General features: G+C 51.4%; 4 protein-coding genes and 2 pseudogenes across 6 annotated transcripts in view; 2 read left to right on the top strand and 4 right to left on the bottom strand.

Moving 5' to 3' along the window:
* Window positions 1-15,685: 15,685 nt before the first annotated feature.
* BCDIN3D (BCDIN3 domain containing RNA methyltransferase) lies at window positions 15,686-20,584 on the bottom strand. Its single transcript, XM_037030989.1, has 2 exons — window positions 20,319-20,584; window positions 15,686-16,694 (listed from the first exon to the last, which is right to left on the bottom strand). Exons 1-2 carry the CDS (start codon window positions 20,550-20,552, stop codon window positions 16,056-16,058), a joined length of 873 nt encoding a protein of 290 aa, XP_036886884.1. The 5' UTR covers window positions 20,553-20,584; the 3' UTR covers window positions 15,686-16,055.
* Window positions 20,585-24,610: 4,026 nt separating this feature from the next.
* LOC118976492 (eukaryotic translation initiation factor 3 subunit F-like) lies at window positions 24,611-25,956 on the bottom strand (annotated as a pseudogene).
* An 8,488-nt stretch (window positions 25,957-34,444) lies between these two features.
* FAIM2 (Fas apoptotic inhibitory molecule 2) lies at window positions 34,445-62,047 on the bottom strand. The gene is made up of 12 exons (XM_037030980.1): window positions 61,874-62,047; window positions 58,319-58,514; window positions 55,570-55,673; window positions 55,093-55,157; window positions 54,608-54,661; window positions 49,118-49,168; window positions 48,739-48,778; window positions 48,168-48,205; window positions 47,642-47,729; window positions 47,403-47,498; window positions 45,666-45,719; window positions 34,445-36,222 (listed from the first exon to the last, which is right to left on the bottom strand). The coding sequence occupies exons 1-12, from the start codon at window positions 61,886-61,888 to the stop codon at window positions 36,073-36,075; spliced, it is 951 nt and encodes a 316-aa protein (XP_036886875.1). The 5' UTR covers window positions 61,889-62,047; the 3' UTR covers window positions 34,445-36,072.
* Window positions 62,048-80,608: 18,561 nt separating this feature from the next.
* On the bottom strand, window positions 80,609-86,951 carry LOC118976471 (latexin-like; annotated as a pseudogene).
* An 18,768-nt stretch (window positions 86,952-105,719) lies between these two features.
* Window positions 105,720-111,545, top strand: LOC118976395 (aquaporin-2). Of its 2 annotated transcripts, none has more exons than XM_037030862.1 (4): window positions 105,720-106,275; window positions 109,241-109,405; window positions 109,779-109,901; window positions 109,968-110,460. In XM_037030862.1, the coding sequence occupies exons 1-4, from the start codon at window positions 105,781-105,783 to the stop codon at window positions 110,103-110,105; spliced, it is 921 nt and encodes a 306-aa protein (XP_036886757.1). In that variant the 5' UTR covers window positions 105,720-105,780; the 3' UTR covers window positions 110,106-110,460. The 2 variants fall into 2 exon arrangements, with proteins under 2 accessions (XP_036886757.1, XP_036886756.1); XM_037030861.1 differs by lacking the exon at window positions 109,968-110,460 and adding an exon at window positions 110,509-111,545 and having other exon boundaries at window positions 105,766-106,275; window positions 109,779-109,859.
* Window positions 111,546-117,832: 6,287 nt separating this feature from the next.
* LOC118976394 (aquaporin-5) overlaps window positions 117,833-120,252 on the top strand; it is a 4,047-nt gene continuing 1,627 nt past the window's right edge. The window contains exons 1-2 of one of the 2 annotated variants that reach the window (XM_037030858.1): window positions 117,844-118,763; window positions 119,793-119,957. In XM_037030858.1, coding sequence (XP_036886753.1) covers window positions 118,023-118,763; window positions 119,793-119,957 — 906 coding nt within the window. In that variant the 5' untranslated portion in view covers window positions 117,844-118,022. Of the gene's footprint in view, window positions 118,764-119,792; window positions 119,958-120,252 lie in introns of both variants that reach the window. The other variant, XM_037030860.1, reaches the window with a different exon arrangement.

The raw sequence follows: 120,252 nt of genomic DNA, 5'->3' as shown, positions 1-120,252 counted from the left end.
CCTCCCCAAAGCCAGGGTACGGGACCTCAGTCCAGGCCGAACTGGGAAGAAATTGGGGGCATATATAGCACAGAAAACTTAAGTAGGTGCGCGCGGACCCACAAGCACGTGTGTCTGCTTCTGTGAGGCTGGCCGTGCACGTGTCTTTGTGGTTGTGAGCTTCGGTGTTTGTAATTTGCCTTCCTGCATACGTGTTAGGAGTAAATCTATGGGAAGAGTCTTGAGTGCCTCCTTGGCCTTAAATGCTCCTGCCTCCCATTTCTGCCTTTGGGATGGGGTCCTCCCAGTAATATGGAGAACTGGGTGCTGGGTACGGACTCCATTCCTCTCCAGAGAAATGCTGGTCTGGTTCCTCACTGGTTTAGGAGGAGGGAAACCTGAGTAGAAAAAGCATAAATCCCGTGTTCTAAGCCACTTGCTATCTCAGTGAGGATGAGTTTCTTCCCTGTTGAACTAACTAGCGGCATGCTTAAAAGAGGAAAAATAAACAGCCCACCTAGGCCCTTGAGGGTCTCAGAGCTCCCATCAATCCTGCTCTCAGTGGTCCGTGGATAAACATCTATTTGCCCTCCATCTGGACCCATTATCTTCAGAATCTGCATTGTACTGACTGGCTGGAAAATGCAGGTTCTGAACTGGGTTCTGCAAGGAAACACAAAGGGACCCCTAGCCACAGTCTCCATCCATTTTATTTAAATTGCTTCTGTTGTGGGATGTATCGCAGGGGTGTCCAACCTACCTCCCTGCCAGCTGCACGGGGCCCAGGATGGTTATCAATGTGGCCCAACACAAAATTGTAAATTTACTTAAAACCTGTTTTTCACTCGTCAGTGTTTGTGTATTTATTTATCTTTAGAGGGGAAGGGAAGGAGAGAAGGAGAGAAGGATCAATGTATGGTTGCCTCTCATGAGTCCCCCGCTGGGAACTGGCCCGCAACCCAGGGATGTGCCCTGACTGGGAATCGAACCTCGATCCTCTGGTTCGCAGGCGTGGGCTCAATCCACTGAGCTACACCAGCCAGGGCAGTGTTTGTGTATTTAATGTGTGGCCTAGAAATGCCAAAAAGCTGGACACTTAAAGCATCATGTTATTGGTCAAATAAAGGAACATAAAAGCCGAGGGAACATAGGGTGTACAGACTGGCTAGGATTAATCAGGGGTTCCTCTGGGAAGGAGCTCCTTAATTTAAAGTGGGATTTCAAGGGCAGAGAACAAAACTGAGTAGGATACAGGCAGGGTAAGGACATAAGGAGACTCAGAAGGGAAAGAGCAAATTATCTGTGTGGGGTAGTAAGCAGATCAGGTTGGGTGGGGTGAGATGTGGGAATTCATGAAGGAGTCTGTGGATGGAGGAAATCAGAACCAGGACACAGATTCGACAGCACAGGTGCTGTCGTTGTGGGTTCTTGAGCTTATGCTTGGGGTAGCTTGACTTTTTCAAATGACCAATGACAGTTATTATCAGAGCCTAAACGATGTCATGGTGTTTACTCCCATCAGCTTTCTTATCTTTGCTTTAAACAAAATTTTAAAATTGATTTGTGCTTAATATACAGCTAAATACACAGATCTTAATTGCTCTGTTTGGTGCATCTCAACAATAATATACACCTATGTAACTCCCCAAATAAGACACTGAAACATCACCCCAGAAAGTTCCCTCAAGTCCCTTTGAGGGAGCAGTTGACCACCCTGCACCTTCCACCACCCAGCCGCTGTAGCTTCTTGAATCCTTTCACTGTAGTTTTGTCTGCACTCGGGCTTTGCGTAAGTGGAATCATACATCGTGTACTCTTGCAGGTATATTTAAATTTTTTATTGATTGATTTTGAGAGGAAGAAAAACATCTATTTTGTTATTCCACTTATTTATGCATTCTATGGTTGATTCATTCACTGATATTGCCCTGACCAGGGATCAATCCTGGAAACTTGGCTATTGGGATGACATTCTAACCAACTGCACTACTAGGCCATGGCTTGCATCTATATTCTTTAGCTGAGTAATATTTTTGAGATCCAGCCATGTGTAATGCATTCTTTTTTTATTGCTGAGTAATAGTCCATTGTATGAATTACATCACAGTCTGTTTATCCAATCTCTAGCTGATGGATATTTGGGTGTTTCTATTTTGGTCTATTATCAATAAGGCTGGTAAAAACATTCTTTTCCAAATATTTTGTGAACATGTTTTCATTTCTCTCACCTTATTTCTTTTTTTTAAATGTATTGACTTTACAGAGAGGGGGAGAGAGATTGATTTGTTGTTCCATTTATTTATGCATTCACTGGTTGTTTCTTGTATGTGCCCTGACCAGGGATAGAACCTGCAATGTTGGCATATCAGGATGATGCTCTAACCAACTGAGCTACCTGGCCAGGATCTCTCACCTTTTTTTTTTTAAGATTTTACTTATTTATTTTTTGATGAGAGGGGCGGGAGGGAGAAAGAGAGGGAGAGAAACATCAATATGTGGTTGCCTCTCACACTCCCCCTACTGGGGACCTGGCCCGCAACCCAGGCATGTGCCCTGATTGGGAATCCAACCGCAACCCTTTGCTTCACAGGCCAGCGCTCAGTCCACTGAGCCACACCGGCCAGGGCTCTCACCTTATTTTTTGATGATAGACAGTGGCACCTTTGGAATTCTGGAGCATTAATTAATTCTTATTTATTCAACCATCCAACATTTATTGAACAGGGATCTGTAGGAGAGTTCTTGGTTTACAACAAAAATTAGATGTGTTTCTTTATTTAAATGGCTTAAAGTCCCATAAAACTCCATGTATCTATTGCATTCTAAAGCCATGGAGTGGGTAAACCTTAAGAGTCTGCCAGGCATTTCTAAGCATTTTTGGATATTTCCAAATAACTAAATTTTGAGAAGCAAACAGGCCATCCAGATGCTTTTTACTTTTCATTCAGATGTTTACCACTGTTTATAAACACAGACATGCCCTGTCTGGGTAGCTCCTCAGCTGGTTAGAGCAGTGTCCCAATACACCAAGAACATACAGGAACCAACCAGTGAATATATAAATAAGTGGAACAACAAATCGATGTTTCTCTTTCTCTCTCTCAAATCAATTTAAAAAATTAAAAACACAGAACATCTGTCCTTGTCAGAGCTAGTACTTGCCTTATTTAAAATACTCTTGCACACTTGGAAGTTTAGGCATTCAGGTTTTGGCAGATGCTCCGCAAACCGTACTCTTCACTGACAGGAGGTGAGAGAAGGATCGCTAACTTTGCTCCATAATCGCTTTCTGTCTTCAATGAGGCTTTGAACACTGACACTCTTCAGTGGTATTATTCATTTAAATTACTAAAAATTATACAGAAGTTCCAAAGTTGGTTTTGTACTCTTATATACTACTAATCATATATTGTTCTTTACTTGAACTGTCTGTGTTACAAAATAAACCCAGCTTCATAGGTTTGTGGTTGCTGCAAGCTGTTGGAAACACCCCAGTTTGGTGGTGTGGTCTAACTGTGCACACAGCGCTGATGACTGACTGGCATCTCAGAGGCCTTCACATCGGCACTTTGGGGTCCTCTGCTTCAATACTACGTGGCCATGAATTCAGTGTTGGAACATTTTCTTTCCCCAGTTTGGCATTGTAGCTTTGGCACTGTAGCCATTTGGCCGCTGTGTAACATTGGTTGCTTGACTGGATTGATTCTGAGTGTTTTCTTTTTCTTAAATTTTATTTATTTATTTTTAAAGAGAGGGGAAGGGAAGGAGAGAGGGAGAGAAACATCATTGTGTGGTTATCTCTTGCACAGCCCCCACTGGGGACCTGGCCTGCAACTCAGGCATGTGTCCTGACTGGGAATTGAACCAGCGACCCTTTGGTTCACAGGCTGGCGCTTAGTCCACTGAGCCACACCAGCCAGGGATTCTGAGTGTTTTCTTGATATCTTTCCTGCTCAATAAGAGAAAGAAATGAGTTGGGATAGGTTAGTGTTTGGTCATTTACTGAATAGAAATGATCTTTGCTAATGCCATTTAATTCAACATGGGACAATTAAGCTCCTTGGGTTCTGACAGCATTGCCAGCATGTGCTTTGAAACCCACCTGACACAAATATGATGGATCTGGTCAGGTCCTTGAACCACTTTTCCTTCATTTTCATCAATCAAAAATTCTTATTGAGTCTTTACCATATGCCAGGCACTAAGCACTGGATAACATGTGGCATATGGTACATAATAAGATTGAAAAGTTAAGCAGTGGAAGATCATACTTCATCCTAACAGCGATGGAGAGCTTTTGAATGGTTCTAAGGACGGTGGATAACCAAAATTCTATTTTAGAAAAATCAGTGTGGTTGCAGTGTGGAGAACAGAGAGTAGGATTGAAGTCAGGGGGACCAAACAGAATGAGAAATGTGCTCTGGACTAGAAAAGTGATAGTGATGAACAGGATATGACTTCCAAAAGATGAACAGCTCTTTCACCACGTGAGGACACAGCCAGAAGTTGCTGGCTGTGAACTGGGAAGAGGGCTGTCACTTCTTAGAATGTGACTATGCTGGTACCTTCATCTTGGCCTTCTTAGCTTCTGGGACTGTGAGAAGAATTTATAAGCCACCCAGTACATGCTTTTCTGTTATAGCAGGCTGAATGGACTAAGACAGAAATTGGTACTATTCTTAGTACCAATTAGTTAAAGCATGCTGCTTTAACAAATATCTAAAAATGTGGGAATGGGCCCTGGCTGGTGTAGCTCAGTGGATTGAGCTCGGGCCTGCAAACAAAAGGATCGTGATTTGATTCCCGGTTGGGGCATATGCCTGGGTTACAGGCCAGTTCCCAGCAGGGGACGCACAAGAGGCAACCATACATTGATATCTCTCTTTCTCCCTCCCTTCCTCTCTAAAGATGGATAAATAAAATCTTTAAAAAAATAAATAAAAATGTGAGAATGGTTTTGGAACTGGGTAATAGGTAGAAAATGGAAGAATTTTAAATTTCATGCTAGAAAATGTTTACATTGGTGTGAATAGACCATTAAGGGTGGTTCTGGTGAGAACTCAGAAAGAATATCCCTGAGTAGTGCAGCTCAGTTGGTTGGGGGTCATCCTACAAAGCAAAAGGTCGCTAGTTCAACTCCCAGTCAGGGCACATGCCTGGGTTGTGGGTTTGGTTCCTGGTTGGGGCCTGTATGACAGGCAACTGATGTTTCTCTCCCTCTTTCTCCCTCCCTTCCCCTTTCTCTAGAAATAAATAAAATCCTTTTTAAAAAAGAAAGAAAATAGGAGAGCTGTATAGAAAGCCTTAATCTTAAAGAATACCTAAGCCATTCTGAACAGAATGTTGAAAGAAATATTCACATCATAAAGGCCAATTATGATGCGGCCTCAGGTGGGAATGAGGAACATACCGGAAACTAGAGAAAAGATCCAGAGTTTCTGCTACAAGACAAACCTAGAGAGAGGCTGGAGGCACTCCATCAAGGTGGGAAGACGTTAATTCCTTCTGGAATAAAATATTGTAAAAAAATTCCTAAAGGCATCTTTCTCCCCAAAACTTGACATTTATTATTCTCATAGTTTGAATGATTCTTTCATTGATTTCTGGATTATTTGAATCACCCTTCTAATGTTAAAGTGACTTTATCTTTTATAAATTAAAGTTGGCTAAAATTTGACTTTATCAAAGTCAAAGAATGACTTTATCTTCATTCTATCCCTACTTAAAATAGACTCTTTTAAGTTTGTGATGCCCTGTTTGTAACTCATCATTGAGACTTTTCTATGACTTCCTGAGACTCCTCCAGACTACTGCTCACAGGTTTTATTGTTGAATTGACATCCCTTCCTCTTTTAAAGTATAATAAGTAGAAATTGCTTTAAAATATTTTATTATTTTTAGAGAGGGGGTGGGAGGGAGAAAGAGAGAGAGAAAAACATCAATGTGTGAGCGAGATCTGTTGCTTCTCCATGTTCCCAGCTGGGGACCTGGCCTGCAACCCAGGCATGTGCCCTGACTGGGAATTGAACCGGCAGCCTTTCAGTTCACAGGCCAGCACTCAATCCACTGAGCTGCACCAGCCAGGGCTGCTGTTTTGAAAAAGAAAGAAAAGAAATAAACAGTAGTGGAGTGAGCAGCTCTTGGGACTGGAAGTGGAGGGAGTCAGAGAGCTAAGCCAACACTGGGTAACTTGCCGATGACAGGGCTGCTCGCTGAAATAAAAAACACCAGAGGTTTCCTAGAGGAGTAAGACTATAAACTCTTGGCGGGGAGGGTGACGAGAAAATACAGACAACTATAATTGAACAATAAAATAACTTTTAAAAAAAGATTATAAACTTTTTTATTGATTACTTTTAGAGAGACAGAGAAACAACAATCTGCTGTTCCATTTACTTGTGCATTCATTGGTTGTAACGGCTAAACTCAAAAAACAACACCACAGGTAGAGCAGGTCTGGCAATGATATGCTCACTTCCAAACATGCTGATATTGAGGTTCCTGGGGGATATCCAAGTGGAAATGACTGTCCAAGAGGCCAGAACGTCCCGGCCGCTGTGCCTCTGGAAGGGGTTACAGGTGTGTTGCATGTCAGTCTTCTCACACCCGGAGGCAGCACATGCTCCCCCAACAGAGGGCAGTCTCGGCTATGCTGGGTTGCTGTGAAAACCCCATTTTCAGTGTGCAACATGATGTGGAAGGGGCTGGGAAGCACTGAAGTATAATGCTGTTGGGTAAGTAATTCTGAAGCTCAGGGGAGAGATCTGGGCAATAGGTATGAGATCTGTGAGTTGTCAGAACATACGTGATAACTGAAGACACGGAGTGCAGGAGATCATGCGAGGAGAGAAGAGGGACTGGAGCAGAACCCCCAAGGAGCAGCAGCATCTGGGGCCTCCAGAGCAGGAGGAAGAAAACTGGCTGAATGTGGTCACTACAGCCCAAGAGTTTAAAAAAAAAAGACGAAAGAGTTCCCTGATATTGTTGATATCAAGCTGGATCAGGACTGAGATGTACCCACTGACTTCAACCACATGTCATTGGTTACTAGCAAAAACAGATTTTGAAGGGTTGAGAGAGATATGTAATATAGGAATGGACACAAGAAGTGTTTAAAACTCTTACAATAATTTTGGCTACACTGTGAGACACAGATTAGACAGGTAGGTGGGGTAATGGGGGATGAGAATTATTTTAGACAGACACTGCTTAATTTAATTTTATTTGGAAATGATTTAAAATGTTACTTTTAAAAAGCATTATGTGCATATGGTAAAAAAATCAAGTAGTACAGAAGCAATTATTTGCTTTATTTTCCAACTCAGCAATGAGTCATTTTAACCTTTCGGCTGTTTCAATATGACTACATATGCTATTTTTTTATTTTTTTCACTTTTGGATTTACTTTTTTACCTATGTGTATATTCTTTTTAGTAGGTAAAAAAGTGGTATCTTACCATTCATACTGTTCTGAACCTTACTTCTTGCTCTTAAAATATCTTGCAGACCTTTCCATATCAGCATACGTAGATCAACCTTGTTCTTTTAAACAATCGGTTAGTTGCCCATTTATGGTTGTACCATATTTTTGTTTCCTCCTGATGGGCATTCAGGTTGTTTCCAGCTTTTCACTTTTACTCACTGACTGTAATGGGTAATACTATACACACATCCTTGCATGCGTATGTGACTATATGCACAGGATAAATTCCTAGCAATGGGTTTCCTGAGTATATACAGTACATTTTGATAAATATTAATAAATTACCTTCCAAAATGGCCATGTTAATTAACATTCCCACTAACAGGATATAAGAATACCCATTTCCCCACATTCTTTCTGCAACTTTCTTGGATTTTTTTTATCACCTTATGTAGTCAAATTTATTGATATTTTCCATTATGGCTTTTGGGTTCTTTGTTATGCTTAGAAAGTACTCCAATTTTTAAAATTACCTTTTTTTCTCTAGGAAAATTACCTTTTCTTCTCTAGTAATTTTCTCTTTATTTTTAAATATTCCATCCAGGACCTACTTAAATGGCAGAGACCACTGGTATTTCCTGTGTTTGCCCCAAGCGACATCTCCATTCCAGACCACTCGGTCCTGCCTGTTCTGCAAGTGCACAGCACCCATTCCTGTGCCAAGGGTCCTTTGGCACAGGAGGGTCCTTTCTCCAGGCTCACAGGGCGTGTGTTTTCTCTCTTGTCCATCATCCCATAAGCTATATTCCTTTCAGGGACCGCTCAAACCTCATACCCTTCAGAGAGTTTTTGTGCCTATTGTAGCCACAGAATATTTTCCTTTTCTGAAGCTCACGTGATCACGTGCTATCTTGGATGTGCTTCTCCTTTTCTTCTCAACTTGAATATATTTGCTGAGTGAATGAAATCTAACCTTTGGAAGCCCAGGGTTGTTTAATCTACTTTTCCCTACGCCCTCAGCAGCTAAAAGTATGCTGGGTATGTGGGAGGAACCTGATAAAATACTTCTTGATTTGCCATAACAGTGTATGTATTAGCCCCCTGTGGCTAATGCGCATCTGAAGTGTGGCCGGTCCAAATGGAGAGGAGCCGTAAGTGTAAACGACACACCAACTTTTGAAGAGGGTGTAAAAAATAATGTAACATATCTCATGAATAGTTTTTATACTGAAGGCATGTTGAAGTACTTTTTAAATGAATATATATATATATATATATATATATAAAGATAAATGAAATTTGTAAATGTTAAAGTATATCTGGGATCATTCTCCATTCTTGTCACTGAAGAAGTTTTGTTATGCTCAGTATTGGTTCCTAAATTAGGCTGATTTGAGGATAAATAAGATGATCTTTTCTTGAAGCCTAAGAGATTCTGTCTCCAAGGGCTGTCACAGGTCATTATGCAAGCATTACCTTCTTGGTGTGTCAGGACCTGATCTTTTCTGAAAATTGATTTTAGAGAAAGAGAGGAAGGGAGGGAGGCCATGGGGGAGAGAGAGAGGGAGATAGAGAGAGAGAAAGAGGAAACACTGATTTGTTGTTTCATTCATTTACGCATCCATTCATTGATTCTTGTATGTGCCCTGACTGGGGACTGAACCCTGCAACCTTGGTGTTATCAGGCTACCTGGCCAGGGCCCAGGGCCTCGTCTTTGTGAGCACTATTCACACATCTTCTTTGAAACTAACTGCTGCAGACTTGAAATGCAACAGTTTCTCCCAAACAGGTCAGGAATCTGCTCAGCCAATAGAAATATTAGTAGGGAACAGTTAGCCAGGTTCAGATGCTGAAGCTTCTCCCAAAGTTTTAATGATTGATGATTCCTTCGTTAACCATGTGGACCGAGCCCCTGCCTACTCCTTTGGCCACTAGGGCCATTTTCTGCCATCAAGGAGGTATTTGGGACAGATGCCACTTGGCTTTTAGCCTAGTCTCATTGTAGTCAGAGCTCCTGTATTAGTTTCCTATCCCTGCTGTAACAAATCATCACAACTTAGTGGTTGAAAACAACACAAATATATTCTCTTACAGTTCTGAGGTCAGAAATCTAAAATCAAGATGCTGGGCCCTGATCAGTGTGGCTCAGTTGGTTGGGCATCGTCCCACAAAGAGAAAGGTCGCAGGTTTAATTCCTAGTCAAGGTACAGCCTGGGTTGTGGTTTGGTCCCTCATTGTGGGGTGTACTGGAGGCCACTGATCAAAGTTTTTCTCTCGGATTGATGCTTTTCTTCCTTTCTCTCCCCATCCTTTCCCTCTCTCTAAAAACAAATAAATAAAATATTTTAGAAATCAAATCAAATCAAATCAAGGTGTTGGCAGAACTGCATTTCTTCAGGATAGAATCCATTTCCCTGACTTTTCTAACTTCTGGAAGCCACTTGCATTTCTTGGCTTGTCATAGCCCTTACATCATTCCAACCTCTTGCTTCTGTCATTACATCTACTGTGGCCAAATCTCCCTTTGCCTCCCTCTTATAAGGACACTTGTTATACTTAGAGCCCATCCTGATAATCCAGATTAATCTCTCCATCGAAAAACCCTTAATCCTTAGCCAAGATCCTTAATCTATATATGTACACACTCGTAAACATCTACAAAGTCACTTTTGCTATATAAGGTAGCATTCATGAGTCCCGGAACTGGGGATATGGACATCTTGGGGGACCATTACTCAGCCTGCTGCAGCCCCACATACATTTATTCACATTGCCCTGGTGAAGGGTGGCAGGAGAGAATGCCCAGCAAGGAAGGTGGGGAGGTTTCAAAGTGTTCTTAAATTAAGATCTACAGATAAGTGGGTAAATTCAGGTCTGTAACTACTGTGATCACTCTGGATGATCATAAACTGGCCTCATTTCCATTAGCAACACTAGCTCCTTCCCAGAATTGCTTCCTTTAAAATGCTCTGCAGTGCAGAAGCTGAATTCCTTATTACTCTCTCATCCTAAAAACCAAAGTCTTAGAGATAGTAAGATGCATGTTTTCTACAGAGATCTAACTAGCCTAGTTGTTGTCTGTGGCAGGCTTGCACAATGTTAGCGCCTTGTTTCTAATGCTCTGTATTCTGCAAAATACCTTCACATCCTTTGGCTCATTTGGGCATGGGAAAAGGAAGGAGGGCTTGCTATAGCAGTTGTACAGATGAGTAAACTGAGGCCCGGGGAGGTTAAATGACTCGAACAGGGTTGTCATACAATGAGTTATGGGTAGATTTTGGTTCAAACTTGATGATCTTTCCACTGTGCTATTCCCAGGCCAAACCTGATCCCAGGGGGCTGATAAGGAGCTGACTGTTGGCCTTAGAATCCCTGCCTCCTGAGCATAGAACAGGTCGAAACACACTTTTCTAAGGTTCTACTCAGGGGTCAAAGGTAGAGGCAGATGGGAATTTCAGGAATTCAGAGGAAAGTTCGGGTTGCTGGCAAATCAAGGGTATAGTGAAGGGGTAGGTAGGACGGAGGGAGATGTAAAAGGGTCTATGTGTGCTCTGTGTGACTGCCAACTACTTTTCCAAAACACCTGTGAGGACCAAGCTTGTTTAACTGGTAGGTGGCAGCAAGGGTGCACGATTCATGTACTTGACCTACAATTAGGTCTCACTTCTGTAAGAGAAATTCTAAGAACATCAGGGAGACCTAAGAGCAGCCTGGCTGGGACTCTCGTTCCCAGGTCTGAACACGTAATCTGAGGAAGCACTAACTCTGAAGCCCGTGCTCTTTCACACCGGCTCTCCAGAGCCGCTTCCTGCTCTTAGTTTCTGTGACGTCTCAAGGCCTAGCAGGCAAGGCCCAGACTCTGCAACAACATAGCCAATGTTCAAAGCCCGATTCTGCCACTTAGTTGGCATGTGGCCTTGAGAAAATCATTTAACGTGTGTGTTTTAGGTCTCTCATATCTATAAAATGAGGATAATAGTATCTACTTCATAGGGTTGTTTCAAGGATTAAAAATTAAATTGTCTAGCATATGGTACTGTATTATTCTTTGTCTTTTTCTAAACAGACCTCTTTTAGTTCTTCCCTTTTCAGCCCTCAGCCCTAGGACCTGGTCCCCTGCTATCATACCCACTTAGTTTTGGAGTTTACTACTCATTAAATCTTAATCACTCTATATAAATGCCTTCCAGAATTTTATATTCAGTTTTGACTTCTCAAACCATCAATAATTAAGTCCTTGAAGACCAGTAGTATCCAACAGAACTTTCTGCAATGACAGCAATGCTCTGTATTTGTGCTGCCCAATAAGGTAATCACTAGTCACACATAGCTACTGTATACCTGAAATGTGGCTAGTATGACTGAGGAGCTGAAAGTTAAATATTTTATTTTAGAGAGAGGGGAAGGGAAAGAGAAAGAGAGGGTGAGAAACACTGATTGGTTGCCTTCTGTACACGCCCTGGGGGACCAAACCTGCAATCTAGGCATGTGCCCTGATGGGGAATCGAACCAGTGACCTTTTGGTTCATGGGATGACACCCGACCAATTGAGCCACACTGGCTGGGGTGAGCTGAATTTTATTGCATTTTACTTAATTTAAATAGTAAGTACCTACTGTATTAACAACATGAGTTTAGGTGCTGGATAAAGGACAAGACTATAGGTCACTGAAGGTTTTTAAGAGACAAAGAACACTCGCAGCAGGACAGATAATGGACTGGAGGACAGATGACAGAAACCCATGACAGGTGCCAGCCACATGGACAGAATAAACGTGGGACTTGCAAGTTATGGATAGAATTGGTTGTACTTGTCACTGTTTCAATGTGACTATTCAACTTGTTACTATTTCAATGAGAAAAAGTGAGGAGAGTCAACTGAGGTTTGTAGCTTGAGCAATGGGAGGGTGCCACCATTGAGACAGGATTAGGTTTAGAATGAGGGAAATGAGTTTGCTTTTGGAATATGTTGAATTTGCGGTGTCTAAGAACTATCTGGGGGATATGACTACCAAGCAGGAAAAACATTCACCTGGAACAGTGGAGGTAGGCTACCAACACATTTGGGGACTATGAGTATATAGGCAGTTATTAAAGGCAGGGAGTGGAGGAACTCACCCCAGGGAAAATACGTAGAAGAGGACCGGGTGGAACCCTAGGTGTGGTCTGTGTCTGCTTACATCAGAATCATCTAGGATGTTTGTTAAAAACAGATTCCTCATTGTGAATATATTTAATGACATGGAATTGTTCATTTAGAAATGATTAAAATGGACCTGACTGGTGCAGCTCAGTGGATTAAGCTTGGGCTGCGAATCAAAGGGTCCCAGTTCAATTCCCAGTCAGGGCACATGCCTGAGTTGCAGGCCAGGCCCCCAGTGGGGGCCATGTGAGAGGCAACCACATACTGCCATTTCTCTCACTCTCTTTCTCCCTCCTTTCTCCTCTCTCTAAAAGTAAATAAATAAAATCTAAAAATTTGTTTTCAATGGTTAAAATGGTAAATTTTATGTTAGGTATTGTACCACAATTAAAAACTGCAAAAACAAACCATACAAAAAAGATTCCTAAGTCACATTCCTGACCTGAATCACTGTTTTTGAACATGAATCCAAGATTCACCAGGTAGCTCTTACACAAATTAAAAATGGAACCAATTGCTTAAGGGATAGTGAGAAACTAAGAGATAGGCAGAAAATAAAGGAAGGAAGATATGGTGGAGAAACCAAGCATTCAAGGAGGGGTTGAGAGTGTTGACTGGTGCCACTGCACAGGAGGAAGACTGAAAAAAATTCCACAGATTTGGCATTTAGGTGGTTATTGGTGAATGGGAAGTGGGGGAGTAGAGGCTGCGGGAGTTTATTGTTTCAAAAGATTTGCTCACATTTAGTGGTAAAGATATAGAAGGAAAGATTGCATGATCTCGAAGAGATAGGACACAGGAAAAAATGGTGGTTTTGAAGGTGAGAAAGAAGTAAACCTGTTGGTGGCAGGCGGATAGGAAGGGGTCGATGAGGCCAAGGAGACGCCAAAGGGATCCTCCATAAAGCATAATTTGGGAGAGGTAGCAGAGGTTGGGATCAAGAATTTAGGCAGAGATTATTTGGTAATCACTGGGAAAGTTTAGAAGTAAAAAGGAGGCCAGATGAAGAATTTCAAGACTGAGGGCAAGAAAAGACTTCCTGACACAGCAAACAAGAATGACATTAGTTGGTGCTTAGGCCGTTTGCTTAGATTAACTGAGCAGGGGCACGTACAGTCAAGAGCTGCAGCAGGGCAGAGAGCAAAAGTCTGGAAGAGTCACTAGGATAAAAGTGACCAGGAGCAGCAGTATAAAAAGACCCCAAAATAGTACTGGAATCTAATTGAGATTGGAAAGGGCATCAACCAATGAAAGTAGCCTGCAAAAAGTAGAAAAATTAGTTTTTTTTAGATGAAGCTTTGCCCTGGCTAGTGTGGCTCAGTGGATTGAGTGCTGGCCTGAAAGCCCAATGGTCGCCTATTCAATTCCCAGTCTAGTGCACATGACTGTGTTGCTGGCCAGGTCCCCAGTAAGGGGCGCTCAAGAGGCAACCTCACAGTGATGTTTCTCTCTTTTCTCTCTCCATTCCCCTCTCTAAAAATACACAAAACCTGCCCTGGCTGGTGTAGCTCAGTGGATTGGGCGCGGGCCTGCGAACTAGAAGATCACAGTTCGATACCCAGTCAGGGCACATGCCTTGGTTGCGGGCCAGTTCCCAGCAGGGGACACACGAGAGGCAAGCATACATTGATATTTCTCTCCCTCTTTCCTTCCCTTCCCCTCTCTAAAGATAAGCAAATAAAATCTTAATAAAAATATTATAAATAAATAAAAGGTTTCAGTTCCACCCTCCCCTCCTGTAGGGACAGCAGTGGCCTCTGCTCTCTCTTGCATAAAGTTCAAATTCCTTAGCAGGAGCTTTCACCTAATTTCCCTGTCACTAAGTCCCAACATCAAACTGGTGGTCCAGATGCTCCTGTTCCCTGTTCCTTCCTCTATAACTTCAATTCAGAAAAATATAGGATTTTAGGGACTTTGAAGCTCATCAACCCAATCTCCCTTCTTAGCTAGATACTGTATTTTGCCATGTATAATGTGTACTTTTTTTGCCAACTTTTTTGCCAGGGAAAAATAAGAATGTACATTACACATGGGTAGTACTAATTCCATATCTATATAAATGTTTTTAATTCTTTTATTTATGCTTATGCACTAAAAGTGTAACTCTATAAAGCAATAATGATACCTGTATGCAAAATACCCTGGAATATGATAATCAGTTTTGTTGTACCAAATTTCTTGTACCTCGTATTTGTTCTTGTGTTTTGTAATTATTTGAATTAAAAAATTAAAACAAAATTTTTTTTTCTTGAAAGTTTGAGTAAAAAATGTGGGTGCGCATTATACACGGCAGTATGTTTTGTTTCTATCTTTTCACCAAACAGATCTTTGCCCATCTTCTACTTCTCCTGGGATTCAACTGATGGGTGTTTTAAAAATCGAAACCTAACAGACATCAGTAGTACTACCCCACAGCACTTACGGTGTAGCTATCCAATTGCAGACTGCATTCTAGGCGTGCTTCTCACACGTATTCCCACCCCACACTGGTGTGTGTCTCCCACCTCCATACTGGTGTTCTTTGGTAGAGGATGCTGCCCCAAAAGTCCAGAGTTAACTTACTCACTGGCTTGTTTTCTGTTCTGAGCTTGGGTGAGGTTTTTGCTTGAGCTGAAACTTCCTGGTTAGAGTAGGTAAAAGCAGAAGTTTCTTTTCTACCCTAGGTTCACAGGACATTCTCAACCATCCTCATCACTTTTATTATGAATAATTATATATATATATTATATACAGTCCCACTTCATTTCATTTATACTACTTGGATTTGGGGTTCATAATTAAAATAATTTATTTATTGAATTTATTGGGGTAACATTGGTTAATAAAAATTATACAGGTTTCAGGCATACAGTTCTATAATACATCATCTATATATTGTATTGTTGTGTTCATCACCCAAAGTGATGAACCATTTATCTCCCACTTTACCTCTTCTATGTCCTCCCATAATTTAAACCTTTCAAACATCTTTTAAATGTCAGCCAGTGCATATTGCCTAGGATCTGTAACTGCTGTGCTGAGCCTGGTCATGTTGGAGACTTGACTTGCTCTGGAAAGATAAGGTGTTTTTCTACCAACTCTCTCCTTTAGCCAGGCCATTGACTCTTTCAGATTGTATTGTGAGGTTTTGCCCCAAGGCATGATGAGTAGGTCCTGAAGAAGCCAGATCAGATTCAAGCGGCCCAGGGAACTGAAGCATTCTGAGGCTGCTAGCCTAGTCTTTATAGCCACCAAAAGCAGCTCCTTCACTATCCCAGAAACAGAATCATTTTCTCCAGGCCATTTCAATCCAGATAGCCCAGGACAGATGCATTCTCCTCCAGGATCATCCCAAATAATGGGGAAGAGATTCTGATTTTTTCAATTGCATCTTGGACATTTTGCCGAAAGCTTTCCCCCAGGTTTTGAAGCAGCCTAGCTGTTAAAGAGTTAAGGAGACTGAAATTAATTCTCAGGATAAAACCCTTACAGTATCTCCTTCCTGGTCTTCTCACCCTCTCACCTCACTACTACCTCCAGGATCTTAACCTGCTCCTTTCTTTCCCTTCTGTCAGTGATTCAGGGATCAAATGAGTCTCTGTGGTTTGTTTTGCCCTGAAGAGCAAAAGGCTCCGGTCCCAGCTGGTGTTGCCAAAGCAGCATACTAATTCCATGCCATGGTCCTGAGTCAAGATTTTTACAATCTGACTGGCCATATCACCTCGGATGGCAAGGGAGTGGAAATGGTCAAAGTCGTGGAGGCCCAGCTTTCGAAGACGCCTTGCAGCTGCCCGATAACACTTCCAGGGCTGTGGCTCCACAAGCAGGTAGCGGCAGAGGGAGGAGAGGTGAGCCAGGAACTCCCACAGGCCACGGTCCCCGTGGTTCAGATGAATCCACATGGTTATCGACATGCAGAAGCCAATGTCAAACACTGAACGTCCAAACTGGCTTAAGAACGAGTTCAAGAGAACTTTCCGGCTCCTTTGATTCATGAAGTCCAGGGTAATAAAAGTTAAGGCATCAGGAAAAGGGCATTCTTTTTCAGCTCGCTCCACCAGGACTGGATCTATGTCGCAGCAGAGGAGACGGAATTCTCTTGAAGCGTCTGGGACCATCTCCCCATCACGTAGGGAAAGGAAGTGTTTGTACAGAGCCACACTTAGGTCCTAGGGGAATCCAAAAGAGCTTTGTCATTGCCGCTTTCAACCAGTGAAGAAAAGAGAAACTTATCTCTTACCCTCCTATCTTTTACTGAGACAGCCTTATACTCCTGGCTTTAGAGGGTGCGAGGCTCCTAAACGATAGCTAAGGGAGGTTGCCGGAAAGATTTCCACAAAGCAGGCTCTCAGCGCCCTCCAGGGGTGACCGGCTGTAATGAATTATTTCTACGCTTTCCTGACTGACGGCAGACTGGGTAGTACAACTCAATAGATTCAGGAAAGAAACTAGCGCAGTATTTTTCAGCTTCATATGCTTGTAAATACCTTTTTGTTTTGGGGGCAGCTCAGACTCCAGGGAGGAGGAAAGGTTCCAGGGGCATAACTTGTGCTCCTTACCAGGAAGGTGAGGAATAGAGCAAGCACCATCTTACAAAAACCTGCTTCTCAGACCTGTGGTTTGGAAAGTGGGTTCCAAAAAGTCCTCACTCAGCCTTCACTCTACAGCTTTAGTTTTACTACCTGTCCTATGCTTCATCATTCTCTTCTGAGATGTATTCTGTTTTTGCATCTATGATTTTCACCAACTTACTACTTTTTTTGACTCTTAAACAAGTAACCATCTCCTTTCTCCAACTTTGACTTCTATAACCATTATTACTAACTCAAATTAATGTTGCTCTATACACTTTCTCAAGGCATTTTCCTATTCACTACTTCATTTACTCTATGTAACAATCCTGTAAGGAAAATATTTATGCCTTTGGTGCAGGTGAAGAGAATGTGGCTGGAAACAACCCAGATGTCCTATAATAGTAGTATGGATAAATAAATGTGATGTAGTCATTAAGATGGAATACTAAAAAGTAGTTAAAAATGAAGGAATTCAGCTAATTACAGCAACATGAATGACTTTCATAAACACATGTAATGCTGAAAAAAGAGCAAACCATAAAATACACAATAAACTTCATTTATATGAAATTAAAAGTGGATAAAATTAGCCCTGGCCAAGCAACTCAGTTGGCCAGAGCACTGTCTCAATAGGCCAAGGTTGCAGGCTTGATCCCTGGGGTCAGGCTACATACAATAATCAACTAATGAACGCATAGTAAGTGGAACATCAAATCAGTATTCTCTCTCAATTAAAAAAATTGAAAAAAGATAACATTAAACTTTATTGTTTAGAAGTACAAAAATAGTGAGGTATAAAGAAACAATAATAAAAGTCAGACTAGTTCTTACTTCTGTGTGGAGGGGAGCTAATGAACAGAAAAAGGTACAAAAGGTATATGGGAAACTCGTGGGCTACTGAAGATGTTTCATTCTTGACCTAGATGGTGGTCATAAAGGGGGCTGTTTTATAGTAACTCGTAAGTATAGATTTATGTTTTATGCACTTTTCTGTGTGTGGAATGGCTCACACACACACACACACACACAAACAAACAAAAAACTCCACAACTATATTTTAAAAATTATGGTCCAGAGGCTAGTGACTTTACTTGCCCCATGTCACATAGTTAGTATACAGCAAGAGTTAGGCTACATTAGATTCCTTTTTCTACACCAGGCTTCTTACTCTTCAATGGGCATACTTATTGCCTAGGAGGGATCTTGTTAAAATAAATGCTGATTTAGCAAATCTGGAGTGGGGGCTGTGATTCTGTATTTCTAATAAGCTTCCATGTATTTACTTCTTTGCTGTCTCCCTCCTCCTATCTGATCTTGGGTGTGCCCCATGTTTGACCAGTCATTTTGTCATATCAGTCCTTCCCCTCACCACATCTCTTCATCCTCTCCATCCTTGATTCTACAATCCTAGAGTCCCCTGGAAGCTTAAAAAAGAAAATACAGAATCAAGGGTTTAACATCCCAAGATCCTGATCTAGTAGGTCTAGAGTGGGGCCTAGGAGTTTTTAAAGTTTAAACAAAGCACACCATAAATTATGGTGCATCTGTACAATAAAATATTATAAAGCTGCTGAAAAAGAATGCAGCAACATGAGTGACCTTCAATTATTAAATAAAAAGCAAGGTGAAATACAATATACAGATGATGTATTATAGAATTGTACACCTGAATCCTATATAATTTTATTTATTTATTTTTAAAGATTTTATTTATTTTTAGAGGGAGGAAGAGAAGGATAGAAACATCAGTGTGTGGTTGCCTCTTGCACACTTGCACCAGGGACCTGGCTGGCAACCCAGGCATGTGCCCTGACTGGGAATCGAACCTGCAACCCTTTGGTTTGCAGGCCAGAACTCAATCCACTGAGCTACACCAGCCAGGGTTCAAATTCTATATTTTATTAACCCATGTTACCCCAGTAAACTCAATAAAAAAGAAACAAAGAAAAGCAGGGTGCAAAATATTGTACTACCATTTGTAAAACTAAAAGAGAGGAGGTATTTATACATACATCAATGCTTACATACACACAGGATGCATAGCCAAGAAGTTATGAATGGCATTAGCCTCTGTGTAGGGAAAAGGAAGATTCAGAGCCAGTAGAGACTTGCTCCCTGAATGTACAACCAGGTTTGGGAACCACCGCCCTTATTAATTACAAGTATGTCCTTGCCTCTAACACACACACACAAACACACACACACACACACACTCCTGTCAACTTTAAAATCTCCTATGGTTTCCTAATGCCTTTCATAAAATCCCAAGCCTTAAACCCAGTCTTTTTTATATTGCTTTCCCCCTCTGACTTCCTATATCATCATAATGGAGAAATGTTTCCAGGGGACAACCAGATACCCACCTATTTGCTAATTCCAGCTTTGAGTTTGTATCCAAAAGTCCCTCTCCCCTTTATCAGCTGTGTCTCTATAGCCTTCAGCCCTTCACCAAAATCTCTTTTGTGGGTGACCAGCAACACAACAAAATTCTCCCAACCTCTGCCACTCTTGGAGGTGGAGTATGAAGCGTTTGGTGTCAGAGACATTTCGCTATTTTGCACGTGATTTAACTGTAACCGTTACTCATCTAAGAATACCTTTTCAGTAAGACAGCACAGCAATGCCTCCCTCCACTAGGATGCTGTATTTTTCCTTCTCACCCCTCTCTACACTGTGTAGAGACACTACAACACTACACCTTTACTCCGTAAACTCACTGCTTTTAAAATAAATATCAACTTGACTCCAGGGTGTCCTGAACCACTGAGCACATGAATCTTAATTCCAGGCACCATTCAGTCACCTCTGGCTCATCTCTTCCAGTAAACCTATCCCACCCCCATGCTCCCAAAAACAGGTCTCTGGAAGACCCCTCTACCCAGCCACGGGCTTCTCTGGCACACGGGCTTCTGGCAGGAGGCAAACGCCGGAGGCCCAGGCACGATGAATCTCCCCACCCCCGGTTTGGCCTCCAGGTGGCGAACGCGGAGGCCGAGACGCAGAAATTCGAAACGTAGCTAGATATTCTGCCACAAGATTCCTGACAGATGGTGGCGGGACCCTGGAGAGCAGCTAGTAGCAGCACGGAGTCTATCAACACTACACCTTTAAGCTCATTTTGGGAAAGCTGTGATGTCAAGCCCAGGCCAGAATCCCAGTGGATAAGGAGGCAGCCAACTGCTGGACTCCCGGATCTCCGATCCTTCCCCTGTCACTCACCCCGGAGTTACAACCCACGTCTAGCCCCAGAATGGGCTTCGTCTCGGGACCCTGAGGGAAGAGCTGGCTAAGCAGCTCCGGAGGCAGGAGGCGGAGCCGTTGCTCTGGAGAGTGGAAGCGGGAATAGTGAGGGAAATTTCCAAACGGGGCGGCCCCGGGTTCCAGAGCTCGCGGTTTCTCTTCCACCGCGGCCTCCTCTATGCTTCCGGCGTCCAGTCTCGCGGACGCCGCCATTACCTTGGTCTGGCCCCTGGGTCCCCGCGGAACCGGAAGTCGGGAACCTGCGGCCGTGGAGACAGTGCGCCTGCGCCGATTGGCCTAGGCCAGTGGACCAGAAGGCGGTGTTTGCTGAGCGAACGCTGACACCCAGCGTTGGCTTTCGGTTAAGCGTTCTCACCTAAACTGGGAAGTGGTTGGTAACATTATCACATTTTACACGTCAGAAAACAAGAACAGAGAGGTTAAGTGACTTTCCCAAGCTGACATAGTTTCAGCTTGGACTATCCAGAATGAGGAGCTCGTTGGGATCTTGGAAGTCAATTTTGATCCAACTTTCTTCCTTTACAAATGGATAAAGTGAGAGACAGAGAATAGAAGTCACTTGTCCAGGGTCACACAGCAAAACTGTGACATAGGAATCTGCACTTGGTTTATCCCGTGATTCCAGGAAAGGGTAGCCAGGAATCATGGAATTTGAGGTGCCAAAAGACCCAAATGGCCATGCCTGCCAGATGGGACAGGTGGGCAGGGCAGGGGTAGACTGTGAGCTTCTTGAGAGGCAAGGACTATGCCTTAGGAGCCAGTGCTTAAGAGTGCTTACCCGATGTCAGACACTTTTCTAGGCCCTTTAACCAATCCTCACACCAACTATGGGAGAAAGAACCATACATATAATCCCTTTTATGTAGATAAGGACACTGGGGCACAAGGAAGTTAGTAACTTGCCCAAGGTCACACAGTTAGAAATGGTTGCACCAGAATTTGATCCCAGGCAGTCTGGCTTCAGAGGGCATACATGCAACCATTAAGTTATTCACAGCCTTGAATGGCCATGCCAACCACAATGCTTGGGCCAGAGATGCTCAAATATTTGTTGAATGAAAACTCAATGTCAATAAATGCTGCTGGGAAAACTGGTTATACACATGAAGAAGAATGAAAGTAGACCCTTATCTTACACAAAAATGAACTCAAAACAGATTAACAACTTAAACATGAGACCTGAAACTTTATCACTGCTAGAAAAAAAACAAAAACAAAAACAGGGAAAGTCTTCACAACATTGATCTTGGCAACCAGTTCATATACATGAAAACAAAAGGACAGACAAGAAAAACAAAAATAGAGAATTGAGACTACATCAAGCTAAAAAGCTTATGTACAGCAAAGGCAACCACTGAGAAAGTGAAAAAGCAACCTACAGAATGGAAGAACATTTTTGCAAAGCATATATCTGATAAGGGATTAATTTCCTAAATATATAAGGAACTCCTATAACTCAATAGCAAAAAAAAAACCCTAATAAAATGATTTTTAAATGGTCAACGAACTTGAATGGACATTTCTCCAAAGGAAGACATGCAAATGGACACCAGGTATATGTAGAGACGCTCAATGTCAGTAATCATCTAGGAAATGAAAATTGAAACCACAATGAAATGTCACCTCACATCTGTTAGGATGGCTGTTATAAAAACAACAAAAGACAAGTGTTGGCAGGATGTGGAGAAAACCGTTGCATGCTATTGGTAGGAATGTAAAATGGTGCAACCACTATAGAAAATAGTATGGAGTTTCCTTAAAAAATTAAAAATAGAACCCCAATATGATCCAGCAATCTTATTTTTGGATATTTATCCGAAAGCATTGAAATCAGGATGTCAAAGAGATATTAGCACTTCCTGTTCATTGCAACATTATTCACAATTAGCCAATATGTGGAAACAAATGTCTATCAACAGATGGACAGATTTTAAAATGTGTTATACACGTACAATGGAATATTATACATTTCAAAAAAGAAGGAAATCCTGCCATTTATGAAGACATGGATAAACCTTGAGAATATTATCCTGAGTAAAACAAGTCAGTCATGGAAGGACAAATACTGTACGATTCCACTTACATAAAGGTGTTTAAAATAGTCCAACTCACAGAATAGAAGAATAGGATGGCAGTTGCCAGGTGCTGGAGGAGAGGGAAAGGGAGAGGGGCTAATCAAGACATAAACTTCAATTATGCAAGATGAATAAGTTTCATGAGAACTGTACACTATGCCTATGGAAAACAAACTTGTACTGTATAGTAAAAAATATGTTAAGAGGGCAACTCTTATGTTAAATGTTCTTACCACAGCGAAATTAAATTTTTTTTAAAAAAGCAAATTTAATAAACGATGCAAGGGATTAACTTCCCTGGTGACTAAAGCCAGATCTGTTTTGCAAAAACAAAAATGGAAGGGAGAAAGGACCCAAACTGAAACAGACACACTGGAGAGGAGCTGGGCAGAATGTGGGCTGAGCTGGAGAAAGGAAAAAGCAGAGCTGGTAAGGAGCAAAACTCAGGGGTCAGCCTACGTAGCAGGTTCAAGTCAGAAGCCAGGATGACCCAGAATCTCCAACAGGTTCAGCCAAGGGTCAGCAGAGTTGTGCTGACCTCTCCCTACCTGAGCAACCATCTTAAAGAGGCTTTCTGATTCTCGAGACCAGCGATTTGCTGAACTTCTAAGGGACCATGAACTCTGCAGACAGTGACATCAAGATAAAAATAGTCCCTGACTCTTTTCCTCCCAGTTTTTACTTCATACTTTGATCACTGCCTGATCTGTTTGAGGACATAAATTAATGACCAAAAGTCACAGTGGAACTGAATAAACTGCAGTACTCTGCACAACTTTCCTCAGGGGGGAAAAGGGGTGGGCGGGGGTGGGGAAGGGGGAACAGCGGCACTAGCACCGTTTCTGTTCCCAGTGTTTGACAGCTGAGGGCGAACTGTGCTTACTCCTTTTTGTCACTAGACGATGCTGCTGTGAACATTTCGAAACACCTAAATATCAAGGAGCTGGAATCACCTTGCTTATTAGTAAACACTGTTTTTGTTTCCTTGTTTAAACAATGTATATATATAATTTGCCAATAAAGAGTTTAATTTCATTAAACTCTTTAATGAAATTAAAGGAAGGACACTGGCATGTTTTTAAATTCTCAAAACACTGTTCATCAGGAAGAAGGGGGAAAAAAGGCAACAGGCCTGCATGGTAAAAAGCAGGTGTCTCCTGACCCTGGGATCCTTGAGAAGCAAAGATAGGGGGGCGCCTGGTAGTGTTACTAGGAACCTAAAATGCCTCAGAGGTGAGCCCATGAAGAAGCATTTTAGTTTGACCCACTTTGGTGACTTTTTGAACCTGTACCCGGTTTTCAGAGCCCGATGGGTCCAGATAACCGGACAGTACTCAGCTCCTGGGTCTGGGGCCTAAGAAGTCAGTCGCAACACCTGAAATAGCCGCAGCAGCAGCAGCACCTGAGAGCGTGCTCTGCACTGTAGCGGCGGGTTCTCTAGAGCCCACCGCTTACACGATTGTGGGTGTGGGGGTGGGGCTTAAAGAAAAAATCGCAAACATAAGATTAATGTTAAAGCGAATAGCATTTATTTATAGTAAGAACATAAATTACAACAAATGACATATTTTTTACTTACTGATTTTATGGGGGAGGAAAGAGAGATGTTGATTTGTTGTTCCACTTATTGATGCATTCATTGGTTGATTCTTGTCTGTGCCCTGAGCCGGGAGTGAGCCTGCAACCTTGAGTATCTATCGGGACAATGCACTAATGAACTGAGCTACCAGTTTGTTAGCCAGGGGAACAATTTACACATTAAAAAAAGCTGACAAATACCACAAATATCATAGAAAATTCCCATACTCAAATATTAATTTTTGGCTGTTTGCTCTTTGATTGCTTTTTTATATGACAACATTTTGATAGTAGTACTCCTTTATAGAGAGGACTACAAAGGTAATTCAGACTTTTCTTAGCACAGTGGGTCAGATTTCTTTTATTTTTTGATTGTTTAGGAAAGTTTCTTTCGGGTTCACAGTTTGTTTTTGGCAATATCATGTAAATATTTGGGTTTGTCACCAAACTGGGAACACCCTTGATCAAAATTTCTTTTCTCTGTGAGCTATAAGATTCCACAGCATTTCAAATTTTGTTGTGCAGGGACTAATCTTAAATGACTCTTAAAATTTTTTTTTATTTACAAAAGATGGGCTACATGCATTCAGAGTCCCAGCAGTTGACCCTATCGGTGTGACTCAAACCACAAGAAGCCATCCCCACTTCATTCTGAGTCCTAGGGTGGGGGCGGGGGGGTGCAGAGCGGAAGGAGCGCTGCTGGGGCCCATTTACACGTCCACAGGCTTCTCACTGAGGGCGCCCTGTGACTGTGTGAGCCTGGCCAGGCAGGTCCCCATCTGCAGGGCATTAATGTTGCTGGTGACCATGGTCTCAAAGTCATCAGAAACTACCCTGGGCACGCGGGTAACCAGACTCATCAAGGAGGGGCCCACAGTACGGTCGGCTGACACCTGTCCAGTCCGTACACTTCTGCAGCTGGGACACGGCGTCAGGGCCGGCTGTGTCAGGGCCTGCTGGGGGAGCGCTGGTGACTGGGCTGCTTGCTGCGGATCCCTGAGAGTACAACACCCGGTTGGGCCTAAAACGGGTCTTCACGGTCAGGGCAACTCCAATGTGTTCAGGGTCAAAATACGCATGTTTCACTGTCGGAGGTGTGAATATCGCCCCCACGGTCCCCTCACGGACACCCGTTAAAGTGCTGACATAAGCCTAAAGCCCACGCGACCATTCTGGAGGCTCGCGTCCCCAGTGAGGTGAGTGGGGCTGGGGCTTCCAGGCTGCAGTGCTCCCGGGTCAGCAGCGCGCTCCGTGGCGTCGCGGCCTGCAGCGTGCCAGCCCAGGAGGTGCTCATTCGAGGAGCTCAGCTTTCTTGTCCAGGTCGCCATACATGTTCTTAGCAAATTCCATGTTAGCAGCCCGTCTTCTGAACTCATTGTGAGGCACTGGAAAACAGCCTGGTGACTTCCGCCGAGTGCTTGTCAGTGGTTCCCAGCAGAGTTCCGATGGTTGCGTCGCTCGTAGCTGTCCACGATGGAGGCCAAAAGGACCGGGTGCAGCCGGACCACACGGCCCCAGGAAGGGACCTGGTAGAGCAGGACCAGCCAGCAACTGCGCGGGGGTCTGCGCGGGGGGGGGGGGGGGGGGGGGGGACGGGGTTAGGGGGAGGCGGCTGGCGCTGAGGCCCAGCCCGGCCAGGAGCCCAGAGCCCAGAGGTCGCCTCCGCTGCACTGCCGCCGGGTCTGGGCATGAGGCTGACACTGGAGGTGGAGCTGGGACCGGCGCTGGAACTGGGGCCGAGGCTGGAACTGAGGTTGGGGCCAGGTCTGGGGCTGAGGCTTGGGGCCAAGGGGCAGGAGTGGCCGCAGGAATACTCACCGGTACTGCTGGTGTGGACATCTTGTCAAGAGAGAACTTGACACTCTTTGAACTGACTACGTTTACTAGTCGATTTGTCTTTGATTGGCACGGAACGTTTGACCTCCTCCGTTTCTGAACTGGACCGGTCCACCTCCTTAGGCAACCTGGTGGCGCCCCCATTCCCGGAAGTCACCGTACTGGTGCCGAAGTCATCATTCTGGTGCGGACACCTGGTGGGCACAGCGCACTGCAGCCCAGAACTCCTGGGCTCCAGCGATCCTCCTGCCTCAGTCTCCCGAGTAGCTCAGCCCTCGCGCCTGGCCCAATTGGTCTCCGAAAACCTCATTAGAAGTGATGTTTTATGAGTTTTTAATTATCTGTGTCCGTATCAGTTATTTAAGTCAAGTCATCAAACGTTGTAAAAGGATTGGAATTCTGATACATTGTATTTTGAACAGTTCGCATCGAAAAAGAAAAGACTGAATAATACATTTGTAATGGTATATACACTGTTACCGAGTATATTGGCAACAGGACAAAACTTCTCTGTATTGGATGTCAACATGGAGAGAAACCTTTTTGCTTATATTTTTGCACAGCTGATGATCGGAAGAATTTTCCTCAGATTGCTTCTGGCTTTGTATATTTTTAAAGCGTGACTCTCCTTCAGTCCCTTATACTCCTGGTACAAGGTGCTGTAGGAAATGCTTATATCTGGATTTGAACTTTGGCCTTGCACTTACAAATTGCAATTCCAGGTGAGTTAGCAATATAGGCAGATAAGAGATTTCTGGAGCTATCCCTTCATCTGGGCTGTGGGTCAGAGCTCAGCTACATGTGGAAGTAACTATAAACCACATGAATAGATACCAAATGTAATGTGTCCCAACTAAACTTCCCCTCAGCTGGATTCTGAAAACCCCTACGGCCATTCCGGTGCTGTCTAACACAAAGGGAAATGGGAAGGAGAGGAACTGAAGTGGAAATAGGAAGCAGCCTTGACCAACTACAGTTAAAATATCTTACTTTTTCAAATTTTATGAAAACCTTTTGAACAAAATTCTAAGGCCTCAGAAGGGGGATCCTGAAGCACAAGCTTTATTAGCTCCACAGTAAATCCACCTCTGTCCTGCACAAAACTTGTACCCAAGCACAGTTAAAATTAAGGAGTGGAATTGGAAATATCCAAGATAGGGGTGATTCACATGTATGGCGGCTCCTGCGGCCTCCCAAGGAAGCTCCTGCAACGGTCAGCCTGGCCCGAGGTCCATCCTGTCCTCCCCTCCCCCCATGCCCTTCTCTGGTCGCGCTTCAGAGTCTCTGCTCCGTTCCTGCCTCACTCACTGCCTACAGCTGGAGCTGGGGGGCCTCAGACTGAGCATTAAGCACGAACTTGTGCTCACTTTAAGATGTTAAATCTATCTTCTGACATAAGCAGTGCTCTAACAAGGGGCTCATGCCTGGACTTTTGAAACACAGCCCATCTCTACATGGAGAATCTCCTCTTTATTGTAATTAAAAAATTCTGCAATTAGTCCTTGTAGAGTTTGAAACCACATACTTTATAGATGGAGTGTTATGGCGGAAAGGCAACCATTCTAAACCCCTCATTTTCAGACGAGGAAACGGAGACCCAGGAGGTAAAGGCAGTTTCTTCAAATATGGAGTCAAATTAGTCAGGGTAGGCCAAGTGCTATAACAGACAACCTCCAAATCTCAATAAAGGTTTATTTCTCCCTTGTGTCACAGTCCAGTGTGGGTCAGTGAGGGAGGAAGGAAAGACCCTCTGCTTCTCAGAGACTTTGTGAACTCACTTAGATGTTCTGCCTTTCCTAGAGGCCCTGGTGTTCTTGAGTGAATCCTCTTTATCTGGCTGCAGATGAGGGAGGAGAGAGGCTGGAGAATCTCAAGTGATGATTTTGGGGCTGAGTCCAGAACACGCATTCCTTGTTTTCACACATATTCCACTGGCCAGAACTCAGCCCCCTGGCCCACCCGGATGTAAGAGGGGTAGGGAACCCAGCAATGTGTCCAGGAAGAAAAAACGCATGGGTTTGGGAGAAAACTAATTAGTCTCTGTCCAGGGTGAGTGGGAGAGGAGAGAGAGAGAGTGAATATTTGCAGAATATAGGCCAGAAGATTGGAGCTGGGTTTTTGTACATCGATTCATTAAATAGGATATAGGCTTCAGATTTTCCTTGTTCACATATTGGTTTTTTTTTTTTGGCCTGAATCCCAAATGGAAGATAAAATGGAAATAAGGATATTTCTCATCCTCTGTCTCTCCACAAGATATGCTTTAGACTCCAAGGGATGCATAAAGCTAAATGTTTACCTTTATTAATTACTGATGAGATGAAGAATATGCGTGAAGACCTTTTAGAAGACTTTCTGTAGCCTGCCCGCCCCAATCCAAACCATTTTCTTGTCCCGTTTAAAATCCCATAGGATCTGCAGATTACTGACAGCTAATTCCCTCCTCTATTTTCAGACAGAAAATAGGTGGACAAAATCCTCTCCTCCTCTTCTCCCCTCTGAAATTGATCATTTTTATTATATCAGTCAGGGTTCTTGGTTGACGAACAGAAATGGAGGAAAGAAGGCAGAGATAGAAAATAGAGGACAAAAGATAGAGACCAGCCTAGAAGGGAAGTTCTGATATCTAAATAACAGAACTTCCAGAAAGAGAAAGCACGAGGAATTATCAAACTATTTGTCAAAGAACTAGCAAAGGAATAATTCGTGAAAATTTCACAGAATTCAAAGGTATCTTTATAATGGATAAAAGTAGTTCTACAACAAGACATAACATGGTAAAATTTTAGAACACTGACAAGAAAAAAAAAAGACATATTTCCAGACAGATTCAAACCAAAATATTAAATCCACAGGATCAAGAATCACAATGGCACTGAACCACAAGAGCCACACTGGCACCCGGAAGGCAATGAAACAATGCCTTAAAGATTCTGAAGGAAAGCTCTTTCTGATCTTTCATTCTATATATAAACAATGAAGTGTAAAGACACAGTGAAGACATTTTTCAGACAAGCAAGAAGCCCAAAACATTATCTCCCATGAACTCTTTCTGGAAAGCACTTTTACCAAAACAAGGTGGAAAACCAAAAAAGTGAAGTTGATGGGATCCAGAACGCAGGTTTACAACAGAGGAGAGTGGTGAGGGAATCCCAGGAGACCCCGGAAGCTTCCTGGACAGTAGCCGCCAGCAGATCTTCAGAGTGAACAGCACAGGTGAGAGAAGGCAGGAGATTCTGGGAAGATGGTGTCAACATGAGGAAACTGATAGAACATCTAATGTACTCAAATATATTGAGAGGACATCTACCCACTTAGAGGAGGGCTAAGAAAAAAGATATCAGTAAAAACACAGAAAAATGAAGCAAATGAACAAACAACTAACAACCGCAATTGACCTTCAGAAAAGCAAACTATTGTGCAAGAAAGGAAAAGCAACCATTGTATATGACATAGCTTAGTGGTCAACAGAATTCACAGTCTTAATAATGTAAACATTGAATATTGATCAATCTGCACTTATGGGTTCACCAAATCAGAAGGATCCAGGGGTTGGGGTGAAGAGAAGAATGTGAGTGTGTGTGTCTGTGAACACTTAATTTCCAATTTCCATCTCTTTCCTAAATTTTTTATAAGATTATCTCTAGAGAGACGGAAAGAGAGGGAGAAGGAATGGGAGAGAAACTTTGGTTGGTTGCTTCTTGCACTCGCCCTTGACCAGGGACTGAGCTGTAACCTAGACCTGTGCCCTGACCGGAAATCAAACCCCATGACCTTTTGCTTTGCGAGACAACACCCAGCCAACTGAGCCACACTGGTCAGGCCAGTCAGGCTTCATCCGTTTTGTTTTTAATCTCTTCTGATTTTTTCTCTGACTGACATTTTTTTAAAATCTTTTTTAAAAGATTTTATTTATTTATAGAGGGGAAGGGAAGGAGAGAGGGAGAGAAACATCAATGTATGGTTGCCTCTTGTGCGTCCCCTGCTGGGAACTGGCCTGCAACCCAGGCATGTGCCCCGACTGGGAATTGCACCAAGGTTGTTTGGTGTGCAGGCCCGCGCTCAATCCACTGAGCTACACCAGCCAGGGCTCTGGCTGACCTTTTATTTTTTTCTTGAAACTAATGCATTTTCCCAAACTTTCAATAATGTACATGTATTAGGGTTTTTAAAGATTTTATTTATTTATATTTAGAGAGAGGGGAACAGGAGGAGGAAGAGAGGGACAGAAACATCTATGTGTGGTTGCCTCTCCTGAGTCCCCTGCTGGGATCTAGCCCACAACCCAGGCGTGTGCCCTGACTGGGAATCAAACTAGTGGCCCTTTGGTTCCCAAGCTGGCATTCAATCCACTGAGCCACACCAGCCAGGGCCAATATTGCAGTTTTTGACTTACTATGAACTTGTTGAAGGAAGTGACCATGTCTCATCTTTGTATCCCTAGCATTGTGCTGGAAGCTAAATAAATGCCTCCTAAATGAATGAATGTTTGTTTTATAAAGAAGGAATAGGTTTTCAGCAATATATGATTTTATACAGAAGACAAATTAAATTAAGATTCAGGAAATGATATTCGATGTGCCAGGTTTGTGCCAAGAGCCTTAAAATTTTAATTTTCTAATTCTATTATTATTTTTATATTCATTAGTTGATATTTTACTTAAGGAAGAGCCATAAAGTACTTTAGAAAATATTGTATTTATTTATTTTTAGAGAGGGGGAAGGGAGGGAGAGAAACATCAATGTGTGGTTGCTTCTCATGCCCCCCACTACTGGGGACCTGGCCTGCAACAGATGTGCCCTGACTGGGAATCAAACTGGTGAGCATTTGGATCACAGGCCAACGTTCAATCCACTGAGCCACACCAGCCAGGGCATAAAATACTTTTAAAAAATTTAAAAATGTGATTATACTCTGCGTAATACTTTCTAATTTGCTTTTTGATTTACAATTATGCAATATTGTGATGCTATATAAATATTTACCCATATCATAATTTTTAATGACTGCTTAGTATTTCATGGAATAAGAGTTATCGCAATTTGTTAAACAGTCCTTTATTGTTTAATATTGATCTTTATAAATAGTAACACTTATGTTTCCAAAATGTCACTCTCATGAACACTACTTCAATGGATAGCCTTGTATTCTTTTGGCATTTGTCCAATTATTCACTTAGGATAAGTATCTAGTATCTGTTCTGGGCCAAACAGTGTCTGCTCCAAAAAGTCACTTGATACTATTGCTGAACTGTCTTCCACAGTTGTTTCCCAAACACAGATCTAATCTTGTCACTCCTCTACTTAATCATCTCCCGAGTGCTCACTGCCTGCAGACTCGAGCTCCGCCTCCCCGTGTGCCACCTACCTCAGAGGGCTTGCCATCCCTCCACACAGCATAACACCCCATACCTCCAGGCCTTCGTTCAAGCTGTTCCCCTCGTCGGAAAGGCCCTCTTCTCCCTTGTCTGTGTGACTAAAATTTGCTCATCCTTTGAGACCCAGCTCAAAGGCCTCTCCGAGAAGCCTTTTCTAACCCCCATCTAACTATACACTAGCACAGCACTTATCACATTATAGTTCCTTCCGTGTCATCTCCGCACTGCTGTGCTGAGTTTCTTGAGGACGGGGTCCTGTCTTACGGTAGGACAGGACATTATGTGTTGTTTTTGCCTACTTGACATTCCACTTTCTGCTGGAAGCCATACTTTGATTTCCCTTTGGAGAAATATCCCTCACCTCCCTCATTCTCATCAATGAATGTGGCTCCAGGGTGAATATCTGACCTAGGCCCAGTCAGTCGCTGCATATCACCGCAGTACCATGGCGACTGGTCCAGTGGAGAGCTCCTGAACCAGGAAGAATCCGCCAGGGTCAACCAGGCATTCTGCTGGACTTGCTGGGCCAGAGAACTCTTGGAACTCACACTATGGCACTTTCGTCACATTCCACTTGTCAAGAACTCATGGCCATTGTTTTAAACTGCTTCATTCAACACTCTGGCCACATGCAAAATCTATTCAACCCCTTCCGAAGACCCCCAAAAGTTCATCCCATTACAGCATCGGGCTCAGGCTCAAGGTCCAGAATTACACCCAAACCAAGTCTGTGCGTTTGAGGCTCTTCGGATTTGAGTCCTTGGCTATTTTCAACCTAAAGACTCCAGAACGAGAAAGACAAGTTACTGACCTCCACTCCACAACACACAAGCACTCACGGCACACACACATGCAGGTGCACACCCCCAGGACAGGCAGAGGACAGCCGACAGAGGTCTGGTTCAGAGGGAGGAAATGAGAGGCCCACAGCAGACACAGGACAGAGCAATTCTGAACTCTCGGGGAAACTTTCCAGGAACAACAAGGCTTTCCTTCTAGAGAAACAAATTTTGGGTCAAGATAATAATCTAAGGAACTGTCCGCAAAGGAGCAGGCTCCCCTGGAAGGGCCCCGGCAGGAGGAGCCTCGCGTGCGGCTGTGACAGATGCCAGCTCCATGGGATTCCTTTCAGCTCTGGGGCCCCAAGAGCCTCTGCAAAGGAGGAGCGGTGTCCCTCTTCTACATAAATGTGGAGAGTTAACTCACACTTAACTACGTTGGGAGTAACAGCTCTGGTGTGAGTCTTTCACGAGTAATCCAGTTAAACCTCACGCAGACTCCCTGAGCCATCTGAGGCAACAAGCCAAAGGCGAGCAAAGGAAGCAGCTCAGGTGTCAAACTTACTTTTATTCTTATCTCCGGTCAGTCACAGGCAGGCAAGTTGAGTCCTGGGAAGGACAGCACTTGTGTCTGAGGATGCGTGTCTGTCCTCAGGCACTGGGAGGAAGCTCCAGAGTGGGGTGGCGCACAGGTGGTCTACAGCAGACAGGTAAACAAGGTCCAGATATACGGCAATGGTTGGACTAAAGGGAAAGCTGGAAGCTGATGAGAGGTCTGGAGAGGTCGGCGAAGAGCGGGTAATGGAAGCCTGCGCACAACCCCTGCCGGGGTGGGGAGCCCTCTGCTTCTCCGCAGCAGCACCAGGCGCTGCTTTTCCTCAGGCAGCCACCAAGGGGCAGCAAAGTGCTGGTGTGAAATCCCAGCCCAGCGGGAGAGGGAACGGACCAGGGACTGGGTTCCAGGTGGGCCCAAGAGAGAGAGGCGGAGCCTTTTGGAGGGTGTCAGTCTGATCCCGACTCTCCTGGGAAGAACGGCAAGCGGAGGATAGAAGAACCATTCCCGGGTCTTCCCCAGGTGGTACAGAACCAGGCGAGCAGCGGTCCAGGGACTTGCATGCGCCTCCTTGGTCCCCAATCTGCAATCTCCAGGACGGGATCCCTTGGCCTGCCTTCCCTTCTGCTGGAGACCTCTGACCTCACATCACAGATGGTCGGATTCCTGGCTGCCTCTAGCTTTATGAAATCCAACCTACCTCTTCCTGGGCCCAGTCCCACCCGTGCCAAAAATGTGAGGGGCCGGTAGGTCCCCTCCTTCTCTGCAGCTTGTGACACCTGCCCATTTTAGGTTTCTCAGGTTTCTCATAATCTTGCATTCCTGTTTCCTTGCCCTTCCTCCTTCCAAGACCCATCCAGGTGTTCCTGGGGCTCCTCAGGGCCTGGGTGCAGGCAGAATGCCAGGACTCAGCTTGGCTCTGCTGCCAGATCAGTGTGCCCTGGGCCCCTCTAAGGACCCAGAGTGGGAGACTCCACAACATACTCAGCTTCCTGGTGGTCTGGAGTTGCCCCTTCATGCGGTTTATTGCCAAAGACTTGCCTCCTTATTCACCCCCACCTCCCAGCTTTTGGAGCTGGCTTCAGATAAGCTTCTCAAGTCCCGGTTTCTGCATAAACTGTCCTAGGAAGAAGAGGGCTTGGGGGAGAGATTCTGAGGAGCCAGACCAAGGCCTAAGCTGAGAGTGGCAGGGCAAAGGGGATGAGTCCTGACTCCTCAGAACTGGGCCAAAAGATGAAATCGGAGAGGAGCAGAAGGGGCAATTGGAGGAGGGGAGTTAGTGGAATTAAGTGGTCTGGTGCCTCTCCTGTGTCGCCCTGGACAGGGTCTCCCTTCTTGCTGATAGCAAAAGTGAATCACATAGCAAGAAACACTCACCTAATACCATGAGGCAGTGAGCCTGGGAATCAGACACCAGAACCCAGCTTCCCAGCCTGTATCCAGAACACAGAAACCATGGAGCACAATGCTGGTAGTGGGAGAGGAGATGGAGGGGCCAGGGCTGTCACCAAGGACAACAAATCCCTAGTGACACCAGAGCCTGACCACTGAGCAGCCTCATTCCAGGCCCACCCAGTCTGTTAGCTATGCTACCTCGGGCTCATTACCAAGCCCCCTGACCACCTCCACCAGGGGATGTGTGAGCACCACCGTTGCAGGATTGTTGAAAGGGACTGACTCATTGAGGACGACACACAGTAGGCATCGCACCCATGCTCACAATTACCTTCACCTCACACACAAACACCACTACCACTTCTCTGCCCATCTCTTCAAATACCCAAGATGGAAACTTTAAATCCTTCAGCAATATTTATTTTATTTAATTTTATTTATTTGAGAGAGAGAAAAAAAGGAAGAGAGAGAGTCAGAGAGAAACCTTGATTTGGAGTTCCACTTATCGATGCATTCATTGGTTGATTCTCGTATGCACCCTGACTGGGGATTAAACCGGCAATCTGGGCATATCGGGACAACTCTCTAACCCACTAAGCTATCAGGCCAGAGCCTGTGTGAGTGTTCTTGAAAGTTGAAAATAGGAAAGTTGGGGAGGGAGGGGTTGGGAACACAGACAGCATACCTAGTCACCATCTCCCAGTGTAAGCAGGTCCCCCAACACAGGAGTGGGAGAGGTACCTGGACACAGAGGAATCTGCTCTGAACCTCCCTGACCCCACCCAGTAACTTTCCACTGGCCGGGAGTCGGCTGCTAGCACGTGCTGGCTATGCTGGCTAAAGGCTTCCCCCAAGTGGGGGGCCCCTTGCCTGAGATCTCAGCTGCCTGGAGGCTGATAAGGAGACCTGGCCTCATCACAAGGGCCAGCTGAAGGGACTGGCTCTGGCTGGATAGCTTCCAAATTAGAGAGATGAGGAGATAAGGAATGGAGGGGGCTTAGGAACTCTGTGCTGAGTGGCCAGAGAAGCTAGGAAAGGGGCCTAGGCACAGCCAACTGAGGCCTCCGGAGGCCTGGCTAGGGGTAAACCAGCAAATGGCATTAGATAGGGAGGGTTGAAGAAATAAGATGTGCAGAAAGGCCTTGGGAAAGAGCCGGGGGCAGGTAGGATTCCCTCCAGTTGGCGCTGGCTCAGTTAGAATAACCCCCCTCCCTGAGAACATCTAGTCTTCCAGGGTGCCAGCACCCAGGCTCAGGCCTGTGGGAGCATCCCGTGGGGCCAGAGAAGAGGGTGAGAGGAACAGGCTCAGTCCTGCCACCCCCCAGGCCTAACCAGGGGACACAGCCAGGGTGAGTGGTGGCACTGCAGAGCCCATACCTCCCAGCTGTCTGTCTCGTGCTCACTCCCCTGGAGCCCCAGGGAAGGCCCCCGCTTAAGAGCAGGGCCTCCTGCCTCAACAGTGCTCTGTCATGATCAAGGAGGGTAGGTGGCACTGCCTTCCTACGTCCTTCTGGGTGCTCCTGGCCCTGGGGTTCCAGTCCCTAGAATAAGCCATTAGTCCCAGAGCTGAGAGCAGAGGCCAGCCTGGGGCAGCCACCCTGCAGAGCACCCTCCCCTTATCTCCCCGCCATTCCCCACCCCTCCCTTACAAAGCCTGACCTGGAAGGAAAGAGAGGACGGTGGACTGGACATAGGACAGTGTGCCCCAGGGTCACACAGCTGTGGCAGCCTTAGGAGGAATCTTGATGGGGGGGAGCAGGCCTCAGCCAGGCTTCCTGGGGTCCCCCTTCCCATATCTAAAATCCTGCTGGTCTCCTCCCACTTGTCCCTTGGGTCTTCAAACCCAAAGGAACCTCTGCCTCGACTGTCCAGTTTGGGAGGTGTTACTGGGGGAAGGGGTGGCACAGGGCACCGCACGACCTCAGTTCCACAGGGCCCCTGATGGCACAGACGCAGCTACGGAGGGTGAGGATGAGGGACAGATTGAGGGAGTGAGCAGGCTGGCCATGGGCTGGGCTGGGCTGTCAGCTAGTTTATATCTGGGCTACGGGAGCAAGGCAGGGTCAGAGGGCCGGCAGGGGGGCATTCTCTGAAGGAAAGGGCGGTGGGGAGGGGTCCTCATTCCCGGTTGGTGCCGAAAATCTGCAGGAGGAAGGTGAAGATGTAGATGATGTCTAGGTAGATGCTGAGAGCTCCAAAAATGTACTCCTCGGGGCTCAGTGAGTGGCGTCGGTTTCCCATCAGCAACTGAGTGTCAAATGCCAGGAACTGAGGGAAGGGGAGGAGACAGGAGAAATCAGACGGTTTAGTCACTGTGGCACTGGTCAGGAGGCCCAGTGTCCCCACCCAGGCCCACCCCCGATTTGGTTACCATCACCTGCTGTCTGCCTGACTGCTCAGTGACCCTTTTGTGACAGCCCAGAATCTGGAACTTTCCCAGCACTTTCGGTCTCTAATTTGACACCTATTAACTGAGCATCTATTATGTGCAAGACACACAGATACAGCAAAGAACAAACAGATTAAGACCCCTTACCTCACAGACCTTCAAGTCTAGTGGGAAGTAATTGTTAGTTGAATGTAACCAAAGCACAGAGTTCTAATCACAAGGAACCTGACCCTGTGTGAGTGTGGCAGGGAGTCAGGGAAGGCTTCCTGGAGGAGGGGACCTGAAAGGCTCTTCAAGCTCAGTCCTAGTCTTTTTGTCATTCCCTCAGGGCTTGTTCTTAGTTAGAAGATAAACAAATGCTTCAAGTAATATCAAGCAGGGAATGGACACGTATTAGGCGCCTTACAGACATTAGCCTGTTTAATCCGAATAATACGCCTACTGAGTAGGGATTCTATTATTCCCAAAGAAAACCACAGCCCAGAGATGTTAAGTACATACCTAAAGTTACACAAATGGCAAAGCCAGGATTAGAACCAGGGTCTGCTCCTGAGCCCCCCATGTTTAACCATTCTGCTGCTTACAGACAGCGCCTGGGGTTGGTGCCTCCTGCCAGGAAGCAGGCTCTCCCCAGCACACCTTCTGGGTTTCCTGGACTACGAACAGGTATTCCCTCAGAGACGGCTCCTCTCGGCCACCCTGCTGCTCCCTACCAGGCCTTCCCACTGTCTATGGTGACTCCTCCACAGGGCTTTTCTTTGGGGTCCCAGCATATGGAGTAGAACCCCTGAAGAAGTAGCGTGTGAAATTTGACAGGCATGGCATACTTTTCTGGAAGAAAGAAGCCAAAAAGTTTCACCAGTGTCTCAAAGGTTAGGAACCACTGATCCACATGGGCTTGGGATTCTTTAAATCCATTCACATTCTTGTTAACTGGGCTGTGCCCGGCTCTTCCGTCACTTGTGCATGGACCGCATGGACCGTGGGCCTTGGGCCCTCTGAGACATTCATTGTCTGATAAATATGCATAGGCAAGGGCTGGTGCCAGCGACTGGCTGAGAGCTGCAGAAACAATGGGGAAGACAAACGCCTGCCCTGGGGGGCTCACCGCTGAGATGGCTGCAATGAAACCCAGTTCCTGTCGTAATTAGGGCTCATTGGGTAGGAGAAGGGTGTCCCTGGAGAGGTGACACTTAGCCTGGCTTTGAAGGATGAGCAGGAGTTTGTGAGACTTTGAAGGCGGCGTGGTGTGACGAGTGAGGACTTCAGTGTGGCAGAGGCAGGGGGTGAGGGGATGGGGGAGGGGCCTGGCACCTGCCCATAATCTTGCACTTTTCCCTGAAAGCTGGGGCCCCGATCCCTCCCCTTCACCCTAAACCTTGACTTCCTGATTCCAGGACCCAGGCTCCTTGGAGCTGCCTTGGGTGCGGCCCTGTGGAGGCCTGCGAGGATCCCTGCCTTGGTGCCAAAGCTCCCCCCTGCCCCTGCCCCGCCCCTGTACGCACGGGGCGGAGGCTCCATCAGGGAGCAGCTCCAGCAGGTGGAACATCGAGGCATGTCACCCTCAAAGGTGGGGAGCTAGGAGCTGATTATGAACTTGGGCTTGGACATCAGACCAGTGGGACTCCAGTTTTAGCTCTGCTACTCACTAGTGATGGGGCCCTGGGCAAAACATTTAGTCTCTGAGCCTGTGAGTCTGCATCCGTAGAAGGGAGATGAATCTTTTCCTCCTGAGGTGGTTGTGCCTGGGAGATAATGCAGGCAAAGCGCCTGGCATGGGGCCTGACACATGGTAAACACTTAATGAATGGTAGCTACGAATGTGGTTTTACTGTTCTTATCCGCAGAAGGAGAGGCGTCCTCTTGAGAACAAGGCTATGCTGCCGCTGAGCCTCCAGTGTCTCCGGCTCATGGAGGAGGCAGAAATGTTACTGCGAAAGCTGTGTGGTCTCAATAGCAAGGAAATCGGGAGCCACGGCCAGGGCTGAGGGGGTCCCATGCCTGTGAGGGCAGCCTCCCTGAGCTCAGAGGCACTGAGAAGGGGCTGGAGCTGGAGCTCCTGGCTTTGAGTGCGGTCCTGTCCCTCAGCAGCGGTCACCCACTTGACCTCAGGGTCCTTCTTCATCTACAGAGTGGGACAGTGCGGTGTCGGCACCAGGGCCTGGTTTTGACGGTAAAAACACAACAGTGTGTGTGGCATCAACTATTATTCTTTAGGTCGGCTCACTCCGCTCTATGCTCCTTCTGAACTTGACTCGGATCCCCAAATAAATTTTCCTCTGTAGAGAGAACGAGCAAGGAGAGGGGCCACTCCAATGCTACAGGTGGCTGAGCAGTCACAGCTGCCAGCAGAAGTTAATAAATTGCTGATCTGGCTTATCAATCAGCAGCTCGCTTGGTTGATTGCCCAGAGCCTGGCCACCCCTGGGGGAGCTTATGAAAATAAATCTCTCAACTTAGGAGGTTTGGGGGTGGCTCCTCCAAGGAGCACTCACCCGGGAGGCCTCTTGGAGCTGCCAGCTGGCTCTTCTCTTGGAGCAAAGAGAAACGAAATGATTGCTCCTGCCCTTGGCCAATGGCCACAGATGCTTGTCTGTGAGGTGCTCTCTGGGACAGCCTGCCCCAAATTCAGTCCCACTGCCTGGCACCACCAATCACTGCAGCCTCATGCCTGTGAGTCAAAGGAAGGCTTTTCGTTCATCTAGTCCCAGCAATATTTATTGAGCATCTATTATGTTCTAGGGAACTGGCCTTCAAAGAACTAACAGCCTAGTGAAAGCAAAAGACCTCATCAGAGATTACATTATGAGCAAGCATTCACTCCAGGGGAAAGTTACCTACTAATAATCCCCTTGGGTGATGGCGAGCATTGCTAACTAGGGACTTGGTTGAGAGCAGACACCTTGGTTACAGTTAGCACCTTAGTTGGCAGCTAAGATCTTGGCTGACAGCTAAAAACTGGGTTAACCACTAACACCTAAGAGGATGGCAGGTACCTGAGCGGGCAGCCAGCTGCAGAGGAGACCCTGCAGGAGTGGCTCGTGGAATAGGGACAGAGGCAGGAGCGGGACTAGGATGCTGTTAACTGATGTCAGGAAAGTCCTTGTACACGCCGTTCCTTTGTCTCATCTCACCCGCCCAGTGCGCCCTTCGAGGCAGATGTTGTTGTCACATCTGAAGAGAGGAGTCTTGGAGCAGCTCACTTGCTGATAGTCCTTTATCTAGTGTGGGAACCAGACTGCCTGTCTTATCCTGATAGAGACGGGGAGAGGGGGCAGTGGGTTTGCAGGGAGGGAGGGGCATGCACAGAGGCAGAGGAGCCAAAGCAAACTCTCCTGGTTCACCCTACGTGCTAGTGCTGGACCTGGCCAGGGCCCCCGGCTACACGCTTGGGCTGACCCTGCTGTGTCCAGGACTTAGGCTTAGGCCACTGTTCTCCCAGAGATGAGGCTGAGAGGGAGCCATGCCAAGGAAACGCCAGCTCAGAGCCACCAACAAACAGGCAGTGAATACAAAAAGCTGGGCTTGCAATGTGCTGAATCAACATAAAAAGGATAACACGTGGACCGTGTCCACCCTACAGAAATGCCAGCAGGAGCGCGCAAAGCGGAGTGCCGAGGCCGTCCGCTGAAGGAGTGGGGCTACGAGCGGACCACTGCAAGCCGCCTCGAGCTCCGCCAGCGAGGGCCGGGTGGAACAGGCCGTGGGCGGCAGTTCTGAGGCAGAAACGTTTCTGACATGCTATTACAAGAAAAAAGCAAGTTGTGAAAAAATCCATATCAGATGACCCCCTTTTATGTTAAGAGATGAATCTCATAGGAGCTGATATCACAAATATCTCCAAAACGCACAGAGAAAGGTCTGGGAAGCCATTGACCACAGTGGTTACCACCGGGGAAGGCAGGAGAAACATGGTTAAAAAAATGTTTGCTTTACCTATATTATTTATGATTTAAAAATGAAATATGCAAATACATGTATTCACATGTAATTAGAAGATTTAAAAAAAAAAGAGTTAGGCCTGGCCAGTGTGACTCCATTGGAATGTCCTCCCATAAACAGAAGGGTCGCGGGTTCGACTGCAGGTCAGGGCACGCGCCTAGGTTATGGTTCGGTCCCTGGTCGGGGTGCACATGAGAAGGAACCGATCGATATTTCTTCCTCACATCAATGTTTCTTTCCCTCCTTCCCTTCCCTTCTCTCTAAAATCAATAAGCATGTCCTCGGATGAAGATTTAAAAGAGGGTTTAAGTTACACACCAAAAAAAGAGTCCCTGGATGCTCACCATCAGCCTCTGTGTCAGGGGCGCTGTCATGTTCGCCAGGCAGCTGAGGAGCCTGAGGCATAGACAGTCTCGGTGACCTGCCCACTTCCCACAGCCCAGAGGACAGCTGAGGTCTTCTGACCCCAAAGACCACTCTCTTTCCACCATGCGAATCTGCTTCAGGGCATGGTGCTTGCGCACGCGTGTGCACAAGTATGTGTGAGGATAGGAGAGGTGGGAGGAACTGTGCAGACGGAGCTCAAGGCCAAGAGCACTGCTGGCTTCCCGGGGGTGCAGGGAGCTCGGCCCACCTGATCAGGCCACAACTTCCTGAGCCAGAGAGTGAGCCTGGACTTTGGAAAGAAACAACCAGGCGCAGGCCTGGTCAGGGTGAGGGAGGAGGGGTGCTAAGTGGAGACCTGGAGCCCACTAGTTGCCTGGGGCCAAGGGAACATATTTCTCCTGTCTTCACTGACCTGGGTGTCAACAGTTTAAATGACACCAACAGCTGCACGTAGCCTGGGGTCCTGGTGTGCAGCTCTATATGGGCTGCTGTGGGAGCAGGCCACAACGGGCCCGCAAGCCAGAGAGTCTGGCCCAAGACCGAAGGGCCGCAGTGTACAAAGGGCGTGGGAGAGCCGTGGGGGTTCTCCACAGAAAGGCCCGAGTATACCCGGTGCTCAAGAATAAACACAGACTGGGAATCACACAGACCTGGGGTCAAATCTTGCCTCTGACCTTAGGCAACCGACTACTACTAACAGGTAACACTGACCACTGATGATGCACCAGGCACTTTCTAAGTACTGCACATATTAATTGACTTTAAGTTTACAACAACCTATGAGCTGGGTACTGTTATTATCTCATTTTAAAGACTGAAAAATGGAAGCACAGAGAGGTCACATGATTGTATCAGTCCACATAGCTAAAACGTGGCAGAGACTGGATCTGAGCCCTGAGCTCCAAAGTCCGGAGCTGAATTACAAAGTTAATGTGTACAATGTGTACAAGATGCCTCAGCAGCTGAGGAACCACCATGTTCGGGTGCTGGGCTGATTCCTTTTTTCTCTTTACATATTATCTGATGTAATCATTACCACAGCCGTTGTGAGAGTTACTATCTGCCCCGTGTTGAAGGTGAGGCAACTGAGGCACAGAGAGGCCGAGTAACTTGCCCAAGGTCACAGAAGATGAACTAGACCTTGAATGGGGTTTAGGTGGAATGTGTGTGGCCACCTGAGGAGCTTCCTCCAGCTCTACAGGCTTCTCTGGCCCTTCCGACTGTGCCTCCCCCGGCCCCTCCCCTCCGCTCTGGGGAACCCCACCCCAAAATGAGAACAGTGCCTCCCCCCTCCCTGTGCTACCCCTGCCAGGGTGGATGCTCCTCGGCCCTGCTTCCCATGGGGCCTGTGAGTCACCCTCTCCCTCAGTCCCCCACCCCCAGGGCTGGGCAGAGTGGGGCTCTGGGTCTGGGTGTTGTAAGGGCAGGGTCCTGAGGATTAGCACTTTAGGAAGTGAGACTGAGGTGAGGACTGGGAGGAGGGCACCTTTGAGGTACTTTCCCCCTAGGAGGGGCCCGTCCTGAAGGCTGGACCACGACCCTAAAAAGCCTGGGCTCCCCACCCCTCAGTCTCAGCCTAGTCCCGCTGGGCAGCCCCGCCCTCAGAAAAGGCGGGGTCTTTCAGGGGAGAGGCTTCAATCTCTAGGAGAGAAAATCATTTGATTCTCAAAGCTCTTCCAGGGCTCAGGCTGGTGGGGGTGGGGGGGTTCTCAGCAGGGGTCTGGTAGGTACAGGCAGGTTCCTCCTTGACACCTCTCTTCACCTCTGTCACACACCCTCCCTGAGACAGTGAGCGGGCGGGGATGTGCTGCGTGCTGCAACGTTTTTAGCTGCAGGGCAGGGGAGCCAGGATGGGCAGCTGGAGAGCAGGGGTGCTGGGAGCTGGTTCTCCAGTGGGTTGGAGCTAGGCAGCCACAGATTCAGGGGAGCAGAACTAAAGCTAGACAGAGGGTCAGATTGAGGTCAAGGACCTTCTGAGTTGGGAGTTCATGAGAGACCAAGGGAACTTAGGTCTTGTGCGACTCAGCCTCTGAGGGCCCCTGTCCACCTGAAATTGAGAGGAGGGAAGGGAATGAGTCCAGAGACTCCCCCTCAACTCTCTCCTCCCAGTGGGACCTGCTGCATGTCCTCCCTGCTTTGACTCAAGTGAACTGAGGGCAATGGGGCGTCCCATCCCCTGCTCCTGACCACTGTTTACATAACCTGAGAAATGGGCCCAACCAGGGCCTTTGGGTGTGTTGATGTCCTAATGAGACATTAACAAGTAACTAGGTGCGGTGGTTCCACCTTCCCGTGACTCACAGGAGGCTGACGCGGCCCTCGGGTCAACCTTGCAGCCTTTCTCTGCAGCCCTGACAGCACCCAGCCGCACCTCACCCCCACCTTCAGTTCTCCCCTCGCCCCTTCCATCTGCAACATCAAAGGTGCCCACTGGGTGAGGGGCACTATTCTGGGGAGGGAGCAATAAGCAAACGCGACAAAAGTCCCTGCCACCGAGGAATGAAAATTCTGCTGGAAGGAGACAAACAAGAAACAAACAAATCAGGAAAATGTCTAGTACATCAGAGGATGAGAAGTGCTGTGAAGAGAAATAAAGCAGGGTGAAGAGCAGGGGACAGTGTGTGTGCAAGAGAGAGAGAGAGAGAGAGAGGAAGAGAGATGGAGGGAGAAAGGGAGAGGGAGGGAAGGAGGGAGAGAGCACGAGCCTGGAGCCTGATTTACGCAGAGGGCGACAATCCAGTAGAGAGGACAACAGGGATGATTCAGGGGAGGGGCAGTTACTGGAAAGGCCTCCAGGCCTCCCCCAATTCTAAGGAAGACAATAGGAGCTGCCCTCTTTGAGAGAGACCATGGGGCCCTGGAAATGGCACCAGCGGGGGACAGGACACCCGGGTCCTGCCCTAAGTGTGGCCCTGAGTGGCAGCGGGACTCCGTGTGGCACCAGGGCTTCGGGTGTGGAGAGCAGTTCTCACAACGCCAGCGCTGCCTCTCTCCTTGGGCTGAGGTGGAAATCCAGTGAGGTAATAGGTGTGAAAGTACTTTGTTAAAAGGTAAAGGGTGGAACAGATGGTCCGGATTGTTTTTATTATTCTAATAACACAAGGGATCACTAAACAAATTTAATGGATTACTGCCTGTCCAGCCCTGTGTGTGCGGACAGCCTCCCCACTTGTCGAGACCGGATCCGCAGGAAGCGGAGTGCACACCCCCGCCTGCTGTGCGTTGTGCTCGCCCTCCGCCTGCCTGTGTGGCCTGCACTTGCCCCTCTCCTTCCACCTGTCCCTGGCAAAGCCCCGCTGCCCTCTGACGCCCCAGCGGGCGCATGCCCCTCAGTGTGACCCTCCCTCTTTGTTTCCTCCTTGCAGATTCCCCACCCCGGCCTCCTGGTCTAGACTTGTCCTCCACACACATGCTGCCTGCAGAGCGCTGTCCAGCAGCCAAGCGCAGTTAGTGCTGTTGGGGACGGGCCATCTGGTTCGCCCAGGGTTCGCGCGGTTCCCCAGGAAGCGGGGGTTTCAGTGCTGAACCTGGGACAGTCCCGGGGAGACAAGGATAACCTGGTCACCCTAGTCTTGACTGAGGCCACACTCAGTCCACATGCCGTCATCCTGCTAGGGAACCCGGGACAAGTCATTTAACTTCTTTAGCGTTTTTCTCATCTCTGAAAAAAGGGGGCTTGGTGGGTCACTAGATCCCTTTTTAGTCCCTTCCTCAGGTTCTGAGCCTGGAGGTCATTTACTCGTTCCACACATATTTACTGAGTGCTGTGACGTGGCATCCTGGGCACACAGCACAGCACATCACACATAGTAGGTGCTCAATAAAGACCTGTGGGAATGAATGAACTGACCACACCCCTATTCCTGGCTCGATCTCAATCCAAAACCTCTGCTCATAGGCCTGACCCCCTCTTGCCCCCCATTCCTGTTTCCCCAGTCTATCACCCACAAGCTTCTGGAACCTGTGACTAAGCCCAGAACTCTGGCTCGAGTGAGTTGAGCTGAACGTTCCAGTGGGGAAGGAGACAGTCTGGTGGCTTCCCCTACTGCAGCGGATGTTTACCTTGGATTCCATCCCCCATCCTCACGGTGTCACCACTGTCCCCCCCATGGGTCCTGGAGCACCATCACATTCATGCTCGGAGCCCATCTGAGCAAAGGGTCTCTGCTGGGTTGCTCCCAGAAAACGTCTACCCCGGTCACCTACTGTCCCCTAGGCATCTGCTCCCAGCCACCCACTCCACTCCCCACTGGGCAGTCAGTGGGGCTCCAGACCCAGACCATCTACTCCCCAGTCTGGCCCTACTACTTCCTTGAAAGCTGGATGACCTTGGACAAGTTATTCAACATCTCTGAGCTTCAGGTTCCTCCTTTTTTTTATCCTCACCCAACTGGGGATTGAACCCACCCACCACCTGGGCATGTGCCCTAACTGGGAATTGAACACGCCACCATTTCGTTTACAGAACAATGCTCCAACCTACTGAGCCACATCCGCTAGGTCTGGGTTCCTCATCTTAATTTGATAACAACAGAACCTATTTTACAGAGTTATGGTGAGGATGAGGTGCAACTGGAGAGACTTGGAGATGGAGGGAGCAAGTGCTCAATAAATATTAGCTGTTATTGTTATCAGAATGGCAATCAACATCATCAGCACTCTCAGTTCGGTGGAACAGCCAAGGCCAAGCTCAATCTAAGTGCATCTCTCTCGCAGGGTATAGGAATCTCCTTGGCTCCAAGGGAGCCCCCCAGATTACCCCTAGGAGAGCAACAGCTAACTCCATCCACATGGCCAGGACACCTTCACTTTCCGGCTGGTCTGCCTTGGACACCAGAGAGACTTCCTTGACCTTAGCGTTGAGCCTTGCCCTGCCCCGGCTGCTTCAGAAGGGTTCAGGGAAGCCTGCCTACGTGGAAGGCAGAGGCAGTAGAGGCCTGGGGAGATGATCAGAGGCTGAGAGGGCCGCCCCCTGGGAGCCATACACACTTACCAATGTAAACACGCCTGCTCCCAGCACGGCATACACTGCGTGGAGCCAGGGCACCTGTGGGGCAGATGGCAATGGGCTTAGGGACAGCAGAGGGGCCATGGGGCAGAGAGCAGGGGGGACTGCTCAGTCCGGAGAATGGGGGCTGTGGGACCCACCTTCCCAGTGGGAAGGTCCCACCCCTACCCTACCCCTCCCCAGCAGTCCCTAAGAAACTCCAGGACCCCAGCAGGGACCCCTGATTCTCTGTGTGTTCAGGGCAGGTAGGGGACCCCCAGGGTAAGAGCGACATGGGGGCCCTCGCAGGGGAGCACCCAACCTGACCAGCACTTGCTCCCTTCACACACAGCCCCAGGCTCAGGTGGCACCAGAGTGGCCCTTCCCACTGGGGCCCTGCCATTCTCCCAGCCCGGGGCTGGCCCAAGGGTGCTCCTTCCTGCCTGTCCTGCACAGGGTCTGTCTGTCCCTCTGTGGGGAGTTCCCAGGCTCTGCCTGTGCCAGTAAGGGGCTCAGGTGGAAGAGGACGAAGACTTGAACTCAGGGTGGGTGGGGTGGGGGCCATCTGGAATTCCTGCCAGCCGTGGCTGACAAGGTTTCCTGCAGAGGCCGGAGCAGCGCTCCTTCCCAACCTCAGCATCCCCCAGGGTGCCTAGTTAGAGGTACCACACCAGCTGGGCCCTTTGTAGGTCCTGTCCCCACAAGGTTCCTGGAAACACAAGGCATCCCAGCAGACTGACCTAAGGCAATAAAGGGTTCTTTGAAGCTCTGGGGCACCTGCCTGTACAGCCCTCCTCCCCCACCATCCTAGACACACAGAGGCCCAGGCCAGCTCCGGCCCCTCCCTTCATCAACCGGATCCTGGGAAGAGCCAGGGAAATGCCAGAACCAATGCAGCTGACTTGGAGTGGGAGCGATGCCCTGGGGGTGGGGCTCAGCAGGATGGGTGGGGAAATGCGGGGTGAGGACTGCGGATCCCAAGTTGGTAGAGGAGCAGTTGGGGACCCAGTACTAAGAGGAGCAGGGGCGGGTGTAAGCACTGAGCACTCCAGCAGGGTCCAGTAACTTTGAGCTTCATCTCTTGGGTTCCCAGGATTGGAACCTCAAACCCCTCTTGTGATGCCCTCCATCTGCTCCCTTTTCCACCTGCAGTGGCCTTAGTACCTAAAATGGGTCACTGAGCCCAGGTAAGTCCTGGGTGGGTTTCCCAGGGCAGGCTGGGCACTTGTGAAAGAGCTGAGATTCTGCTGGTCCCATGGATGCTCCAGTTGGGGAGGGTGGCTCAGACCACCTGCCCAGTCCACACCTGCCTGGCTGCCCAGAGTCTGCCCCTCTGGGCTTGGCTGGTCCCCCAAGGGCCCCGGGAGGCCCTTCCTTAGGGCCCCGCTGGGTCTGGTCGTGCCCAGCAGCTCCAGAGCTCCCTCCCCTGCAGCCGTTTACATGCTCTGTGGCACATTCCCCTGCAGCCTCACCTCCCCCCTAGAGGGAGGATGGGAAAGGTGAAGCCGGATGTGGCTCATGGAGCAGGCAGGTGCCCAGGCCTGCTGAGAAAGGCCTCCTTGTTGGTTCCCTTACACTGCCAACGAGGCCGGGGCAGGTGCCAGGAGGGGCCGGACAGGATGGCAGGCTGTGAGCCTTTGGCTCTGGGCTCTCCCTGGAGGGTGTGGGAGGAAACAGCGCCCTCTGGTCAGCAGGCCCCCCTCCCTCCCTCCCATGGGGCCCTCCGGGAGCTCCCAGACTCACATATTGAAAGGGCAGGAGGATGGCCAGGATGAGTCCACTGAAGAAGAGAGTCATGAGCAGTACGAAGAGCGCGCCCTGGCAGGAGGTGAAGTCAAACTGCAAGGGCGGGGCAGGTGTCAGCGGCCGGCTGAGGCCCTTCCAGCAGGCACCGCTAGTGCTCCCCCCAGGACCCAGCGCTGCTTCCCCTCACCTCCCCCAGGTGGGCCCCCCAGGTACAGCCCACAGGCCCCGGAGCTGACCTTGGTCTGGAAGCTGAAGACAGTGACGGAGAGGCAGACGAGGGCCGTGATGCCGAGGCACAGCAGCACGGAGGTGGTGTTGTAGTAGCTGCAGGGCCACAGGCCGGGGCTCAGTTTCCAGCAGGGTGTCAGGACCCGGTCCCCTGACCTCCCGCCCCCACCCTCTCCTCCCCTTTCCCAGGGTCCTCCCTGTCCCTGCTTCTCCGGCCTTTCTCCTGGGCCCTGCCCTCTCCCACACCTTAGACTTGAAATCCCGTTAGAAGGATCTTGAAGAGGCGGGAGTGGGGGTGGAGAGGGGTTTGTGCTGCTGCCTGGAGGTGGGAACGTCTGTGATCACAAGCCTGGGGTCTTCTAAGCTACAGCCCAACAGGAGCCACCTGGGTCTTCTCTATCCCTCGAACCCAACAGAGCCAGGCCCCCCGGGGTGCCGTCCAGCACAGTGTGTGGGGAGAGGGCTCGAGGCCAAGCTTCCTGCCTGCCCGAATCTATTCCCTATGGTCCTTCCCCCACCACTGGTCCCCTTTACCTGGACAACATCCCAGTGAGGTAGGCCATGGACAGGGTCTGAAAGGAAAAGCAGAAGTGCCCCAGGACTCAGACTTCAGGGCCCAGACACCTTCAAGGTCTGGCCTGGGTCTCCGCCGGGGCACAGGTCCCTCAAGTCTGAGTCCGCTTCCCTCTCACAGCTCCTTCTGAGAGTCGGGCCTGGCAAAGCAGTGCCCTGGCCGGCCTTGCACAGCTGTGCGTTTCTTCCATCTGCGGCCCTGCTCTGCTCCCCTTCTCTGCTCCCCTTCCCAAGCTCTCCCACTCGTCAGGACCCACAGCTCTGGGATCCCCCATGCAAACCTCTTGGAAACAAAATCACAGCAAAGGGACAGTGGATGCAGGGAGAGGCAGGGAGACCAGGCCCACTTGGAAAGAGGGCAGAGTGTCTTTGTGGAAGAAGCCGCCCTCATCCCCTGTGACTTCACATTAGACATCCCCAACCTACACTTCCTGGCTCTTGAAACCCACCCTCCTCCCCCCTCCATGGACCCCCACTCAGCCTTCCTCCCCAGCCACCTCCCCCCCACACCCGGCCACCCTGGATCACTTACAAAGACGGTCAGGAGAATCAGGTTCCAGGGGAAATGCCTCCTGAAAGGCAAGCCACCGAGTTCAGAGGAGTGTGGGGGCACCAGCAGCCACAGGCTGGGTCACCCTGCATGGATGGGGGTCTCTGCCCACCCCCACGCCCACTTCTTGGAGGCTCTTTCTTCAGCTACATTTCCATGTGCTCCCACCTGTCTGTCCACCCTCCTCCTAACTCAGAGGTACTAAGCAAAGAACGAAGGGGCAGGCCTACATGACAGAGCCCAGAGAGGGATGGGGCCTTCCGAGGGGTGCACAGCACGCTGCTGGTAGGCAGCACTGGGACGAGTGTGTCCAGGATCTGGCTCATGTTCCCACAAGTCACCCCTCAAGCTATCACCATACCTGGGTCCAGTACAGCAGGCCAGGATCAGGTAGGTCGCAAAGAACACAGCGCTGTTAGCAACAGATGAATGGTGAGTCAGCCAGGCCCTTGCTCCTCTACCCCCCTCCCTGGGGCCCCTGATAGGGTGATGGGGATCCGGGTAAGGCTACAGTCATCCTTAAAGTGGGCAGGGCGGTCGTCTAATTCTAAAGGAGAAGAAGGGGAATGGGATGAGCCTGCTTCTAGAAACCTCTGGGTGCCATGGGCCAGCTGACTACCCACCCAGTCAACCCAAAGTGGCCTCCCTGGACACTTATTGCTCCAGAGGAAAGGCTCATACGCACTGTTTCCTATGTGCTGGGCAGTGCTAAGTGCTTTGTGGATAGAACTACTATAATCCTCACATCGCCTGTACGAGGCATGTTTTCCACTTCACAGCTGAGGTACGGTGAGGTCAGGTGACCCGTCCAGGGTTATACAGCTACGGTGCAGCAAAGGCAGGGTGGCTCCAGAGTCCCAGCCCCACACTGCCTCCTTCAGGCCCTCCCCGGCCCTGGCACTGCCTGCAAGGATCTCGTCAGTTACTTTATTGTCGGTCTACCCTGCTGGCAGGGGCAGGGGCAGGGCCCGTCCTGTCCTGCCAGTGCCTGGCACGAACAGGAAGTCTCTGTGGCACAGATTTCTGGAACATGTGGCTATGTCCAGCGGGCGACTGGTGGGAGCTCAGGCACAACCCAGAGATGGGGACTGAGAATTGAGGATTTTCTGGAGTCCAGTGGAGGTGGAGGCCAGTCCAGGAGGTAGGAGACGAGGACTGAGGACCCACGGGCAGGGCAGGCTCACACCTACTGAGGTCGGCGCCGCCACCAGCGCATGGGCTCCAGCACCAAGAAGGCTCGCACGGTGGCCCCTGCCATCCTTCCCATCTCCCTCCTTGGTTCTCTCACTCACCCCCCACAGCAGCAATCCTGATCGTCCTTCTCCATCCCCAAACCTCCTGGGCTCCCTCACTTCCCCCCATGGCTCCACCCCAACAAACCCGACCCCAACTTCACTTAATGAGAGTTGGCTTCGCCGAGTCACCATGACCTTGGACACTGGCCAGACTCTATCTGACCTGACTTCCCACAACCTGCGCTCCCTTTGTCGTTTCCCTGGTTCTGCGGTGTTACACTCTCGCTCCCCTCCGGCCTCTCTGGCCACTCCTCAACCTCCTCCAGGGTATCTCTGAATATGCCTCCTTCCTTCCAGGAGGGAGAGTGGGAGAGTGGGAGCTGTGGGAGAGTCTCCCCTCACGGTCCTCCTCGTGGGCTCACTCATGCACAGGACTTCCTCTATGAGGCCAATGCTCAGCACACACACCTCCGCTCCTGATCTAGGTTTTCCTTCTCAGCTTAAGACCTGAATATCTAATTGTTCACTGGGCAGACACGGCTATTCAGAAACATGCCAAAGTCGACAGGTTAGGCCCAAACTCACCCTCTTCCCCGCTCTTCTCCTGCACCCCTATTGCAAAAGACAGGCACCCTCCACATGACCCAACCAGAGCCCTCAGCATCACCCTCGGCTCTCACTGCCGTGCCTGGTTAATCACCTGTGCCTGTCGGTCCTCCTACCGAGGCCTTTGGTGGGCCACCTTTCTCCCTGTGGTCCTCCTGCCTCCAGCCCTGCCTCCGACCCTCCAAGCGACTGGCAGATCTGACCAGGAGACTCCCGTTTAAAATTCCCAAAGACCGGGCCATGCCCTGTGTGATCCACCCCCACCTACCTCTCCAGCCCAGCCCTCAGCACACTCCACCCCTCCCCTCTCCCCTCTCATCGCCCTCTGCACCTCCCTCTCTACTCCTGCTAAAAGGGTCCACTGCAAGGATGCCTGAGGTCTGGGTTGGAGGGGCTTCCTCCGTGCACCTTGGGCACACCTCAGCCGAAGCCTGCACTCCCCGGTCCCATGGGCCTGCTCGTCTGACCCCTAGGTCAGAAGAAACCGGGGGCAGAGTCTATGACTTACTCCTTTTGTATTCCTACCTTCTAACCGGGGCCTGGCACTGGCTGGGTGACCTTTAAATATTCCTGGATGAACTGCGGAAGGACAGGGAGCGTAGGGCTGAGACAAGCCCGTTGGACTTGGTGACCAGGGCCCTCCGTCTTCACCCTCTCTCACTCTGCAGTGGCTCCCACAGGGTTCAGGACTGCGGCCACTGTGACGGGCGCTCCCACTGCCAAGGCCAGGGCTGCTGAACATGCTGATCCACGAAAGACACAGAATCTCCTGCCCTAGTCGAGAACCACCCCAGCACCTGCTGCCTTTCGGGCTCACTCCAGTCCTTAGTTGCTTCAGCAATGATAAGAACGCCTTGTCTGTGCATATCCTGGGTGCCCATCCTGCCCCCCCCCCGATGGAAGCCTCCCAAAGCCAAGGGCCCAGTCTCCTTTCCTCTCTGGTCCATAGCTCCTCAACCCCCAAGACAAGCGGCCAGAAAGGAGGACAGAAGGACTGACGTGGGGGTTCTGGAGCAGCCCTGGGGCCTGACACTCACATCCAGCTCCCAGCTCTGCTGCTGCGATTGTGTGACCTTGAACAAGTTACTTAATTGCAAAGCCCCGGTTTCTTCCTCTGGAAACAAGAACATTAGTACCAACTCACTGGGCTGCGGGGAGGGTGGAATGAAAGAACACGCATCAAGCAGTTAGCCCTGGGCCTGGCACCAGTAAGGACTTGAGGGTGGGAGTTGTTATTACTGTACTAGAATTGACAGCTTCCTGGAGAGTCTGTGAGCAGGGCCCCCCCACGCCCTCCCCATCCTGTGCTCTGGTCTCTACCTTTCCCTCCTCTGCCTGGTTCCACACCCCTGCCCCCATCCCCACAGCCCTCACTTTTTCCTGCTGCAGGGCTCAGAGGGAGCAATCAGACAATAAGGCCGGAGATCACTGAGGGAGATGACTAGGGCCTGGAGAAAGCTGTGGCGGGGTGGGGGGGGGGTGCGCAGGGGGGGTGCTAGAAGGCTGCCATCCCACGGGGCAGACAATGAATCACAGCAGCAGGGAGAGAAAGGCTGGCTTGTGTCAGGGCCTGGGCCCCAGGGCCTGGACTGGAGCCACCGTCTGTTTACAGAGTGTCAGGGCAGAGGAGTGAGGCTGGCAGCTGGCTCGGGGTGGGGTAGGGGGCTGGGGGGGAGGGTCTAAAACCAGGGTCCTCCCCTCCCATGTCCTGCCCTGGGGCAGCCCTGGGGACCCTTAGGGACCTGGGCCGCAGGGCTGGTGGCAGAGCACGGAGGGGAAGTGCACGAGCGTCGCAACTAGAAAGACGTGGCTATGCTGCTTCAGAAGCAATCACTTTTCTCTGAGCCTCAATTTCCTCACCTGTAAAATGTGGATAACAATACTATCTGCCTTGGTAGGGTTGGCATAAGATTGAATGAAAAATAGAACAGCACCTCACACATTTCAAAAAGAGCTGTTTTACCCTTATTGCTATTAAGTGCTTAATACGTCAGAGGGGGTGAGTCTGATAGGCCTCAGCCCAGGAGGTGGATTCGGGGTACAGGGTGAATGGTGTTGAGGGGTGAGGAGGGGCAGGGCAGGGCAGAGCCACTGGCTGCTTTTCTGGAGAAAAAGGTGGTGGAATTCTTGAGCATCTTGAAGGCTTTGCGACACCCCACAGAAAGCACATGGTCCACGCCCACTTTCTACTTCTTTTCTCCCTCCCACCCCTGACGAGGTGCAGCGCCTCTGTTTTCTGCCTTGAGAGGCTGAGGAGGAACACTGATAAAGCTCGCCACTCCGGGGCCCAGATTCAGATGCCCACCCTTGGTGGGGTGGACTCCGCCCCAACTTCCAAGCCTGCTCATGTCTGGGCTGACCCCCTGCTCCCATCTGCCCAGGGCACAGGGTCTCCCTCCCATCTGCTCAGGGCACGGGGTCTCCTCCCACAGAAAGTCTGGCAAAAGGCCTGGGTTCTCCACTGCCGAGTTCCCGGGACACCTGAGGCTGCCAGGCCATGCTGACGTGCTGGGAGCCATGCCAACCTGCTACGTGAGCTGGCCTGCGTGGCAGTCCCTCGGGCCTCATTAGCTTTACCACACAGTGCCCGCCAGGTCCCTAAGACGCATGCCTCCTGCCTGGTCTGCAGACAGGCCCTCCCTCCCGTGCCCTAGGAAAGGCTCTGCGGGGAATGTCTCCTCCCCTAGGACCCCATATTCACCGAGACTTCCCTTCACTACTCCGCTCCGAGGAGCCCTGGAGGCCAGAGGAGTCTCCTTCCCAGCAGCCTCGGCTGCTTGTATAAACTCACGGCCGCTCTGCCGCTGTTCTGGATTCAGGGTGGTCCTGTAGGCTCTGAGCTGAGCCCACATCACCAACTGATCCCTTTCCAGGAACAGGCCTGGGTAGCCCTACTGTGCAAGCTCCTAGGCCAGGCACTCAGAGCCTCTACCCAACCAGTTCCCACTGTCCTCTGAGGTATCCTGGGTTCCCCTGCCTGGAGCCTCCTGGCCCTCTGACAATCTAGTCCCTGATTCACCAAAGCGGTCCCACTGCCACGCTGTTGCTTCGATGCCCCTCCTTTGAGACGCACCCCTGATGTGGACTGAGGGCTCGGTGCACCAGGCTCACACCTTCCCTCGCCCCATCCTCTTTCTGAGCGTGCCGTTTTCTCACAGGCTGCCTTGTGCCGCCCGCTGCCTCCCCTTGCAGACCACCCTTCCCCAGCTGCCCCAGCACAGAGCTGGGCTCAGCAGGTGCTGAGGGAGTCTGCTGAGAGCAGAGCTGTCCAGGATGACCCCTTCGCTGCCCAGATAAGAGGGTCAGAATCACCTACACCGTCAAACTTCTTCTCTCAAGTTACCTGCCACGTTCCTTAAAGAATATAGAACAACCGGGAGCTGAGTGTGGTGCGAGAGGAAGGGGGTCTTCCAGGCAGAAGGATTAAGAGCGCAAGCCTCAACCTGAATTCTGGGTTTGAATCCCAGCTCCACCATTAGCTGTGTGACCTTGGGCACATTACTCAACCTCTCTGGGCCTTAGTTTTCGAGGTAATCATACCCCGTAGATTTGAGGAATGAAGTCAGTACCATACATTGAATTCATTGCTCGGAACAATGCCCAGGCCTTATTAGGCACTCTGTAAGTGGTAGCAATGATAATTAATAATTCTGTTAGTAAGCATTAATAACAATGTTAAAAGAGTGGCAGCATTATTATTAGTGTGGGCCAAGGTGTCCCCTCCCCCTTTCCTTCAGGGCCAAGGTCTGAGTCTCCTTGGCCCCCGCCCCAGATCCACCCTTCCCTCCTAGTGCAGGTACTATAGAACCTGTACCCCTATCCGCATCTCCTTCACGCCCATAAGACCTAAACCCCCAGAAGGGCCCTTCTGGCCTCGCACTTGTGAGAACAGTTCCTGTTGGGGTGGGGAGAGGCCATGGGCTTGCATTCTGTGCACAGGGTTTCCCACTATATGCGCTGAGGGTTCTCTGGGGAGGGTCATGGGGGCCTGGGGGCCGGGGCATACTCACTAAGATGCCCAGTACCAGCCTGGGTTAGCCTGGACATAGTCCTTAACAGGGTCACTGCAGAGGAGGGAGGGAGAAAGAACAAGAATTTACCCTTGGTCTCTAGGTTCTCTAGTTCTAGTTCAAATCTGCACCTGCACACCACCGCCTCCCCCGCCTCAGTTGACAGGGCTTTAGAGAAAGGAGGCATGCACCCCTGGCAGTTTGGGAAGCCCCAGCCACGGTCCCAGGCTGGGACTCAGAAGGGCCTGGGTGAGGAGCCCAAGGATCTGAGGGAGACCCAGCGGCACCAGGTGCACCCCACTCCTGGATGGGGGGGCTCCTGCGTGGGCACGGTCTAAGGCGCGCCCCCTGCCCCAGTACAAGGGGCTGCACTGCCCACACAAGTCTCCCCAGGCAAGCATGCCGAGGGAAGTCTGGCTCAGTCCGCCCGCCCCAGGCCTGGCCTCTCCACCCGCTAAAAGTGCTGGTCTACAGCGCCAACTCACCAGAAGGTAAACAGAGCCACGATACCCAGGGTCACCAGCAGCTGGATCAGCAGGATGGTGTAGACCTGGGGGTGGGAGGGGCTTCTGCTCAGCCTGGGGAACCTTGTTTGAAGCCGGGGAGAGGCTCAAGTCCCCAGCGAGGCTCAGAGAAGCCCCAGCTTCCCTGTGACTCAACCTACTGTCCAGACCCGCATCCTGTGCCCCCCGCCCTCCTTCTTCAGGGTCACTGGAAGGAGCTGAGATGTTCCAGAGCCCATGCCCACAGGCAAAGGGGTCCCCAGTATCTGGAGAGAAGAGATGATGTGCTTAGGAGCAGCAAGGCTCAAGTGGGGCGAAGCCTACGGAGGCACTACCGAACAGGTGCTGTCAGCTGCCATCGCAGGAGAAGGGGGGACCTGGCCTCTGCAGGCCGAGGGCCTTTTCAAAGGGTTCTCCACACCGAGGCCCCATCCTGGAGAGTTGGGGAGAGGCAGTTACCTTTCTGATGAAGACTCGGCGAACTTTCTGGTCCTCCCAGCTGAAGGTGGTGAAGAGCTCATGGTCTCCCGTGGGGAAACCGCTGTCATAGCTGGAGCTGCTGCCTGGTGGGCCAAGGAGGGACGGAGGGCCGTGAGGGCTCCAACGCCCGCAAATACTGCCCCCACAGCCGCCACTCAGGGCTGCCTCTGGTCGAACTGGCTGACGGGCTCTCTGGGCCTGCCGGCCGGAGCCTTTCTCCCCAGCCCCACTCTCAGACCTCCCGCTCCAGGTCCAGATCTCTCTCCCCTGTTGCTTCTGTCTGTCCTGTCCTGAGTCCTGGGAATGAACTGTCATCCCCTTTCCCCTTCCCTCCACCCTGGGTGGGGCTCCCTTGGGACAAAACTGTGCCATACAAATGGGACCCTTCCCTCTGGTGTCCCCGATGGCCTCCCTGGACATTCTAGCTTCCCTGTGGCAAAGAATCAGAGAAACAGGCATAATCTCAGGACTTCCTGGCACCTCCCAGAGTCAAAGGTCCTGACCCAGCTCCCTCTGAGGCCCTTGGGGTGGAAACTGGGAACTAGTCGGTTGGGCAAACCTGCTGGTGATACAGCTGGGATCCAGGGCTGGGGGAAGACTGGAGGGGAAATAAAGCCAGGACAGGGCAGGAAGGGGGCTGTGGGTGGGGACGCAGTTTTGCAGGCTGGTCCAAAACTCGGGCTTTCGGAGGAGCTCAGGCTCCACAGTCAAACAGGCCCACACATAGCTCCTCCTCTAAGACTAACCAGCCGTGTGACCTTGAGCAAATCACCAGCCTCCTCCAAGTCCTGCCTGTGAAATCGGTCTGAGATACCCACCTCATGGGGACAAAATGAGATAAAGCGAAAGTCTATGCCTCTCTGACTCTGATGGGGACTGTGCTGCCCTCTACTTGCACCCCTCGCCTGGGCCATTCCTGAGGCCTCACACGTGTCCATCCAGTTCTCCTGCAGTGCCCCCGTCAGATCTCCATGTCCTTCCCACTCACTCTACTAGTCTCTGTCTTGGTCTTTCAAAGCTGACTATGACTGTTCTGCTTCAAGCTCTTCGATGGCTCCCCACTGCTTCTTACTCAAGTTCAAGTTCCTTAACAAAGTCTCCATAGTCTCCCATGAGCCCTCCAGCCCCACTGCACATTATTTCCTCCTGCTTTTCTTCAGCCTGACTTGTTTTTTCAGCCACGTGTTCTCCTGCTACTGGGCCTCTGCGCATTCCATTCTTTCAGCCTTGAAAACTCATTTCCCTGCCTGTTTACCAGGATAGCTCATGCCATCCTTCAGGACTCAGAGCAGACAGCCCTTCCTCCAGGAAGTCTTCCCTGATTGTCAAGCAGTTTAGGTGAGTTGCCCAGGCTACTATCACTGTCTCTGATTCACTGCATGGTAGTTGTCCATTCACTTGTCTACACAGTCAGCTCTGTGAGGGAAAACCAATGCGTCCCTGGAAATTAGCTCAGTGTCGCACACAGTGCCTGGTAAACATTTAGCAAATGTTTGCCACATGTTGACTGCAATGGCCTACCTTCCCGCCCTGACAGTTCCGTGGAAAACTTCCTCAAAGGCAGCCCGTCCTAGCAACCGGGATATGGGGAATGAGGAAGGAGGAGAGAGGCGGACCTGTGGCAAACCTGGGGCCTGGAGACCCTCACTTTCTTAACCTTCACTTCTCCTTCAAGTTCTCCCTGCATCCCCCCACCAAGGCCCGAATAGCGGGGCCACAGAGCGGGAGAGAGAAAGAGAGAGGGCAGTCCGGTGGCCGTCTGAGCAGTGAGAAGGCTCCCACAAACACCAGACCATCCCTGGCCATGCGGCTGGTCATGGTGAAGTAGCTCTGCTGAGGTCTGGGGGTTCGTGGTGAGCAGTGTGGACCATGGTGACCACTCACTGGGAGCAGAGGCTGCCTGAGGCGCTGTCCCTGGGATTCCTTCCTGAATCCTGCTGGGTGGGGGGTTGACAAGGTGAGGGAGGAGGACTGAAGGGCTGCTGAGGAGGCTGAAGAGGCAAGGGGCCTTTCCTTACAGCTTGTGGGGGCTTCTGTGATCCCAGCCCCAAGGCAAAGCTCCCACAGCTGCTCAACTCGACACAGGGGCTCCCACTGGCTACAACACTTGGTCTGCAAGGTACTGGCATGAGAGTGGGGGAGTCTGCCTGGTGAATTCCACCTGGTTGTGAGGGGTGCCGAGGCCAGCGCCCACACACCTGCCCACACCATGCCCCAGCAACGGTCTAGGGAACAGAGGAGAGATAGGAGAATGATGGGTGAAGTGGATCCTCATGCCCCTGGCCCCCAACACTCCTGGCGTCTCCATGGTGATGTCCCCCCCTAAGGTTTCACATCAGCTAACAAGTGCACGTGCCGTACCCCCTCACCAGCAGCCAGGCTTGGCTGAGGCCACGGCCTGCTGCAGCGTCATCCTGCCCCTTCTTGCTAGACCTGCCCCTGGTTTTTCTCCCTGCATCTGCCCGCTCTGCCTTAGTGCGGCGAACTGAAAAATCCCCTTGTCTCCACCCAAGAGCACTCTGACGGCAGACATCGCACGCCTCCCTTTTCGTGCAGTCCTCCTGGGCCCACCCTCAGAACAGTCCTACGAATGCCAAGTTTGACCCCAGAGCCTCATTCGACAACCATGCAGTGCATCTGTTTCTGGGCAGCTCCCTCTTCCCCTGCTTTTCCATGGGAGCCCACCACTCCGCCTGAGGCTCCAGCCTCCAGCAGCTGAGAGACTTACTAGGGTCCACGTAGGCCCAGCTGGGGTGGAGAGGCACAGCTGGAGGGGCGGCGGGGAAGGCCCCCGCCTTCAGCCCCTCCCCAGAAGTGGCCTCTTCATAGGAGGGCGGGGCCGAGGGCACTGCTGGAGCCTCCTTCTTCTCACCATTGGCCTGCTGCTGCCCCTCGGTGCTGGGGGCCTTGTTAGCCACGGAGACCTGTGCAGCAGAGGCAGAGAGGGGTGGTTACCAGGGAAAGGATGCCTTCCAAAGCCCCCTGAGCAAACCTCTCCTTCAATTTTGGACGTTTTATGGGTACTTTGTCACCCGCACCAGGAAGAGTGGGGGTACAGACAAGAATCTTCCTATTTTTGTGGTGTATGTATATATGTATATGTATGTGTATACATATACATATATACATATACATATGAAATATTATTCAGCCCTAAAAGAGAAGGAAATCCTTCCATATGTGACAACTTGGGTGAACTGGGGGGACATTGTGCTGAGTGAAATAAGACAGACACAGAAGGATAAAAACGGCATGACCTCACTGTGTGGGCTCTAAAAAGGTCAAGGTCAGAGAAGCAGAGAGAGAACACTGGTTGCCAGGGGCTGGGGGATGCGGGAAATCGGGAGATGTCAGTCAGAGGGCACAAAGTTTCAATCACACAAGACAAAAAAGTTTTGGGGATCTAGTGTCCAGCACAGCGACTGCAGTTGACAGTGCTGTGCTGTGCGGTGCACTCCCACCTGCCGAGAGGTCCAACTGTGCCTGCCACACAAGGAGAGGAAACCGTGTCGAGGGACGGATGTGCTGAACAGCTTATCGGGGTGGTCGTTTCACAGTGTGCGTGTTTGACGAAACATTGAATTGTATGCCTTAGATATACACAATCTATATTTGTCTCTTATACCCCAATAAAGCTGGGGGGACCCTCCCCATTTCATAGATGGGAGAACCGAGCTCTGGGGGCGTCAGGGCTGGCCAGGAACACTCTGGAGCTGGGATGAGAACCGAGAAAGAAGAATGTTCCTAGGAGGGCCCCCATCAGTGGGGTCACCATTTCTGGGGCTGGGACCGGGTTTGTATGGACCCACTGGGGACCCCTCTGGGGTCCAAGGAGAGGCCTGGCACATAGTAGGCTCTCAAAAGTATTGAACAAAAGGTTCTCTCATGTAAATCCCCTGCTTGCTACCTTACTAATTGCATTTTCATCTCTGTTTTAAAATGAGGGACCTGGGGAACAGAGAGAAGATTGACCCATCTAAGGTCACAGAGCCACGCGTGGCCCACTGGGCTGCAGAGCCCAGGGAGCACTGTCCCCTGGCACCGGCCTCCTCTTGCTGGGCTGGAGAGGACAGAGGAGCGTGGGGATGAGCGAGCAGGAAAAATAAAGGCTGGGGTGGGGGTGGAGGTGGAGGGGAGGGAGAAAGGAGGGAGAGGAATGGGGACTGCAGGGTGGAAGAAGGACAGAGCCCCAGCGGAGGGTCCTGCCCTGGCCCTGTCCTAGTGGATTCTCAGCCTCTCCCCCCCACCGGAGCAGGATCACAGGATGTCACTGCTGGAAGGGATCTCAGAAGCCATCCAGTTCAGCCCCTTCCTTCACTTTACAGATGAGGCAGCTGAGGCCCAGAGGGAAATGCACCCGTGGCAGGTTGAAAACTCAAGTCCATTTACACTCGGATGGGTCTCCTGCCCCACAGTGTACACATCTAAGTTTGGAGGGAGCCCATGAGCTGTGAGGGCCTGAATGGCACTGCCAGAGAAGGGGAGATTGGCGTGGAGGGATGGTATGAAAACTGAAACAGCAGCAAAAGAACTGAACCTCAAAAAAGCAGGCTTTAGGTCTCCCTCTAAAAAAGAATGTGTTAAACACCCTGGCTGGTGTGGCTCAGTGGATTGCACGCTGGCTTGTGAACCAAAGGGTCACAGGTTTGATTCCCAGTGGGGGCACATACCTGGATTTCGGGCCAGATCCTCTGTGGGGGGCACATGAGAAGTAGCCACACATTGATGTTTCCCTCCCTCTCTTTCTCCCTCTTTCCCTTCTTTCTAAAAATAACTAAATAAAATCTTTTTTAAAAATGTGTTAAACCTGAGGGGCTACTAAGGAAGGTTTCAGGGTGTGTCTAGCTGAGGCAGCCCAGAGCTGGGCAAGCACCAGACCTCCACTCTCATTCAGCCCTGAGGACCATTGGAGGGTCTACTGCATCACTGGAAAGTCTGTGAGCAAGTTGGGGTGAGTGACAGAGGAGGCGAGGGTGATACACTCAGCCCAGGACAGGAAGCAGGGCCAGCAAGGTGCTGGGTGGAGGGAGGGGCGGGGAGTGGAGGGGGAGGAAAAGGAGAGAGGGGAGCTTTCATTTTCACCCCGGTGCACACCCGCCAACCTCCTTAGGGAAGGGCCTCCAAGCCTAGGACCGTGGGAATGGAGCCCTGGCTCATCTGCTTCCCTCCCACTCTCTAACCTCCATGATCACCCAGACCAGCAGGGTCATTCCCAGGAAAACCCAGAACCAAGGTCCTCTGAGCCCAGACCCAGGGCTCCTGTCTGGGAAAAGGATGGTCACTTCTGCCATCAGCCAAGCTGGTCTTCTTCACCAGCCCCCACCCTGGCACTCCGGCACCGAGGGGCTCCCGGGCCTTACTCCCCATACACACATCCACATTCCCAAGTGGGGCTGGCATCCCCCGTGACATCATTCTGAGCCTGATGAGCTTAAGAACAGGGACAGGAGGGTCTGGGAGCCCAGGGAAAGCTGCCATTGGCTCTGATGTGCACCTCAGGAAAAAGAGGGGGCGTGTAAGGGAGGTTCCCCTCTGTGTTCTCAGCTCGGTCCTTAGCATCCCCAAACAGAAGACCAGAGAACCCCCTCCTTTGCCCCAGGCCTGGCTGTTGTATAATTCCACAGGCCGTTGTGTTACATAACCCTGCTAGGCCAGCCAAGTCTTGCCCCAGCATTTCAGGTCTAGAACTGGAAAAAAAGAGAAGCCATTTTATCTGGGCCCATCTAGTCCCGGCCCTGCCAAAACCAAAACAAAAATTAGAGCATCCTTATGCATGGTTGCCATAGTAACTCCCAACCACAGAGGATGTAGCAGGATGTATCCAGATCTGGAATAACGACAGGGAGTTGGGTTGGGGGGTTGTTTCTGTGGAGGGCACGGAAGATGAGCTCATGTCTGGGTGGCGACTGGACCAGGAGGGGATGCTGGATAGGGACGGCCCCTCAAGGCTCACCCTGGTGAGCACACACGGACACGCACGGACACACGGACACCCCAGCTGACTCCTCAAGGGGGGCTGGTGTCTGTGCAGGGTTCTGTGATGTCAAAGCAAGGGGTGAGAGGGAGACAGGGGAGGAGAGGTGAGCCTGGTGGGCAGGAGGAGGCCCTGACCCATTCCTTGCAATGGGCCTTTTGGTCCTCTGACTTCAGCAAGGGCCGCAGAGGACCTCCGCACGAGAGCCAGGGGAGGATGCTTATAGTGGTCCAGAGAGCTTGCTTAGGATGGCGGGGAGCCGGGAAGCCTGAGGATGGAGGATGGTGCAGGCGGGGGAGATGCCGGTACCTTTCCCTGGGTCATGGTGCCGTCTCTCGGGGAAGGGGTCCCTGAGGCAGGAGCAGACGCTTGGGTCACCGCAGCCTGCCTGCGTCTCTTCCTTCCTCCGCGTGTGTTCTAGCAACATCCACCGCAGCCGGGCCAGGCGGACCGGAACGTACCATCCAGGCGCGGGGAGAGGAGGGGACGAGGCGGGGGTGGGGGTGGGGGCGGTGAGGACCGGGTGGCGGCGGCGGAGGCCTCTGCGGATGCGCGAGCCGAGCCGAGGGGAGGAGGTAGAGCACCGTCCCTCCTCGGGCCCCTCTTCCCTCTGCCCTCCCCCGCGGGACCCGGAGCGCGCTCTGGGGAGCAGCCCCAGTGGAAGGGCCGGCTCAGGGTGGGAGGGGCTGCGGGGACTCCGTGACACCGGGGCCCGCTGGTGCCGCCTGCAAGTAACTGGAGCTGGGTGTCCGGGCCTCATCTCTCCACCATCTCTGCCACCGACTGGCTCTCTCCGTGTCTCTGCCTCTGTTCCCTCCCTCTTTGGATGCAGCCCCAATTCTGCTTGCACCTCCATTGCCCCTCTCCTCATCTCTATTTCATCATCCACGTAGATCGGGAAAAGTCTCCGACAACGTCTTGTCTACCCCACCTGCCTTCTAACAGGGCCGCTGGTCCCTAAATTCCTATGGCCTTTGGGCACGCCAGGTGGGCACCTCTCCTTGCCTCCGTGTTCTCACCTGTGAAATGGGAACAAGAGGCCCCTCACTGCCTTGTCACAGACACATTGTGTGGGAAGATGTAGCTTCTGTTTTTTACACCCTCATTGGGACACTTTTACCAGGTCTTTCTGGGGGCACCTGTAGTTCTGCCTCAAAGCCTCTCCAACACCTTGTACTGCTCTCTTTCTGCCTCCACTCTCAGGGTCCATCACCCATCCCAGCCTTCCCCCATCCTGGAGCCTGCCCCATCCATCCCCTTTCCCAGGCTTATCCCTGGGACTTGGCTGTCACCAGGCCTGGCTCTCAGCTCTCCGCAGCTGCCGCAGTGCTGCCTGGGGCTTGCAGTCTCACGAGCTGGGCTCGAGTCCCGTTTTAGTCACCCCCTTGCCGTGTGACTTTGGCTGAGCCGAAGCGTCTCCAGCAGAAAGGAGGGTGACAGCGGGGCTCTGCCCATCCCAGATTGACAGTAAGACACTCAGGTGATGGCAGTGGACACACAGGTTATGCCCCCTACCGGAGTGTCCTGCGCTGCCTCTGCATGAAGACTCAGAGAGCTGCCTGAAAGAAGAATATGAACCTCACGGGATGGGCTGAGAAACGAAGACCTGGTGCATGTGGGGGTGGCCCCATACTTTCTGCTTCCCGATCAGCAACCAGCTAGACCACACCTGATGACCTGTGAGAAAGCAGGGCCCTGGGGAGGCAGGAAAACTACTGAAGGCCTTATTCCACTTCTATCTACTCACCCTTCGTCTCCGACTCTGGAACCCCCAGCTTCTCTCTCACACACACTTCAGCCTGGGCCACCCATTCTGAAGGCTTTCTCAGCCCCCATGAACCTGTCACCCTCCCTGCCCCCTCTCTCCTCTACCCAGCCCTGCTCCTGGAGCTTTTCCCCCACGCGCTGCCCCTGTGCCCTTCTCTACCGCCTCCCTTGTGCATGGCCACTTGAGCTCTGCCTGGCTGTCCCAGGCTCAGGCCTGCCTCCCCGCCCCCCACTCTCTGCACCTGTGTTTTGGAATGTTTTCCTTCTCCTGTTTCACGGATCAAATGCCATCTCCTCCAGGAAGCCTCCTGGGCCCCTAGCCCAGGTTAGATGCTTCTTTTCTGTAGTTTCACCCTGACCTAGCCCTGTGGGGTTTCCATTTCCTTACCTGTCTCCCCATTAGGTCTAAGGACACCTGTCTGTAGCAGGGTTTGTGCCAGCAGTACTGAGTACAAGGCACGCGGGACACACTCACTAAGTTCTAGCCATCACCGTTACCCAGCTGTGTGGTGTTACTCTCACACAGAGCCTGACTTGACAGAGGCCTCCGCATTCCCAGTGTTTGCAAATCTCACCTGCTCCTCTCCCCACTCTTCTGCTTCTCCACACAGATATCTTGGCTGTGCCTTGGCCGGGCCAAGCCATCTCCTAGTTCAGGGCCTTGGCACTTGCTGTGGCCTCTGCCTGAATATGTATAGATGGTTGCATGGCTCATTCCCCACTTACTTCCTGTCACCTTACTGGGAAGGCTTCCTGGCCCTATACAAGTAGGGGTGCCCCCAACATACTCCCACCAGCTCGCAGGACAGTCCCTTTTCCTTAACCCTGCTTCATTTGTTTCTATGGCAATTGTCACCTCTGACATATAGTTTTTGTTTACTTTCCCTCTTCTGTGTCCCCCAACCCCATCAGCCACATGAGAGGAGAAGGTATTTGGAGGGGGGCTGTTTGCCATTGCTCTATGTGCGTTAACATAAAAACAGGTGCTTGATAAATGTTTGGAGGACTAAAGTACAACATTATGCAAAATCCTTCTGTTCCTCAGACATTTTGACCTTGCCAACGCCATGCTTCTCAGACATTCGACTCTGTTACCTTGATGTCACTGGTATGTCCCCGTTATGTTGTCTTCAGACGTTGCCCAGAGATTGGAATATTTGTCTCACTCTCCTCCATCCGTGGGAGGCAGTAGGGCAGGATAGTCTGGAGCTCATTTCAGAGTCGGCAGCCTTGGTTCCGATCCCAGCCTCTCTGCTTTCAAGCTCTACGCCTCTGGGCAAGTTCGCTCCCCTCTCAGAGCCCCCGTTCCTCAAGTAGAAACTGAGGCACATCGGCAGCACCGCCTGCAGCGTGGGATTGCAGAGAGGGACTCGAGTAGGCGGGGATGCACGCAAAGCGCCCCGAACGGTGCCGCTGTTAGCTCCCAGTCCCGGCTGTACGGGCTCAGCACAGGCATCCGGTGAAGTAACTCATTTCCACCCTGGTCAGCAGCTCAGCTTCACTGTCGCTCATTCTCCACGTGAGTCACACCGACCTCTGTGTGACACACTGTGGCGGACGCTTCGGTGGCTCAGAGAGGAATCAGACATCACAGGCTTTCTCTGAGGAGGAAAGGTCTGTTCTGTGCTGTGCTGGGGTGGGAGCCGGGGAGACAGGACGGCTGGAGGAAGGGGTGCCTGAGGGGAGCTGCGAGGGGCTCCCAGGGGTACTCATTGGTGTCATGCCCTTGAACTCCTAGCCTGGGGTGGGCTTCATTCTGTTTGCACCAGCTGGGGCAGTAGGGGGAATTCCGAGGTGTTTTGAGCAAGGAGTAACACGTTCAAAGTTGTGCTTCAGAAAGACCCCACTGCAGGGGTAGTTTTTGCCATCGAAGTGTTTTCTCAAACAAGAAGGAAAGAAGGACTGGCCTGTGAGCAACGTGTGGGCGCAGTTGAAGGTGCAGGGATGAGCGTGGAAATTTGTGACGGTCCTCGAACAGAGGCTGGCAGCCCAGACTTTGCAGCAGGTTGCCTGGAGGACCCCAGTCCCAGCCCTGGGCCAGATGCTTTGCTTCTCTGCGCCTCAGTTTTCTCATCTGTAACGTGAAGGCCGTGAGCTCATACTGGTAAAGCACTTAGACAGGGCCGGGCATGACAAGTGTTCTGTACATGTTCAGTAGTTTAAAAACCAGACAGATGATCCAGGGCAGAAAAGATGGGGAGAGGCAGGCAGCTTGGGGCAGGACTGATGGCACTTAGGAGGAAGCTGGACGTGGGATTGAGGGAGAAGAAGGGTGAGGAGGGACAGAGGTTCGGGGGCTGAGTCCCTGGGAGAATGGTGCTGCTGTTAAAAGGGAGGAAAGAGCTGACACGTGCGCGGGCCCAGGCCAAGTGTGTGGTGCCTGTGGAGGTGTCCTATAGGCACTCGGTTCGAGGCTGTCCAGGAGAGAGGTGCCAGCAGGGTCTCATACGGCGGGAGGGGCACCACACACGAGTTTTAGGGGAAGTCTACTTCCCATCCCACCCTGCAGCCCAACCCTGGGCCTCCTGGTGGTGAGCAGTGTGGCTGGGGGAGCTGGACTGAATTTGGGGGGCTGGGACTCCTTGGTCGGTAGTATGTGGATGGTAGCTGAACCACAGGTGAGTGGGGGACATCCCTGGAGAGTGAGGCCAAGGAGAGCAGAGCAGGGACTGCAGACCCACGGCAGCTGGGGTCGGGGCAGACAGGAGGAAGGCCTTCCCTCCCTTCTAGAATTTCCCTTCGTCGCCTCCAGCAGGTTGAGGCGAGCGTGGAGGGATTCAGTGATAGTATGTCAGGGTTTTGAGGGCTGCATCGGGCGGTGGGGAGGTCGTGGGTCACAGCGTTTCCTCTCTCCTCCTTTCAGGCCTATACCGTGGCGGCCCATCCCGCTCCACCGTTCTGCTCTGGTTACCAGCCAGCTGTGTCTGGGGCAATAGCCAGGGAGAGGACAGGGCCAAAGGTGTGGACGGAGGAAACGCTTCTCATGTTACAGCCATAGAAGTGAAAAACCGAAGATGATGACTTACCCAGTTACATGACATTTTGGGGGCCAGGCCAAAGTGAGAAGTGTGGATGTGGCCCCAGCTCAGGGTCCATCAGCCCACGAGTGTGTCAGCGACACTTAGACGGAGCATGGGGGAGGAGTGGGGAGGTTCTCAGTGCCCTAAGTGGGCAGAATCAGTTATCCAGGCTCCTGTCCCTTACTCCCCCGGCCACAGACCTGCACATCCAGCCTGTACAACCACCCACCCCCCAACCCCCTTCCTCCTGCCTCCGTGTGGAGGGAGAACCTGTGCGGTTGAGGCCAGATCAGGTAGGGGCCGAGGCAGGCCTTGGAGCCCAGGTGGCTCACAGTGGCAGGTGTCTGCAACAGGCGGTGGCCCAGCTGCGCTCGGGCACCCCAAGCGCCATGATGAGTGTTCCCACACCTCAGCCATGGCTGCCTCCACAGATTTCAAAGCCTGTCATTGCCTGGCAGGTCCCTGGCCCCCTATGACTCCCACTGATGTCCATACAGGCCTTTCCTACCTCCCCCTCTCCCCCAGCAGTCCTACAGCAAAGAACCCAAATCCTGTACTGGCCAGCAATAGCCTGGTTGCACAACCTCTCCATTCATGGGTTTCCATTCCTGCTCCCCACCCCCCACATTATGATGCACTGCCTGCCCAGACAGGGTCTCCAAAACACAGAGACTTGAAGTATTTGGCAAGCATCCACACCCTCCTTCCCAGCTTCAGGGTTGCTTACCATGTGGAACCACGCTGCTCTCCCTACCCTCCCCCCACTTCCAGCCCACCGTGCCTGGGCTCTTGCTAGGAGCTGGGGCGGGAAAGCAAAGAGCAGAGTCGATTTCCAGGCTGCTCATGCCAAGCCCCATCTGCTCTGCTGCCTTCTGAGGTATCCCGACCCTTCAGAAGTCATTTCCTTCCCCTGGGTCTTGGTGTGGGGACCTGTCCTCCCTGATTCCCGAAACAGTCACAGCTCCTGTCGCCCGTTGTGCTGTGTGTACGTGCGCTTCCGCTTCTCCACCAGATGGAAGGCTCCGTAAAGGCAGGACTGTGTGTCTCGATCCTTCCACCCCCACCCCATCTCTGCCACCTGGTAGAGCTCTGTGGTGAAGATCACAGGTTTTGGAATCAGGTTCACCTGGGTGCATAGAGGTGATCTTGCTATTTACTAGATGAGTGACCTTAGGCAAGTCATCCAACTACTCTGAGCTTCGTTTCCTTATCCGTAAGATGGATATTCATTGATTCACTCATTCAACTAACATGTATTGAGGGCCTACTACATCTCAAACACGGATGTGTACACAGCAGCGAACACAGAGGATGCAACTTCCGCCCCGTGGGGCCTCCTTTTCAGCGGCTGCCTCAGAGGGTGGCTGAGAGGACTCGATGGGCTCACAGGTGGACGCGGTGCCTGGCACGGTGGGCCTGACAACGAGAGCCGTTGCTGTGAATGCCATTCAGAGCCACTTACGGAGAACTTACCAGGTGCCAGCACTGTGCCGGGCACTCGGAGAAAAAGATGCAGAACCCCGTCCACGTCCTCGAGGAGCCAACAGTTCGATGCTCCCACTGTGGGTCAAACGACACACCGTCCTCATAGTTCAGAAGCTAGTAACCAGCAGCAACTTGTACTGCAGGCTACAGAGAACCATGAAACTCTAGAACGTCAGGTGTAGCAGAGATGTAGCTCTTTGTTTCCCAGTGCCCCTCAGACAAAGCCTGGATTTTGGGAGGGTCAGTAAAAGGAGTGGTCCTGTTTCGTTGGGGGATCAGAAAGGATCGGAGGGAGGTGACTTTTGAACTGCATCTGGAAGAAGAGTAGGATTCAACAGCCAGGGACAGTGTGACAGGGATAGGAAGGGAAGCCCTTCAGGGAACCAGAATGGCCCACAAATAAAGGCAGGAAAACACGAGCCATCAATTTTGTGCTTATCCCAAGATGGCTGAGCCTGGTGTGAGGTTGGAGGCTGATCCAGGCAAGGCAGCTGTATTCACAGGCAGGGGAGACAGCTGCCCAAGAACTGGGATTTGAGGGCCTCCATTCCCAGCCCTCTACCCTTGGCCAACACCGCACCAGGCTCAAGATTTCACCATTAGAAATTTATGTCCTTGGGTGAAGCACTTAGCCTCCAGGAGGTTGTTGGTGGGGGCAAGCCATCCCCAGAGAAGGCCAACTTTTACTGAGCACTTACGTGCCAGGCACGGAGCTGAGAGTGCTGCACGGATCATTCCACTTCGTCCTGACAACAGAGGTAGGTCCCCTTAGGATCCTCCCTGTATGGAGGAGGAAACTGAGGCTCAGAGAGGTAAGTGACTTGTCCAACATCTCCCACGGCTGGCAGCGCGCAGTCCCGCCCCAGACACTCAGTTTTCGAACCAGTGCAGGGGGTGACATCGGCTCCTTCACTGGGCAGTGAGGCTTCAGGGATGAAGAAAAACTCCCTGAGGAGGTGACGTGTCGTAGGTGCTATCACACATGCCATGACCGTTCCTTCCTCCGGAGCAGCAAGCTCTGTTTCACAGGCCGGGGACCTCGTAAATATTTCAGTGGGGTGTGTGTGGCCCAGGCTGTGAAGTCTGTTCTCTGCAACATTTGTGACAGGGAGGTTTGGGGACGTCTCAGTCCCATTGCAAGTGTTTGGTCAGCCTTGTTTTTTTGTTTTTTTAAAAAAGACCTTTTCCTGGAAGAGTTGATAGTCATGGGCATGAGACAGATCTGCAGACTTTCTCTGACTGAGGCCAGAGCACGCGCTGTCCCAGGGCCCCAGTTCCCAAACAAGGCCCAGCGCCCATCCATGGGCCCCCACACCCCGCGCGCCTGCACCCAGGCTGCAGACTGTGCCCAGGGCTCTGCTGCACTGGGGGTCCCTGAAGGGCTGGAGGGAGCCCCGAAAAGAAAACAAGGGAAACCAGCTGCACCTCTACAGCAGGGGTTGAAGCTGGAATTGAGGGCAAGTTTACCTGGGTCCACACCTGTGGGGAACTTAAAATGCTTTTTTTAAAAAAAATGTGTTTTTTTTGTGCTAAGAGCATTTAACACGAGACCTATTCTCTTAAAGTGCACGACACAGTATGGTTAACTACAGGCACAGCGTTGCCCAGCAGTCTCTAGAACTTATCCATCCTGCTTAACGGAGACTTTATACCCACCACAGAGCAGCTCTCCATTTCCCCTCCCCCCAGCTCCCGGCAACCACCGCTGGACACTCTGCTTCTCCGAGTCTGACTGCTTTAGACACCTCATCAAAGTAGAATCCTGCAGCATTCCTCCCTCTGTGACTGGCTTCTTTCACTTAACATAATGTCCTCACAGTCCATCCAGGTTGTCACACAGGGCAGGATTTCCTTCTTTAAGGCTGAATACTCTTTCGCTGCACGTGTGCACTGCGCTTTCTCTACCCGTCATCCACCGATGGGCATTTAGGTCGTTTACACATCTTGGCTCTTGTGAACAGCGCTTTAGTGAACATGGAGGTCTAAACACTTTTTGAGATCCTGACTTCAGTTCTTTTGGGTAAGTACCCAGAAGTGGGATTGCTGGACCATAAGGCAGTTTTAATTACTCGAGGGTCTGTCGCTGCTCTACCGATTCCCATGCTGGGGCAGCACTTCACATTTCTACCTACAGTGGGCAAGGGCTGCAGGCTCTTCACACCCTCACCCATGGCCATTAGCGTTTTTAATGTTAGCCGTCTAGCAGATGTGCTGTGGTATCTCATGGCGGCTTCGATCTGCACTTCCCCGGTGACTAGCGACACTGAGCATGCTTTCGTGCACAGGCAGGCCTTGCTTTGTTACACTTTGCTCTACGGAGCTTCACGGGGGTTGCATTTTTTACCAACCCAGGGCACGGCTCTCCACCAGCAAGAGGACTGCGTCTTGCTTTATTGTGATGGTCTGGAATCCAATACGTAATGCGTATTTGTAGGCCTGTACCTGTTGCCTATTTGTGTATCTTTTGGGGAGAAACATCGATTCCAATCCTTTGCCTGTTTTTCAATCAGATCATTGTGGGTGGTTTTATTTGCTATCGAGTTGGAGGAGGTCCTCATGTTTTTTGAATATTAATCTGTTATCAGATGTATGTTTTTTATTTTTCCTCCCATTCTGTACGTTGCCTTCTCACTCTGTCAATTTTTTTCTTTGCTGTGCAAAAGCTTTTTCAGTTTGATGCATTCCCACTTGCCTAGTTGGAGCCTTTGAGCTGTGGCTGGCCTCAGTCTCCCATTCCACAATGTGTAGGGCCCCTAGGCGGTGGGAGACGCCAGGATGCAGACCCCCCTCAAGATTCTGGGGAGAAGAGAAGACAGGCCCGCAGTTAACCGCAGTACAGGCCTGGCTGGGGAAGAGCCATCACAGGGGAAAGTGACGCAGAAGGCCCAGAAAGCCCTCAGAGGAACTGGAATTTTAACTGATCTTTGAAGACCAGGCAGGATTTTTAAAAAACATATATTAATTACTTTTTCCAGTTAGTGAAGTAATTAATACATGTTCATAATAAATTATTTTTAAAGGAAAGTAGAAAGAACAAAATAGTTACCTAATTCTAAAAACCAGAGAAAAACCACATGGTTAAAATACAAGTGTACTCTCTTGTGCTCTCATCTTCGTTACCCTGCTTTCGTTTTTCACTTAATTTTGTAGCTTAAGGATATCAAACCCAGCATTTTGGCAGATGCAGTTGGAGGGAGTGCCAAGGCATGCAGGAAGAGTGAGCATGAGGCATCTCTGGGCTCTTCCTGTGCCCACACTGGGGTCCTCATAGCTCGCAGGTAGGCTGGCCCTTGAGATCCCTGGGCCCCCAGCTGTCTGACTGGTTGATGGGCCACACCCTCGGCCCAGCCTCAGCCCATTTTCCTGCCTGATGCCCTGGGCTGTGTTCTGGGCATAAACAGGAGGTTCGGGCCACCCTTCTTCCCAACAAAGTCTCTCAAAGAGATGAAGCTTGTTTCCTGGATATTGGAGTTGAGTTTCTAGCTCCAAAACTAGTAAAGCAGATCAGATCTCAAGACTGATCGTGTGGATCCCTGCTGCCCAGCACGGCAGCCACATGGGCCCTGATCACCTGACACCATGTGTGGTCCACACTGGGAGGCCCCCTCAGTGCGAAGCACACACTGGGATTCCAGGGCAGCGTGAAGCATGAACGTAAAGTATCTCATTCATAATTTTTTCTATTGATTACATTTGAAGCAATTTGGGGTATAATGGGTTAAATTAAATATATTATTAAAATTATTTCTATTTGTTCATTTTGCCCTTTTCACTTGGTTATTAAAACAACTCAAATTACACACTACGTGATTTGTGACTCACATATTTCTCTCTATTGAACCATGCTGATGTGCACTGAAGCATTCCCTTCTCGCTGCTCTTCCGAGGGCAAACCCATGGGCAGACATTACGGTGGAGATTCAGATGGAAGGGGGTTTGACGCAACCAGACTAGACTGGGGATGGGTGCTTGGCACGGGGCCTGGGGAGAGGGGAATGGGGAACAGGCATCCTCTCTTTCGCTTCCTACTTCTCTGATCCTGTCTGCCCTCCTCGCAGACTGCAAGCTCCCCGAAATGAATAAGACCTTGTTTTGTTCATCTTTATATCCTCAGTGCCTGCCACAGAGTAAGTGCTTGGAAGCATGCACTGAATTAATGGATCAGGTGAGGGATAGGAGGGGAGCAAATTGAGACAGCAGAGAACTGTGCTGAGATGCTGTCGGGCCTGCCTAGGTGGCTACAGCACTCAGAGCGTTTGGAGATTTTAATCTTAACTCCTTTACATTACAACCTCCAGAGAGCAGGCAGGGAGGACAAACTCATACATTCTTCTTCGTAGCCAGAAGACAACTGGGAGCAGGCAGTGAGGGCACCTGGGCTCACTGTATGAGCCTCCTGCCTCTTCGCCCCTCTGAAGGAGTGGATTCTTCCCACTCCTGCAGGCAGCCTGCTAGTGCCGCTGCTCCTTCCTCACACGCACGCACTCACCCACGCACTCACCTGGGAGAGAGTTTGACGGGTCTGGCCAGGGTGGTAAAGGCAACTAGTGCAGCCCGGAGGGAGGAAATGTTCGGCTACTCCTGCCTGGCACAGCTGTGCCCCCACTTCAAACCAGGGCCCCACCCGTGCCTAACTCATGGGTCAGTGACTCTCAAGAGCACCTTTCTCACACACCTCAGCTCTCAAGGTGGGGTCCCACTGGCAGGTTCCCACAGTCCCCACCCTCAGGCAAGTCTCTTCATCCGGTGGCAGGCAAGGCAGGGATGCCACAGGATCGGGGAGGGCCTGTGAATACGGAAGGGATCCCAGAGGAGCTGAGGCAGAAGGAGGGTTAGTGCTGCATGCCGAGAAGCAGCCTTCGTAGAACTTAGGCCCCAGCAGGGCTCTGGGGCTGGATCTTGGACAAGTTACTAACCTCTTTAGACCTTAATTTCCTTGTTTCTCAAATGGGCACCAGGCAGGTTCCCTGAGATTCAGTCACTGAAAGCAAGCCGATGTTACTGGCACGTGTGGTAAACATTCAGTGTTAAAGGTAGCCCAGCTCCCTCCCTCACTGCTGGGGATGCAGGTTACAAAGACAAAATGACTTTATATCATGCCGTTTTTCTTTTCAGTGCTCATTATGGAAAATCTCGAATGCACAACAGTGGAGAGAATAACATCCTGAACTCCCATGTGCTTGTCACCCCGAGTGGACGCCCCCTCGCTCCTGTCCCACTGGGTGCCGTCTTCGGGCCTGCCTGCCCCCGGGCTCCTGCAGAGCGAATCTCAGGCATCATGTCATTCCCTCTATAAACATTTCAGTGTGTAGCTCTAAGAGAAAAGGACCTTAAAAAATAGCCACGGTACCATTAGTGCACCTAAAAAGGAACAAGAACATATTAATATCACCGAATATCCAATCATTGTTTAAATTCTCTAGTTGTCTCATTTCTGAAATGTTTTTAAAAGTCAGGGTTCAGAGAAAGTCTAAGTATTGCAAATTATTGATGTCTGTCTCTCACATTTTTTTTTAAGCTGTCGGTACTTCCTTTTCTTCCTCAACTCCCACCCCTGCGCTGCTTTACAATATATTTGTTGGGGGAGCAGGGGGTTCATTTGTCCTGTAGAGTTTCCCACACTGTGAAGTCTGGTTGTGTCCTCATATCCAGAGGCTTGGTGCAATTTGGGTCCAACATTTGGGGAGCTCACTCCCAGAGGCTGGTGTGCTCTTCCATCAAGACATACGCAGTAGCCCTGGCTGGTGTGGCTCGGTGGATTGAACGCTGGCCTGTGAACCAAAGGGTCGCTGGTTTGATTCCCAGTCAGGGCACATGCCTGGGTTGAGGGGCCAGGTCCCCGGTGTGGAGCATACAAGAGGCAACCACACATTGATGTTTCTCTCCCTCTACTTCCCTTCCCCTCTGTCTAAAAATACATTAAAAATATTTTTTTAAAAGAGAAACACACAATAAAAGCAGCCATGAATGAATGATCAGCCTCTGGGTACATTATTTCATTAGGGGCTGCAAAGTAGAGACATTCTATCATTTCCTTCTGCACTTAATAGCTGCAATAGTTTTAACTATGTATGGGGCCAAGTAGTTACTAGAATTATCGGGAGGGTCACCTTTTAACTTATATAATTGTCTAATCGCTATGCTGCACACCTGAAACTAATGTGAAATAATATTGAATGTCAACTATAGTTGAAAATTTTAAAAATAGCTGAAATACTTTTACTAAGAGAAACCTCCCTTCCTCAACTATTTAGTTAACCTGAGTTAACTTTTATAAACTACATTTTTAAAAAGCCGATGAGTGCTTGATTCCTTCCCCTTTATTTACAGTTTTCAAAATAGTTACTTCCTCGGCATCTCCAGAAGCAATCAAGGATTCTCATAAAATCATAAACTCACGGATTTCAATATATTTGAAGTTTTGCAACCCAGTGCTATTACAGTTGGGATATTTTTTAAATTGTGTGTCTGGTTTAAGTTTAGGAAATGGGGCACCGTGGAAAAGCCGGGAAAACTCTGCCTTCGGGGTCCAACAGCCAGGGTGGAATGCCGGTTCCCCCACTTACAAGCTCCACAACCCGGTCAAGTCACTTAACCTCTCTCTCCTTGCACTTCCTCACCCCCCGCACAGGGATCTAGCTGGTAATAACTAACACTTACCGAGTATTTACCACCTTCTAAGCCTTGTGCTGAGTGCTTTAATGACATGGTGACGTGTAGTCCTCACATCAGCTCAGTGAGGTGGGAGCTGTTATTACCCCTATTGCAACGATGAAGAAACCAGAGCACAGGGTCCTCGAGCAGTTTGCCAAGGTTACACACTGAGAAGGTGGTGAGCAGAGACTTGAACCCAGAAGAGTCTGATTCCAAAGCTCGCTGTCGTCTAGTGGTTCTTGTGAATATTTGATATGGTGGCGATCATCCATTGTATGCCTACTGTATACCAGGCATCATGCCAGGCACTTGGCCTGACTCCAAATCCCTCGCTTTTGGCCAGGATCCTATTCTCACAGTGCGGGCCTGTGGTCAGTGCATTAGTGAGACCTCTCAGGGGTTGTAGGGGTGACCACTGAGTATGGGAGCATGGACTCAGGCACTAAGCTAACCAGGGAGAGGGCAGCCCTAATGGATGGGAAGGTCAGGGCAGAGGCCAGAGGGTGAGCAGTGCTGCCCTTGGCTCTTGGCACTTCCCCTCAGACACGGAGCATAATCAGGCCTCCATATGCTGAGTGGGGCAGAGAAACCCCAGGTGCAGCTGTGGCCTCTTCCTCCCCAGGTTCCCCCCCAACCCTCACCCACTGAGACGCAGACTACTTGCCTAGGAGTGCGGCCGTCCTTGGCGGGTTCTGTTCCCACTGCCATCGTGGTTCTCATTCCACTCACTTCTTCGGTCAGTAGGGACAGGAAATTCCCTCTGCTTCCCCAGAGTTAGCTGGTCTGGGTGGCCCTTGGGTGGTCCTATAGGACAGACCAGGACCTGCCTGGCTGAGGGGGAGGGCAGAGATCCTGGGTACAGCTCAGGGGAGCAGGTGGGGACAAGGACACCAAGAGCAGCAATGACAGCTGTCATCTCCTGAGTACCTGCTATTTGCCAGGCAGGGGCCGGCCCCTGAGTCACCTCAGTTCACCCACACAACACCCCGAAGGGCTCGCCTTGTTATCGCCTCCATTTTCACGGGAGCAAACTGAGGCTAAGGGAGGCGAAGCAACTTTGCCTGAGGCCAGAGTGGTAGAGCCAGAAGTCTGGCCCAGCTGCCCCACTGCACACTGGGTACAGAAAGACCAGGAAACAGGGTGCTGTGGAGACAGGGGGTGCTGGAGTTCTCCAGGCAGCAAAGGGAGGAGGCATCCTGGGCAGAAGGAACAGTTTGTGCAAAGGTGCAGAGGCGTAAAAGGGTATGTCCTCTTCAGGCTGCTGACTAAGTCTGCGGCCAGAGTGAAGGGCGTGTAGGGAGGAGCGGCAGCTGAGGAAGTGAGGGAAGGCGGTGCTGGGGCCAAGGTGCTGGAACTATGTCCTTGGGGCATTAAGGGGCCACAGGGGGGGTTCAGCAAGGTGGGCAATGACAGCGATAGACGTCATTGCCCGTGGGTTGCACAGTGACCCGTGGTTCCCCCAGAGCTCCCAGGGACGCATGATCAGGTGGAAGCCTCAAGTCAACCCTGGGAGTCAGCTCATTTTACAGATTAGCAAACAGACTCAGAATGGTTGTGAGAGGTGCTCAGGCCCCAAAACAGTTAACGGCTGGCCCTTGCCCCAGTGCTCTAGCCCCCATAGGATGTTGCTCCGAAGCTCAGGGCACAGGAGACAACAAGGAAGCAGAGGCCTGCTTCGGCTCCCGACTTCTCCAGCCTTGCTCCTGCTCAGGCCCACTGGAGAGTGTGAGGTGAAGACCAGCCGGGCCTACTCTGCCTGATGTTAAATGAGTGTCAGACTTACGGGGTGATCACTTCATAAGGCACATAAATGTCAAACCACAGTGTTATATATCTGAAATTAATATAACACTGTAGGTCAACTATAAATGAGCAAAAAATCACCTGGGCCAAGGTCCCAGCCATCTCTACTCACCACATATATAATAATAAGTAATAACACAAACATTCATTGACTCCAACTGGGTTCTAGGTTAATTGGGTTAGGAGAAAACCAGACAGAGAACAATAGCCCCAGGCACTCTGTCTGGTAATTACTGCCCCGAACTGAGGGGGCTGCACGAGGGGGTGCCCCAGGTCTTCCCAAAGAGCCATGAAGGGCCCCAGAGGGAGAGAACCGTGGGACTGCTGGCTCGGGTGCCCTCCCCACACTCTGACCTTGAGCAAGGCGGACCCTCCCGGGGGCCTTGGTCAACACGGCTAATGGAGGGGCCGCACCAGAGGAGGGGTTTTATATATCAGGAACCTTGGGGGTCTTCTCAAGCTGGTTCAGGAGGTCCAGGGAAGGGACTGTGGTCCGGGCACCTCCCCAAGCTGTGCAGGGAACTCTGACAGCATGCCTGATTAGAAGCAACCAGATCATCAAGTTTTCTTCCAGATCCAGTTCAACGAGTTCTCTACGACACGTGTTCCTGGACAGCCCACTATGCCAGGCACTATTCTGCAGGTTTGCGGTGTACGAATGAATGAAACAGGATAAGTGAAGTTTTAGGGAAGAGCAGAGTAGCATTGGGCAAGGGCGATGAGGAGTACCAGGTTGAGGAGAAATTCAAGCCCTCAGTCGTGTGGGCAAAGGCCAGCCTCGCTGAGAAGGAGACCTGAAGGAGGCCAGGGGTAGCTGAGTGGGTGTCTGGGGCAGTGGCACTCCCAGCAGTCACCAGCTAGAGCAAAGGCCCTGACGTGGACGTGCATGGGAGGTGGCCAGTGTGACCTGATCTGAGTGGGCAGGAGTTGAGGACGGGGTGACGCCACAGACTGCCGCTTCCACATGCTAATACATATTTAGCCCTGTGTAAGGCCCTTGATCCTGGGTCACCCCTGCCCTGACTCCTCCCCCACTAAACTTTGGTTTTGAGGACCGTCCCCATCATAGTAAATGCCAGAACTGCTAACGCTAAAACTGTGTTATTTGCATGGGTGTGCATTTTGTATTTTACTTCCTCAGTCCTAAGGGTCTTCGGTTTCTCCTAGTTTTATGCAGGTATCGGCCCTTCCTTTCTTGCTCCTTCCAGGGGCCCCAGGCCTTGGTGGCCTGGAGGGAGGGGAGCAGAGCCGCTGAAGAGTGCGCCGCCAGAGAAGCAGGGGCTTAGAGTACAGCACCCAGGACAGGGGACCCTCATGAATAACTGTCCCTGGACCCCCCTTACTGAGCTCCCTGTTGGAGCTTCGGGCTGGGACTCCTGAAGTGAATGAGAGTGTCCCGGCCTTCTGGGGATGATCCCAGTGGGAGTGAGGTGTGAGGAGTGGAGTCGAATAGAGAAGGGGGCAGACGCATGTGCAGAACATTCTGACACAGGCGTGGTACATTGTTTGGGATTCTCCAGTGGCTGGTGTGGCGAGAGGGCAAAGAGGGCCGTGACCCCTAGGGGTACAGAGGTCGGCTGGCCACTGGCCACCTGTTGGGGACTCTGGGCAAGTCAGTTAATCTGTCCTTTCTGACCTTGAAAAGTGCTGGGGTCAATCCATATTTTTAAGTGAATGCACTTCTGTTCCCTTGCATGTTAAGCGAGAGCAATAATACCATTGTGGATTGCGGGCTTCCCGGAGTCAGCCTCCACCCGCTTCCGAGCTCACTCTCCTGTCCCCAGCTGCTGACCCCAGCCCCAGCAGCGCTTGCCTGCCCCCGCACTGCGGTGCCACCAAGTCCTATCTTGAAAGGAGGGTCATACCAGCAGTGGACGCCTCCCTGTCTGCAAAGGGCAGCACATAGCTGAGGCGATGGTCATCACAGTGCTCTACAAACTCAAGCTGTTACTATTACTGTGATGACCGACCAACGGCTAGCAACTCAGAATCCAGGACACCCGTTGAAATTTGAGTTTCAGGTAAACAAACATTTTTTTTGTATAAGTGTGTCCTACATAATGTTTGAGCTTGTGGGGGAGGCGAATTTTTATCCCCACCCTCTTAGGGCACTTGGTTGGGCCTGAGAATTAAACTGGCATAAAATAAATTACCAGGAGAAAAAGAGAGAGATCTACATAAGTTTCGTGAGAAACTTAAAAGGAAACTCCTAAGGAAACAAAACCCCAAAGAAATGGCAAAATCTATGTGCTTCCACATTGAGTTGAACGAAGAGATGTGGTTGTGGAAAAGTCACCGGACTCGGGGGGGGGGGGGGCTAAGGGAGGGTGAGGGCTGTTCGCACAAGGTCTGTGTACAGAGGTCTCTTGGCTTTAACTCACCTGGGAAAGATGTTTCTTTTTTCCCGGCGCAGAGAAAACACCTTTCATGCAGTTTTTGTCTCCTGTTTTCAGGAAGGAAAGTGGAGATTAGAAGGCCCTTCTTCCACCTGCTGGTGTTCAAGTGCCTTTAGCTCAAAAATGGCATTTTTAGGGTGACATATTCTGCCACCCTTCAGGACATACTTGTAAAAATATTATTTGTTGTTCATCTAAAATTCCAAACTTAACTGTTTATCCTAGATTTGTCTGGAAACCTTATTGGTGATTTTATCGACTGGCTGGGGCGACAGGGATGTCGGGCAATGGTTCTGCAAAGTTCGTCTGAAAGGGATTTGTACGTGAGGGTGGGTCATGCGAGAGCCCCCACTGGGCCGGTGGGGTTGTTGCCGCTCCGTTGTTTTAGGCCTTTGTTTGTTGGTGACTCTCTCGGACTCAAGCCTTCCTGGAGCCTCCGGTCAGTCTCTCTCCCCTCCGGGTCGGGACAGGACAGGTCTGGGTCCTGCTCTCAGTGAGCCCCCAGGCTCCCAGGTAATGAATACTACAGGTAATATTAATACCACTTATTGTGTGCCCACCGAGGGACCATGTGCCATGCAGGGTGCTCTCGGGATGTCATCTAACAAAGCCACATGAGTGGGCAGACTGCAAAGGCCAGCTCTCTTCCCACTGCACCATGGAACCACCTGCTCAGAGGACCAAGCATCCAGGATGCTGAGGGCGGGAGCAGGAGTGGACATGGGATACTGTGAAGTGGCTTCCGCCATCTCCTAGGTGTTATGCTAGACTCACTGAGTTGTCACAAAAGTTGTGTGAAGTTCATTGTCTAGGAGACTCTGAAAGTTGTTTCTTGCTCAAGGTCATATCAGTTAAGTGGCGAAGCAAGGATTTGACCCCAGGTCTGTCTCACGTCAAGACCAAGTAATTTTGCCTCCTGTACCTGTATGCATTGTGGGATGACGCGCATGCCCATGGCTGTGTGTGCGAGTGTACGTGCGCGAGCTCACAGTCCTTCCTAGCTGCAAAGTAGGGCTTTCCAGTCCTCTAGGGGCCTTCCTCTCTCAGGGCGGGTCTAGGCCCTCGGGGGTGGTCACACTCTATCCGTGCTGGCCCTGGGCCGACTTTCTCAGCAGCTCGTGCTGTCTGCCCACGGACCCTCAATCAACAGCTTTTCTTGGGCCTTGCTTCCCCCTGCCAGAGCCAGGGTCCCCAGAGGGGGCAGGCTGTTCGTTCGTACTTTTGGGCCTTAGGGAGGGGAGGTTGGGGTGTGGATGGTGAGGGGGCAGGGACAGCCCTGAAGGGACTGACCAACACCACACGTGCCTCAATCTCCAGTTCCGGTTCACTCGCTCTGGTGCAAGCTCACTCTGGAATCTCTGGAATCAGAGAGTGCTAAAGCTGGAAGGGAGCTTAGAGACCATCTAGTTTTATCTCCTCACTTTATAGGGAGGAGCAGGGGCTGAGAGAAGAAATGGCTTACTAAGATCGCTCATCAAGCAGATGGTACAGAGGCTTAGAACCCAGGTCTCTCCGATCCAGGTTCCGGGTTCGCCATACCCACATCCATGCCAGTCTCTCGCTGGCATCTGTCCTGACATGTTGGGATCAAAAAGAGTCATAGGTTAGGGAAGGGGCTGGGAGCTCCAGTGAAAGGCTCAAGCATTTCCACTGAAATCAACAGGGAAAAGGGGACACTCAATAGATGGTGCTGGGGGCCCAAATCATTGCTGGGGGGATAATAGAGATGGGCCAAAACTGTTGGTGTTTGGATCAAAGATTGTTTTTGACTGAAGTTTTTCATCATGGGCTGTACACAGTACTAGTACCTTTTTAGAGATATTTTTGAATCATGACGCTCTTTATTATTGAAGCTGTGCAACGCTCTACTGTAATCAAGACATTTACACAAAGTGACGCCTTGGGATTTGTTTAGCTCCTTAAGCCAGAGACCAGTGAACACTGGCATGCACCCCGTCAGTAAGCATGCTGCCACCTCGCCCAGTGTTAGGGTCTTCGTTTATCGCCAGACAGCTGTCACGTTTCACGTTAGCACCATGCCGTGAGTGCCAGAGCGCTTGCTCGTGTTTGCCAAGGACAATCTCCCGAGGTGCAAAGTCACGCAGTGGAACGTAGTCTAACCACTGAAGTCATCATCTCTTTGCACTTGCTCGACACTTGGAGTCTTTACCATTTTATACCACATGTTTTCAGCAGAATTGTACCATATTATCTCATCACATCAGCTCACGCTAAGTGCTGAACTGGTTTCATTGCTGGAGATGTTTTCAAAATGTGTGGAATATTTTGATTCTCCTGGTTCCTTCATGGACTTGAGTCTTTGACACAGTGTATAATCTTCTTCATGTGAGTTCTTTGCAACTTCGCCTTCAAATGTCAAGTGGCCTTCTGGTGCAGTGTCTTGCCCATTGGAAAGTAAAGTGCTTCAGCTGTGAAGTTCACTGTAACTTGTTTTGGATCATTTCTTCCACAGAAAACTGAAGGTGATACTATGTCCTCTTCCTGGACTGTCCTCCATGCTGGCTTGTTCCACTCTCTGCACCAGAAATAGCTCGTGCGTCGCCTGCTGGTGCCTGATGCAGGCCTCCACCACCAGGGCCACCTGGGGCTGGGCAGTGGGCAGGCGGAGGCTGGGTGGGTGTGGATCAAAGACTAAGTGTCATGAGTAAAACCATAGAAGTTCTGTAAAAAAGTATAGGTGAATTGATTTATAATTTTGCAGTGGGAAGGCTTTATAATCAGGATGAAAAAGCTTGGAGTCATACAGGAAAATAGTGATATATTTGATTACATAATTTAAAAAATACTTCTATATGGAAAATTACCATAAAAATGTTACTTCAATAATGGAGAAAACATATTTCAAAGGGATCTCTCTTTAATTTATAAGGAAACTCACACAAATGAACTTAAAAACAGTCTGATCACCATAATAGTACTTAATGATCATTTACTATGTGCTAGACTTTATTTTAAGTACTTAGATGATTTCATTTATTTTTAAGTATATGTTATTAATTATGCTATTACAGCTGTCCTGTTTGTTTCTCCCCTTTATTCCCCTCCACCCTGCACCCTCCCTCCCACCAGCATCCCCCTCCTTAGTTCATATCTACGGGTTGTGCATATAAGTTCTTCGGCTTCTCCATTTCCTATACATTCTTTACCTATTTAAATCTCACAGTAAGTAACTCTATCAGATAGGTGCTATAATTAGCATAGCTGAGGACAAGGAAGCAGTTTGAAAAACAGATAAAGAATATAAACAAGTAGCCTACAGAAAAAAGAAATATCAGTAAACCAATAAGCACACAGACATATTCATTTAAAATAAATAAAGCCAATGAACATGTAGAAAGATGCTTGATCTCACTCACAATTAAAGAGCTACGCAATAAAACTGGAATCTACACATCCTTTCTCACCCCTCTGCTTGGCAAAAAAACTGGTGATGTGGGGGGGAACACCCTACCTGAAACTGACCCTCTACACATTCTGAGTTCTATCTTGGGATAAGTTCACCTCACCAGAACACTAGACATTTGAATCACACTAGCTTAGCTGCCCCGTGCAAAAATGCCTTCAGGCCATTTCCATTTCAAGGTTATACTTGACACTGGTTGATGTTTGGTGGGAAAAAATGACCACATGAAAAACCCCGTATTGGTTTTTTCCTGGAAAAAACTACCACTAAAGGTGTTATCTACTATGGTAATCTGTGTTACTTATATAAGGAAGGACGCACACGGCAAATTCTCTTTAGGTTAGAGAAAAGGCTGGAAACTCCAGTGAAAGTATTTACTACCAAGAAAAACCTCTCTCTTCTGAAGACCTGATATGTTTTATTTTACCAGATAGCGGCAATTATATGACCCCCCCTGCTTTTCTTGTTGCCTTGGCTGCCAGGAAGCTCAGAGCCATATTTAATGTTCCACTACAGCAACAACATAGCAAGGTGGTTGATGTCTGACTTCTTACCTCAGTCTGATTTCATTTTAACTCTTTTCCTCTCTCCATTTCTTTGGTTTCTATCCTTCCACGTTTTTTTTCTTTCTCTCTCTTTTGAGAAACATTGATTGTTGTCCCATCTACCCATGCACTGGCTGCTCCCTGTGTGTGCCCTGATGTTGGCACATGGAGATGACACTCTAACCAACTGAGCTACCCAGCTAGCACCCCACTTTTTAATTTTCTATTTCTATTTTAACAAAATTATTGTCAATCTGTGTTTAATTGGAAGCTAGAGGCTCAAAGATCCTGTGAGAACTGAAGAAAATCACGGGCCCTCTCGGAAGCACTCATAATCTTTTGGAAGCAGGTGGGATGTAAACAAAAAGAAACAGTCAACCCCCCTTATTTTATAAATGAGAAAACTCAAGTCCTCTAGAGTAAGTAACTCACTCCAATAATCTGTTAATCAGCTCCTGCCCCTGCACACAGGCCACTCACACTCTGTTATGAGCTCCTGAAAGCTGCGTTTATCTTTGGGACCTCAGCAGCCACCTCTGAGCCAGGTATGGCGGCCACCTCAGTGACTAGGTAGGTTGAAAACATTGTAAGCAATGGGAAGAAGGAGACAGCTTTTGCATGGAACAAGGTCTGGTGGATGGCAGGTACCCATGAAAACTGAATTAGTGACCGGGGTGGCCTCAGTCCCTGGCCTCACCTTGTCCCACCCCAACACCCCCATCACTCTCAGCCCCAGACTGATGAGTTCATCTCCCACCCTCACCCTGCCTTAATCCCCACCCTCTGCCCTGGTCCTCTGGCCTGGTGCCGTCAGCTCCCAGGTCTTCTGGAGTCTCCTGGCCCTGAGATGCCTGGGGCTGGGGTGGGGGAGGGATGGAGGGGGATGAAGGAAATGGCATGCCTTCTGAAACCTGGGCGGCACCCTGTGTGGCTGCTCATTAGGGGTAACTGGTGGTAGTGACGATGAGGAGGAGGAGGGCATGCATGGGTGTCTCTGCCCTTGTAACCCTCGATGGATTTGTGTCCTCATACCCCTGGTTGGGCAGAGGGGACAACAGAAATGGACAGGGCACACTTTCTCCACTTTCCCATCCTTCCTTCTGTGCTGGGAGGCAAAGGAGTGAGAAGAGACAGGGAGGTCCGTACAGATGAGGTGAAGGGGGTGGGGCTTCCTCTGCCTTGGCAGACACTGAGCCGGATTCCCACTGGCTGCCACCCAGCACCCTCTGCCCGGTATTTCCCACCTGGTTCTTTTCCCAGGCAGCCTCTGTGGAGATGGCTAGAAGAAGAGACGAGGTCTGCGCAAGGCCTTCTGACCCAGACTCACAGGCTGATGGGCAACCGGTGTTGAGAAACTGCCAGGCCACAGGGAACGTGGAGCCAGAAGTTCCCTCGAGCTAGTCATAGCCCAACACCCAGCCGCCCTCAGGGGCGATCCTGCCCGAGGGAGGCGCTTGGCCCTTCGTTCTCAGTCTCACGTTCATGGCTGCAGCCGCATAGGGCACCGGGGGCGGGAGGAGTGATCCCGCTTGGTCTCTGCTACGTGAAGGGTCTGCCTTCCATGCTGCTTGCTCCAAGGGCTTCCCTGGGCAGGGACTGTGACTGTCCACACCGCTCGGGCCACTCCCGGGCCGTGAGCACCGTGGTTCACGCTCACACGAGGATTCCACCCGCACCTTCCTCATTCCCTCCGTAGCAAAGCCACCAGCTTGAGCAAACCGTGTGCCATGTGAGCCCTGAACCTCGTGGGAACTGTTGCCCACTCGGTGAGAAATGACAGCCCGGGCCGAAATAGGAGGCCCGCCCTTCACTTCTGTGGGACCCAGGCAAGGTTCCCATACCAAGTGTCTAAGTATTAAAATGTTATCAATCAAGGTAACAACATGTCAAACTGTTACACAAAAACATGTTCTATCAGCCTACATGGATAATATGTTGTTGTAACAACAAAAAACGTGTAATGTATAAAATGTAATTATTATAGAGCTGAAAGGTACAAAATATCACAGGACTAAACCCAGTCCGCGGCTGGTGGACTGGCGGCGTCTGCTGGAACAGTGAATACATATAGTTCCCAAACAATCGCGTGTTTATTCAGTAAAATGTTTTCTTTGTCATAAGAGAGCCACCGGATTCATGATTATGATCGAGGTTGTCACATAATTTGTGTTCTGTTGACAATAATGCCCAATTAGGTAAACTTGCTTCAGTCATTGTAGTTCTTTGTTTTTTATCAACTTTAATTTGGAAAAACTTTGCAGAGGCTGGAAATTATCAATCTAATTCTCAAAGCAATACTTCAACTCAGAATTAAACCACAAATTTTCTGCATCGTGTACAAACAAAATAATTAGGTGGCATACGATATATGATCGCTGTCATAAAAAATTACAAAATGTTAGTTTATTACATAAACTGCTACCCCTCATGTGGTGAAAATTTCTTAAAGCAATCCGTGATCGATACAGTAGCAGTTCTCACACACCTTTACGTCAGAACTCCTTACACCCTTGAAAATCACTGAAAATCCCAAAGAGCTTTTGTTTATGTAAATCATAACTATTGACATTTCTCATATTAGAAATTAAAATTGGGGGAGGGAGAGCCGGGAGAGGGCAATGGGGGAAGGGTTTTCAGGAAGTACTGTAAAGGACACATGGACAAAACCAAGGGGAAGAGTGGAAGCAAGGGAGGGAGGTGGGTTTGGCTGGGGTGGGGGGGAGTGGTGGGGGAAAAATACAGACAACTGTAATTGAACAATAGTAAAACAATTTTTAAAAAGAAATTAAAGTTGATAACTTTAAAAAACCACACAAACACACATTCTGTTAGCTGTCAGAGCAATAGTGACATCACACATCGTGAGGACATTCGTGGGGAAAGGGTGGATGGTGTCCGTGTATTATTATGAAAATGGTTTTGACCTCACAGACCCTCTGGAAGGGCTCAGAGACCCTCGGGGACCCTCACACTACACTTTGAGAACCGGCTCTATAAAGGAGCGTGGAGAACTGGCATTGTGTTTCCTACGCGTCTTGTCTAGACCTATAAATATACAAATACAAGCATTATAAGAACCAGTCTTAGAAAGCATTCCTCACCTACGATGGGGGACTTCGTGGCCACTGCACTAATTCCTAAGTGCATCTAGAGACACAAACTGTAACAGGAAGAGAAGCAAGAAAAGGGACGCTTGGCATTTCTGGGGATGGAGACTTTGTTAGGTGGGCGTCTGTTAATTCCCTGCTGCCCGAGAGCAAGGACTGGATGAGTTCGTTAGTCATTTGTAAGCACTTCCTTTCTCAAACCCTGCCTGCACCCCTCTGCAAAAGCAGTGTCAGTCTCCCTGGTGCAGCTCACGATGCCCACACCTTCCCAGCATTGAGATTCAGCAGCTTTTTGTTTCAAGAACACACAGTGAGGGAGGTGGAGAAGCACTTTCCAAGGGCCTGAGTGGCGCTCCTCCCTGCAGTGGGTGCTTAGGGCCATGCTCTATCCTCCGTGTAACAGGTGCCCCTGATACATTTACTGTGGGTGTATATGTGACATGCTGAGCCCTCTAAAGCACTGAGCCAGAGCAGGACCCCTCTTGGCCCTCTCGGGTCCAAGTGCAGTGCTCCTGCACAGGCTGTAGGACTCAGAATCAGACAGTCTTAGCCTTAGAAGAGACCTCAGTGGCCGGCCAGCCCAGCCCACCACTCGGGTGGCCCCACAGGTGGTTGCAGAGGTGGATTTGACATGAAGCGTAAGGTCTCTCACTTGCCCGGGCCCTTTATGAGCTTAGAGGGGACCTAGCAATCTGTTCACGTGGCCATATATTTCTATAAATTTTGTTCTTTTCCTCAAAGAGTGCCTCCCAAATTGTATGAGCCCCACACCACACCGCCTGGATCCCCTCCACATGGTGATGGTCTCCTCTGCTCAGGCACTTCCCTCGAAGGAACTGGACTCCAGGCCAGGAGACCCAGGGCTGAGCCCCCGGCCTCGCTGCAGACTGGCTGTGCAACCTCGGAAACAACCACAGCAGCTAAGGGCACTGTCCTGTCCCCTTCGCATGTTTTGGAAATGCCCCCCACCCTCTCAGAGCTTCCGGTTTCTCTTTTGTGGAATGAGGATGACACCCATCTATACTTCCCACCTTGGTTTTGTATATTTTTTGAGGGTGAGCCCTGCCTTAGTCACCACTGTGTCCCCAGGGTCCAGCACAGTCCTGGCCCAAAGTCGGAGCTCACTGAAAGTCGTGCAGATGAGCACAGGTCTGCCGAATGTGCTGCCCGAGTCATAGCCCAACATTCTGCCGAATGTTACAGGCACTGTGTGAGCTCAGAGGGCTTTTGTCCTGCGGGGGGACACTCCACCACTTCCAAACTGAGACACTAGGCAAGGACTCAGTTTCCTCGTCTAGACGGAGGAGCCACAACGCCAGTTAGTAGCTCATTGGGTTATCGAGAGGAGCAAGTGGGAGAGTCTGCGCGGAGCACTTAGCACATGAGTGTTAACTGTGTCCTAGGCAGGCAGTTTCAGAAGTGGGCAGGGAGCTTTGCCGACTTCTCGCTTGCTGAGGGCGAGGGCTGGGTCTCACATGCATGTGGACTCCAGAACCAAGCTCCGTGCCTAACACACAGCTGGGGCTCACCCCACAGGGCAGTGAATGAAGGAACAAACACATAAAAGTGGGTAAGATGTCTTTCTCATGGCGAGTGAAAGTGTTGTGCCTGCTGCGCGTTGGCAGGATGGAACTACCAGCCTCACCGGGCACTGAGTATTGAGAACAGCGTTCTCGCCGTCGTCCTCTGAGCTCCCGCTCGGCCCTGCCGCTGAACGTGACAAAGCTTCTGAATTACTAGTGGACCCACTGATATCGCCTTCTGCCAACCCTGGATTCGCTAGATCCTCCCACAAATAACCAGAAAACTGGCAGGATTTTCTCTGTAACATTTAATTTAAATGAACATTTATCTTTATTCTTTTAATTATGCAAGTAATACGTGTTCATCATAGAAAAATATTTTAGACAGAAAACACAAAACAAAGAAAATGAAACTAACTCCACGAGCAGAAGATTGTCAGTAAGATTTAACATCTCCATTTACACTTGTCTACAAAGATGGGGACCCTGGCCGGTGGCTCTGATGGTTGAAGTGTCTCTGGTACACCAATATGTTGTGGGTTTGATTCCCAGTTGGGTCACGTACAGGAGGCGATTGATCTATGTTTTTCTCTTGTCAATGTTTTTCTCTCTCTCTCTCTCAAAAAAAAAAAAAATCAATAGCTCTGGCTGGCAGGCTCAGCGGATTGAGTGCCGGGCTGGGAAGCAGAGGGTCCCTGGTTTGATTCCCAGTCAGGGCACATGCCTGGGTTGCAGGCCAGGTCTCCCAATGGGGGGAGTGCAAAGGGCAACCACATGTCCATGTTTCTCTCCCTCTCTTTCTCCCTCCCTTCCACTCTGTCTAAAAATAAATAAATAAAATCTTTTTAAAAAATCAATAAAAAACATGTCCACGGATGAGTATTTAAAAAAAGATAGAGGTTATGAATAACTTTTTAAAAATAAAATCAAGTTCTTTTTTTCACTTAATATATCTTGATCATATTTCCACCTGACATTCTCTCCCTGTTGCCCAACAGCGGAGACCCATTGCTGGGCACTCGAGTGCTTGTACTCCCTCGGTTGTGGGCGAGCCGCTTTACCCACTCACGAGCTGTTCGTGCACCGAGCGGACCTGTGCGAGTTCACAGTAAATCAGTCGGACACATTGTCAGTATCCAGGGGGACGGTGATCACTACAGGAGGCTGCTTCTTGCCCACAGTCTTACGTGACCCTCTCGCTGGGGCCAGCCAGTCACTGGACACGGGCTACACTCCCGCTCCCGCCTTCTTCGCAGGGGGATCCCCCAACCCATGACATCTTCCAGGTGAGAGCGTGGCAGTGCTTCTACTTCTTTGTTAAAAACGTGTTCCCGAATGTGCTAGGATAAGAATGAATTATCTTTCTTGTTAAGACACAGTCTATATAACAAACAACACACTTCAGTGGACTTTTTGACACTCGCACGGTTGAGCCACCATCACCACTGTCGGATTCTAGCACATTTTCATCACCCCCCAAAAGAAGCCCCTACGCATGGGCAGTCGCTCCCACCCCCCTCTGCTGGCCCTGGCAACCACCGACTCGCTCACTGTTTCTGTGGATTTGCCTCTCAGGATATTTCACGCCAACGGAATCATAAAATAGGTGGCCTTATCTCACTAAGCATAATGCCTTCAAGGTTCATTCATATTGTAGCATGTTCTGAATTTCCTTCCTTTTTAAGGCTGAATAATAACTATTTTGTTGTGTGGATGGACCGCACTATGTTTATCTAGTTGTCTGCTGATGGACACTCCGGCTGCTTCCACCTTTTGGCCACTGTGAATAATGTTGCTATGGACACCAACATGCAGGTATCTGTTTGAGCCCCGTTTTTGATCCTTGTGGGTGAGGAATGGAACAGGAGTGGAATTGCTAGATCATGTGGTAACTCCATGTTTACTTTTTTGAGGAATCACTGCACCGTTTTCTACAGTGTTGGGTGACTGCTCCATTTTGCCTTGTCACGTATGAGGGTGACATTGCCACGTATGAGGGTTTCAATTTCCTCACATCCCTGTCAACACTTGTTATTGTCTGTGTTTAATTATAGCTAACCAGGTTAGTGGGATGAAGTGGCATCCCATTGTGGTTTCTATCTGCATTTTTCTAATGACTAATGATGTTGAACATTTGAGACCTGTTTTCTTCTGAGAGTTTCACAGTTTTACCCTGTCCATTTGAGCCTTTGATAATTCTACTTAATTTTAGTATAGGGCTTCAAATGCTGCTGCTGCATGTAGATATCCAGTTTTCCCAGCACCACTTGTTGACAAGATGATTATTTCCCCAGTGATTTGTCTGGCACCTTTGCTGAAAACCAATTACCAGTAAATATGCGGGTTTATTCCTGGACTCTCAAGTCTATCCCATCGATCTGTTATGTCTGTCCTGTGTCAACACCACACGGGCTTGACGCTGGATACGAAGTGCACAGCGTAGTAGTGAGTGTGAATTGGGAAGTGCGCCTCTTCCAACTTTGTTCTTTTTCAAGATTTGTTTTGGCCATTCTGAAGCATGAATTGCTTTTGTAGAAGGAAATAATACATCTTACTCTGAGCAGAACCCTCCATATCCAAATCATGACAGCCCAGATGCTGCCTCCTCCAGGGAGCCCCCTCAGACTCCCCGTTCAGGACTCGCCTTCCTCTGACCGTCTTGCCAGCCCTTCTCTTACAGCATCTTGTGTTCCCAGGAGGGTGCTGGGTTCACCAATCTCCCCGGAAGACAAGCTCTTGGAGGGTTGGCGATCATGTCTTATTTACTTGAAACTATTTTCTAGAGCTCCTGGCATACAGCCTAGGACTGTGATGGGGCTGAGTATATGACAAATGAATGAATGAGTGAATGAATGAGTGGATCAATAAATGAATGCTATTGAGCCACTCATATGGTTCGTATTCTGATCAGAACCTGGACAAACATCCACAACAAAAAAGCCTTAAAAATGCATTCATGAAATTTATGGCTCTACCACTACCGACAAGTGTAGTCATGTGTTGTTTCACCTGAGGTTTCCTTAGTTTATTATAATCATTGTAATGCTTGTTGGTAAGAAGAAAAAATGTGTTCGAATTACTGGAGGAATTATGTGTGAATTGCATACTCAGGCGTTCCGCAGCCAGGGCCCGGCCTCAATCAATACTGTAACACAATCTAGGCAGGTCTTATCAAAGCATCAGACCTTGCTTAAGCAAAAAGATTTTTAGCCTTTGAATTAGCACTCCAAACAGGCTCTTAATTAATCCACTAATGATTTTCATTGTTTAGAGGGATTAACCCTAATCCCAGAGCTCCGTGCACATATTTCTGCCTTAAACAATCCGAGGAGAGCTGTGCTTTGTGTTTCTGCCCTCAGTCCAGGCTTGGAGACTGCACACACACCACCTGTCTGAGTCAGGGGCCAAGTGCAAGTTCACACTGTGGGCCCAGAGCAGGAGGGCAGGAGGAATTCTGCCTGGGAGACAGGGCAGTACTGGGCCACACAAGACCTTTGGACTGAACCTGGAAGCCAGCCTAGGGTGATGCCAGGTAGAGACCAGGGCTGGAGGGTTCCAGGCAGCGTGGGCAGGATGTTCCAGGCAGATGGACCACCAAGAGAAAAGGCATGTTCCCAGGCACACACTTGTACCAGTACACACTCATGCACTCAAATGCATCCTTCTCTCACAAGGGCCAGTCAGAAACTGTCTGAAAGTTGCCCTGGTGGGTGTGGCTCAGTGGATTGAATGCTGGCCTGCAAACCAAAGTGTTGCCTGTTCGAGTCCCAGTCAGGGCACATGCCTGGGTGGCAGGCAGGTCAGGTCCCCAGTTTGGGGCGTGCAAGAGGCAACCACACATTGATGTTTCTCTCTCTCTCTTTCTCCCTCCCTTGCTCTCTCTCTAAAAATAAATAAATAAGATCTTTAAAAAAAAAAAGAAAAACTGATAATGTCATTTCGTCTGCCTGAGCCAGCCCACATCTCAAAGTCCCACCAGGATCTGGCTTCCAGCTGTCCCTTTCTGAACAGGGCACTTTGTGTCTGCCGCTCCTTGCCTTTCCACCCATCAGTGCGGGCTCTACGGCTCTGTCTCTGCCTCGAGGCTGGGCATTCCCCTCAGGGTCCTTACTCACTGCAAACGGTGGCACTAATCCCAGGAGGCTGGGTGTGAACTGGGCTGGAGGTCGTTGGTCCTAATGAAGCTCCTGCCTCTGCTGGGCCTTTGGCTGACCAGCCAAGTGGTGGGAGCAGGGGGCCCTGCATAGCCCTGTGAGCCACTGAGTGGGGTGTGGTCTTGCCCGATATTTAAAGCATTTCCTAGAAACAGTTGCCGTGTGCTCTCTTTCACCAATCCATGATAAGTATTTATTGATCACCTACCCTTAAAATTGTTTGACTGGAGTATTATAAACATACATTAAGATGCATGTGCCATCAGTACCTACAGACTGAGACACCTTCACTGACTGAGCTCACCTGTGTTGCCAGAACTCCGATCGAGAGACAGACTGTGACCCACACCCTAGCCCTCTTCTCCTGCCCTTCCCAGTCACCTCCCTCAAGGATGACTGCTGTCCTAGCGTGTGACAGCACAGATCAATTTTATCTGGTTTTGTACTTTATAAAAATAGAATCATACGTTAGGGACTCTCTTGGCATTTACTCTTGAACAAACAGATTGGTCAAAGACCCAAGAGGGCAGGAGAGAGGGTGTTTGGCTCTCGCGAGGGATAGGGACCCACAAATGTAAAACGGGGGAAATCATGTGTTTGAGGGACTCTGTGGTCCTGGGGGAGGTGGGGAGGGCAGGCGGCCTGGTGGAAAGTGATCTGGTCTAGGAGTCGGACACGTATGTTCAAATGTGATATCTAGTCGAAGTTCGCTGGGCAACCTAGGAAAATCTCTTTGCCTCTCTGGACCTCCGTGGCACCCTCTGCGGGGCTGGAGTGGTTCATTGTTTCCCACCTTTTCACCAGCACAGACACCTTCTCTTATCTACTCCCACCCCCACCACTGCCAAGGAGGTCATGCTTTGAAAAATGTAGCCGACCGAGCTGAGTGCAGGTAAGTAATGATTAATTTGTTTCCCGTTTCCTGTTAACGGAAGATGAATGAAGCCGACTCAGATCTGCAGCAGATAGCCAGCCGTGCCACCCCGAGTTGATGGAATTCCAAGAAAAAGCCGAAGTTCTTTACGGCTGAGTGACTTGATTGCAGCCTGGCTCGAGGGAAATGTTCAGAGCCTGATGCTCCGGATGAAACAAAACAAACAGCTTGAGAGCCCCCGTCCCAGGCTTCCTGCAGCTGGGGCCCAGCAACCACCACCAGAGGCAGCCAATCACTGATATGCCAAGGGTCTGGGGGTGGCCCCGTTTCCCCTGGAACTGGCTGTCGAGTTCTGGAGTATGGACCCCCTCCCCTCTCAACCCGACCTCAGCCCCAAAACCCACTCTGTGCTCTCTACCCCCGGGGGAAGGGACCCCTGCCTGGCCCACTGCTGGACAAGTCCCGGAGGCCCAGGGCAGCCTCCTGTTGCCCCAGGAGACTGTGTGGGGACTGCCAATGGCACTTGAATTCCTGGAGCTCTGCGCTAAGTGTCCTCTGCCACTCCAGGCAGCCCCGCCTCTCCGGGGAGAGCTCCAGCGTTCTCTTCAGGAATGGGGCCCACCTCCCGCTCCAGATCTCAGACTCCGCTCCTCACTTCCCTCTGTGCACCCCCACGAGCTCTCTACTGTCAGCCCTGTCCCCATTTCTGTGTATGACCCAGGCAAGGATAGGATGGCATCTGCTTGAGGACAGGGATTGTGCTTGCTGGTGGGGAGCAGAACGGCACCCAGAATGAGCCCGGACTGGTCTCCAGCTGGGGGCAGGGAGGGAGGAAGCTTGGGGAGGGTGGGGCTGGATTCGGTTCAAGAGAGCTTCTTGGCAAAGGGGACTCACGCGTGGACGTGGGAGTGTAGGCAGAGCTCTACAGAACGAGGTGTTCTGGGGGCAGGAGCGTTGCATCCGGACAGTCTCCATGTGGTATTCTGGGCAGTATGAGGGCGTGCAGGGCACCCATTCAAGAGGGATGACATAACCGGAAATTCTCTAGGATGATGAGTTGGGGAGCAAAGAGGGAGGCAATAGATGAGGGGTGGGTGCAGTATGCAACGAGCTGAGTCTGCTGAGAACTTCGGACTTGATGTAAACACACCTAGAAGCTTTGGCTGGACATGTGAGCATGCCCAGGGCAGAGAGCTGGATTGCCTGTGTGGAACAGCCCACGGATCCAGCACAAGACCCATTCCCACTGCCGTCAAGGCAATCTCCTGGGCCTTTGTGCGATGAGGTATAGAGGGAATTCAGGGGTAAGGCCCGAGGCATCACCCTGGGATAAAAAAAGTGCTCGTCCGCTAGTTCATCTGGGTAGGCTTCTTGAAAGAGAATTAATTTCTGGAACAGCGTAGCTGGTGAGACAGACGGTCTGGTTATAGGGAGCACCATCTGAGCACACGCTATAGTTGGAGCAGCTCTAGAAACCAAGGGGGACTGTTGTCACCCCCACCCTCAGAGTGCGGACCCTGCAGTGAAGGCAGATGTGGAAAACTGTAAAGATGCTGAAGAAAGAACAGAGCTGGAGAAAGGCCAGGGCGAGGGGCTGGGAAGGTGCCTAGAGTGAGTTGTGTTTACAAGGTGTTTTGATGTGTGAAGGGTTCTCCAGGGGATGAAGCGGCACGTACGCAGAGGCTCAGAGATCCTGTGAGAACTGAAGAAGATCACGGGCCCTCTCGGAAGCACTCGCTCACACACACACATTTCTAAGGCACGGCAATGGTTAGGGACATCGAATTCTGGGACAGAGATGAACCTCAAGGACAAGGACCCCAGCCAGGGTTCAGCCTGCCTTTGGCTAATGGTTGTGAAGGCATCAGCCTCGTAAGGTGGTGAGGCTGGGGGGGTGTGGAGGTTTCAGCAGGAGCTGCTCCCAGAGACCCAGCTGAGCTGAGGGTGTGGCCGAGGCGGCCCTGGGACGAGGGGCCTGGTGAGAAGGTGATGGGGGCGACACCTGGGATGGTGGTTAGAGGTTCAGATGAAGGTAGGGGTGGCAGTGGTGGTCCTGGTGAAGGCAGCACAGTGTGGAAGTCAAGTGCATTGGTTTCAAAGTCCAGCAGACCTTGATTTGAGCTTCAGCACTGGTTGTTAGCACCTCAAAGTGAACGTGTCACCCCCTCCCCACCCTCACCCTGCCTAACTCAGACCATGTGGCCTCTGGGGAGCGGGGCAGCTGCATTGTGAAAAGCCTTCCTGGTAATTCGGATCCATTCTGAACACTTTGTCTCTCTCCTCCAGAACAATGGCCCAGAAAGGTCATTGAAAAAGGGACCAGACACTCTGCCTCTGAACTAATTAGACGCCCTCCCTCTGCCGGAGCAGCTCACCCCAGCCCGACTCAACCAACCAGTATTCTTTTTATTTATTTATTTATGTATTTATTTATCTTTAGAGGGGAAAGGAAGGAGAGAAGGAGAGAAACATCAATGTATGGTTGCCTCATGAGTCCCCCGCTGGAACTGGCCTGCAACCCAGGCATGTGCCCTGACTGGGAATCGAACCACAATCGTGTGGTTCGCAGGCCCACGCTCAATCCACTGAGCTACACCAGCCAGGGCCCAACCAGTATTCTTAATGACCTTCGACACCAGGCTGGGCCTTGGGCCAGGTTAGAGACCCCAAACCCAGCTCTTATGCCTTCCACACAGGGAAGGCAGGCCAGAGCAGAGACAGGACAATGCTGTGTCAGCTCTGTGACCAGAAAGTCCTGAGTACTCTAGGAACTCCCAGGAAGGGCAGCCTTGGGTCATCAGGAAAGGCTTCCCAGAAGAAGGTAGTCAGGGCCAGGAGCCAGCCAGCAGGGTGGCGAGGCCTTTCAGAGTATGGAAGCCTCCTGTGCACAGCCTGGAGGCAGGAGGGAACACAGACAGGCCGGGGAAGTGCAAGTAACCCCAAGTGTGGCCTGCGTGGCAACAAGGGTGGCTGGAGAGGCCAGGGGTCAGAGTCCCTCCTGTGGGTGGAAGTGGGGGTGTCTCAGTCTGTGGGGGTTGTGGGTACTCTGGGGACTAGATGGAGTGAGGGGTCCCTGGGGTCAGGGAGTCGGTCAGTTGGCTGCTCTGCGGTTCTCAGCAAAGATGCTGAAGTCGGGATGAAGGGCGTCCGTGGGCCTGGCTTCCTCAGAGACGCATCCCCAGTACGGCCGCCCCCGCCCGGCCCCCGAGAGGCCTGCAGAGGGGTTGTGTGGGAAACCGTGTGTGCAGCCTTCGCCATCTGAGCTGTGAATTCACGTGGCCGTCCAGCTTTTCCCCACTTGCCGTCCTCTGCTTCCACCTCCCTCGTTCTCGCCCCAGTTTTTTCAGTGCCCTCTGACAAGCCTTCAGCCTCATCCTTAAACCTCCTCTCCTCTTCCTCACCGCCCTGGAAACCCAGCTCTCCTGCTGGTGGTGAGAGTCCACGCCTGTTCTCTTCACTACGTTCTCCATCCCAAAGGCCTTTCCGCCTCCATTTTAGTCTCCCTCCCACAGCCACACCCTGGAGCTTGTCTTAGCTAAAACACCTGCTCTTCTCAGAGCTTAAATTAAACACTCTGCTCCACAGACTAGTCCCTCTATGCTTCTTGTCCCTCATTCCCACCTGGGTGCCCCCGACTCTCACTCACCTAGACCGCCAGCCCCCGTCTCCCCACACCCCAAGACCCTCTGGCTTTCACAGGCTTCTTTCCCTGTCTGCCTCCTCCTGCCCCACTGCTCCCTGTTGGGCTGATGGGGCTGGCTGCCTCCCTGGTTTCCACCCCTGGGCTGGTGCACCCGGGGACAGCTGCTGCACACCCCTGAAGATCCTGGCCTCTTTCTCAACAGGCTCTTTGCACCGCTCCCACTGGCCCCCTTCCTGTGCCCCATTGCGGCTCTTCCAAATCCCCCCCAGGGCCCTCAGCCCCCATCCCTCCCAGTCTCTCTGAGCAGCTGATCTTTCTCCTTATCCACAAAGAAAAAAGGAGCCATGAGATGGGCATTCCCTCACATTCCTGCTACCCACCTTCACATTGCCACCTCATCCATACCCCTCCTTTCTTCCTTCTGACACGTGGCCTTCCTTCTGAAGCCTGGTGGGGGCCAGCTCCTACCTCTTCCTTGGGCATGGAACGGCACCTGTTCTCCCTGCTCCAGCCCCTGTCTCCAACACATCCTTCGCCAGCTCCTCCCATGATCATCAACCCCCTCCTGCCCTCCATTCCACCTCACCTGCCACCCACTGCCTCTGGCTGCTGCAACTCCCCGGAACCTGCTCTTACCCATCCAGAAGCACCTCAACATGAGAACATCAGATCTCGTCTCACCATTTCTCACACAACTGCTCCTCCTCCAGTGCTCCCCATCTCGGTCAAGAGCAGCAGCGCCCAACTACACACAGTCATTCTGTACCCCCCTGCCTCCATTTCCACGTCCCACCACCCACCACACCCTGCAAGCCTTCACTTTAATATCTCCAGAATCCATCATTATGCTTGGTACATGCTAGGCATTTTCCTGCACATTCTTGACATGTTATTCTTCCAGGTACTTGTTTCACCAGCGTTCCTTAGAAAGCGCCTCCTGTACAGTGGCGACCGGACTCGTGTTCACAATCCCAGCGCATGTCATCGCCCCACTTGGCACATGACTTCCTTCATCCCTACACCGGTAATTGACCTGAACTTCACCCGTATTGTCCAACTTTGTCTCTCCACCTGAGCTGCCTGGGAGTGTGGCTGTCCCTCCTCATGGCCGTCTCTGGCTTCTGGTGGCTTCGTGCTGAGCCGTTAGCGGCCCTTATGAGGAGGAGTCGTGGCGGCTATGGAGGTTTGATGGCGGCTGTGACAGTGATGGGGAAACTATCTGAGACGGGGTGGTGGAGTAGTGAATCTATTAGAATTCCCTTAGGGACATTTACTAACTTGTTAATTCATCCACTCAATAAATATTTATTGAGGGTTTATGTCAGGCACTGAGGTAGACTTCAGGGATACATCAGGGATCAAAAAATAGGCAGGTTCCCCTTTCTCTCCAGGAGCCTGTAGTTTATCAGAGGAGACCTTCTTCATGTAAATGTAACTGTGACCCAGACAAGTGCCCTGCTGGAACGGCACATGGCACCTCAGCATGCCACGGAGAGGCCTGGTCCCTCTGAGAAAGCGACGGTGAAGCTGAGACCCAAAGACTAAAGACATGTTAGGTAAGAGAAAAGACAGCGTCCCAGTCAGAAGGGCCAGCATGTGCAAAGGCCCTGTGGGGAGCAGAGGAAATACATGGGGTAGGAAGTCTGGTGTGGGTAGGACTGCACTGTGTTATCGTGTAAAAAAGATAGCACAAAATTTACCATTTCAACCATCTCAAAGCATTTTCACTCAGTCACATTCAGTAAATTCGCAATGTTGCGCAATCTCTACCACCGTCTCATTCCAGAACATTCCATCACCCCAACAGGAAACCCTGAGCCCATTAAGCAGCCCCTCCCCATGCCTCTCTTTCCTCAGCCCCCGGCAGCCACATCTACTTTCCGTCTCTACGGAGTCGCCTACTCTTCGTACTTCCTACAAATGGGATCACACAGCTGGTGGCCTTTTGTGACTGGCTTCTTTCACTCAGCATGTTTTCGAGCTGCGTCCGTGTTACACGGCGTATGCAAGTCCTTCGCTCCCTTTTTATGGCTGAACCTCATCCCACTGTGTGTGCGCACCGCCTTTCGTTCACCGGGGTGTGGGCCCTTGGCTGGTCTCCACCTTTTGCTCGCTGTGAATGGCGCTGCTGTGAGCGTGTGTGTACAAGGTTTTGTGTGAACACTGGTTTCAGGCCTTTGGATGCACACCCAGTGGGGGGTCGCAGAGTCGTGGGGTAACTCTGTGTTTGACTTGGAGAAGAACAGCACGCACTTCTCACCGCTCTCGTTGGACGTAACTTTAATTCAAGGTGTGGTGATAAGAGGTGCAAGGGTGACATCTGTGAGTAAGCACTATTTTCTAGAATTTAGTTTCTTTCATCTCTTCCTTTTTTAAAAAAAAAGGATATTATTTATTTTTACATAGAGAGGAAGGGAGGGAGAGAGGAAGAAAAATAATCAATGTATGTTTGCCTTTCACACACCCTCCACCTGGGGCCCAGCCCACAACCCAGGCACATGCCCTGACGAGGAACTGAACCAACAGCCCTTTGGTTCATAGGCCTGAGCTCAATCCACTGAGCCACACCACCTGGGGCTCGCTCATCTCTTTCATTGAGGTTGTTTAGACTGGACGAGAACAGGCTGAGACGGGGCACCTATCTAACGAACTGCCCCACTCTGTCAGTCCCACCAGGCCAGAGCGTTTGTCAGTTTGTCCCCTGACGTACCCAAAGCCCAGAACAGTACTTGGCACACAGCTGGTGCTCAATAACTATTAGCTGCATGAATAAAAAAATACAATGAACTGTTTCGAGTGCCTTAAAATCCCAAGAAAACAAACATTCACCAAGTAGAGGCAGAGAGAATGGGCCACTAGTGCAGCCAGAGGGCGGGTGGTTAGAGAAGGCAAGGATTTCCTGAGCCGAGGGCCCTCAGCCCTTGAGGAAGCCTGGGCTCAGGTTTTTGACCACTTGCCATGTGCGGGTCCTTTTACGTTTGCTCACCCTGGAGCCTGGGGAGGCCGCGTGACTCTGGATTCCACAGCCAGGCAGCCTAAGAGGTGGCATCAAGACCTGCCCCAGCCCTCTGGGCATCCGGCCCCCCTCCCTTGGTGGGCACAGCAGGCCCTCCGCACCAAGGGGCGGGTGTGGAGTCAGCCCGAGGGATCCCCGGGCCCCTCAGAAGTGCTGTGGAGAGTATCTGTTTTCCCTTCCCCCAGCAGAAGCCGGAGGGAGGGACGGATGGCAGCAGAGCGTGCAAATTGGAGGCTGATATTGAATTGCAGCAAAATGAGCAGAGGATCAGGTGACCACCTGGACCCACCCTAGAGAATACCGAGGCCTGGGCCAGCTCTGGTGAGAAGCTGGCAGGCCCAGCCCCCGGGGCAGAATCATGGTCAGAGCGCAGGGGGCTGGGCCCACAGTCATGAAGACACCATTGGTCTTCCTGAGGCCTGCGCTTCCTGGGCCCTCTGCCCCTGGCCTGGGCGTCTCACATGCCACAAAACTCCTCCTGGGATCTGGGGGCAGAGCTGGCAGGATCGAGGGGATCAGAACCAAGTTGAGGCCCTGTCCCGGGACCTGCTTTCGGGGGTGAGAATAGGAACACATTCAAACACCTGTGATTCTGAGTAAATCAAGGAAACCTTCCTGGAGGAGGGTGAAGGGTGTGGGGCTGGGTTGAGATCCAGGAAGATCTGAGTTCAAATTATGACTTAGGTACTTCTTAGCTATCGGACCTTGAGCAAACAGTTCATTCCACAACCATTTTTCTGAGCATCTGCTCCATGCCAACCACATGTTAAATCTGGGGACTTCCAAGTTGAATTCAATACAGTTCCCATCCTCAGAGTTTAAGCAAATCATCCAAGACAGCACGACCTGTGTTGCCATGGAGGTAAAGCAGAGAGCTGTGGAGGCAGAGGAGGTGGTGACCAACTTCACGTCCTTTAGCCCCCCTTTCCGTAATCCATAAAGTGGGGCTGTTTTGTACCCTCTTCAACAGAGTCGAGATGACCAGTGGAGAAATGGAGAGAGCCTAGCTCGGTGCCTCACAAGACAGGCATGCAAGGAGGGGCATCAGCCGATGGGGGGGGGGGGGGCTGAGGACTGGGAGGGGTAGGCGGGAGGGGCAGGCGGGGGCTCCTGGGTGGGAGGAAGGTGAGTGTGGTGACAAGAGAGGGACCCTGTGCAGACTCCGGAAAGAGTCCTACAGGCCACCCAGCTGCTAGAGCCCAGGATGCTGGAGGCAGGCGGGGAGTCCAGGCAGCTCAGTGACAGCTGTTATGAGCAGGGAGTCAGACAGGTTTGGGTGACCTTTGCAAGCGAGGTGGGGAGGCACTGCCCACAGCCCTCCCAGCCTGTTACCACCCCTTCTTGGGTATGACCCCAGGTTGGCCTGACCTTGGCATTCGCAGCTCTTCTCTCTCCCTGTCGGGTGGAGACACCAGCTCTCCTGGGCCAGCTGGCAAATACTTTCCTCTCTGCCCTCCAGCTCTGCTTCCAGGGTAGGTGGAAGCCCAGGGGGCCATGGGGCCACCAAGCCACCCTCAGCTCCTCAGGGCCTCCAGCCGCGTCAGCCTCCCCTGGATGGGACGTGGGAGGAAGCCAGGGCCTGGGAAGAGCAGTACGGCCTCTTACAGTTGGTCTCCCTTTCTTCTAGATTCCCCAGTGGCTCTCAATTGCCCTCCTGAAAGGAGGCCTTATTAATCTGCAGCCTGGGTTTGTCCATGCAGCAGAATTATCGGGGACCCCACCAGCTTGTCAGCTTGTCAGACCCTATGCCTTGGGCCCAAACTCCCTCCCCAGCTCCCCTGGTGCTTGCGCAGCCTTTTTTGAACTCCTCCAAACAACAGGGAACTCACTATTGACAAAGCAGGGTATGAGAAAGGTGTCCCTGCCCCCACCCTGATTCTCATACCTAATCCTTTTCAAATGAAGACAAACTTGTTCTTGACCCCTCCTCACCCACCAGTGCACAAGTGCACACTCCCTCCCTCTCTCTGCCCTAGTTCTGAGAGCAACTTCTCTTCCAAATCAGGTCCCTGAGGAATGATGTCATGTAGCTGCAACCTGGAGGTCTCAGGGCTGGGTGCAGTAGGCTTGGGGGGACCAGGATGTTGGTTTTGTTCATGTATTCGCTTGGAAACACTTGCTGAGCACCTCCAATGTGCCAGACCTTATGCTAGGCATGGGGTGCGGGGTGTGCAATGGTGAGCAAACCCAGATGTGGTCCCTGCCCTCTGTTCACAGTCCAGAGGAGGAGCAAGACTCTGGAGAGATAATTACCAGCCTCTGAGTGATACAAAGGGCAAGGCCCGCCATTGTTGATGCTCCTGGGAGGGAGTGACATTGAGGCGACAGGAAACCCTCTCCAATGAGAGAGCAATTTTTAAGCCAGGATTGAAAGTGTCTTTTACAAACTGTGAGTAGCAACCCATTAACGAGTCGTGAAACCAATTTAGTAGTCGTGACTGGAATGATAGAACAGAGGAATTTAAAACATCACACTTAGGAAACCCTGATTTGAGAAATGTTAGTTTTAGTTCTATCTCTATGTATCTTTCTAACCAGATAATGTAATGGATTAGGATATTAAATGTATTTCTTCCTGCAGGTCTTGATCAAAAAAGTTTGAAAGTCACCAGCCTGGAGCTTGAGGCAGAATCAGTCTTGAGAAAATGGCGGTGACACATCCACCAGACGGAGGGAACAGCACCTATCTTGGCCCCAAGAGGAAGTGGGCGGGAGGAAGACACACCAAGCCCAAGGCCCGTCAGATCCTGTGGGCAGTGGGGAGCTGTGGGAGGTTAGGCGCGCTCCCCTCTTCTTCGTCCCAGAGCCCCACCACAACAGGACGAGGGGGACTGCCAGCAGCTGTCTCCGCCTGCCAGAGCCTGGACCTCCAACCTTCTCTGCCTCCACCTGGGCCTCAACTGTCCAGATGGCCTGTCCTTTGAGCTGGGGTTTAGAGGACAGAGCCAGCCAGCCGCTAGGGGGAGATTTCTGGGTCAGACAGACCTGTATTCATAGCTTGTCTCTGCTACTCGCTAGCTCTGTGGTCTTGGGAAACATTCATAACCTCTCTGTGCCTCAGTTTCCTCCCATATAGAATGGGGCTAAGACCACCCCTCCCCCAAAGTCCTTGTGAGGATTTTGTTTGAAGCCCAGATGTCCCCAGCCTTTCGTCCTCTGAGCTATACCCGCTTTGCTTGCACAGAGAATAGTGTCGCCAGATTTAGCAAATAAAAATACAGGACACCCAGTTAAACTTCAATTTCAAATAACAAATAACTTTTCGGTATAAGTATATCCCACATATTTTACTTATGCTAAAATTTCTATTATCTATCTGAAATTCAAATTTACCTGGGCATGCCATATTTTATCTGGCCACCCTACATAGAAATCCAATGGCTAAAAAAATAAAAAAATAAAAGGAATCCAATGGCTTGCCCTCTGTGCTGGGGCTGCATGGACCCCACACCCTGAGATACTTCTCAGGGTGTCAGAGGGGCCCAAGCCCCCGGCCCCACCCCCCCACCAGCTGCTGCCTGAGTCTGCTTTCTTCACTCATCCCACTTCACCCGACTGTGAATCTGCCCTGTCCCTTCTCCCTCATTCCCCAGTGTTCCCGCCTCCAGGCTGTGGTGTGTGACCCACTTTTAGCGACCTTGTAGGGAGGATGGAGGGCATCTGCAGCTCAGCTCAGAGCAGGAAACACACCTCGCCTCAGCTGCCAGACAGCAGGGTCCCAAGTTCCGCCTCTGCACTACCTCTGTGCTCCTTGCCAGCAGTCTCCTCCCTGGCCCGGCTCTCTTCCTGCCTCTGCTTTTCCAGGGCTCAGCCCCCTCCTTCCAGCCCCCAGCAAACATCACCCAAATCCTCATTTTTTGTGTTGTTATCCAGAGTCCTTTAGCATTATTTCTCGCTCCTTTCCCATCTTGATTATTTCAGGAGGTAACATAGGGACGCACTTTCACAATCCAGAGTCCTGTGGCAGCCAGACTCCTGGGGCTCTAATTCTGACTGGCCAAAAATTCTGGAGACGACGGTGGAGAACCTCGTAAGAAACAGTGCATAGCTACACTCCCGCTGGCCCTGAGGGCAACGCTGTGTAGGAAAACCCTGGGGAACCAGTCAAAGGGGAACTTGGGGCAGTTGGCCTCTGAGTGTGAAGAAATTTTAGAGCTGCAGTTGATCCTCGAACCACACGAGGATTAGGGGTGCCAGCCCCCTGTGCCGTGGAAAACCCATGTGTAGCTTTTCACCCCCCAAAGCTTAACTGCAAATGGCCGAATACTGGCCAGAAACCTTACTGATAGCATACAAACATAGTTTGTATGTTGTGTGTATTACATACTGTATTCTTACGATAAAATAAAGAAAACATTATTAAGAAAGTCATCAAAAAGAGAAAATACATTTACAGCAATCACTGGGAAAAATCCCCATATAAGTAGACCCCTGCAGTCCGAATCCCCATCCTTCAGGGTCAATCGTCCATTAGCCGATCTCTTTGGCTATAATTCCCCCTTTTATGCATGCATAAGAGAGATTTTGACTTAAAAAACTGATATCTAAATAAATCAAAAAATTTCTTAAAAATCCTTAAATTAAAAAAAATAAATACAAAATACATATTGGTAAAAAAAACATTTTCAGGTCATTTTCCTTTACTTGCTTTTTATTTTTATTTGTTATAAAGTGCCGTCCTATCCATTTTAGGAGCACAGTTCAATGGTGTTAAGTACATTCACATTGTCACGCAACCTTTACTTCATCCATCTCCAAAACAGAACTTTTGTCATGCTCTCAGGAGTAGCATCATGCAATGGATGGCACCGTGAACCTGATAAAGTCACCACTTAGTGGTCACTGGAGACAAAATGTGTTAGCACATCCTCCTGATACGCCAAGGTCATGGGTTCAATCCCCAGTCAGGCACATACAAGAAACAGCCAATGAATGCATAAATAAGTAGAACAACAGATGAATGTTGCTCTCTCCCTCTCAAATCAATAAATTTAAAAAATAAAGTAAAAAAGATAGCCCTCCCCTCGGGGAACTCCCATACCAGCCAGGAGCAGGGCTTGAACCCTGTGGTTTCGACAGGACCACCTTCTTTCTCCCTTGGCTCAGAGGCAAAGGGTAAGGACCTGGTCATGACTGGCACCCTCCCCTCCTCCCAGACTGGGGCCCAGGAGGCCGGGTGGAGGGAGGGGCATCTGCATTCAGGATGCAGTTGAGCATCTACCTGTGTGTCAGGCACTGTTCTAGGCACTGGAAATACACCACAGGACAAGCCCCACGAGAATTCTTAATTTTTCTGGGCTTCCATTTCGTCTGAGTCATTTTCTTCCTTACCCTCCTCCTTCTCTTTCCCCGCCTCATTACAGGATTCACTTGTCCCAGTATACACTTGGATGATGCATTCTCAATTGCAAAATACTTCCCATCCATTATCTTGCTCCATCCTCAAAACAGCTTTGTGGGGTGGGCATCATTACTCCCATTTTCCAAACAAGGAAACTGAGGCTCGGTCTGTGACTTGGCAGTGTGGGGCGTGGTAGAATGCTCTCCAGATCGGGTTCCAGCCCCGGCTCAGCCACTGACCTGCCGGACCACCTTAGAGGAGTCGCCCACCGCCCAGGCCTCCATGTCCCCTGTGAGACAACAGGAGGTGCTCTGCTCTACAGTCTGCCGTCTGCCCAGGTTTCCATTCCTGGGACTCTAACTTGCCTGGAGACTTGCAGCTCAGCGGTACAGCAGGGTCCAGAAGCTGGTGCTCCTGACTCCATTCTGAGCCTGACCCTGCCTTTGCTTCCCGGGAAAAAGGGGCGGGGCTGGAGGGATGAAGGAAGAGCAGGGTGTCCGTGGGGCTCCCAGACCCCCAGGGGTGCCGGAGTCTGTCACAGCTTCTGGAGCCCTAACGTGCGGGTGTGGGGAGATGTCGACTCCTTCTCAGAGTATAAATAAGACCGTTAATAATAGCAGATACTAATTGATGACTTACAGTGGGCCGGACACCGCTTTGAGCACCTGGTGCATGTTATTTTATTTAATCCAAACCCCAATCCGATAAGGTAGCTTTATTATCACTTTTCCGCAGAGATGAGCAGGCAGGGCTCACAACGACCACTGAGGGTGATGCTGGAATGGAAGCTCACCGGCCTCACCCCCAGGTTGGCCCCATCGAACAGGGCCAGGGTCTCCATGCCACGGGAACCGCCCTGCCTCGGGCCATGGCAGCTGCTGTTTGGCTGGGGTTCTAGGGAGGAGGTGAAGCCTAATGACTCACGGGTGATTGACTGCAGGAAAGCAGGCGCAGAAGAGACACGGAGTCTTTTGGCCTTGAAAGGTTTTGAGTCACAAGCCAACCAGTTGTTTTCCATTCCTGTCAAGAAGAAATTGGAGGTGGGACAACAGGGAAAACTTCTCTATCACTAGAAGAGGTAGCGTTGACATCCTCTCTCCTGGTCAGTTTTGGATGAAGCGTGGCCCCTGCCTTGGCCGACAGTTTGAGGCAGAGAGAGGGGCTTCGGCACAACCTCCTACAGAATCCCCATTCACAGAGCCTGTGGGGGCTGGGGGAGGCCCTGGGGCAACAGCCCCAGGGTAACCAGAGGAACAAACACGGAAAACCAGGGGACGTCAGTCCTTATCTGGAGCTCACTAATGGGGAACATTAGTCAGCTGTGAAGGCCAAGATGGGGTGATAGGCATGTGGTGGGCAGGGGTGGGGAGTGGGGGCAGGGGGAAGCCACAGGGGAGAGGAGGTACTCGTCTAAACTCCACCTCTGCCCCACGTGTCCAAATGCAGGATGGAAGGGCCCTGTAAATGCCCGTGGCCCAGACTCCCGAGAGTCCCAGAGAGAGAGGCAGAGAGAGAGAGAGAGAGGGAGGGAGACAGGGAGACGGCTGCAAGCCTCCTGCCCCTGAGACGACTGGGCCAGCCCACGAAAGGCTCCACAGCATGTGGGAGCTCCGGTCCATAGCCTTCTCCAGGGCCGTGTTTGCAGAGTTCCTGGCGACGCTCCTCTTTGTCTTCTTTGGCCTGGGCTCAGCCCTCAACTGGCCGGAGGCCCTGCCCTCTGTGCTACAGATTGCCCTGGCCTTCGGCTTGGCTATTGGCACCCTGGTGCAGGCTCTGGGTCACGTCAGCGGGGCCCACATCAACCCTGCTGTGACTGTGGCCTGCCTGGTGGGCTGCCACGTCTCCTTCCTCCGAGCTGCCTTCTATGTGGCTGCCCAGCTGCTGGGGGCAGTGGCAGGAGCTGCTCTGCTCCATGAGATCACACCAGTAGACATCCGAGGGGACCTGGCTATCAACGCAGTGAGTAGCCAGAGCTTCGTCTCTTCCACGGGGCAGATCCTGGAGGGAACAGATTTGGGTGAGGGTCTGCATGCAGGTGGGGTGTGGGGACTAGGAACGGGGCTGCTGTAGGGGAAGCAGGGTGGGAGAACAACAGTGCCAGGGCTGAAGCAGACACCTGAGTGTGCTGGTACCTCCTGCCGTGAGTCTTGTGGAGGATGACCAGCATCATGGTTTCTGTCGGACTCAATTCCTGCATTTTAGTGAGGACTGGGCTAGAAGTTGGCAGACAACAGGGTCGCCAAGTACACTGGCTTTTCGAGCTGGAGGGAAGCTCAGGGTGTGAGTCCTGAGGGTCTTCTAGAGGGAAGAACGACCCAACTTTTCTTCAGGATCCACTGTGTGCAGGCCTCCCAGTAGGGTTCCTCATGAGCCTTGCACTGACACCTTGCAGCAGCCCTGCGAGGCAGAGATGGGGATACTCTTCCCGAAGAATTCGGAAATGGAAGCTCAGAGAGGGGAAGTGCCAGAGTCAGGCTTCAAACCCAGGCTTGACCATAAAGCCCATGATTTCCAACCTGAGGCATCATCTAAGCTTCTTCTGCAAACAAGGAAACTGAAGCCCAGAGAAGGGAAGCACAGGCCAAAAGTTCTGCACTGCGTTTGTTGCAGAGAAAGCACCAGGACCCAGGGGAAAGCTGAAGGAAGGGGCACTGTCTCTCCAGACACCGGGAGGCTGCAGGCTAACTGGGCTAGCGCTGATCTCACAAACAGCGGCTCATGCAACACCTTGGGTGCTGTGGGAGCTGAGGGTGATGCTGTGCACCCCCCTCGCCGCTACACCCCCATCCTCCCCTCTCTTGGGTCTGTGCAAGGCCTGGGCGTGGGAGGCGTGGGTGGGGTGGGGCAGTCTGCATGGCCTCAGCAGAGCTCTCTCCAGCCCCCATCCCGAGCCCAGACAGCCGGTGCCTCTTCCACGCTGCAGTTTCCTGCCTTTCTCGGCCCTCTCTGTTCCTGGGTCATAAGATAAGCGCTCCGATGTCTCTGAAGAGTCCTGCAGTCTCTGTGCACCCCCCCGCCCTTCGCATGGGTAGCCCTTTCTCACATGAGGGGCAGAGGTGTCCCAACCGGGGAACTCCTCTCTTCTTCCAAATGGAAAATGTGATGAGGCTGGGGACTTGGGGTTGAGAAAAGGCTAGAGTGACCATGACAGGAGACAGGCTGAGGAGTGTGACCATTTCCATTGAGAACAAAATTAGTTCAGTTGGCAGCAAGGAGAGGCTGAGTTAGACTGAAAGAAGAACTTCCTGAGAGCACAGTCAAGAAAGTCTCAGAATGTGACCGGGGAATGTCCTCTATGAGCCGGGCCATGGGATTGCTCAGGGGACATGGAGACACTCAGTCCTGTTTCTCCATCACTTCACAGTTGACTGAAGCCCTCAGAACAGAAGGCTCTCTCAAGTTATTGCTCATCATTTACTATATTGAGTAACTGAGAACTCTGCCTGGCTGGAAAGAGGCATCAGAGGGGCTGAATTACCCTGAGGCTCGAGGGTGCCAGGTGACTTTAAGGTTGTCCCAGGTGTCCTCTGAGGTCCCTAGAAAGGCCAGCCTGGCGGCCAGAAAGTCACCATTGATGTGCACCTGCTCTGTGCTGGATATCACCTCGCCCTTGGTAAAACGCCATATGGTGAGCTCTGCGGCCCTCCACCGTGGGTGGTAAATTTAGGCTCAGCATTCAACTGATTCGAGCCACAGAGCCAGTAAGTGTCAGCACCGGGAAATGGACCCAGAACTGGCTGACACCAAACCCACATCCACGCTGTCTCCCTCTGAGCAGCCATTCACCAGCAGGAATGGGTTGGGGCTCTGCCTTCGTCATCTCCAGTCCTCACACAGTCCTCCAGAGTTTCATCGTCCCCATTTTACAGGCGAACAAACTGAGGCTGAAGTAAACACGGTCAGTCAGAGGCCTCCGAAGGAGCTGCCTCTAAAGCTCTTTTCATGGTCCCCCACTAGAGGCTCTGACTTTGGACCACAGGGGACTGAGGTTAGATCCCCGGGAGACCCAAGAGTGACAGCTCCAGGACTAGGACCCAGGGGTGCGGGTTCAGGGCCTAAAGAAGGAGCGTGGGAGGTGAGAGCTGTCACAGCTCCACCCAGCTCAGTGCGGAGCCCCAGAAGGCAAGGTGTAGGGCACAGGATGACAAAACCCAGGGAGAAATCCAGTGCTGGGTGTGGCCCAGTTATGAAATTACCTCTTTGCTTAGCCCCAACTTCTCTCATTACCCAAAGCAGGGTCTGCCGGGACCTCGGGCACCCCACGTGGGTATGGAGGCATCACAGTGTAGGGCTCCAGCACCCCAGCAACCCCACCTCCACCTCCCTGTGATGTGCAGGGAGCAAATCCACAGGGCAAAATTGAGGCCCGAAACACAGTGGGGAAGAAACAAAGGTTAGAGGAAAGAGTCATATACTACACTTGTGTGGGGAGGGGACACACTAGGAGGAACCCAGATGTAAGTCCCCAGACTCTATTCCTGGGACCTCTTTGACCACAAGAAGGAAGACAATAAGCTTCTTGTTATACCAGTAGCTTAAGGCCTACGGAGAGAGGAAGGCCTTCTTGTTACCTGGCCTAAAGCCTCCTGCTGTATTCAAAATGTCTTCCCTTCTTGCTCCTCAGAAAACAGAAACTCTGGACTCAGCACCTTTTTTGCTCACACTGTAGGTATACAACCCCAGGCCCAACCCTAATGAGTCATGGAGTCAGTTTTCCCACCTCTGGTTGGGGAACCGCAGGGAGTCTTGGGGTCCATCCCTCTGCCTGTGGGCCATGGGCCCAGGAGGAAACTGTCAGCAGTTTGGACCAGGGTGGCTGCTGAGCCCAGGTGTTCTGGCTCCCAGCTAGCCCCGAGCCTCTCTGGGGTCTTGGCTGCAGGTGGGCTTGTTCATTACTCCCCCATCCACCCCTCTCTGCCCCCAGCTTCACAACAACGCGACAGCTGGCCAGGCCGTGACTATGGAGCTCTTCCTGACCCTGCAGCTGGTGCTCTGCGTCTTTGCCTCCACAGATGAGCGCCGCGGAGACAACCTGGGAAGCCCTGCCCTGTCCATTGGCCTCTCTGTGGCCCTGGGCCACCTCCTGGGGGTAAGTCAGGGCCATGGTTCCAGCCTCGCTGGACACACACTTTCCCCCAGAGAAACAGACCCATGGACCGCCCTGGGGACAGATGCACAGAATACCCCCAAATGACAGGCACAAAGACCCCCAGAAAGGCAGATACAGACTCCCACAGGGCACAGACACACTCCAGTGGATCTGACAGTCACATACCCCAAAGGAGAAGATACCACCCACACCAGCCTCAAAGGAATCCGGGGCCTTGTAAATATCACATGAACTTCATTGTCATTGGCCCGGACTCCCTTTAGGTTGAGGTCAAGCACCGGTGAGGCGCGCAAGGCCTCCCTGTCCGCCATTCTCACCTCCCCCCTCCCCTCGACCCCGACCTCCTCTGTAGATCTACTACACCGGCTGCTCCATGAATCCTGCGCGCTCCCTGGCTCCCGCTGTCGTCACGGGCAAATTTGATGATCACTGGGTAAGGCCGAGACCTCCCCGCCTGTCCTCCCCTCCCCCCAAACCCAGCTCAGCTAGGGCTTCCTGTTCCGAAGTGGGGCGGGTCTCCGCACGCCCTCTGCACGCTTCTCCCTGGGTCCCGGATGCTGACTCAGTTTCCACATCTGTAAGCGAGGACAACGGCAGTTCTGGCCTCGCGGGCTTTTGGGAAGGATTAACTGAGGTTACTGGCGTAAAACAGACCTTTCAGTGCCTTAGAACTCGATAAACGGTAACAGTTATGCTAACATATTTTTTAACACTTATCTAGTGCTTAGTATGTGCAGGCCTTATTCTAAGGGCTTTGCAAGCACTAGCTCATTTAGTTCTCACAACCAGGCGGTCCGCATTACTGTGATGGAGGGAAACAGGTGGAGACGGGTGAGCGACTTAGACTCCAAGTTCACCCGGGCCGCCCGCTTGAAACTCGCACGCAACCCCCAGCTCGCAAGTCTTCCGCAGCTGCTCGTGTTGTCCCTCCGAACTCCGTGACAGGCACTTTACAAGAGTGTGAGGCTCGGTCCCCACAGGAAGTGGGGCGGCCCCGGGCCGGACGTTCGCGGGCAGCCGGCACCCCTCCCCCCGGGTCCCGACCCCGCGCCCCGCGCCAGCCGCCCTCCCGCTCCCCGCAGGTCTTCTGGATCGGACCCCTGGTGGGCGCCGTCTTGGGCTCCCTGCTCTACAACTACGTGCTGTTCCCGTCCTCCAAGAGCCTGTCGGAGCGCTTGGCTGTGCTGAAGGGCCAGGAGCCGGACACCGACTGGGAGGAGCGCGAGGTGCGGCGGCGGCAGTCGGTGGAGCTGCACTCGCCGCAGAGCCTCCCACGGGGCAGCAAGGCCTAAGCGCCCTGGCCCAGCCCCGAAACGGGCCGGCCTCGAGCGCAGGGGAGCTTGTGCCCGGGCTCCGGGGACACCCGTCCCCCCTGCCGGCCCGGCCCGAGGCAGCAGGGCCTGCCGGACCCTCCTCTCCCCGCGTGCGAAGTGGCCCCCAGTAAAGAGTAGCTGCTTCCAGGACGTACAGGCCTGGCCAGGGTTGCCGGGCGGGTGGTGAGCCTGGCAGACCCCTGTCCAGAGGCTGCAGGCCGGAGAGTAGTCGACCCTCTGGCTCTCGAAGGGGGCTGTGGACCTGGGGACAGAGCTGGGAGAGGAGGGCGGATGAGCGGCAGAGGAAGATTCTGGAGAGCCCCTCCCCAGGAGTGGGTGGAGGTCGGGGAGGAGTACACAGACCTGGCCTTGCGGGGCCTGGGAACGGGTTTTACAAGTGTACAAATGTGTGTTCATCCCCAAGTGCCTCTCTGTCCCCAGCTGCAGTGTTGTGCATACTTCTGAGTGTGAACAGGTGGGCCTGTGGTGGTGCAAGTGTGTGCTGGCTGGTGACCTCCCACTTTTCCCTTGATCCCGTCTTCCCCCACTGCAATAAATCCACTTCCTTTGCTGTGGATGAGTCCTTGCAGGGGACCATCCTCAGGAGTGTGTGCTCCGGAGAAAGGCAGGGTCTGGAGGTTGCTCTGAGCAGGCTGACACAAGGATCTGATTCCCCTACTCTGCCTCTCCTGGAAAATTCCCCCACGCTGTGGCAACGGGCAGCTCGACTTGTCAGGACCCAGAGCTGGAGGCAGAGAGCTATCAACTACAGACCGGCTCCCCCAGAAGTGGCCTTTGGAAGACAGGAAAAATTGGGTGACCAAGGGCCTCCTTTCTGCCCTGAGGGAGGACCTCTCCGAAGGAGGAAGCGAGTGTACGTGTGTGTTCATGTGCCTGTTCATGCCCAACATGTGTACAGGGGACCCCCATCTCCTGGGGGCTCCAGAGATTAGCCTCCCACTGTGACAGAGAAAACAAAAGCTCTTTATGGGCCCCTGGCTTTTGTCTTGGGAGAGGGGGAGATTTGCAACTAGACACTTCTTGAAAGGAGACACTCCGTTTCGCAAGTGAGCCCTCTCACCCAGCACACACCTATGGCTGGCTGGGCAAGGCACTTCGGCATGCATGCCACTGCAGCACCAGGCAACACCCCCATCCCCGTCACCCAGGCACTGAGGGCCCCTCTCCCCAGGCAGCAGCTCTTCCACCCCAGGAGCCTCTCCTCCCCTCCCTGCCTCCTCCTCAGCCCCACCTTGGGACAGTTACTGCGGGGGAGAGCAGCCTAGCACTCCCACGACCAGAGTAGGGAAATGACTTGTCCAGGCAGAGGCAGGTCTGTGCCTAGAGCCTGGGCTTCTGAATTTCCAGGCCAGTGCATTGGTTCTCAAATGAGATTAACTGGGATTAAGTGAGATGGTGCATGTAAAGATGCTATGTGAACTGTAATTCCTCATACCATTATCACTCCGTGTAGAAATCATTTCATTATTTTTGCTTCCTGGGGCTAGAATGAAGAAGGGATCTACCCTCCACCTCTTTTACCTCCTTTAGGTGGTAGCCAGAGCAAAGGAGAGCCCTGGGAACCCCCAGGTGCAGACAGAAGGACATGGGCTTGGGTCTGGCCCCTTCCTGGTCCAGTCTCAACCTCTCCTGACCTGAGTGCACCCTAGCTGTTCTCTCCTTTCTTTCCTCCCACCACCCAGACCATCCATTCTCTCCTCCCTCTCCAGACTGCTGCATAGCTAAGCTAAGAATCACATCTTGAGACCGGTCTGCAGGCTCTCTGCTGCCTGCATGCTGTCAAAGCTTTTCTCTGTATCTGCACCGAGCACCCACTGTGTGCTGGAGTCTCCAGCCCCTTCCTGCCCTCTTCTCCCTTCAGAAATGGACAAAGTGTGAGGAACATTTCTGTTATTGTGCCCACCTATGCGTCTGTCTTTTTTTGCCTCCCTTTGGGTTTGGAAAAAAGGCTGTCCTGGGTCATACGTGTGATGGAGATGATTCTCCCAAACCCCAGGAAATCTGGTGGCAGCCACCTGGCCTCACTCCTGGGAGATGGGTTAAGTTAAAGACCAAAGTAACCTCCAAGACAGTACTCCTGGTAGCCGAGTGTCCTTGCTCTACAAGTTCAAAGACAGTAGGGCACGGAGCTTCGAGCCGAGCCTGGATGTGTCTGAGGCACCTCATCCCTACTGCACCTCACCCCGCCTCAACAGATCCCTTTAGAAGTTGCCAAGAATTTCTATGTCTGTTCCATTTTCTGGATTTCATCTCCCCCAGGACTAAGCATGAGATCCCCACATTTAGTCCTGATTGCCCAGGTTGGGGTCCCTAAGGTCAGAGGTCAAGGCAGGATTCAAATGATGAGGGTAGAGAGAACTGACACTTATTGAGCATCTCTTATGTCCCAGCCTCTGTGCTGGGTGCTTTACGTGCATCAGCTCCCTAATCCTAAAAGTTTAGGCAGGTGAGGGAAGGACCATGGCCCCCTTAACCCAACCCTGTGAGGCAGGCAGAGCAAATACAGTCAGTCATGTGCCACATAAGGACTTTAAGGTTAACAACCCACCACATATTCGATGGTGGTACCGTAATATTATAATAAAGCTGAAAATTCTGATCATCTAGTGATAATCATAGCCGTGGTAACATCGAATCTCATAACACCGAAGCACAGCACATCACTCCCGCGTCTGTGGTGATGCCGGGCAGCAAACCTGCTGTGCTGCCAGTCGTGTGAATGTATTTCACGCACAGTTACTGGGTTCATACAGTCTGGGTCTGTGTAAGCGCACTCTGCGATGTTCGCACGAAGACGCAAGTGCCCAGCGAGCCATTCTCGGGATGCAGGGCCATGGTTAAGTAGCCCGCGACTGCGCCGTTCTTCCCGCCGTGTAAATCAATGACTTGCAGCAGAGAAACTGGTTGAAAGCCCCACGGCTCTGGTGCACAAGACCTGAACGGAGGCCTTTTTAATTCAAAACCCCGTGATCCTTCCACTCAGGAGTCAGAGAAGACCAGGTCTGGTCGGAGGCAAGTCCTAGGCCTCTCTAGGGAGGGGCTGCAGAGGAGGCCCCCAGACTTGGGGAGCACATGGGGCTTCAGGAATGGCCGGGGCAGGGCAGGAAGAAAACAACAAGAATGTGGGAATGGTTTCTGCCTTTGGAGAGCACCCTGTGTGGAGGAAGATGGGAGTCAGATATACCCCAAACCAGACAGACGCTGGGCAGCACAGAGGCAGGTGGATTAGGACCCCAAGCTGGGGAGAGAGAAGGCTCTGCGCTGAGGGGATGAGGGAACTGACCGTCAGACCCCAGCAGCACCCATTCCCACAGTCCCACTTTGTGGGATAAAGACTTCGCAACTACAGATGTTGCTTTGATGGTGTTTTGTATCTTGTAAGCTGTGATTCTGTATATACGCAGGGCCCCCCAGCTAGACTTTAAGCCCTTTGCAGGCAGGGCTTCTTCCAGGTCTTGGGTGGCATTCTCCTGCCTGTTGTCCCTTATCTGTTTTGTCTACCACAGTGCTATGCAGGTAGTGAGCTCAATAAATGATCATTAGCCAATTAAGTGCTGTTTCTTCCACGATTTAGAAGTGGTCAGCACAGTCCAAAGGCCCGTCCTGGCTCCCCGCAGCTGCTGTTAGGAATGGTGCAGAGGGAATTTCGATGCCCAACTAATGGGTGGCAAATTCCCACTGCCAGCCTGGCCAGACTGGGCATCCTGGGCTTTGTGACCCATGGAGAGGCACCAAGACATGGGTAGGCTGGGAGGTCTGCCGACAGAGCAAAGAATAGCCCGCTTTGGGCCCCCGTGCTGGCCGTAGCCCCGGGAAATCAGGGCAGGAACCTCCAGGATCTGGGACAATGCCTAACACTGCACGCGTCCACAGCTGACAGCCTGCTCTTCTCTCCACACCTGCCCTTCCCACAGTCCCTTCATCTCAACTGATATCATCTCCGTTTCTCCAGCCACTCAGGCCAAAAGACTTGCTGTCCTTGATTCCTTGTTCTCATGTGCCCTGTGAGCTCCATGAGAGAATCCTGTCCATCCCACCTTCCTGGGGGCAGGGTGGGAGGGAGGGAGCCAGAATCCAATCACTGTCCCCTCAGGTCCAGGCCTCCATCCTCTATCTCTCCCTGCCTAGGGCCCTATCAGCCTCCCCACTTCCATTCCCGTCCCTCCAGTCTCTTCTCACCACCACAGCAGAGGGATCGTGTTAAAAACCTTGTCAGACCACGCCAGTCCTCGGCTCAGTGGCTTCCTCAATCTCTCAAGTGAAGCCTGCCGCGCCTGTCGGTGGTGCACAAGGCTGCCTGCCTCCACTGCCTCTGTCCTCACCTCCTTGCTCCCTCCACTCCAGCAACACTGGCAGCTCCCTCCGCCTGGGATGTTCTTTCCTCGGATGCATGCATGGTTCTCTCCCTCTCTTCTTTCAGGTCTTTGCTCAGGTGTCACCTTCTCTGTAAGATCTATACTGACACCCTTTTAAAATTTCAAAGGAACTCCACTCTTATCCCCACACATATCCTATTTTCCCATAGCACTGACCAGATTCTATTGTCCTATATAATTTATCTACATCCACTATTTGTTGTCTGTCTCCTTTTACTAAAATATTAGCTCCACATGCAAAAATCTGTCTGCTAGCTCATAGCTATATCCCAGTGCCTAGAACAGTGTCCGGTGCATAATAAGTGCTCAATAACTCTTTGTGGAATGAATGAATGACTATTTCCCAGGAGTGGGGATATGTGGAGCCCCAGGGGCACCACCTCCTGCCAGTTACCCTACCATTTCTACCCCTGCCCTCCAAGGAAATACAGGGGTCCCTCTGTTAGGAAAGGAGGGAAGGAGCCCTCCCTGAGAGATTTTAACTCCTCCTGCCACCAGTGGGGAGACCCATCTCCCAGCCCAGAAAGGTCCCAGGGAAGCATGGACCTGGAGCTGGCAGGGCTGGGCCCAAGAGCTCAGAGAAAAGGCAGTTTCAGGACACAGGAGCTCCCGTAGTTTCCTGTGACAACCTGGGGACAGAGGGCTCTGGGAGAGAGCTGGAAGGAATGAAAGGATTTCAAGCACAGGCCCAGGAAATGAAACAAACTGCCCTGTCTGAGCAATCTTGACAAACCGGGTCTCCTTCAGCCATCCCAGGCCCATTCCTGGTGACTTTATGGATCCCCTTTCAAGTCATTGTGTGACCGTGGACCTCTGAGCCTGGGCTCCTCTCACGTAGCTCAGAATCGAATCACACCGTGGAGGCCAAAGACTTGGGTTAGACGTAAAGGATTGAGTCCAAATCCTCAAGTAGCATCTTCCCCTGACGGCCCAGCCTCCCGAGAGCCCTGCAGAGTCCTCCCCACCCCGAGATGATGGAGCTTGAAACCTGCGGGTTCACAAAGACAGAGCCCAAGGAGGGGAGAAAGCAGGTGGATGGGGGCAGACAGGAGGCAAGTCCACGCCATGCTCTGCCAGGAGCAAGGCCCCAGGCCCCAGGGCAGAGAGGCCAGGCAGACCTCCTGTCTTAAGAGAAGAGACATGGGGGAGGAGCTGCTCCAACAGGAAACACTGAACAGAGGAAGAACAATGGCAGGGTTTCTTTGGTCCCTGTTTTCTTTGGCCTCTTAGCTGCCAGGAAGCCCACAACCCACTCCTCCAGGCCCTTGGCCTTCCTCCGCAGCCCCTCCCCTCACCCCGAGGGACTGATAGAGGAGCACCTGTTCTTTCCCTCGGCCGCACCTTTCACTTCAGCTCCACACAGAGCCTTAAGTTGTGGTTACAAGATGAGGAAACTCTACTGAGCCTTGCTCTGTGCTAAGTGCTTCCCAAGGACACACAGTGATGGGGTGGGGCTGGGGGGCTCTCTAGTGCAGCTCTTCTCCTGAGATTCTGAGGGTAATTCCCTGCCCCTCCTCCAAGCCCTGGAGGGTCCTCCAGCCTCATTCCCCACATGCCTAACCTGGAAACGAGAAGTGGGAGGGGTGGGGGAATGGTGGGGAGCAGCTGGAAGCTCAGAGGAAAGAGGCAAGCACAGGAGGAGGGGGGCAGGGAACTGGAAGGAAGTGTGGACCCCAGTCCAGGGGTGGGAGGATCTGACTTGGGAGGCACTGAAAAGGACCAGGTGTGAGAGAGACAGACATGGAACTGACATAGAGACAGATGGAAACAAACGAACAAAAAAGTCACAGACATTGAGAGGTAGAGGAAAGGTAGATAGGATGGAGAGGCTGAGACGGAGAGGGAGAGACTAAGAGAAGGAAAAAAAACAGGAATGGAAAGGAGAGGGGGAGGAAGAGCCTAAAGGAAGGAGAAAGAGAGAAGGAGATGAGGGTGCAGCGGTGGGGGGGGGGGGGGGGAGAGAAGAGGAAAAATCTGAAAGAGAGAGACAGGGCCTGGAGGAACAGGCGGAAGGAGAAGAAGCCGGACAAGAGGCAGAGGTATTCGAGAGGAAGAGAAAGCCAGACTGAGTCTGAAGGACAGACGCCGAAGAGACTGAGAGAAGGGGTGAGAGCAGAAGGTGCAGGAAAAAGAGAACCTGAGATCTAGAGTAGGGGCGTCGCGAAGGGGAGTGGGAGAGGCCAAGACCTGGCGTGGAGAGGCAGCGGTGCCCTGCCCCCTCCCCGCACCCCGCTCGGACCCCTCGGTCCCAGAGCCTCTTCCCTGAACAAAACCGAACGTGGCCATGCCCTCTCCGGTCCCAAGTACAAAGTGAACTCCCGGCCCCCACCTCCTCTGGGGGCGCGCTGAGGTCCCCAAGAGAGCCGCGCTGGGGGGGTTGGGACGGTTGCAGAGCAGAGGGTGCCTCCTGGGGTCCACGGCCGCTGCTGGGGGTCCAGGATAACCAGGCTCAGGGCAGGCTGGCACGGTGCCCGCTTTCCCACCCACCCCCCATTTCAACCCCAGGGGCCCGCTTGGCCCGGGCCAGGGAGAGGCCCGCGACGGCCGGACCGCCCGGCCGGACCGCCCAGCCCGGCCGCCCGCCCCCGCCGCCGGGCGCCAGCGAGCTCAGCGGCGCTGTGCTGGGGGAATCGCATCACTCCAAACCCGCGGGAGGTGAGGCTGGACGAGGATGCCCGGGTCGCAGGAGGAAAAGGAGGGGCTGGACCCAGGGCCCAGAGAGGAGAAAAGGAGACCACCACGGCCGGAGATAAAAGCCTGGCGGAGGGAGTCAGTCAGGGGTCCGCAGGACTGGTGACCCCGGCCCGGCCAGGCCCGAGCGAAGTCTCCCTGGGAGCCTGGGACGAACCGCGGGGCGCAGAGCGCGGAAGCCGCCTGGAGCGCAGCATGCACACGTCCCCAGCCGCGGGGCCCGTGTCCGCCGCCTCCTGGGTCATGTGGCCCGGACAGGTCGCACGCTGCCCCTGCGGGAGACCTCGGGGGCCCCGGGGCAGTGTGGAGCCCCGGCCGGCCGCAAAGTTCCCTTCCTGCGCGAAGTGCTGGCTCCAGAGCGCGGGAGCCGCCCACTGCCCCCCCGCGCCGGCCCTGCTTAGGGGCGCCCGCCCTCTATATAGCGCACCCCTGCGGGGCCCGTGCCAGGCCGACAGCCGCCCTGAGGTTCCCGCAGAGCGCGCCGCCCCAGGGAGCCGGCCCCCAGCCCCCAGCAGCGCCGCCGCCGCCGCCCCGACGGGCGCCCCTCGCTGCCGCTCGGCCCCCACCGCCGCCATGAAGAAGGAGGTGTGCTCCGTGGCCTTCGTCAAGGCCGTGTTCACGGAGTTCCTGGCCACCCTCATCTTCGTCTTCTTTGGCCTCGCCTCGGCCCTCCAGTGGCCTTCAGCGCTGCCCACCGTCCTTCAGATCTCGCTGGCCTTTGGCCTGGCCATAGGCACCCTGGCCCAGGCCCTGGGGCCCGTGAGTGGCGGCCACATCAACCCTGCCATCACACTGGCGCTCTTAGTGGGCAACCAGATCTCCCTGCTCCGGGCTGTCTTCTACGTGGTGGCCCAGCTGGTGGGCGCCATTGCTGGGGCAGGCATCCTCTATGGGCTGGCACCAATCGGTTCCCGGGGCACTCTGGCGGTGAATTCGGTGAGTGCCGGAGGGGATGGGGGTGCGGCAGAGACCCCGGATGGGCTCGGGACCAGGCCCTCATACCCCTTTTCAAGAATAGGTGCCATTGAGTGGGTCAGTGCACACCCTTGCGGGGAAGGTGACAGCCTCCCAAGGCCAATAAGATGAATCCCCCGCTGCGTATGTCCCTGCTCAGCTTCCCTGGTTCATGCCCACCTCCTCTGCCTGCTCCCTTCCTGCTGCCCCTTTCTGGCCTCTCTCCTGCCTACTGCCTCTCCTTTCTTGCTGGAAACTTCTGCCTTTTTTCCTGTCTCACTCCTGCGTTCCTCTTGGGCCCCTCATGGCTCCTGCTTATTCCTCAGTGGAGGGCCCTGGAACCATTAGAGAGAAATAGGTTGTCATCTTGGCTCCCGCTGACCCTGACCTCTGTGGGTCTCAGTTTTCTCAGCTATGACATGGGGGTGGCCATCACCCACCACAGCAGGTGTCAAGGGACCCCATTTAGGGACCATGCATGTGAACCCCTAATTTTGTTCCTGCTCCTGGCCTCCTCTGCCTCCCCCTTCCCCAGCCCCAGATTCAGCCCCCATGTCCCATGCAAACTGGGTTCATTAATCAAACACAGAGGAGGATTTTCTCTGCCATTGTCAAGCCGTGAGTCAGCTGCACTGGAGAGACGGGTTTGTGGTTGGCACTGGCAGCGGGTCAGGCACGGGCGGGAGGTGGTCTGGGGATGCAGTAGATAACACTGGGCAGCTGCCCACAGGAGGGAGGGTAAATGCCAGCTTGTGGCGGGTGGAGGCTGGGCAGAACCGTTGACAGGACCGTGACCAGGAAAAGCTCCCCTCATACCACCCTTTGGCCACAGGCCTGCACCCCAAGCTTTGCACACGCTGTGATGTGCGTAGTCTCTTTGGCAGATGACCTCCCTGACCAATGTGCACTGGGCTGTAGGTGTCCTTGGAGGCCCTAACCCACCTCCCCAAGCCCCTCCCCAAGCCACAGAGCCGGAAGGAGGCTGGGGCCAAAACCACCCTCCCCTTGCAGCTCAGCAACAACACAACGCCGGGCCAGGCCGTGGTGGTGGAGATGATTCTGACCTTCCAGCTGGCACTCTGCATCTTCTCCTCTACCGACTCACGCCGCACCAGCCCTGTGGGCTCCCCGGCCCTGTCCATTGGCCTGTCCGTCACACTGGGCCACCTTGTTGGGGTGAGCAGCGCTGCCACGTGGCTGGGGCTGTGGAGAGCTTCTCAGGGTGAATAATAGGGGCCTACAGCACCTCTCCGAACCAACGAGCCCTGCATTTCGGGCCTGGAGTGGGGCTGTTGTACTCCACCCCAGACTTGAGAGCTCCCCCAAACCTTCTCTAGCCTGGAGGATGGGAATAAGTGGGAGCTGGGGTGGGGGCAGGAAACCAAGCCCAAGCTCCGGACAGAAAAGAGAGGAGAGGTGCACAGGAACCTGTGGAGGGAGAGGTCACCAGCCTAGGAACTGGGGGCCTTGA

This window comes from Sturnira hondurensis, unplaced genomic scaffold (genome assembly GCF_014824575.4).
Source record: "Sturnira hondurensis isolate 20B ecotype Veracruz unplaced genomic scaffold, ASM1482457v3 Scaffold0020903, whole genome shotgun sequence".
NCBI lineage: Eukaryota > Metazoa > Chordata > Mammalia > Chiroptera > Phyllostomidae > Sturnira > Sturnira hondurensis.
This window is presented reverse-complemented; position numbering and strand designations above follow the sequence as displayed.

Coding starts and splice junctions, on each gene's coding strand:
- BCDIN3D (XM_037030989.1), bottom strand. CDS start 20,552: ATGGCGGCGTCCGCGAGACTGGACGCCGGAAGCATAGAGGAGGCCGCG. Junction 16,695..20,318: donor ACGTGGGTTGTAACTCCGGG/GTGAGTGACAGG, acceptor GGATTCCCCTAG/GACCTAAGTGTGGCTCTGTA.
- FAIM2 (XM_037030980.1), bottom strand. Junction 48,206..48,738: donor TGATTCTCCTGACCGTCTTT/GTAAGTGATCCA, acceptor TTTTCCTTTCAG/ACCCTGTCCATGGCCTACCT. Junction 36,223..45,665: donor GAGCAGGCGTGTTTACATTG/GTAAGTGTGTAT, acceptor CCCTTCCCTCAG/TTCCTGGCATTTGACACTCA.
- LOC118976395 (XM_037030861.1), top strand. CDS start 105,781: ATGCCCGTGGCCCAGACTCCCGAGAGTCCCAGAGAGAGAGGCAGAGAG. Junction 106,276..109,240: donor GGGACCTGGCTATCAACGCA/GTGAGTAGCCAG, acceptor CTCTGCCCCCAG/CTTCACAACAACGCGACAGC. Junction 109,406..109,778: donor CCCTGGGCCACCTCCTGGGG/GTAAGTCAGGGC, acceptor CCTCCTCTGTAG/ATCTACTACACCGGCTGCTC.